The sequence below is a fragment of the Enoplosus armatus genome, chromosome 8, assembly GCF_043641665.1.
Source record: "Enoplosus armatus isolate fEnoArm2 chromosome 8, fEnoArm2.hap1, whole genome shotgun sequence".
Taxonomy (NCBI): Eukaryota; Metazoa; Chordata; class Actinopteri; order Centrarchiformes; family Enoplosidae; genus Enoplosus; species Enoplosus armatus.
In genome coordinates this window covers 16,267,821-16,375,452 of record NC_092187.1, presented here as the reverse complement: position 1 = coordinate 16,375,452, position 107,632 = coordinate 16,267,821, and the positions used below count along the sequence as shown (strand labels likewise).

Sequence of the window (107,632 nt, the reverse complement as noted above, 5' to 3'; positions counted from 1 at the left end):
CACGGTCAAAATGTTAACGGAAATAGTCTGGAGTTTTATATTACATTTTTTACAACTTGAAAAGGAATGAGTTATGCCAATGATTTCAAGGTCCTAAAAGTATAAGCCTACAAGGGCCACATACTATTACTAAATGGTGTTGTATGTCCTTAGAAATAGGATGAAGCTGTAACAGTGCTGGACAAGACAACTAGACAAAATGTATTCTGCTTACTAGTGAGTAGGTTTGCAGGCAAAGAGTTTTCCAGCCTTTCCTTTCCCCTCACTATCCTGGTTAACTTCATATCAGTCAGATCAAGATTAAATAGTTGCCTCACTTTAGCATTGGAATATTACATGCGTGGTGATGCGTGATCATCATTATCATCATCATCATCAAGTATGGTGCTATGTAATTGTGATGTGATTCAAGGCAACTATCAGCACAGTGCATCTAATTTATGTGTACTCATCAACAGTTGATCTTTTCACCTGCATGTCTCCAAATAAAAGGAAGGCGGAGTCATGCTGGTACACACGATTGGCCTCAACCTGTAGACCTGTCTGCGAAGAGGACAGAGGCAGCAAGGGAGGGGTTGCCACCGACATAATTACAACACACAGCAGTGAACTATCTGTAGACTAACAAAACCAGAGAGAAATCTGTTTCCCTTGACTGTGCCCACATACCCTACTTACTGAATGCTAGATATCTGTATGTGGCGTTGAGGGGAAAGCGCATGTTTAATGGCATTTTGGAAGTCTCCGCGGCGCTCCCCGGGTAGAAGAGGAGACATTACGGCGCGAGTTAGCTAACGTTAGCTCGCTAACAAGGTCAGTTTGAATTTTGGGTTATGTCGCTGTTTTAGCTGTACCATAGTTAAAAATGCAACCCTCGTCATCTTTGCTAACTCGGCTCATTTACAGAATTAGCACGGACTCCCGTCCGCCGACAGGACAGGTAACCAGCTATTTTTGTCATCAGCACACTCTCCTGACGTTAGCTTGTTAGTTAGCCCCACTCGGTGGCTATCATTGCTTACTCCATTCGTTCTAACTCGACTTTGGTGTTCGACGTTTGAAAGTGATGGCGCTGGCTCACTTCCTTGCGGAGCTTATTGCCAAGAAGCAAGCTTTTGTTAGAAACAACACCATAGTGCAGACCGACTGAACTAACGTTAGCTGCAATATATTGAGAGAGCTAGGGATTTGTGTGTTGGATGCCCCAGCAACAGCAGCAGCTCGCCTAGAATAAAACAGGTGCATCTCTGCGCTAGCGATGGACAGATGCAGGCTAGCACTTAACACAGCCAGTTACTTGATTTGCTCTTTTGTATTTTTGGGCTGCGGATTACTATTGCCATAAAGAAAGACTTTACTTAGTGTGGGCTGCTAAATGATTTATTAAGGTTGAACGTCGTTGGTGGCGTTATCATTTAAAAAGGCCTAGTCTACCGACTCTAACAGAAACGGGGGCAACTGAAACGGGCCCGGTAGCTAGCTAACGTTTTAGTTAGTTAGCTAACGTTAGCTGTAAGACAGTAACTGGCTACCAAACTGGCTACTAGGACACTAATTCCTGTCGATCCTGAAACATTTTATTATGATAGCGGTTCCGGTGTTTTGTTTAATCGCACGTCTAAAACGACATTTTATCAACCACAGGGTCTTTATCTTTGTTGGGAAAGGCTGGTTTAAACTAACTTACTATTAGTTATCGTGAATTTCCCCAACGTGTTTAACGTTACAGCAGTTCCAGTAAGTTAGCTTTGATTTAACCTTATGTTGTCATATATTTTAACGACTTTGTGGCTAGAAACATCACAATCATTAGCAGTTGGAAGTTAAATCAGTTTACACGAAATAAGAAAATAAACCGTTACATCATATCAACGGCTAATATTCAGATATAAGTGTCACTCATTGGGAAGCTTTACTGATCAGAGATTTAGCGTTGCCATGGTTTTACACTTTACTCTTTTTCATGCTTTAGATACCTCCTGAATTCATAAAAAATACACAAGTGATTTGTTGACTTCCAACACTGGGTTTTGACAGCATACAGTAGTTTTCTAGTTGCTCTTAGGTCAGCATGCCAGGTTAGACTTTCAGTCAGCCAAGGCCGATTTAGTGTTTTCTCTCCACATATTGCTTTACTTTGTTCAACAGTGTAGAGGGAAACATCCAATTGCAAAGCAAGCTTGTCTTGTGGATATGTTTGTTATTCAGCTCATGCACTATCTAGAGGCTGCTGGATGTGGTACGTCAATTCAATTGGCCCTGAGTGCCACTGTGCATCGGAGCCCCAATCATTTTTGATGGTTTTCAAGCTTTAACTACAGTTGAACTACAGACAGCATGGATACCATGGTTGTAAACGGTTTGTAACCCCCCCCCCCCCCCTCAGTAGTGCAGGCATCAGTGTGAAATAGACAGAAATCACCTACACTCAAGCCTGTGTCACTGCACTGTTTACCACACATAAAAGGGCTTGTCATATAAACAGTGAGGTTTTAATAAGTGTTCAGTGGAAAGTGAACAAGTTGTATTATACTCAAGTCTCAAATGAATGTTGTAAATAACACTTTTATGTAGCCTTTGATTTAGCACGTGGGCTTTTGAAACTACATTTCTTGAATATTATAGCAAGAGTGCCATATAGCTGAGCCCCAATGCTGTTGTAAAGAAATGATCATAATGACAACAATGAGACACAGTTATCCCCTCTGTTAGCAATGGGAAATGTGATTAAGGCAGGTTGTGTTTATAAAAAAAAAAAAAAAAAAAAGGCTTTGAATGTGTGCTTTGTTCTTAGACCACTCTATAGGCAGAGCTATAGTGATGAAGTACATGATAGAAGTTTTTCTTTTTTTTTAAGTTCTACAAACCGTTTTTTAAGGTCAATCCTCTCAACAGCAGGCACTATGGCTTCATCTGTACTCTTGTGTGAAGCCATGTTTTGATTGTGGGCTCTTCCTCCAATGACACATTCTCATTACTGTTGACGTTTACTCATCTCAAACACATTCTATTATGCAAATGTTTCATTTTAAAATTGTTTTGTTGAACGGCACGTTAGAACACTGCAAATCGACACATTAAAGCGTTTCATATTTCTTAATGAGATGTTGTTTTAATTGGATTCTGAATTACTCACACTGTGAAATGAGAGCGTGATAGAATCTAGGCCACATTGTGGAGAGCTTACTTTGATGCTCAGATGTTGCTTTTTTTTCACATGTGTGTGGCAACAGCCTGAGGTGAGGTGTAGTGCTCATTCTGAATTAAATTAAGTTTATGGGCAAAACCTATTTTCATGTTAATGTTTGTGTTTTACATATAAACAGAAATGGATGGATGAATTAAGCAATACATTTAGTCTTTACGCTCATATTGTAGGCCATTGAAGATTCAGCCTTTACGTGTTCTTGCATGACCATGTGTCATAAATAGACTTAGTGTTTGTTTTTTTTTCTTTTGTACGATTTCTTCAGATAGGGCTGTACAGGAGGTCATGGGGTATAAATCCCACCGAACTGACTCAGTAGATAAAGATGCAAGATAACATGCATGTCTCAACCTGGTTAATGGGTTAGGCGAGACATGACTTTGTACTCTTCATGTATTTGTGAGTAGGTAGTAAAATGTAAAATTAGCAAAACGGATAACCAGTGTGTCTTTACTTTTTCATGTTTCAGAGTGACTTTTCTTCTTAATTAACAAGAAATATTATTTCAAAGTAAGATCTTCTGTTATGTTTGAAATGTTATTTCTTTGATACATGCATCCAGCATTTCAAACTACATGCAGGTTGGTTCAGCTGTGAATGTGAATTGATTGTTTGTTAGTTTTCTCAGCTGGCAGTCTAGTCATAACAGTGCACGTCTGTGCCAGGAACACCACACTGTATACCTGCAGTAGATAATCAAAGTAATTCACACTGAAAGTAGAATACATATATTACACAATATGGTTTGAGTTGTTTTGTCTTGCATACATTAGCCTATATGTACTTACTAACAGTACATGATCTACTGACACAATTGATTTTCCCTGCAAACAAATAACGAACTTTAGCTGCCTTAGTATGCAAGTTTTTGTCTAGTTATGAATCATACATTTTCAAATGCAAAAGCAGTGGGTTGGCCTGTCTCAATAGCGCTGAGCTGTACACCTTTACAGAGATACCAGCTTCTTACAATTGTATGATCAGATCAGAATAATGTGGGCAGTTATTGTAAAAGGGAGTGAAGGTGAGGGATTGTACTTGAATCCACAGAAACCAAAGTGGCAAAAGTAGTTGTCAGTGGTTAGAATTTGGCAGGTTAACAGAAGGCTGAATATTGATTTGTCAGATAGGTCAGAGATAATTTGATATACAATTTATAGTAATGTATGTTGTTTTTTATTGGCTTTCCCAAAGGCTGAGTTGTGGGTAAAATGAGAATAAATCGACCAACACACAATTATAGAGTGCTAGAAGATTTACATCAGTCCTATAAGATTTAAGCCTTATAGGACAAAATACTCACATGAGGTGTGAGGCCAATGTCTTGTAAGCCTTTTTAAACCTTAATTCCCTTCATTCTTGTCTTTTGCAACATGATATGGGCACTGATGCTTTGGTCTTACAGTTAAAGGTTCTGAAAACCCTAGAAGTGGCCGCGTGTCTAGGGACGTTCTGATCAATTTTACTTACTTTTTTTTTTTTACTTTGAGACCAAACTGAGCCACAGGATAGAGGTCTGTACAGAATCTGCATGATTTCCGCCCATTACCGTCAATTCCCACAGAGATTCTGATCACTCCAACCTGCAACAATGTTTTCTGTTAAAAATCTTTGTGCCCCATTCAGCTGGGAAAATACAGTCACTGAACTGTATAATAAGCCACCTTTTAGAATACAAGCCTTATTAAATGGGTTTAAATGATGATAAAAAAACAGCTTTAGACAGTGGGAACTAAAAATAAATGAAGATGTTATGGATTTTGCCCTTGTTTTTTAGATACTTGATGGTATTTCCCATAGGTACAGATATAACAAGATGTTTGAATGTCAGATGTCAGAGCAGCAATGATAGTGTTATTGTTAGGATTTGGATTGGAATAGTTATTTTAATGTTATTTAGGTTTAAAGAAATGTATATCATTGATTGTATGACGAGAGAGAGGGAGAAAGCGAGTGGGTGAGAGAGAGAAGCAAACTAATCTTGTGAAGCTTGGCTTTATTTGCTACTGCATTTGGAGGTATAAAGTTTACTGGACTACCTGTCATTATGTTCAATAAAATTTCTAGCTTATCCCAAAACAATGAGCTGTTCCTGCCTATATTAGGGTAGATACACAAATAGTTTGTGATGGCAACATTTGTGTTGGTTTCCGGCCGTTTCTTCTTTGAATCATCCAAATATTGTGGGGGTTAGTTCAAACAGCATAAAACATTCTTGGAGGAATGGGTTTTGAATGAAATGACTGATTTCATTATGTAGATTCTAGACCAAAATGTTGGCCAGTGAATGACAAGTATTTTACTAAGACCCCTCTGTAAGAAGGCTCCTCCTTCTGGGTTTGGAGCCGTTTAGACCAGGCAGTATTTTGAAGTGTATAAGTTGACGTCACAGCCTTGTGCCAGTCAGGCATTAGGATTCCAGGCAATTGGATGACCCGCCTCTGCCCGTTTCTGAGTGCTACAGGATTGGGGTTGGCTGGGTCAGCACAACGGAGACTCTTATTCCAACCCCCAGGGCACCTAATTAAAACTTACAACCAAGACAACAACCTTTGACACTGATGGATCTCGTGAGAATCGCTATTACTGAAAATGACATGACAGAGAAGTGAAGATCAGAAGGAGATCAACATGTCGTTTTTATAATAATAATGTTTGTAACTTCGAAGTGTTTAGTCTAAATAGAAAATGGAAATCTAATTTATGCTATTGGCACAATAACCCTATGATTTAATTACATTTCATTTCAGTAGATTTAGATAATTGTGTTTATCCTAACATTTATAAAATTGCGTGTGTTTTGGGATCTGTATTTTAGCCTGTCGTTGTGCTGTGATTTATTAATTCCAAATATTGTCTATATTGTATATATATATCTTATGTCTCATATGAGACATAAGTCTGTAACAAATGAAATGCACCATTAAAAATGTATTTTAAGTCAACTGTCAATTACAGGCATTTATATACATTCATAAGTGAAATCCATGGTTCAGAGACACGAGCCGGTCCCTAAAAAATAGACCCGGTGCATAAAGATAGTGGAGTGGGGAAAATAGCCGGGGGTCATGCGTGGCTCAGGCATGCCACTCCACCAGAAACATGTTCTGTAAATGCACAGTAGGGAGCAGATTTTAAATTCTATTTTCTATAACAATTTAGTTCCTTAATATTGTCAATCATCAATCAGCACAAGCCAAGTAAATATATTGCACTAGATGGTAAACAGGGAGTGATTTCATGTTGCAGTATCAGGTCTCTTAAAGTAATAGAACTATGGTGCTGCACCATAACCTATTGTAGCACCATATACCCTTTTCAAACTATGGTGTTAAACGCATAATATGCAGTTTTAGCATGCAATATACAAACTATGTTGGTAGTATTGGGATGGGGAGATCTCTGAGATCACTGAGTATAAATTGGTAGCCACAGAAACTTAACTGTTTAAGCAGTAATACTACTTGTATGTTTGTGCTGATGTTTTTTCACTTGACACTTTGTCACACTTTGTTTTTTTTTTTTTCCTCACATAGCTGGCTGACATGGCTGTCTAACAGGCTGCCAAAGATATCTTCATGGATCACAGAGGACAACAAAGAGGAACCACTGCATCTGTGAGCATAGCCAATAACTAGGGAATCTGACCCACAAGCATATCATCAGACTGACTTCAGTGCATGTGGCCTCTTAAGTTGTTCACAGACATCTGTTGGGCAGCCCTAAGGCCTATTGCTATGCACTATAAACGGAGAGACATGAGCTGTGGGGATGCTGGGAGGAGCAGGCTTCTTTCGCGCAGGACTATCCCCCTGGTAATAGGGTTTCTGGTGACCATGGCCCAGGGCACTGTGCCAAAGCAGCAAGAGACACTGGTGGAGATGATATCTGTAGAGCTAGAGGCTTCTATGCAGTCCTCTGTGCTCTCTGAGCTCCAGGCTGCAGCATCCTCAGTTGGTGAAGGGCCGCCTACGGCTATCCCAGATTCCTCTGCAAAGAATGGGGGAGTGCACACTGGCATCCCTGACTCCTCTGCAATCGTGGGCCAGGTGTACCAGTTGAAGGTTCCACTGGGACCTGCCAATGCAACCTGTAATGTCCATGTAAGTATACTGAAGACAAAATGGAAAAAAATAAATGTTGAGATAAAACTAGTGTTGATTTTATGTGGGAAAATTCGGAATTTTATATTGAATCCCTCTTAACGTAATATCAGTGTGTTGGTATTTACATATAATTGCATGTAATTATTTAACATTAATTAAATGAGATCAGAATTAGTCAGTCAATGATAACAGGGATTGCGTTGAAAAAAAGAGACTACAAATTAAGTGGGGAGTATGGGAGGACTTTGTTGATGGACCGATGGTTTGATCCCCTTCTGTTTTTATTTGGGAGGTGCCTTATTTGTTTGAATAAATCCAACCCTGGTATTAATTGAGGGCCAGCCTGAGGAAAATGTATTCCTCCCTAATCTTTATGTTTATCTTGAATAAAAAATTAAAGTTTTAAACCTTGTACTATAACAACCTGAATTATATAATAATTACATTGAAAAAATCTGTATTAATAGCTACAGTGGTCTCGTGGACCAAAGTGTTTTCCCTGTCACTGTAGAAATACATAATATATAGTATTTATCCCTTCAGTTTTGATTACTGTGTCACTGCTGATTGAAGCTGACTGTGGTGCAATTTGTTCCAGTCTGACTTGTGAATGAGATGAGATTATTATTGGCCCAAGTGGTGATGCAGAATGATATCCTGTCATACAGTAATAACTCAAAATGAATAGTGATGACTCACATAGTTATTATGAATAGTAGCTCACTCTGCTTCCTGTTCATATTTGGCAAGATTTGATAAACTGAATGGAATATAGATGGGGTTGGGGGTAGGGGAGATGGTGAAAGCATTTCTGCTTTTACTCTAGATATTTGAAAGTATTCTTTATTCTGTGTGCTTTTTCTAGTTTCCTGTCTCATCAGCAATTTGGTCAATTTCAAACAGAGAATTACAATATGTCTGTTAATTAATTTACCGTTTTAGTAATTACCAAACATTTCGTTACGTTACAACCTCCATATTATAAAATGTAAATTCTTAGTTAAATTAAGTATGTAATTTTAAGACATCACTTTGGTCCTGCTAACTTTTAATGGCCATTAGTAATTATTCTTTAAGTGAATTATCATTAAATAATTAAGTTTTTCCTTTTCTGACTTAACTTGCATCTTAAAAGTATCCCAATATTATAAAACAGTAACAGTGTTTCTCTTTTTCCTCCTGTAGCTCACTGAGATGGGAAAGGAGACTTTACCCTCCTGGCTATATTGGGACAAAGAAAGCTGCATTCTGAGGGGCTTGGCCCTAGAGCAGGATAAAGGTGTGTATCATATCTTGGTGTCTGGAGAGGAGATAATTGAGAAGACTGGCAGCCAAGTGTTCCCCAGTACTGTCTTCTCTATTGAAGTATACCCAGAAGAACGGGCAGACACTGAGCCAGCTCTGCTCACTCTACAATCCGATATCAGTGGCATCCAGCCTTTCACCTGTGGCTCTGAGGAGCCTGTCACTGTCCTCACTGTCATCTTGGATGCTGACTTGACAAAGATGGTTGCTGAACAGAGGGTCAACTTACAGGGCATTATGAGAAAATTCTCACATGTGCCCCTGGAGCACATGAGGGTGGTCCCTGTTGTCAACAACCGCTTATTTGACATGTCTGCTTTCATGGCTGGACCAGGGAATGCCAAGAAGGTGGTGGAAAATGGGGCCCTACTGTCATGGAAACTTGGATGTGCCCTTGACCAGGGCAGTATCCCTGACATTAGCAGCGTCCAATCCTCAGCAAAGGATGGGACTATGTCAGCCAGGCTGGGATACCCAGTGGTTGGCTGGCACATAGTCAATAAAAAGCCCCATGGAGTGAAACGGGTCAGACGGCAGTTGTACAATACTCCTACTCCAGTGCCCTCCCTGCTTCCTCCAACTACTCACCCAGAGCCCCCTGTACGAGTTGTTCCTACCCCAACTTCACCCTCTATTGCTCCAGCAACAGACAACTCTGCTCCTCCTGTCCGAGGCCCTTTGCCTCTTCCAGTGAAGCCCACTATGAGAGTCATCAATCAGATAGCCCACACACCTGTCTTTGGACCTCCCCAACCCACAAGAGTACTAGGAACTACAAGCACCATCCCAATTCAGCCTACCATGACCCGGCCTACATTTGTGGAGGCCACTGCTTTGCCAACACCACCAAGCACCACCAAAAGACCCAAACCCTCATCCACAAGGAAACCCAAGAAAACCAAAACCTCCACCCCAGCTCCCCGGGAACCCAAGTCCACCACTGCTAAACCGCCCAGACGTACCACTACTCTCTCTTTGGCTCCAGATGTAAATAAAAACCCAGAGATCCGCAACCCCATTGATCAGGTGAATGCATGGGTCGGCACATACTTCGAGGTTAAGATTCCTCCGGATACATTCTTTGACAGGGAGGATGGTACTACTGATAAGCTGCGTTTGACTTTGAAGAAGACCCCTAAAGAAGCAGTGAGTGAAACATCTTGGATCCAATTCAACAGCACTATCCAGCTTTTGTATGGCCTTCCAGAGGAACAGCATGATGGGAAACATGAGTACTTCATGTTGGCCACAGATAAGGGTGGGATGAGCATCATGGATGCATTTGAGGTTCAAGTCAACCGTTGGTCTACCAATGACAAACCATCAGTTGTGTTTGCCGCTCGTTTCCATGGTGATCCCAAAACTTTAAGCAATGATGTCCATAAGAAGATTCTTTTGACCAAAAAGTTGGCTTACGCCCTCGGTGATCGCAACAGCAGCTCAGTAACTCTGAGAAACATTACTAGTGGCTCCATTGTTGTGGAATGGACCAACAACAGTCTCCAGCAGAGTCCTTGCCCAAAGGACCAGATCACTGTTCTCAGCAACAGGATCTCTGATCCCCAAGGGACACCTAAACTAGCCTTCATCAAAGCCATGGAGCCAGAATTTAAACCCATTAACATCTCCATTCGTGGCACAAATAAATGTCAGAGCTACACGTTCATCCCACCAGGAGACGTACCAATGCCTGTTCTACCTACAGCTACACCATCACCTGGGACAGGTCGTAGGAGCAGTGATGATGTTTACCTACACACTGTCATTCCTGCTGTAGTGGTAGCAGCCCTGCTGCTCATAGCTGGGATCATTGCTATGGTCTGCTACCGCAAGAAGCGTAGAGGGAAGATGACCATAGAGGAGCAGGCCACTTTCATCAAGAAAGGGGTCCCCATAATATTTGCAGATGAGTTGGATGATTCCAAGTCTCCTCCGTCCTCCAGCATCCCTCTTATTCTTCAGGAGGAAAAGCCCCCACTTCCCCCTCCAGAGTACCCTAACATGGCTGGTCCCCACAGTACCCTGCTTGACCAGGATTTACTGGAGGAGTATTCTGTTTATCAAGATGATGATCCTAATGCCCCTCCGTACCAGCCACCACCACCATTTACTGTCCCCATAGAGGGCAAAGGCTCTCGCCCCAAGAACATGACCTCATACAGGTCACCACCTCCCTATGTGCCTCCCTAACGCACACTAGAGCTTTCAGTTTAGAAAGCAAGTGCAATGTAGGGATGCTTGTTAAACACTACTACAGGAGTAATTTTACATGTGTTCAATGAAATGGCTTTGACTTTGTAGAGGAGCAGGCAACCATACCCATATATTTGACCATCAAGGATAAGACACTGTATCGTACAATTCTACTACTGGCACAGGGCAAATCGATGGGGAACAGTTTGTAATTCCAGCACTGTTGTTTTTTTCGTTGTCCTTCAGATCTGCTTTTGACTTCTTGCATATTATTTTTTGTCTGTTTTTGCCAAGAAGAGTCAAGTTTATCTTCAATGATGTACTATTTCTATTGTATAGAAAATAATAAAGAAGCAGGAAAGACTGAAGCCCACAGGGCCTTTTGAGCTGATGTCACCATGACAACAGACTGAGGCTCTCCCTCACAATGTTAATCTTTGAGTTCTATATCACTCTTATCTGTCCTTCAGCTAGGTTTACTAAGATTTTGCACCTGTTATTTCTAGAGGGGAATGAAATACAAAAAGCCAAACTGAAAGCATGAAACACTTTATTTACACAAAGATCTGTTTGTTTCTTAGACTTTAATCTTTCCCTCTCCTATGCTTTGCTCCCTCTTGACAATAACATGCAATCCTTGCACTTATGCAAATTCTTGTTAAACCTTGCACTATGTGTCTTGCGCAGAATTGAACGCAGTAAGTGGTAGTCCAATAAGGAGAAAGAAAAATGTCTTTTTGTATCCTTGAACTCACCACATGACTGAGATTCCTCTGGTACTTGATCACAAAGGACATTACACTGATCACGCCTGTTGTAGATGTAGCCTCATTAAGTTACAAAACAAATAATTACTTTATTTTATTTTTTAAATGTGTGTGCCACTGAACCTGCCTGTGAGATGACTGGGTTTGCTGTTGCCAAGGTGTGATGTCTATGGTCACAAGGCAAACCTTATGGGGTTGCTACAGCATAATGAAGGGGCCAATGGAAGGCTGTGGTTCACAGCAGGGTGAGAATTGGCGACATAGTCAATGAGGTGGATCCACTGTCTTTTATTCAGTTGGTTTTGGTAGTATGAGGGGAGGGTGGGCTTAGAGTACTGTATTATCACTGCTCTGCCTCTAGGTGTTGCACTGTTATGTTTAGTGCACTGCCTGTTGTCAGTTCAGATGAGGCATGGGGACAAGGGGATGTACATAATTGTGTGCCTGTGAAATTAAACAACTCCATAATGTTAGTGTTTTATCAGTAAATCTAGTCGGGAAAGGGAGGGCCAGAGTGGGAAATAATTTTATTTTTTAATTGTATGTCTAGATTTATGATCACAATCATGGAAAAAAAAAGACTTTATAGTTTGTGAGGGTACAAAAGAACGTTTACCTGCCCATCACAAAAAATAATGCATTATCTCAGTATGATGGGGAACAAAGAAACCACAACATGTGAATTATGTACATTTCATATCTGATATCACCATAAGAAAAAATGGTTAAAAATCTAATGTTTTTACTGAGTTTTTGATACAGTCTTAAACTTGTTTTATGAAAATATATTAATAAAATGTAATACTATTTGTAAAGCCTCAAAGATGGTGTATAGTCCCTTTTTTATTTGAGAAATTTGAACTGGATTTATGGATTATGTTTTCAATACATATGTCTGTGTGTCTAGGTTTATTAACGGGCTGATACACACAACCTACCAGATGCATTCAAGTGCAATATACTGTAAATTCAATATGTGTTGATACAATACAGTGCATTATATTTACATGGTCAAAATGAGTAATTGGCTTTGCTACAAGTGGGAGAATTGAGTGCAAACTATAAGATCAAGTTAGTATTTTTGAAAGTGAAATAAGTAAGATTGAAATATCTTACACCACACTTTATTTTGCCATCAAATATATGATTCTACAGTACATGATAGCAAAGACCTGTGGCCTTTTTGTAGCCTTGCTGTATGTCATCATGTTGACAGTTTATTGAAGCAGGCTACAATAGGCTCCAATGGTTGGCTGGTTTTGGCAATTACATGAGCTATACACTCTTTGTTGTAATAAACCAAATACACAGCAGGCAGCCCCGTGAGACAGTGAGGTATTTTAAAAGAAGTGCTCCCTTTCTGTGGCATTTAGGTGGGCAGTTTTTCTTTTTTTGGCTCTGTGCTCCTACGTCTCTTGGAGAAATATCAATAACAGTGACTAATATCTGCTCTCAAATTCTTTTAGTATAGAGCTTGTATAATGATGGCTTATTCAGGAGAGGTCAGAAACAATTTCATTGGTGGGTGACAAGTTGCAGATCCATGCTCCCTTGACAAATGTCCATTTTCAGAGCAAATTGCAATTGCAAGACATTTTGATTTGTTCTTGCGTGGTCCTTGAAAGAAATCCTTGCTGTGCTTCTAATTTTAGCGATACTGTGTATTTGATGAAATATTACATACTAGGAATTTTTAAAGGTACAGAATATTGAATCCCTGACACACAAGTGTGTTAATGTAAAGTTAACCTTTAAGCTCGGTGAACATCACGGATCTCCAGACTCATCTTCTAGACCATGACTTCTTGCAAAGAGAGAAAGATCAGTCTTATTTTTAGCACTGGTGCATACTGTAACTTCATACATACCAGTCATGTGTCTGCAGGTTTATGTAGAATGTGGACTGTAGTGACTGTGAATCTGAAGAAATACATTTTTTATTTCTTGATTGTCAGTGCTATAATTATGTTATCTGCCCTGCTCTCATTTGCTCAGTATCAGTCTTAGTTATTATAATACATAATTGGTGATTATGAGGTGGGTAATGTTGCAAATTGAATGTAATACTCATTTATCAATTAGCCAATATCCATCCAACTGTGGGCGACCGACTCATTTACAAGAGATATGTGGTACTCGACTTAAAGGCTCTATTTCCTACAAACACCAAATATGTGATTAAATACAGATTATACTGTTTATAAATAATACTGACATTTCACCCCTTGTTGCATAAATAACACAGTCAGATCTGTATTGACATGGTTACACAGTGTGGAGTACAATCAATATACAGCACATTACAATGGCACCCGGCAGGAATGAAGTGCAGCATAAATTGCTTGACAGATTCTTCAAGAAGAACCTAATTTACATACAACTTTTGGCTTATTTGGCTGTAATAATTTATCTTATAAAGCGCTGCAACAATTAGTCAATGACTTGATTAGTTGATGGAATAATTGTCAACTGTTTTTGTAATTGTTTATTTGTTTAAGTAATTTTTTCATGGTTCTGGGTTGTCAAATGTAAGAATTTGCTGTTTTTCCTTGTCTTACATGACAGTAAATTTAATATTTTATCTAAATTAACTGATACAGTAATCAGCCAATAAATCCATAATTTAAATGATCATTAATTGCAGCCCTAAAACACAGATGGACGGTGTGTCCAAAATGTGATCCACATCTCCCCGGCACCCTGTGGTCCATATCCAAACTTTTTTATTTTGTCCTGTGATCTTGCAGATTTTGAAAATAAATAGTATAATATAGCAGTCCACTTGGAACTGAAGGAACGATCGTCTCTGGCTGTCACCTCTGGCACACAGAACTGGAGAGCCTCTGAATATGCAATTGTAGCATGATATTGTGGGAGTCACATTTTATGATGATGCTATTTGGGCAACTGACAGCAGCTAATATAGAGCTGCTGTCAGTTGCTCAAATAGATAAATTACCAAGGACAGCTGCGATTACAAATAATGTGTCCCTTTTTCTTGCAGTGACCTACTGTAAGTTTAAAAAAGGGGTATTTTAAAGCATTGTTGCAAAAGACTTAAAACAAAGTGACAACTTTCTGCAAAAGTGCAAAACCTGTAGTTTTCTAAAGCATATTTACTGCATGTAGGGATACGCTTTCTATTAATACTTTCCATAAAGGATCATCGAATTGCTACAACAGCAGTTGAGTAGTTTGAATCTACAAATGGACTTGAGCTAATCGAAAACAGCAGCCACTAGCAGGTAATGAGGCTGGATCAAAATGTGGAGTCTATTTTATGCCCTGCCAACCCCCCCCCCTCGCACTCATTAATAATGTATTGGGAATTAAAGTTAATGTATGTGATGAAAAATGTATAACCTCATGAAAACCTATACGAAGAACTGACCTTTCAGTTGTTGATGTATCTGATGCACTGCTCTTGGAGACCTGCTATTGGATGGTGGATGCTTTACAGCTCTGCGCATGAAACCACTAGTCTCATCCATTTCACCTCTTTTAATTTCTGAAATAAGAGTATACCAGGCAAAATACAGATGAATACAAATGCTTTGCTTTTTAATTGTTTGAAATGGTTTCCCAGGATTATACATATTCACATTCAGGGTTTATAAAACACCTGCTGTATCTTTGTTATTTCATAAACACTGGCAGAACACTAATCAAAACGGGTGTTTTGTAAGCATGTTTATAATTCCTGGGGTCATAACAAATTCTAATTAGGCCTGTAGCCATGCCATGCCAAGCTCTCATTGCAAACAGGAGGGTAATTATTTCCACTGCACAGTATTATTGACACAAACTTTTCTCTTGATTAAAAGCAAGAAAACGAATCAGTCTTTGTATACACCCTAATGCGTGAGGAGGCGGTAAGGTCATCTGCTACTTAACAGTGGAAATAGCAGAAAGGGTATGATGGTGGGCAGCACCACATGATATGGACAACTCAGTAACAGGCCTCATTAGATGCTCAAAGCCCAAGAAATGTTGCCCATTAGGCTGAAAGCACAATGATAAAAAAAAACCATCATGATGATGAAGGATGATTGTCAGGGAAGCAAGGGGGTATATATTTCATATTTTATTATAGGCAAGCCATAAAAAATGTTTTGCATATTATATATACCATATTTGATCATACAGAATGTGGTCTTACAGTACAGTACATCTCTATCTATACAGACAGACTTTACCCTATATGTTAGACAAACTCAGATAATAGAAAATGAATGAAAGGTACTGTCAATATGCCAGTTTCATTTAGCATAATCCTGAAATGTAGCCATGCAGGTCCAATTTTACTTTTTATATGTAAAAATATTAAAAGTTTAAAAGACCACATGTAACCATAAATGTTACATTTTTAAGTAAATACCTGTTGGTACTGTGGTTCTTGTAATAACCATTTTTAAGCCAAAGGGGAGGTGGTGGAAAGATATATCAATAATATCCAAATTTCAAATGTCAGCACACTGACTAGCTTAAATAGCATCTTAACATTAGCCAAACTGTTAACCGTTGGCATATAGGTTAACGCTACGTTACTTGTAGGGGACAAAAATTAACTGAAACTTCATAGTCTTTCTGTGTGTTTCTGGAAATATTTGTAAAAAACAAAAACATTCTCAACTCTCTAAAATAGGAACAGGGACGTGTTTCTGCTTTGTTTTTTTTTTCAATTTAGGGAGCTAACGCTAGCTAACTACAATCCGACTGCCAGCTAATTTGTCGCTTTTTGGCTAGCTACTTTGATGTTAACCAAAAGGGTAGTTTCAATCATGAACTGATTGTTTGAACCATGTTATTTGAAGCCAGTGTGACAGGTGAGCTTCAAATGTGAGTAACAATAACACACTATGAGATATAATTGATTAAGCTGATTAGGCTTGGATTAGCTCGCTGTTGTGTACACAGGAGGTGCGGTAGGTGTGGTAACCTAGTTGCTTGGTGATGTTTTTTAGCATGCTGCGTGTGTACTGTATTAATCACACAACATATTCATACAGGGCTAAAAGCTGATCTCTACAGGGTAATTAAGGTCAGGGTTTGGGTAAGTTTAGGTTTAGTATCAGGGAAACTAACGCAATTAAATGCATTGTCCTCATGCTGTAGGTGACAAAAACAAATGTATGTGTGTGTTTATATTCTGTTCCAGCATTGGAAATGATCATGATGAAGTTAAGTCCTCACCTCATCTCATCATGGCTGCATCTGGTCCTCCCACCAACAATGACTGCAGCACCATCTTGTGAAAGAAGGAAGTAAGTTCATTTGAGTGCTTTGTAAGGCTGACACAATTAGCATGCTTTGCCCTGAGCGCTGAGCAGGAAGTCTATTCAAAAGTACATTTTGTCATCTGTCTGCACTGGTTGTGCAGATCTTATATTTTGGGACAGGGTAGTGAGAAAGCAGGGCTCTGAGGAAGGAGGAAAACAGAGAGACAGACAGAGATCACTGCAGTATCAGTAGATGGCAGTAGCATCACACCATGGCAAAGGCACTGATTAATAACCTTTGCATGAGATCATAATGTTTTTTGTAGATAGATAACAAGTAGCCTTAAGCTGTGGTAAACAAAATACAAAACTGCAATTATCATTTATCACATACTGCATGTATAGGCAACAAGTACTTATTATAAGATATTTTATAAGATTTATTTATTTAAATTCATTACCTTCCAGGAGGGTTACCGTGTCTCCACACGTGAATCAATGAGTGTATCACTGATGTTTGCTATTTATTAAACCGTGCATCAGCAAAGAAGTGATCCTCACTTAATTCCCCTAGACAATAAATTGTGTCAGCTCCCTCTTAAGTCACACACATAATTAGAAAGTGAGATAAGTTATAACAACTGTGAGACTCCATAATGCAGTGACAGATTTAGAAAGTGTAGACTAATTGCATTTTGCTTCTTATCTCATAAATTGGACCCATTCCAGAGCTGGGATGGAAATCCCCGTCTTCAGTCATGGAAGGAGCCCGTTCGTGCGGATGCTGTGGATTTTCAGAGGCATGACAAAGCGAAGAAGTTGGGAGGGGTTTCATAACCAACTAGGGGAGAAAAAACATGACAGATGCTGCCTTGTACTGGCTGCTTGCACTGGAGTTAATGGCGTGAGCAGCATTTTAAGCTGGGGCTTGCTGCAGAGGCCGAGAGGAGCGGCAGACACTTGACATATAAGAGGTTATTAGAAACATTTACATGACTGTGCAGTTGAGTGTAGCGGAGAAACAGCAGCACTGAGGTCAGGTTAAAACCCCCCTGCTCTGTAATGTCATGTTGAACAAACTTCCGCCTGACTTGCGAAGATCACAGCTGAATCAACATGTTGTTTTTTTGCTCTAAATTATACACAACGCAGCAGCAGGATCACTGTCACTTTATGCACCATGCAGCATATTGCTCTCAGTGGTATGTGTTTAGCTGGAAACTCTTTGCCCTCTGTCATTATATGCAGTCCAGACAACACACAACAAAATAAAACATGAGGGTTGCTCAGTATGTGGTGGCTGTACACCATTTCTGCCTTTTACAGGCATTGTGTGATCTGCCAGTCTCATGTTAGCACATGATGTTTGTGCAGAGCTTTGGTCTCTGCATCCTGCGTGCTCCCTGCTGGCCTGATGACCAGATGGGTCAGTGACTGTGTAGTCGGGGCTTGGCGGGCCCCTTCTGTTCTCTGTGAGGGTCCACTCGTGGGACCCGAACCCCAGAGACCCGAATTATAGAAGCTGGATCACAAGGTAGATGGATTGCAAGCTGAGTGGAGGCATTCACATACATCCATGTGCATTCAGCGCACACACAATCCCCACACAGGTACATTCAGGATCATATACTCTGCCTCCTGCGTGGCAGAGTGTGTGTACACACATGCTGACGTGTGTTACATTTTACGCCCTCCTGGAGGAGACAGATCTGTCAGAGGATATAATATTTTACCGATTAACAGAGAAATTATCAAAAGAAAATGGGATTTTATTTAATAAGCTGGCAGCCGACCTGATCTTTTATCATTTCAGACAAGCTGTTGAGGAGGGTTACATTACTGAAGTGAGATTTTTCTTGCCATGTCATGTGGAAATTTAGTCAAGTCATCTTCAACTGTTATTGCAGTCCATTAACTCCATTGTGAAGATACATAATTGATGCAGCCTTTGGGTAGAGTTTAATCAAATGGAGAGTGCTCCACACTCCACCGCCAACTGAAAAATGAGACACACAATGTTCGCCGATGTAGTTTGTGTGGTAAGACTATAATTCACACTTTGAATTGATTTATAATCATTTGACTGCACACTTACTGCACAATGCCCAAAGCAAAAACTAGTAGCTTTTAAGCATCTAAAGGTGGATTCATGTGAAGGATTTATGTGCCTGAATTAGGATCAGTTTTTTTTAACAAGAAAGACTAAATAAAAGCATAACAGCAGACAGCTGTTTCTACTAATCTACCCCCCAAACATGCAAACAAGTGTGTTATGCGATTTACTCTCTATACCTGTTGGGTTTTCAATTTCATTTCATCTTTGTTTGATGTGGATTTCTGTCAGTCTTGCTCAACTATTCATTTACATTTCAGTGTTTTGTTTCTCTTTAGGTATTTACTTTCCTTTGAAATAACAGTGATCTGTGTGGGATGTGGAAATGCATTGTTAATGCCATGCTCCTTGAAATCAAGGGCTTAGCTCTCTAGTTAAATTTCACAGCCAGACAGCACTTATCTCTGTCAACTCCTGTTGAAGCCACAGATGATCTGCCTTGGTTTAAACACTGTTGGCTTTTTTTTATTGGGTAGTGACAGTAGAGAGACAGGAAAGGCAGGGGAGAGAGAGAGAGAGAGAGAGGAAGAGAGAGGATGACGTCCAGCAAAGGGCCCAGGCCAGATTCAAACTCTGGCTGCTGTGGAAAGGACTCAGCGTACCGCCCCAACACTGTGCCGTGAACCTGAGCTGTGATTCAATGTTAAAAATGTTCCACTTTATTTTACCCAAGCATCTAAAAGTGAGTTGCATTTTTCATGCAGCCAAAGCATAACAAATAAGCAACATATTCACAAGATGTATGCCAGAGCTCTATACTTCTTTTCTCCATGAATGCATTTTTCTGACGGGGGAAATTGAGGGAAAGCGGCAGATTAGTGCACCTACTCGGCTGCGAATTCTGAAGAGCATTCGTTTCACTCAGCCGTCTTAATAACACAGCAGTCAATTAAATCTATGAAGTCAGATATGTAATTTTCAAATTCATTAACTGGAGGAAAGATAGAATTAGGATTTTGGATATCGTTGAGATGGGAGGGGAAGAAGGAGAGGGAGACAGCGAGAGAGGCATAACAGTCATTACAGTAGAGGCAACACGTACGAAATCCCCCAGCCAGAGATGAGTGAAGATAAAGGAGGTGACTGAGCTAATTGTGTACTGTCAGAATCCATATCTCTAATGACTGTCAAATGAGCAAATTTAAAATGTATTCTCTCCACCCACCCAACTCCCTCCAGGAGTAGAAGTGGTGAGAGAGCAAGAGAAAGAGAGAGAGAGGAATAAATACCAGGAGACACTAATGTGATGAGAATGATGCCTGGTCTCTTCCGCTGATTAAAAATGCAATAACGCTGTGACAAAGACACACACGCACATTGTGTAAGCCTAAGCAAAGCAAGGAGTAAGTCTGAGGACCCATAGATAGGAAATGACACCCAGCGACCCCAGACTAATTTATTCACTTAGAAAAAGAGGCACTGTATCTTTTTCTTGGATCGCTTGCAGAAAAATAAACACAGGATTTCAGCTGCAGAGTTCATCAGATTTACTCGTGACCTTCCTTTAGATGATAATTAGTGCCTATGAGGAGATGTGGATGTTATGATTCATGTCTAACCAATGGCTATCTTACTGTACCACTAATTATAAAATCTTAGTGTCACTATGTGCTGGTAACAATAACTGGCCTGATTTCTTGAGAACAAAGACGATGCAGAGGAAGAAGAAAGATGCTGGTAAACAAAAAGCATCATAAGTGAGTGTCTTCATCCACCCCACGTTATATCAGGCCTCAGTTGGTCACTGACGGGAAGCAGATAAGGTTTCACTCTGGCTGGAGTTGGATAATTGGACATTTATGGAGAGATAGGAGAGCCCAGGGCCCAGGAGCCATGAGACAGAGCTAATCTAGACTCAGCATCAGTAAATTGTCTGTGAAAAAGCGCATCAGGAGTTCTGACAAGATAAGGAAGGCTTTCTTCAAAGGCAGAGCTGGACCAAAGTGACATGAAAACTCAGATAGAAGAAAAGCCTGAGCCTTTGGTGCTGGGACTTCTACATGTTGTATTAGGCACACACTGAAATGTACATTTCATATAGCGGCGGTGTCACCTTGTCATCCAAATTGGGTCACGCAGACTTGTAATTGTTACACATTGAGGACAGTTTTGGCAACTTTGTAAATTGTCAGAACTCTTGGCAAGCCTGCACTGTATACATGTTTAAGAATCTATCAAGTCTATTGTTCATCTTCAAATGTTCCACGCATAATAACCTTGCGACTGACAGTCCTTAGAGTTTGAAACATTTAAGTCCTCCTGGTGGAGCGTGCCCTGCTCTCAGTCCACCATGATTAGTTTCCTCCCTTTGATGTTTCCCCCACTTTATTCTCCCAGGAAACTGCTGCCTACAGAGCAGGTGCATACTGAGCAGGTGGGCCCTTACGTAGGAGCCTTGAGAGTTGAGACCATACCTCACACTATTTTAGGTAGGTAAAAAAAAAAAACATTCCTGAACATGCCATGTTTCAATCGCGTCTCCAGAATGCTATTGCTCGAGCTGTTTCTTTTCTTTTTGCTGAGCTGCAAATCTAAACTCTGTTCAGCCCCTACTGATTACTTGCACACAGACACTGACACAGGCAATTAATTTGGTGGGGAGAGGCTAGTCTTAATTGGGCATAAGTGGGATTTTTCTTGGCTGTGTGCAACAGAAAATGACAGACTGTGCGTATGAGAAGTAAAGACCATCTGGTCCCACAGGAGCTGAGAGAGATGCCAGACAAATGGAAAGAGAAACAACAGAAAACCTGTGTGGATAAGGATCTCATTCCCTCTTGTTCCCTCTCTCTCTCTCTGTCTCTCACACACACAAAAAAGAGGAATCAGCATCTCTTGGTCATATATCATTTGCCCATGTAACAGCCTGGAGGGAGATGCTTAACGGGTGCAGAAACATAAGTCTCTCATGCGTGGCCTATTCATGTTTTTATATAATAATCAATATTGAAAATAGTAACGTTATGCTTGCAGGCAGGCGCAGGAATAAAAGGCGGTTAGCTCGTAAAGGCTCGGTCATCAGCAGGACAAATTGATCTGACATGTTATATTATTCATGTAGGGGATTGGTGGTGAGACTCGGAAGGAGCAACAGCGAGAGAGAAACAACGGATGAGACAGAAAAGGCAAAGGGTGAGTAAAGGAGTCAGCTAGTGGACATCCTCCCCACTCGCAGGGTCTCATCTCCTCTGCATGACGGCGCTGCTCAGCGAGCTCGCTAATGTGCCCTGTCACGGGGGTGAGACAGTAAACGAGCACATGACATTTCCATCAGTTTACAGAAACCCATAAACAGCACAGTGATTAATTGTACTTATTCATACATCAGTTTAAACACGTCGCCGCGCTTTCTCCTGCTACGAAACACTCATACACACACATGCACAGAAATAACTATAATATGCTGTCTGGTTTAATTGTATAAAATATAACAAAATGATTTTATTACATGTTCATAATTTGACAGACATCACAACATACTTGCATGATTGCTTTGATATTAATGCTTCCCACACCATAGTTAGGCATAATATACCCAGTACGAAACTATATAAAACAAACATGCTTGCAGATACAGGGGGGTCAATTCAACAACAGATTAAAGCCATATTCTGTCATTTAATGAAGTTCAGTTCTGATGAATAAAACAAACTGCAGAAGGATGCTGAAGCTCATTGTCATTTTCAGAATTTATTTCTCTTTTTTTTGTTTTGTTTACATCAAATAGAACAGACATACATTGGCACATGCAAAGTGAACACTTTGTGGTGCTTTTCATTACCATCCAAATCCAATTGAACAAAGACTGGATATCTAATTTTGTACTCCAAACATGAAAATACTCTCAAATATTTACAAAAAAATATACTTACAACGCCCATCACTCTAACATAATAATCATCTGGGACTGATTTGAGTTGATTTTGTTAAAACAAAAATACTGTATGTGGCAGAGCTTGCTGTTCAAGTTAATTAAATCGACTGCAAGAAAAAGAGGCACAGAAGAAAATCACTTATAAACAATACAAAACAGAAATCAGATAATGGGAACCCCAAGAGAATATGGCTTTAATGACATTTCAAAAGAAAACATCTTGAAAGCAGATCCACTGTCCTTTTTTTGCGGTTGTCCTCGTTCACAGTGACCCCTTTTAGCAGGCAAGGTGTTCTCTGTCAGAGAGAAGGGGGCCACACCACAAGTTTAAAACCCACAATTTGGTTCGTGAGGCCGAACCCAGCCACACTGACCTACAGCTCCGCTAGTCTCTGTCAGGACTCATGTATCATGTCTGGATGAAGGTTGGATGCTATCCACAGTCCTGGAGTGCATAGGTACTGCAGGTGGTGCTGGGATGCCTGCGCTCGCTCTCCTGTCTCTTGTCTGTCTTTCTCTGTTCCTCTAGAGCTCCCTTCCCTTTTCAATCACAGATAAAAGGACAAACAGCATTCATTTTCAAGCAGATCAGATCCTGAGGTTGTTGTAACTCACGTATGTTTTCTTGGTTGCTTGACCTGAGAACAGAGTGGGGGAAAAAAAAAAAGATTAAGATTTACTTTGAGCACCGCTAAGACAAAACAAAATAAGAAAACATAAAAACGAAACAAAAATCTTGCAGAAGCAAATAAACCTCATCCGCTTTTGTAAACCATCCCTACTGTGTCGTGCATTCTTATCACCAGCTGTGTGCAATCAGTAGCAATATTTTCTGGCTTAGTGTATCATTTCAACTCCCAAATGCCCTGTGTAAAGCCTTAGTTTCTATTTTCAGATGTTAACTACTGATAAAAAACACAAACACCACACAAGTGAGCACCGAACAAATGCTAGGGCATGCAATGTGATCCCAGTCTGGATTGCCATGGAAACATATCAGAATGTGGCTGAGTGCCTAGGTGCTGTGTGTGTGTGTATGTGTGTGTGTGTGTGTGTGTGTGTTTGTGTCTTTCCTCCTGTATATCTATCAGGAGGCCAATTTCAAACCTTCAGAGTTAAGGCATTCCTTTTGTGATCTGAGGTCATTCTGGCTCGTCTTGACTTCTGTTAAAGGTTGTTTTAGGGTAGGAATCAAGTCTGGAGTTAACGTTTTGGATTTGGTTTATTTGATGTTGTGGTGGTTAAGGATGGGATGAGGAAACGTGAATGTAGTCTGTGGAAGGATGTGTGTATCTGCACGCGTTCTGTTCTGTCTGCACGGTGGAGAAGGTCAATGTACATTTTCCTAATCACAGACATTGCTATAAATTCTCATTCTGCATTAATGTTGCTATGGCGACCAACTCCCATGGGCTGCGCAATTTAAGTCGCACCATTTCTTTACAGCTGCATTTTGTATTCTTGGCCGGCAAGTATGATGAATAAAACATAAGTAAATGTACAACAGATTCTTGCTGTTAACCATAAACAGTCTTCAGGAAGATCTGTATTTTTTGTAGCTTTGTAGACTCTGTGTGTATGTGTGCATGTGTGTGTGGGTTTACTTATCTGGGATTGAGACATCTACCTACGCTATCATCTTAATTTTTAATATTGATAACTGACTATTCATCTCACCCTATAACTTTTCATATCTGTTGTTTTTTTCTTCCCACAGTACTACTCATTGTTCATGGAACAAAATTGGTCTGAAAATCCGCATATGTCTGTTTTGGTTGATCGATATTGGAAAAACCAGTACAGCACAGTGAAGCATTTCAGCATCTGCGATTTGCAGGGTAAATCCTCCTGTCTCATAGAGGTGTAATCATGAAGACATTACGCCATATCAATACCAGCGTAAATCTGCAGAACTGCTAATGCTTTTAATCCCATAAATCACTCCGAGTGATCTCATATAGGGCTGATGGGCCCTGAAAGGGAGGTATTTGGCGCTCTGATGGTTACAGGAATTGACGGACAGTCTCCAGGGATGGTCGAGGCACAGTTCAGGTTTTTGGGGCGGTCATGCACATAAATTCGCCATTAATAAATGTCACTTCTTCTGAGGCTAAAAAAGAAGGGCAAGAGGAGGAGAGAGTGTGCAGGGAGGGGGGAGACGAGGCGAGAAGACATTCGTGTAGGAGAGACAGAAGGTGAGAGACACACGGAGCAGATGACACAGCGCACTTTTGGGAGGGCCTCCCAGAGACCGCATGCCCTGCTTGGGGACTTTTGATGTGCTGCAGCAACAGATGTTAAGGTTTCACCCTCAATGCATGAGTATTTGCTCATTGAGCCACATGTGTGAATGGCAAGGAAACGTTCCCAATCCCCTGACACACACACACACACAGCTCTCTGACTTATATGTGCATAACCCACACACTGATACGCACATTGAACACACGCATGCACAGATGCACCCTCACAGTTGTACACATACGCGCTCATTCGGCTCATGACAGATGAGTGTGACAACTGTTGGGTGTTTGGAGAAATTCCCAGGAAAATCTGTCATCTCACAGGCGTAATTCAAAGAGGGGTTGAGGGGCTGGTGCACCTGTGGGTGCCACGATCGCTCTATGTGATTAGAAGCGTTGCGGGAGAGGATTTGCATGAGCTGTCAATCATCTCTGTCTTCATCCTGACAACTACAGAGGAGCAAAGAGCTTCCATGGCAACGTTGGTCTAAAATCCAGTTTGCAGTTTTCTTTTAAGTGGTGGTGTTTCTCACTCAAAACAAACGCTATATCACCTAGCTATGAAGTATGTAGGCTTCCTCACTCACATACTAATACCCAGCATTATCTTTGCTAACAGGATCATGCTTACTGTTTGAGATGAAGGGTGGTATGAGTAACACACAGCCACAGAGACAGATTATCTCCTTCCATTCCCGGCGACAAAGCCCTGCTTCTTCAAATCTCTCCACAGAGCAAGTCCCCCATCTTCTTTATTGCTCACTGCCGTGCGCTTGGGCTAAAGGTCTAACCATTCATCAAGAAACGAGATAACTAGGTCCATTGTATAGGACATTATACATACTTTTTTACCCAAGTAGCCACCCAATTAAATTGCTGGAATGGGACTTTCTAGTACAACAAATGAAATATGAGAAAGAATTGAAAGACATCTCATTCACCTTTTGTGGGAAAATAAGATTTAAAATTGAAATCTCCATAGCACAGATATATATGTATATCTGAACTGCTGGGTCTTTGTGGTCTGTATAACACCCTGATCTATGTATAAGCATTATTAACTCATTGTAGTCAGAATGGACACTATGCCTACTGTAACTCATAAATACTTGATATGAAATTCGTGTGTGTGTGTGTGTGTGTGTGTGTGTGTGTGTGAGAGAGAGACATGCTGGCTTTAATAGATTTTATCACGGCCATTTTGACAAACTCTGGTGCATAATTTGGCTTGGTCATTGCACAATGTACAGATTCTGATTAATGTAAACTTGGGTCATGGTGCATACGTATGTGGCTCTAGGGCTTTGTGATTCTCTCTCTGGGTTACTCACTCATGGGGTCAGCAGCGGGGTTCTCACACAGCTCAGTCTTAGCCTCTCCGTTAGGCCTCTCGTTCGGCTTCTGGGACAGACGTGATGACATTGTGGCAGCTGTGACCACGGCCTTGAAGCTACGCTTCCTCTTCTGTACGTTCATCTCAGGGTGGAAGATAATGATGTACACCTTGGGCATGTAGAGCATGCCCAGTGCTACTGAGGCACTGAGGTTCATGGAGATGGTCAGGGTGGTTGTCTGAATGTACAGCTGCAAGGAAGCACACACACACAAAAAAAAACGTGATTTTAATACAGACTGGAATAGCAGGAAACACAATACAAATAACAATTCATTTCAAATTGTTTTAAACCCTTATCAAGAAAAATGAGAGACAAGACAGCTATGATGGCTAAACATCTGTGGCCAATTACAGAACAGTCACACTGTTGAGCACAGTGATGAAGCAAAACCTAATAATAACCATCGCCCAATAACAAAATATGGGCATCCAGCAAAATAAGTTCATTGGTCGTTGTCCTTTTTCCAGTCCTGGAGGAACCCCCTGACATCATTAGAGGATGTTTGTTTTATATATCAATATAATACAAAACCTTCTGATAACAACACTATTCAATGATAAAATTATTTTTTTGATAATCTAACATTATTATCAGATAGGTGGTCTGGATATTTGCAATGTGTAGCTGTGGGGAAAGGAGCAGTCATGCGGTAACATAATCCAGCATTTATTAAAGCCTGACCTGCAGCTACTCAGTCAAGTCAAAGACGGCTCAAGCGTATTAATGACAATAGCAGAAGCATCACCATAACTTTATCAAAATGTCCTCACATGGCCTCCTTTCTACCAGTCTGTCCACGCGGACCCTCGACTAGATTGATAGACTACACTGTCGGGTGAGGATCTGTCCGTGACACGTTGCAGTCACCTTTCCTTTCCCTTCATATCAGATGTTTCACCTCGCCACTCAAGCATTCATCAGACCAAGTTATAGCCTCTGAGCTACTTCTTCCTCCACTAACAATTCGTGTAGCCAGGCGCATTTTAATGTAAATTCCTCCCAGAGTACAATAAGAGAGTAAGCCCAGACTGAGAACACTGTATCTGCAGTATACAGCAGATCTACATTTGTTTTCCTGCAGCTCTGCACGCAATGGAGTGCAGCCTGTGAAAGGCTCTCACTCAGCTAAGTGGTAAGACCATTCATAAGATTGCCATTCATGTGAGCCCTTCACAGGTACATTCTCTTAAATGCTTTCTCCACGACATTCCTTTTCAGAGGTTACATAACACCTTTCACATTGTCAAGTTATAATTGCGTGCTTACATAAACCGTATCACGCTACGATTTAGGTTAACACAAATTTTACATAGCGACTTCATTAAAAAGGTAGTGATTTCACTAAGAGGTGGTGGAGTCAGTAATACAGCAGACATGCAAGAGCCTCTTGTTTCATTTAAGGGTCTTGGAGGAGAAAGAATCACCTCAAGAGGGGACATTATTGTTTCAAGAGCAGATCACCAAAAGCCTCCTCACTAATCTACTGCACTTGAAAGCATCAGATGTCACTTACATGCTTCCTTGCAGTCACACAGCCACTGGTGATGTGGACGGGGGAGAGGATACAATTTTAATAATTTTAAACACATTAGCCACCACAGTGTATCTGCAGAGCAGCAAAAATGCTCACTGATTCAGTGAGAGGAAGAAATGTCACCATTTGCATACAGTTTTTCTTGGTAAATAGCACGACTAATGTTAATTCCTTTCATACAAGATAGCCTCATTTACATGCCAGTCATGCCTTTTGTCTTCCAATCTCAACCAATCGTTCACATGTCTGATAGCATCAACATGCCAATGCACTTGGCTGCTTCTTTCTCTCTGCATCCCCTCCTGTTTCTCTGTAGAGCAGCATCAGACGCAGTGATCTGGCTTGCGCACCATGCATTAATAACTGTATGAATATCACAATGCTCTCGGTGCACTCTGTTCTGTGTCACTGTAAGCTGGGGGACGGCGGAAATGTTGCGCCTTCTCTCGTGTCTGAGCTGTGACTTTGCAGGGTTTTATGATTAGTTATTGGGGCGACCGATCAAAGCATTGCGTGGAGCACACATGGCGTCAAATGCAGTCACCAGAGAATCTCCGCCCGGTGCTGTGTTTCCATGTTTGGTAGTTGGTAACCTGTCTGGTATCCATAGCAACACTACAGAGCAACTAAACACGGCTGGAATAAGCTTTTAATGAGATTTTGATACCTTAGACGCTGCAATGCTGACCCTATCAGAACTGATTTATTGACCATGCAGGAGAGTTGATTCAGGAGCAGGCACACAACAAGCATTAGGTGCTTACTCATACTCATCACACACACACAAAAAAACATGTAGATATGTAGGCTTTCACTCCCTCTAATAACTACACATGCGCACAAACACACACACATAAACACGCCAAAGCAAATCCTTTTTCTTACTGTCTCTAATCACAGAGACAGGGTTTTGCATTGTGCCTCTCTATGAGCTTGACCCAAATTCGTAGCCCCTCTCACCCACCGCTCGAATGTTTAGCTTGTCACAGAACATTCATAATTAATTCCTGTTGCTTTAACATAAATAAATACATGAAGTCATTTTCACAACGGCTTGGCAACTCTCTATTTATAGCTGCCGTAATGATTTATTAACGTCCTCATCAGGAATCAAACGGTTCCTTTTGAATTTTACATTTCATTGACAAGCCGAATGCCAACATCTAGCCACAACAAACGACATGTCCTCCATTTAGACAAAAAGCTGTTGAGGGTAATTCTCATAATTATACCCACCAGGGATATACTCACTGCAAAGCCAATTTAGTTGGGTATGGTTGAGTCCTATAAATGCACACAGCGATAAGGACTTCATTCAGTAAGTGACAATTAGGATGCTCTCTGCCCTGTTAGAGAATGCCTTCAATAATGGATCCCGGGGATTTGCAGTCTCCTCTCAACTACCTGGATGTCTCTTGTTGTTTTGGGTGGCCTACTTTCTAGCCCCGCTCATGCCATGAATAACTCTGTCTGGCTTCGTGCTGCAAAGACCTTTTCCATATTGGAGACACCGCGCCCTATATGGATGGTCTTCCCTTCATTTGGACTCCGTACAGGAGATCCCCATTTCTGGGCTTCGGGATTGGTAGATAAAGAGGTTGTGACACATATAATCCGTATGTGTTAGAGCAGGTCATTAATATTCAAAACAATTTGAGGATGTCAACGTTGATGTTTCCTCAACACGATTTGTTGAAATACATTGTTTACACCAGACTTTATGGTGATATGTTCATTATCTAGCATCTCAAAGTGGGAAATCAGCACTGACTGGCCAAAAATTCTAGGGATGGCACATATTTGGTCCAACCTTTAGCACAACGAGTAACGCGTATTATCTTTCTTAACTTCGGAAATGACTCCTATCTCGGCCAATATTTAGGAGCTCCAGAGGTGTCATACTAATACAGGAGATGCCGTTCAGATGTAAACAGTCTGTGAGAGGAGAGATGTTTTGTTTTTTGGATGTTTTGATGACAACAAGCCCATTAAAAGATACCGTTTTGACAAAAAGAGAGTCATTCTTGTGACTAACTTTGTGCTGGTGCAGTGAACACATGCTGTCTGCAGAAATCACAGCTTTGCAACAGTGATGATTCTGTCAGAACCAACAATTAAGGCAGTAATAAATCAAACTTTGATCGCTCTTCATGAGGCAAGATCATTGAGATAAGGTTCAAGACAAGGTTCCTTAGTAAGAGTGCAATAAAACCTATTTTATTACGTACATATAAACGTATTTGAACACAATTAAATTGTCCCCCTCACCTGCTTAATTGTCATGAAGGATATCTCAGCTCGATTACAACAGGTAAATTCCAATATAGGGTCTTATATCTTTAAATTATTTAAATTATAGCAGAGCGTTCATATTGTTATTGTAAGGTAGAAGATTTCATGTCGTCTGTGGAGAGGCGTGCCACAGCCCACAGAGGGTTTCCAACATCATTGCTGTGTGTGCAATACTGAACAATACACGCAAAATGTGGCATGTTTTGTAAGACGATGTGGTTGGATTGTGCTGATGTGATCATTTCACGAAGCTTTGTCAAATTACCTACCTATGTTAATTTGCATACATTTTGTTAAGCCAGACGAGTGGCTACTATGTATTATTTTACTTGTATTTTCATTTTTCTTTTTTACTACTTAATGTCTTAGTCCTGTTTTAAGTGGTATATGTATATATTGTCCTTTTCTCCTTGTTTAATGTTTGCACTATGTAAATGTAAAGGTAAATATCATTACATGATTTAAGCTATTTCTTAATTTTGGCATCATATTTTTGCATATATTACCTTGGCAAATAGTTACCAAAGTTATTTGCCAATACTCTGCACTGCATTTTTGTTTTTACCCACGTCTAATAGTCCAAACTGTCATCATTTCTACTCTGTGGCTCTGAGTGTTGTAAAACAGCGACGTCACACTCTCTGATGAATAAGTACAGGCCCAGGTCATGTTCAACATCAATTTTCAAAATTGAAACTACAACCTTTCCGTCTTCCCATTTCACCTGACCAGTTTTAGCTTTTTGCCTGCAGTGTGCCTCTGGTGCAATCTGCTCAAGGTTTCAGGCATAAAACAACAGGAGAGGCAGGAGAATTTCACATATTATTTTCAAAAGACTCCACATCTCTGCACAAATTGTCAAGTGCAGTTGTTTGCAGAGAGACAGGAGGATTAGAAGTTGCGATTTTCATTTTACTTGCTGAAAGCTGGAATGAGAAAGTTTTTGCCAAGTGTAGTTAGTCATTACTAATGATACTTGGCAGCACGGTCTCTCTTCAAGAAGGCTTGTGGGTACAGGAGACATCTTACAAGAGCCTAAGTGGTTTCCAGACATGTATTGAGGTATGTGAGTTTTCATGACACGAAGCTCTCCTTTAATTGTGACTCAATCTTGTGGGTGTTTTACTAGAACGTTTCTGTGCCTCAGGGAAAATGTTTCATTATATCATTATCTTTCTCTTCCGAACTGAAAGAAACGTTCTGTTTAGTGGTCAAAGACGTTAGCGATGTTAGCGAATAAGAGAGTTCTCGTGTTCAGTGAGAGCATCCCTTAAATGTATTTGCAAGTTCCTTTACTCAAAAAGTAAAAAGTCATGTTTTTGTGACTTTGTTAACGCTATTTTGCGCATTTCTATGTTGTCTGTTTGAACAGCGACTCGCAGGCCTGGAGTTTGTTTCCAAAGTCAGCTGATCTCCGGTCCTGAGGACAGCTGCATTTGGCTGCTGGTGACTCTCGCAGTAATTAACTTGAGATTGTTGAGTAGCTGACTGAGCACATGCAGGTGCACGGGAGGCGAGGGGGATGCTCTGTGATCTTTTGTTGCCGTTTTCGCATGGCTTCCCTCAACATGAGTCTGAATGGGCAAAACAGAGGGAGGGGGAGGGAGTCACAGGTGTGGAAAATAAGGGCACCTAAATGGTGTTGAGTTAAAGAAATTCCACTCAGCGCAGTCACAACTTGTGCTACAATACAGTACAACAAAACAACATGAGGTCAAGCAGCCATCACAGTTTTTGCGATTATCACTGGCAGCTGGCATCATATCTCATCTCAGTGTTTTCATAAATCTTTTGATATTGGACAACCTGGGGTGAGAGAGATTATTAAAATCTGCGTGGGTGTTTACCCACATCTGCACATAAAAACACAACAGGGTGAGGCATTAGAGAGTGAGGATATAGTCAAATGCATCACATTGGCTCACATTTAGCCTCCAACAGTTCATCCACATGCAGACCTACACACGCACACACACAGCATCAATCCCATCTATCACACAATGACACCATTTTTGTATTTTGTACCAATATTTTCAGTGAAGTATTCATGAAGGGATCTTATGGGCCGGTAAACACAGTCTTAGCAGAAACAGATGTTGTGAGGAATGTGTGTTCATTCTGTGCACTTACGTATAAGCAAGCAGAAATAATAGATAAGAGAGGCCTCACTTCACCTTAACTACACTGCAGCTTTTGCAGAGGATGTTATCAAGACATGCAAAGGCACTTCTCACTAGCAGTGGCTGGGGAGTAAGCAGAGATGCACCCACAAATGGCATTACACCAGGATGCTGTGGTGTGATCTGGAGGTGAGTGTAAGGCGGGAGCTGGTGTAAAGAAAGAGTTAACTGCATAAAGGGGAAAGATAAACACATTACTGCCTCACTAGTCGCCACGAGTAACATAATGAACTCCTAATCGCTGCTGAGGGTGTAATTCATCTATGAAATCAGCAGCAAATTGAGATGAGGAAAATCAGTTTCTGATCCACCTCATGCGGCACCTTAGTAGGAAGGATATTGAACGGCGTACGTCTCAAAAGGTTAGGAGTAACACTTTCCTGTCGGCATCGATATTCTGTCAGTGGAAAACTTCCCCTCCACTCTGTCTTGTACACGCGGCCTGCCAAGCAGCGCGCGCAGCTCGTGAGTCCAGCAGATTAATGCATCTGTATTCTTCCCGGCGCTGGTCAGAAAAGCAATGACTAGCACATCAGGTCAAAATGTCATATTCTCAATCAACTCCAGCGGCAGCCAATGTCAAATGCTTTGTTGAGTAGAGCGCAGCTGTCAAGAGATGGAATGTGTTGAATCGAACTTCTATTTAACCCCCCCCCATTTCTCCCTGCCTTCCTCCTCCTCCTCCTCCAGCTCCTCATCCTTCTCTTCCTCCACCTCCTCATCATGCTTGTCTCCCTCTCCAGAACAAGGCATAACAGTATATGTTGAGTCCTAGGCGTGAGAGCTAAGATAATGGCATCTGGAGCTGCCGGCACCCCCATCCGTATCGCTCCTCAGGCATTTTAGGATTCTGGTGCTTATCATCAACCCTTCCTCCGCCTTTATATGCCTATTTCTGTGGTGGTCCTCGTGTGGGTTTCCATGCACATCGGAGCCATGTGAATATGAAATCAAAAGAAAATTAACCCATAACTTATACAGTCACTAAATGTGTGTGTGTGTGTCGGTGTGTGCTCTCTTTATGTACTGTTTGTGTTTTAATTTTGTATTTGTACAAATATGCATGTGCGCATGTGTTTGGACAAGATAAAAACAGGGCCGAAGGAATGAAAGGGAAATTTGTGAGAGGAGGGAGAGAGACAGACAAAGAGAAGGGCTGGTGACAGAGAGAGAGAAAGCAAAAGAGAAAGAAATGACTCACCTTCTCTGCCGACTGGGCCGTGCCAAAGAAAATCGGGATGAAGGCCAGCCAGACTATGCAAGTGGTGTACATAGTGAAGCCAATGGGCTTGGCTTCATTGAAGTCTTCCGGTACGTCCCTTGTCTTGATGGCGTAGATGGTGCAGGTCACCATCAACAGGATGCTGTAGCCCAATGAGCAGATTATCTGTAGGTCTGTGATGTCACACTTCAGCACACCACGGGCCAGCACGGGGTTAATGGTTTTCTGCTCATCGTAGTCGACGATGGTGTTCGGAGGGTCCACGGCGAACCACACCAGCACGCCCAGCAGCTGCACGCAGATCAGACTGGAGGTGATGGCAATCTGGGAGGTGGGACTGATGAAGCGCGGGGCCGTGACCGTCTGCTTGCCCTGCTCGAAGATCCGATAGATACGATTGGTCTTGGTCAGCAGTGCGGCGTAGCTGATGCACATGCCCAGGCCCAGGAAGATCCTCCTGAAGGCACACACGGCCACGTCAGGCTTGGCAATCATGAGGAAGGTGATGATGTAACACAGAAAGATGCCAGTTAGCAGCACATAGCTCAGCTCTCGGCCCGATGCCCTCACGATGGGCGTGTCGTTGTAGCGTACGAAGGTTGCCATGACGAAGATGGTGGCAATGATACCAAGCATGGCCAGGAAGACGGGGATGATTGCCCAAGGGGAGTGCCACTCCAGCTTGACAATGGGGATGGGCTGGCAGGCAGTTCTGTTGGGGTTGGGCCTCATGTTGTAGGCACACAGTCTGCAGGAAGTCTCGTCGTACTGGTACTGGTAGCCATCACACAGCTCACAGTGCCAGCAGCATGGCATGCCCTTTACCCTCTTCTTCCTCTCTCCAGTTTTGCAGGGCAGACTGCACACAGATACAGGCACCTCCTGCTCCCCATCTGGCCACTGAAGCTCCTCCAGCTGGGAGATAGATAACACACGGCACAGGAAGAGGGGGTTAGCAACGGAGCGATAAGCCCGAGGTACCACTGAATATGAGAAACCATGTGGACAGTGAACAGCACCTGAATGACATAACATTCATATACTGTTTCCACACAACTAATAACTAATAACTGACGATTGATGATTATCATGAAGTTACAGTCTTTGCAAAAACAAAGTACAATGCAGTATTTGCAAACAGCTGAAAATATTTAAACGCAGCCGAAAAAACGATTAACCTAATACAGTACAACATCTTTCCTGCCAATTTCTTAAAGGGATTGCCTTTTCTAATACTTGAAAGTAATTGAAATTGCCATGGCAACAGAGCTTACCTTTGTTCAGTGAAATAAAAATAAAGGAATGTGAAATGCAAAAGACATTATGTTTTAATACGGGAGCCAGTGAGGTATGAAATATGTGATAGTAAAGAAGCAGAATGGGATTTGGAATTGCAAAATGCCTCTTTTAGACTTTGCAGAGCTATTTCTATTTATGATCTTGTCATCGAAATGAAAAGTGCGGTACACAGACGCACTGAAGAACTATCTGAAAGTCCAATCCAAAAAGGCCCCGAGGTGTTTCATGATTTAAACTCAAACTATAGTCTCAACATACGAGTCGGCCTTAAAAAAGCCAATGAAGAAATGGAATTTTTTAGGGCTCTTACATATTTTGTTAGGGTGTTACAAAGGCTCTCATAATACTCTGAGCTGATCTTTTGATTTATAATGAAAGTGTACTGATCCAAGCACCAGAAGATTAAAGATACTCCAAACATGGTTGAGGCAGTTTCCCAGTAATTTCAGCCAAAGTAAATCAATTGGAGTCCAGCAAACAAAAAGAAACAAAAAACATAGAATCACATTCTAGTAACATAATTATTAAACTGATTTATTCTTATTCTCTCCTAAAACTGCTCATATGTGACAGATTTAAAAGGTGCTTTGAGACACTGTGTGTGAAACAACCTACACTAAAATCAGAATGGCATAGCATAAAACTATAATGGAAATTAATTCTAGTGATAACTTTTGTGTGCATTGTGCCTTGATATGAAGTGAATTCATGACTTAAATGTACACTGTAGAGTTTCTGACTTCCGCTAGTGCTATGGAGCATTTTTTCTTTTGTTTTTTTTTTTTATGTGTCCCCGTTTCGTTTGTCTCATGTGTGTTCACAAGGACGCAATACACAGTCCTGCCCATGGTTTCACACTATTCCACTGATCTACAGGTGGCAGTAATGCGCCAAGAAACACAGCAATGAGCCAGCAAAGACAGGGAAGAGGAAGACTGCATGCTAGAAAACATGGATCTAAACAATGCAGCATTTTAAACACTTTGCGGCTTTGCAAATGTTTTATGGGGAAGGAAATGCAGTCAACACATTTGTTAGACCTCAAGGATACACACACTGCGTTTTAGTAACACTCAATGTGAACTTAACTCTACAAGAGTAAAGGGCACCTTTAAAGGAATAGTTTGACATTTTTGGGAAACACACTTCGATCTATACAACTTTCACGTCTGTCAGTTAAATATGAATCTACAGCCAGCAGATGGTTAGCTTAGCTTAGACTGGAAGCAGGAGGAAACAGCTAGCCTGGCTCTGTCCAAGGGTAACAAACTCCCCCCTGCCAGCACCTCTAAAACTCCCTAATTAGCGTGTTATATCTCGTTTGTTTAATCTGTGCAAAAAGTGACCACTGGTTGACTGGCAATGTCACGGTGACTGCTAGACTCCAACAAATAGTCTGGCACATAAACCCCCCCCACCCCCCATAAAACCACACCTTCTCATTTTTACACTCAGTTTTTGCAGGATTAAACACACAAACGTTTCGTTTCTGTGGTGTGAAATGGAATTTAAACCAATGTGAGCACACATTAAACACATGGGAATTCTCAAAGACGAACCACTGTCTCACCACTTACGCCTGCTGTACACTCACATAACTCAAGTTAGTCTTTAAGGTAAATATCAGCAGATAAAAAAAAACTCCACAAAGGGACAAATATCATCACATACAACATGAGTATAAGGTCGTGGATACAAATAGCATCGCCTCCTTCAAAAGTGGCAGCTGCGAATAATTGCAGATACAGAGCTGTACCTTTACAGCACAAACACACACTCACACCTACAGTGTGTTTTTGTTGTGTGTACCTGTATGACAAATGTGTTGTTTCTGTGGTGTCTGGCTAGATTATCATCTGCCATTTATCTGGGGGCATGAAGGTGCCATTTGTTATTTGGACAATGAATGGTGCTCTCTGGAAAACCTCCCGATTACACACAGTGTGGAAACAGTAATGAGACCAACAGCTCTGTTGCCATGGAGACCAGAAGCAAGATTTTTGACACCTTGGACTCATACGGCTGCCATAGTTTTAATTTGGGTTTTGCTCTAGTCGTTAATTTTCCAGTTAATTTGAGCTTTTGTGAGCCGAAACAGCGTTACATTGTCGTTCTTTACAGACGATCGCAAAGTGTATCAGGACGCTCGTTCCAGGGTAACCTTTAAATTAGATTGCTCTTTATGTGTTACTGAACAAATAGTTATTGCATTGGAATATAATTGCATTGTAACAGCATTTGGTTTGTAATCACACTAAAACAGAATGAAGCACAAATCTCCAGCAACAGACGCCGTTCCACCTGTGCTATCAAATCCATTCGGTTGAGTTTAATTCTTGTGATCCAGAGAGCCATTATGCAAATGTTAACTCATCTGTATGTAAATGTCATGTTTTTTTTTTTTATAATCTGAGTTACACAGAAATTCCAGCTCAGGTTTGATACAGTATGCGCAATTTCAAACCATGTTTGGCTCGAAATAAAATCAGTTTCTTTATTGTCCACATGAATCACCCAAACCCATTCTTGTTGTGACAGTGAGATCTATTACAGTGGCTAAACCAACACCTTGCACTTAAAAAAGCAGCACAGAAGCTGTCTCCAGCTCTACACCTAACACTGATATTAGAGAGTATTTTTTGTAGGTGAATTAAAGTTATTTAAAGCTCCTCTGAAATGAAAAAGAAAATCCTTATCCATGTTGTTAACCCACCTATCTTTTTGGATATGCCAAAAAACGTCAAATAAATTACATTTTCACATATTTTCCTATTAAAATCCTTGCGTTTTCCTGCACAGTACCCAGAGCTTTCATGTGATTTATCTTGCTCTCTTGGGTGTACCTTAAATTCTGTAAAAATGTGATCATAGATTTAGAGTTTCATCGTGTACAATAAAACTTGCAGGAAAGCTACTGAGCACCAGGAATAACATGGGAGCCGTGTATAACATCTTCAGCAGCTCTCTGCTGCCAAACTCTGAACATATATGGTCTGACACTTGGGTTAAAAACATGTTCTTCCTCTTCCTCCCACTCTCCTTCACCGTCAGTCCTCCGACTTGTGCAGTGGGAGAAGAATGATCTCCAACAATGGAGTAACGGCATTGTCTGTTTTCTTTCTTTTTAATGTTAAACTCTCAAATCAAGCCGTTTTACAGGTGGAAACATATCAAACCCCTTTTTAACTGCATACAAAATGTGACAGACTAGAATTACCGCACTTTATCCCCCTTCACACTCCTCTGTCGGTTTAATTGCATGCTTTTTTCTCTCCTTAAAAGCAGCCGTTGGGACATTTGATAACCTTTTGGAAAATAAATTCAATTATGAATAAGAAACATTTTTCTTATTAAATAAAGTCTAAAAGTAACTTTCTCTAGGATTTACATTAGAAGGCAAAACACCAACTGAAATGTGTGTGTGTGTGTGTGTGTGTGTGTGTGTGTGTGTGTGTGTGTGTGTGTGTGTGTGTGTGTGGTTGTGTGTGTGTGAACATGTTTCTCTGTTCATTCTCAGAGGAAAATATTACACCTGAAAAATTTTGAACACTTATCTTCTGGGTAAAAAGCAACATTTCCTTTTTCTGGCTAAATTGCACAGATTCATTCATCATTCATCTCACATCAATTAGACTGTAAAAACACCTGAGCTCTCTCTGTATTTGAGATGCAAATAATCTGCACCCCCTTGTCACATAAGAGATTTCAATTTTGGAAAACGCAGAAAGTCTTCATGCTTGTAAATCATTAGCATCCCTGAGCCTCGACATCCTGTTTACATACAAGCATTTAAACAACATTTGGCATTGTGTGTCTGCCGTCGGTGTTCCCGGGATCAGTAAATCGTCTTACCCTGAGCTGGAGGGTCTCCACCCACTGCCCGACCACCTTATACTCAGGGGTGGAGGAGTTGGTCATCTGGAACTGGAACAGGTCATAGCGTCCTGGAGCATCGCCGTTCTTGTTAAACACAACAGATGTGCCAGCGCTGCCTGTACAGAGCGAGAGAGAGAAAATGCAGCAAAAGGACAGCAGGATAGAAAAGTGTTAAGATGCTGGTGTGACAGGGCACAGCACCTCCTCTAATAGAGGAGAAAAACATGAACTTTTAACCCCTTGCCTCTTACTGTGCGGTGGCCTACATGGACCACACAAAGGACCACAGAGAGTCTGTTCCCCCCCAGTTAGAACCTCCAAACACAATGACCTATATGTTGAACCTTTATGATAATCACACACAGGGAAGCAAGCTCCCTACTGACCAATATATCACTTCCTCACCTGCTTCTTATGCATCATCACAGAGGTGCTGTGGCCACTGGAAGAATATATTTTCACATTCAAAACATGGTTAACTCTCAGCTGTGCTCTAATATCAGAAATTCACTTTGCTATTTCAAATGCACGCACACCTCTTCAGGTTAAAAGTAATTTTCAGCCGCAGTGGACAACAATAATAGGAGATGTGGGGAGGATACGCAGGTCAGCCAAAGAATCATACGGTCCCCATCTGCTCTCAGTGTGTAGCAGCCTGCCTCAAGCAGAGCCCTGAAGACTTCACTAATTAGCTCAGAGAGGACTGCGGACACCTGAAACATTATGAGGAAAGGAGTGTTTTATGTGTATTTGTGCTCTCAAGCCTGTCAGTTGTGTCCGCACATCGCCCAATAATACCGGCCTCGTGACCGCACAAGTGTGCGCAAGGTATTGTGTTAATGCAGATGTCAGTCAACATCAGATCTCCCGCGCAGCAGCGAATGCTGGATGGCATTAATGGGGAAAAACGGTTGTACTTTATTTTATACATGAGGTCTGCATTGTTGATGAGGTCATTTTTACCATCCCACAATGCTGAGAGAGAATGAAAAACGGCTGCGTTTTACAAGTCTGTTCACCTTGGCACTGCATACTGTAGCTCATAAGCACGAATGGAGATACCATTTTCTGAAATGGGACGGGGGGAGTCTGATGACACTTGGCATGGGAATTAAGTACTTTAATAGCTCTGGCTATAAAAAAGTGTAGAGAAAGGACCAGGAGCATGTGTCCAAAACACTTTTGGGAACATGTTGTCTTTTGTATCTAGAACAGAGCTTGTGGCTTTTGGATAGAAGGCCACTGCACCCTTTCCTTCGTTTTCAGCCAGAAGGGAATTTCATCTCCCTCCAGTTTTCTTTTTCCAAGGACATTTGTCATTGAACATTTTACTAAAGTTTCAGGCCAAAAGACTCTTGTAAAACAAGAAAGGCAGAGGTAGCAAGAGAAAAAGCCCATTTCAGGCGACAGACTAGGGGGCCATTCTAATAAAACATTGTGGACAAGCACCCAAATTCTCCTTTTTGACTTTGTGACACCATTGTGCTTTACAAATGTCAGTTTATAAGACCTTAAGAGGCTATTTTCATGTTGATGCAGAGCCACAAATGCCTCACAATCGGCTGTTATGCAAAGTTATAGCACATATATTCCACATTAACAATACAGAAATGGCACCACTGGAGTCATTTGACCCATCTGTCTTTCTGTTTAAAAGTAGAACGCCAATTCATAGGTGTGTGTCGGCACAGATAATCACGTCAGACGGGTGTTCAGATTGAATTCAAGTGTGCTTGTGAAGCCTGTAGAGAAAATTCTCTCAATATGAAAACCAAACCAAAACTCGGTGGGTGGCAGTCACCGTCCTGTCACTTCTGCTTCCACCAAACAGACAGTAGACTTGTTGACACAGTGTATAAAGATGCTGACAAGGTATTGAATCCAGTGAGCGAAAGCTGCGACAGGGTTACCATTCTCACTCCACGCCCCAGCAAAAAACATACACAAACAAACAAACCCACAAAGTCATTCAGTAAAGTGACATGAGTGATTGGGCACTTGGCACTCTTCAGCTTTAGAGCAAATAATTAAGTGGCGTTTATGTGTGTGCAGATAAAAAAGCATTAGAAATTCCATTGTATTTTCAATTGCCTGATATTTTCAAGGGAACAAAATGGTCTGTGTAGACTCCTTAGTGAGCATGCTGTCTAAGATGAAAGATTTATGCATTTGCATGTGGCTCTGAACTAAGACATGACAAAAGTGCACTGCTGCTGTGCTGTGCCGAGCAGTGTGGGTGGACTGGGGATCCACTGCTGTGTTTCTCTCGCATCATTATTCTCTCCTTTTTTTCTCCCCCTGCTTCTCACTCTTCAGCTCTGTGACTCCGGCGCAGTGGGGAGATCAACAAAGGAGGCTTACACTCCTTCGCTCTCAAACATACATTAGCAGTGGCACATACACAGGATAATGTGCGTGGTTCCAGTCTAAATGCAATAAGGGCAGTGAGATATGCCTGAGCCACAACAGAACAACCTGTGCTTGCCAGTAAAAAAAAAAAAAGAAAGGTTTGAGAATATAATGGCAAGACAGGAAGAGGTAGAGGAGATAGAGAAGGTAGAGATCTTATTTTTGGCTCAGGTGAAATGAACCTCTTTCTCTGTCAGTGCCACACTCAGCTAAATGATTTTCGAAAGCTCCACCAAAGTCAGCGCAGGCCCAGATGGTTACCGAGATTGGATAGCAGATTCTCAATCCCATGCATGAATCTGCACTTAGTTAAGGTTCCCCTTGACGTTTTCTGGGCAATTGCATATATTCAGTTTTTTTAGTTCCACCTTAAAATCCGAGGGCTTCTCATCTGCTGGCACTCAGCACTGCTGCCATAGCGACAGTGTTAGATAAAGGCAGGCAGCTCTTTAGCTTTTAGCTCTCTGGCAGAAGTTTGTTTTCACACGTTTCTGTATACAAGTCATTGTAAAGAGTTATTCCCCCTGTTAAACATGTTAATTGCGTTACTCATCAAAAGACAAAATGTGCATATGAACAAACTTAATGAATAATTTTAGATCATGATGTTGTTATATTTATGATTTGTTAAAGAATAATTCTGGTGATATTCTATGTTTTTGTCTATGTATTAAAATGTGATCCAAAGCCTTATATAGCTTATTGCTCTGTGCCACAGACCTCCTTTGTTGGTCCAAAAACTGTTAAAAACACATCGAAAATCACACTAGTGCACTGGGTGACATTTTCCTTCATTATGATAAACATGTGCACTGTTTATCTTGAATTGATCCCACATACACTGTCCTGCTGCTCACTTGTGTAGCAAATGTGTATTAATCCGCAGCTGAAAATAGTTCCAAACAAATACACTATTTGCTTCTGTTTGAGTAACATTTGCTAAAAACCACAGTGCCCTGCTGTTTCAGAAAATGACTGAGAGGGAATGTTTTTAACAATTGTATTATTGTGAAGCACTTTGTGACCTAGCTCTGTGAAAGGTGCTACTAAATTAACTTTACTTACTGGGGAAGTCATCCTCCTGTGCCAGACAAATAGCTACATCCATGAAAAAAAGGCAAAAAGCATGGATGACAATCCAGCTGTGCAGGTTGTTGTAAGTCTCCTAAAAGAAATAACTCTGCAAATCTGCAAATGTTTTGGATTTTGGGGAAAAATATATTTTTGGACTGAAAATACTCTCCACAGGACGGATATGTCACTTGCAAACAATTGGTTAAGGCAAAACAAAACAAAACAACCCCACCTCCCAAACCGAAATCGGCTAACATGTCTCATCATGGGGCTAGAAATGTCAGAGCTCATTCATTTAACCAGGCAAGGAAGCAAGATTGTTCCCATTTTTCTCCACATATAAAACATCACAGAGGAGTTTTATTTTAATTCTGATAGAATGACAATGAGTTGGGTCCACCTCTAAAAGTAGGCCAGTTTTGTGAGAAGATTACGCTGATTCCTTACTTTAAACAGCTGAATCTTATCTCGAACATTTTGTGAAGGCACAATGTACTGGGGAAGAGCCTCTAATGATCTGCGGCTGACATACATGCCGGCACATTTGTAATGACAAAGGTTTCTCTTGTTTTAAACTCATCTCCCATTTGGCTCCCTTCCTCCACTGCATTTCAGAGCAGTTGTCATTAATAGCTATTTGCCATTAATTGTTAAGTATCTTCCACATCACTTTCTGTGCAGGGCTGAATAATGTAGAGGTTCAAGTACTAGCAGACCCATTATACATCACATTGGCTCAAAATATTTCACAGATGCAGAAAATGAAACTTTAAATTGTAGCCGGCCCACAAGCAGCTGCATAAAACAGAGGAGGAGGTGTGTATTTATTACCTATTTGCATACTTTTAATAGTCTGAACTTGAGATGACTCTGGCTCTTCTGTCCACAATTTTGTTTTTCCCTAAATTACATTTTAAATTGACACTGCAGATTGGTGTGGACACAGCGCCACAGAGACAGCCAATATCCCTCGTTCTTGTTCTTGTTTGATGAGCTCATACCTCAGCACCGACTCCGCAGACTCAAGCCTCTCAGGGTCAGCTACATTTTGAGCTTAATGTGCTGATGTTAGCTTGCTAAGATGTGCATATTTGGGGCAATTTGATGTGTGCCAGCAAGTCTAAAGAAATATTTTGGGAATCTGCTTTTTTGTCCAGAGTTAGATGAGAAGATCGATACCGCTCTCACGCCTGTAGAGTAAATATGTTGCTGGTGCCAGGAGACAGCTAGCTTTGCTTAGCATAAATCTTTTAATATAAATATCTCATTTGTTTAATTCATACAAAAACCGACTCGTAAAAACAACAAGTCGCCATTTTACGGGGGTTATGAGCCTGACTATGTCTCTGCTTGATGGTAACTGCTCCTGGCCAAGAAACATATACACATTTCTCCGCAAAACCACAACTTGTTTTCACACTTAAACGAGCGAGATGCAACGTGTGAATTAGTGAGCTTTTAGAGGGGAAGTGATTCCCCCTGTTTTCAGTCTATGCGCTAAGCTAAGCTAACCAGCTGCTGGCTGTAGCTGTGTATTTAGCATACAGGCAAGAATGTTGAACTATTCCTTTAACTAATGTAGCAGGGTCAGATACGTTTATGAATGTTTAGTCAGTTTAGTCACAAATGTCCTCCAAAACTCTGCCTAAAGTAACCAATTCTACTTTTCTTATCCACGCACTCTGTAAGTATCTGACATTTACGATGTGTCACTCACCGTTGAAGCTGGTGTTACGTATATACTTCAGCAGAGTCTTTCCTTCAGCAGACTCCATTTGTGGACAAATGCCAGGATGATCAGGACACAAGTCCCTCTGCATGTTGTGGAGAGCGTGGGCCATGGCGTACACCGCGTCAATCACAAACTGCACCTTCCCCTCCTGCTCGTACTTGGAGTCCATCCCGATGCGCTCCTGGCCTGAGGGGAGGGAAGGAAAGGAAGAGGAGGACTTACAGCCAAAGAAACCATGAGCCATTAGACATGACATCCCCTCAGCGCTCCCTATCATCTCCTGCCTCATTTCTATTCCTCCATTTACCACTTGCTGCCAGTTAGTTCTGATTTTGTAGGAATTACACCTTAAGGGACAATGTGGCATAGAAAATAAGAAGACATATTTAATTCCCAAGTGGAAAATATCAAGCTGAGCTGTGAGACAAAGTGTTTGTGACAAATACAGCAGACTCAGATTGAATTAGTGAGGTGTGTTTCAAAGTAATAGGCTGCTAAGAACGGACCTCACTTGTCCCATCAGCGAGGTGATGAAGATCACCATGAACTTTAGTAACATACTCTTCTACAGTGGCTTCCTGCTCTTTTATATCCTCCTCCCAGTGCACTGCCCTTTCACTATGGGCTGCCGTAAAGGTTTTGCCTCGTGCGGCTGATACACCACTTGAATACGTAATGCACAACCTCTGCTGGATTTCTGTTTTTGTTACAAACTGAATTAGCAATTTTAGATGAAAGCCGCATTTGAAAGAGTGAAGGAAAATCCTAACAACAAAAATACTACTATTGCTTTTCATAATAATAATCAGCATCATTATCATCCTAATTTCAATATTCAAGCTCCCAGTACAATAGTAAGGGAGACATCACAAGAAAACACAAAAAACATAATCGGGTAAATAACTCTGAATACTAAAAGACAATTTTTTCCTCAGTGGAGGAGCAGATGATGTTAATAGGACACATATAAGAATGTGGGAGACTTGCATAAACTGAAGGAGATCAAAAGCAATCTGGGCTGACATTTCAGCCCATTTCTCAGAACTTAACATATATTTCAGCCCACACATAACCTTTTTGCTTTTCAGAGGTCTGCATAGGGTACTAAATGGACAGTCTTTGAATGCAAAAGCCTCCCATTTGTATATAACATTCATAAATATGAGCTCGGCTTGAGGTATGAAAAAAAAAAATAGAATACAGAGACAGCTGTCCAGCCATTTTCAGTGGAATTCAAGATAAGATGAAAGACATTTACAAACATTTTACAGAGGGTTTGTGGGGCTCTCTAAGTGGACGGGCATCTTCTGTCTTTGACGCATGACAAAAGACGCCAAACAGGAGATTATAAAGGAAACAAAATCCTTCAGCAAACAGTAATTTGTGTCATACTGTCATTACCGTCATCACGTATGCAAGATTAATACAGCATCCCACATCACAGGCATCATCCTTCTAGATAATACATGCAGCGCAATGCCTGTCACATCATTGGCAGGCAGAGTTTAGGTAATACGAGCATGCATCACTGTTGGAAACAACACTATCATTAATGCTACCACAACGATGACAATAAAACAGAATTGGGGCATGGACAGTATTACTTAGCTTTCTGTCATTTTCCCTGTAATTTAAAGTGTAGCCTGGCTCTGTGCAGTTAGTACACACGGCACGACTGTGCTGAGCTGTCAAGGTGACTGGGTTAAGGGGGAATAGAGGGAATATGGGATGTAAGAGTTACAGGACATTAGCCACAGGAGCAGACGGTCTGTAACTGTAGTATGACTAAGACACGTGGTGCATTATTATTCTAATAATAAACTCTGCCTGTCCTGCACCCGCTGGGTAGAAACACCTGGTGTTAGACTTTCTGGCTGTGCCGCAGACAAGAGGGGTTGAATTAAAACCCCAACAGTCTATCTGCAGCTTCTAATGCTAACAAAAGGTCAAGTTCACATCAACCTGACACAGGAGGGTGAAAATATGCATTAGTGTAATACAGAAATATTCCTACTTTGTTCATGTCAAAACATCGTGTACCTGTGCATTTACGGCTGGTATCCTCTCTCTTCGAGGCACTGAGGAGCCTGCAGTCAAAGTTTTCCTCCCAAAACTCAGCGAACCACACGTTCCTGCGATTGTTCTCGAGGGTGAGCGCAGTAAAGTATTCATCAAACCCTGGGAATAGAGGAAAGAGGAGAATGGCTCAGTTCCGGACCAATTATCTACCAATTCAAACCCGGAGGAAATGAAGTGAAACTTGTGCAGCAGTGTGGTGGTGGTGGTGGTGGTGGTGCTGTGGTGTGGTGCTGGCCGCTAGGTGTTGGAAGCACACCAGCAAGCACTACTTCATCAAAATTTGACCACAGTGGTTCCTCTTCCTCTCAAGCCCCATGGAACTTTAATCACTTCTTTCATCTATGAAATTACATTAATTAAAAAACAGGATGCATAGTAAATAACACAGGGATTGTAAGTGGTGCCACTAACCTCAGGCTGCGAGGTCCTGTAGGTGATGAAAAGGTTTTCTTCACTTCATAAAATCTATTACAATAGCGATGGATTGAAGGCATGATGTATTAGCTTAAGTGCTTAGGTGCCTGTATGAAGCATTAGCTTGAGGAGAGATAACTTGCTGCAACAAAGGAAAAAGAACGCCTGTATGCTGAAATTTGTTCCCTTGTTTGTGCAACTTTACCACCCAATGTGGGTCAGGCAACTGAGCTGGGACAAAACTTCACTATGAGATTCATGTTGCAGTATTTTTTTACACTTAGTTATAGAAACACATTTTTTTGTCTTGAGAATAATCTATAATTTCACATTTTAAAGCCTCTTGGTCTGTGTCTCCGCTCTCTGTTATCCGGTCATATCGGCTGAGTCGTGGGTAGAGGTGATAATGGCTAATCAGAGCTGAATGACTCAGCTGATTTTCGTTTCAAAAGACCATAAATGATGCATGGCGGATTAATAATATTCTCGCTGTCTCCTGAGTGTACATTTGTCCTGGCTAGACCTCCCCTAATTAAAAAAAGCTTCATAAAACTCAGACTTTCAATTTTCCTCGATTGTGATGATGAGTGGTTATTAGGATTGTGACACGGGACAGAACTTAAAATAGATGGTACATGCTGAGAGTATGCTATTTCTGTGGTGAATCTGAACATGTCCTAGCAAATGCAGCAGCATCATGTCCTCGTTTGCCTCCTTTTTCTTGTGGGTGGACAGCTTTAAAGAGGAAATCACCTCTAAGCACTTAAAAACTATTGGTAATGGTATTTCTTTTGGGGTTTAATGACAGAAAATGATCCAAAAATGTCAATGCTTAATATTCAAAATTAAATTAAAGCTTTTTCTCAGAAACATCATTTTGTGTCCATTTCAAAAATTATACAGCAGAGATACCAATTTCTCTGCAGACAGCAGGCTGAGACTTATTCAATTTTTTAAGCAAATAGGTAAAACCACACTGATGAATTATCTGTGATGACCGCAAAAGGTGACACAGTTTAGATGAATTGGTTTCAATGTGTAATAAATTCTACAAACTAGCCAATTTGTCCAAACTGACTTTAGTCTGGTCGTGCACAACCTACAGCCAAATACAACAACAAGGTCATACTTGTTCTCTGAGGAATGTCGAAAGTCATTCTGAGAAATCTAGAAAATTGCTAACTGAAGTAGAAATAGATGAGGCAGGGGGGAAATGTGGGTACACCAAAAAAGGTACTTGAAAGTTAGGGTAAGGTTACAGATATTTTTTCATTTAAAGATGAGGGTGCAGATTCTGTACAAAAAGTGTGTACAAGCTTATATTTGTATGAGTCTGAGTGAGTCAAGGACACGTGGAATTACTAAGAAATGTCTGATGTGAACCTTTGTTCTTAAAGCTGCTCTTATCAATGTTTTAATTTTAACACTGGAAGAAATGCTTGAAGTGCCTATCCAACACCAAACAGCAGATAAAGTTAGCAACTAGCTGGTGAGCATAGTGGAACATTTAACGTTAGCAGCTATGGCTAACAATATCTCTTTATGGATATCTTTGTCAGTGGACACAAAAAAACAGCTAAATGCAAAGTTAATATTGAACAAGGCGGTCAGAACCACGACTCTAAATGACGCTGCCACCCCCAGTAGAAAAAATCTATTCTTTCAGGTTTAAAGCAGCTGTAATCAATATGTGTATATTAACAATACATCATATGTCGACTTGACCAAAACCAATATTGGACTTACATTCGCCTGGTAGCCAAAAGCAAATGAATGCTAATGTTGCTCCATAACTGCTGGATGTCTAAATAGGCAATTATTTGCTAACACGTTAACTAAATCAACTTAAAAGGTGACAATATGTCAATGTTGTGTTCACAGCTTGTTTCACTGCCCCCACGTGGCCCAAAAAACAATTATTGCAGAGTTTTTTCATGGAGATTTCGATTTTTTGTTTTTTTTTATTATTTTTTTTTATTCATTCTTTTAGTCTGCTAGTAATTACACACACAATTAGGCAAAAACAAAAAAAACGATAAAAGGTTATTACTCCCAACAATACAATACAGTAACACAACATGTGGTGAGGCCTGCAGTGTGAGTCTCTGAGTGTGCACCAGTGTGTAGCGTACCTGCAATAGAGGAGCGTTTGGGCAGTATTGTGACTGCTCCCACCGCTACATCCTCGAGCTGGTGGATCGGGCTGCTCTTGGCCCCCCAGCTGTCAGATCCAATCCAAAGGAAATGGCCCACCTGATTGGCCCTCTTGGTGGCATTGAGAACTCCCCTGCAAGGACATCCATGTGTGAATTACGAGAGAGCACAAGAGGTGTGTGCAATCTAAGATCTATTACACAAAAGGCCCAGCTAGCTTTAAGGAGTTGCCATGTACAGTTCTTTATCTCATTTATCTCATTAAAAGGTGAGAGGGAAAGGAGGCGAAGATATTGTTAGTTTGAGTTAACTGGTGTATGTTATGTTGAGCAAAGATGTTATTTTTATATTTTATTTAAAGATAACAGAGGGAGTCATTAATCTCCATGTCTCTCACTCATCTCATCTTTTCTTTTACATTTCACTGGTACATCCACTTCTGGATTCTTCATTCTGAATTTACAGGTAATAAATGTTTGATTCTGTGTTTCTTTGCAACATCCCCCATGAGGCATTGTAAATGAAACAATATCTCCGTTGCTCTGTTGTGATCTGTATTCCCACTTCTCCTGCGAGGCGCGCTTGTGTTTGTGTTGTTGGAGGTATGTTTGTGTAGCACGCATGGTAAATCTGTGCCTCTAGCCTGTCTTCAGGAGCCGCTACTCAGAGATTAAAGACCTCAACATGGCAAGTCATCAACGTGCAGGGATGAAGCCAGAATGTGCTGTGCTCCTCACCGTATGTCTTCTTCACTGGCAAAGATGATGACTGCCCGCGAGTGCTGTGTTTCCAGCAGTTGTTGGATGGCTTTGTCGTAATCCTCCAGCTTGGGGTTGTGGGGAATTTTCAAAGACTGGGCGATGCAGATTCCACCTTTTTAATGAGAAAGGAAGTAAGAAATGATAAGGCCTCAGGGATGATCTCACCCATTCACTCACTCTCTCACACACACAAGAGCCTGGGGTCACAATGGCTGCTTTTTTCCCCTATGGAAGTAGAAAACATCTGAACACAATAGCTAGACTTTGACGATGCTGTCATGCTTGCTATAGAGTCTCAACGATTGTCTTACAGTGCACACATTTACATTTTGGCAATGATCTGAAAACCACAGTAGCATGCAATTTAACACTCAAACTGCGCCCTCCGACCGAGCACCAGAATCATTTCACAGACTGAGAGAGTTATAAACATATCTGCTTGAACAAATTCAATGATCCACTTCAACAGGGACATAAAGCTACAGATTTCATATTATGGAGTTGAAAAAAAATCCAACAGCTTGCCATTGACTTTTCATTTAAAGTCATTATCAAACATCTCTTGTTGGACCCCGAACCAATCAGATAGCACAGCCGGCAATAACAAACAAAGAGGATATTAATACTGACAATTAATCATTCTCAGACAGGTCACCAGTAATGAGTCTGTACAGGATGAAGGGTACTGATTGCTTCCATGCGTTGCTAAATAGTTGCTAGATATTTGGCGCAGTACATTATCACACAGTTTGGCTTTCAGCAGTTTAGATATTGTTGTCTTCAGGGTTACATTCAACAGCTCATTATCGGGTAGAGAAGCAAAATTATATCTTTCATAAAAAAAATAATGAAAGTTTAGCTACACTCTGGTGTAGTAATTATAGGTGTGGAGGACAAGCTAACCTTTGAGGCTCTTTGGATAAACAGATAATACGATCACCTGAGCGAAAGTACATCCTAACTGCTGTAGGCCTAGACTTGAGGCAGCAGCCTGTGTCCTGAGTCAACAGCAAAGCTCTACCCAAACCAATTAAAATTTCTCCCACTCAAGCATTTTAATAGCCTACCCAATAACCTTTCAGTTTGAGTTTCCCTGAGTAGACAGAGAAATGGAGGGAATCTTCTAATTGCCAGTCTCCTCAGGCTCATTACTTTGATATAAACAGCTTTTAGTTGGCAAATCACACATCTCCAGTCACGGTTTACTGTGGCATTCCTAAAGGCAGAAGATTGCAAAATGACAACTGCTGAACCTCCTCTTAACCATCCATTTTTCAAGTATCAGCAGACAGAATTAGGAATATTTCTCGATGCGAGAAAACATCCTTTATGTGCCAAAAGACCTCTGGGATGGCTGCTGTTATCCTCCCTAAGTGGACTAAACATAAAAATGGAGATCCAGCAAATGGCCTAGCTGTTGCTTAAGGGTTTGTGGTATCCTGTTAGAGTGAAGCATTCTTGGTGTCATTTGCGCAGAGCAGCCAGCGTTGTAGGTCTCCAAGGGACGACACTAAAGCTCTGTTTCAGCACAGAGAGATTTCAGTTGATTCCAGGCAGAAAGCCTACAGTATGACACACTTCCAGGTTTCTGCTTTAGGAAACTCTAACACTGTATAATATCTGATGCTGGTAGATTAGCGGCACCTTTCAGATCCATGGGGCAGTGTGTCTGCAGGTAGATTTCACACACATTAATTCAAGAGATGAAAAAAGGAAATGTCTTTCTTTTCCCACAGAGAAGTTAAGTCTCATGAAAATGCATTAAGTCCATTATGACAAAAAGCCTGCAGGCTTGTGTGAAGAGTTATAATAGTATAAGAGTCTTGAACAGAGATATATTGTAGGTCACAACAGTCAATAAGAGAGAGACCACAGGAGCCACTGATGAAGATAAGAAGCATTTGGAGCAGATCCCATCTTCATAGAAAGTGAGAGAGAGCACCAGAGCTGAACATGCTGTGGGCTTAAGGGTGCCCTAAAGGCTGCGGACTGGCAGTTGTGCAGCGGTGCCTAAATTATTGAATGCCTGCAGAATACCTCATCTGTCAGTCAGTCAGACGGTCAGTCAGTTAGTCGGGGAGGCAGGCATGATGGAAATGCAAGTATTGTATCTGTGCTTCCAAAGCACTCTGCTGTGGGTCAGACCGCCTTCACCTGTCACTGGGAGGCATCACGTGGACTTGAAAGAGTCCTTGACTCAAACAGTGGGTTTAGAGGAAAGCCGCAAGTCTGTCTTGGCTGGAGATATGTGATTTGAGACAGATGAATGTCAGGCTCTGGGAGAAGAGAGTGTTTTACTCCAATTCTTTGAAGCCTCCTATCCAAGAAGTAGGATTGTATAGCAGTACTGTACTGTCTGGCTGCCACTTACAGCATCAGTATACTTCATCAGAACTGCTTGTTTTCAGCTTTGGAAACCCCCTCCCCCCACACCTTTCCAATGTCTGTAACTTTCCGAAACCGAAACCGACAACCCGACAACCCGACAACCCGACATTCACACCCACTTCATGCTGCGATTGGCCAGCTGTGTGGAAGTGAGAGAGTAAGCAGAGTTTGAACTTATGTTACACTAACTAACACTTAACTATTTCTGGCACTTTTCGTGTGAGCAACCGAGTGCAACACTATGAATGTCTTCCAGGAGAGGCTGTCTGAAAATGTGCATCGTTAACCCCATATTTAAACGATTCTGAACAGCTATAAACACTTTTGCCTTCTGATGTGGGCGGACAACACGTCGTACGAACTAGGTTGTTTTCGAGTGAGTCAGTGAGGAGAGTGAAGAGAAAATGTAACTTTGTCTTAAATATATCAAAATGTTACATTTCTGCTTGCATTAGAGGTGAGATGTGCTGGTATGCGACACTGAAAGTTTGAGCTGCACTTTCTTTCTTTACCTATGATCCCACAACATAATATGCGCCGTGAACCCGTACCCTCTCCTCCACATTTGATTAATATATCAAAGACAGCTTAATGATCATGATGGCTAAATTCATCAGGCTCTTGGAAGTTCTCCGCTTATCTGTCTGAGTGCCATAGGTCATGCACTGCATTAACTGCTTCAATTATTCATCCTCAATGTCCTCGGTTCTCAAAATGCACTCCAGGGCGAGGAATCTAGCTTCGCCATTTTGCTTAGTGAAATACAAATCCCTTTAAATTAGAGGCTCTTGATGGATTCGACCCCCCTGCCCGCCGACTCAACACCCTCCAAACCCAAACCTCCAGGGGATCCATAATGCTGCAATTATATTTATCACCTCCGCTGTCAAAAGGCAGACCTGCTCCCTCCAGTCTCCCCGCCTGAACACATCAAAATGGGCTGACATGCAGCTGACATTCATATTCTACATCTGTGTGCCTTTCCATATCCTGCGTGCCTTTCCACTGCCGGTCTGGGACTTGGCAATGTCGAAGGGTCGTGCACAAGTATCATGGTCTATTTTACGTTTTTTTGCAGATGCATTAGGCTTCCTCCCCAGTCCTCTCCTACTGTTAAATATGAACGCTATACTTCACTGGCAGATTTTGTTTTCCCACACAGCTCAGACTAGATCTAAGAATGCATCGTTGTGTTGGCAACTTGCTGCAATCAATTCCACAGTGATACGTTGTGGGAGGTTTTCCTCAAATGCGAGTCTTTTTATCAAATGGGATAACTGAACTCCATCGCTCTGGCCTGAGTCCAGACAGACACAGAAAAATACAAACAAGATTAATCTCTGCCAGCTTCACCTGGAGCCAGGATGAAGGTGCACAATGGAACAGTGCCTAAACGGGGGAGAGAAAGTGGAGCACAAAAAAAAAAGAAAGAAAAGGATAGGAAAAAACAGAAGAGATCAATACGGGCTGACCATCACTCCAGTCTCAGCTTGGGGTAATGGGTAGCCATATTGCATTAGTCCGCTAGATGGTTCTCCTTGAAGTGGTGAAGCGAGAATCCTACTAATGCATCTGACATTTCACTGCAAACCAAACAGGGCAGCCACAAAAAAAAACGTCTCAAGACCTCACGGATCAACTTGCAGGGATGCTGCAACAACATCCACCCAGCAATGTTGTTGTTGTTCTGCAGTTTAGCAATATCTTCAAAATGTTGTGTGTTTAATACATCTACTCACACCACACTTACAGTATTTTCCAGATATCCTCTCTTTCCATATTCACTAAGATGTTTTCTTCTTATTCAATTCAATCCATTCCAGTCCGTGCTGGTGCAGAACCGGTGCCTTTCAATGAATCCTGTGAATGTACAGTTACGCTATTACATAATTAATGTGTTTATTAAAGATAAGATGCCTTGGGTACTGGAGGCTTTTCTTTAGAGGAAATAATTCCCATTTGTATATGAATACAAAATATTGCAAAGTGACTGCAGCTCAGTACCAACAGGATGAGTCAACAACAACAATGGCTTATAATTTCATACTCCTTGTGTAGCTGTTCAAGAGTCATAATAATATCAGTGTGTTTACTCCTCTTTGCTTAGGAAAAAAAAGAAACATCAGTGGAAAATGCATCTGAGGAAACTGTCTGGAAGAAGCTGTGTTTATCACAGTATATAAGAGGAAGTGAAACTTCTAAAATAAGCCTTAAATCAGGACTTTTCCTTATTCGTTCCTACACGGGCTACTTCCTCTCTCCTTCTCAGTCGATGCAAATTACACAGCCACAAACAGCTTCTTAAAGTTTTAATGAGTGATCACACTGGACATGAATGCACACAGATAAAATATTCATGCATGCTGGACTTCTGATCGGTGCCTGTGGGATATCATTAGCTTTCCTCATTTCAGCGGTTTCCGCACATTAGTGTATTAGAAGAGACAGAGATCACTCCCTGCAGATTTACAGGAAATGGATTGGGATCTATAGAGGTCGAGGTGAGAAGCAGCAAAATACTACTTCCAGCCCAGGTAACATTCCTCCTAAAGGAGAAAGGAGGGGACAGGGACTCTGAACACAGCTACCTCTTGTGCATTAAAAAAAACGTCCTTGCAATCATGGTCAGTCGGTTCAAACCGACTGTATTGTAAAAGTGTATCCTTGTCGTGATCTTGCAGAAATACTGCAGCAGCAACTGGAAAGTAGCTCTAAAGCCCAGCACAGTAAACCACATGATTTGACAAAGATAGCCGACCTATTGTACTAGCAACTGTCTCCTGGTGACAGCAATGACTGCTGATTCACATGTACCACCACATGCCAACAACGGCATCACTGTGGAAAAAGCTGGTGAGTCAAGCATGTGCACAATTTTCAGCCCAGTTACGGGCAAAACCACAACACCTTGTCTGAATGCAAATTTCTGTTGTGAGTACTCTTCAAGATCCTTATTCTACACCTCTTGAAACCCAAATGTAAACTTAACAACTTAACTGCTAAGTCTGAAAAAGGATCATTGCCACTTTAAACAATCACCATTAGAATTACATTACAGGACCCGACAAACAAGACTGATTCTAATAGCTTGCTTTCTAGATCATTCAGTGGTTCGGCTTCCCCTGTTTAATCATATGGTTTCTAAGAGAAAGAAGGAGACATTCACCAAAGAAGGCCGGCTTCTTTTCTAAAAAGACTAAATATTTAAAACCCTGCTGCTTCATACACACAACCAGACCAGAGTGGTTTGAGCTGACGGTACACAAAGCTGACCATCATTACCATCCTCGGAGCCCTGCACTCTCACTAGCAGGGATAAAGAACGAGGCTGAGTGAAACAAAAAAGCCAGAGTGTAAAACAAAACTCATGTGTCCCAAATGACTAGTTGCCGGAGCGTTCTCCTTCTTCTCTATTGGCTAAAGAGAACACGTTAGACATTTTAAATTTCCTTCGGAAAAAAGTTGAAATGGTTACATTAAAAAAAAACAGTGACATGGGTACAAGCCACGCTCATTACTGTAACGTGGCATCCTCTCTACAAGCTGTTTCTCTGTCTACATTTCCAATAGCACTCCACAACTCACTGGGGGACTAAAGCAGAAGTTGCCAAACAGATCAATAATTCATCCACCCAAAACAGATTTTACGATGAATTGCAAATGCAAAACTGATCTTCCCCTGGTGTCTTTAAATCACAGAAACAAACAAAAATTGTGTTTAGTGCCCATCACTGATCACCTTTCTTTACCTGCTTCTTTGGAGAGTTGGGTGAAGGCCTCCACTCCCTTCTCTCCGTAGCTGCCCTCTGAGGCGATGGTAGAGACGTAAGTCCAGCCCAGGGCTCGGATAATGTCCACCATGGCCTGGGCCTGGAATGAGTCTGGAGGAACCACCCGTGAGAAGAAGTCATAGCGCCTGTCGTCACTCAACTCCGGGGCTGTTGACGCATAGCTGATCTGCGGGATCTTGAAGGGAAGAAGTGGGGTCGGGGAGGGGAAGGGAACGTTTACTCATATGTTGGTGCTATTCTGGTTCAGCATCATAGGTGGTTGTTAGGGTGACTGCTCTGACAAATCACATTATTGAATGGCTGTATCCAAAATCACTCCATATTCACTATAAGGTGCACTATGTTTAATGCCTGCTATTTTATTTGAGTGCCGGAATTAAGTTTCAAATGTGCTGGTTACAACATGAATAGATAATAGCAATATCTCATATTTTATATACGTTGTCATATATAATAGTTGACAACTTTCACATGGGTCTCACCCATACTGATATTTGTCCCATTAATGAAGTAATTGAAAGTCTAACTGAAAACACAAGCAGGCGCTGCACATCACTCGCTTCTTCACAGACAGACGTGGCTTGTAAAACAAGTAAGCAATACATTTTTCATATATTTCACATTCTCTTGTCAACTGATCACCTAAGAATATACATACTCACATTATGTAATGCAATATTCTACATAGCCTATATTGGGTCTGTTACCTGGGCAACACGCTGTGCTGTCACTTTCTTCTCTTAACATATCAATGAAAAAATGTCTTTTTGTGAACTAGCAGCGCCGCTTCATAAGCACTGTCTTACACTTACACTCCTGATGAGACCTCGGCCTGTCTTCATCACCCTACGGCATATCCAAATATATAACGAAGGAATTCAGTGTTATGCCTGTGCCACTTTTGTCTCTTCTATCTTATCCTGTATTCGACCTAGGCTAACAGCAAAGCTAAGCTAACATGGTTCATTCACAGACTCTAATATCTAGTCCATGTAGGTCTAACATGTAACATGACTTGCATCTATTTGAAAATTAAGCAGGTTGTAAACAGGGCTCTACAGTGCACGTGTTTCACTTGCATTTGCCCCTAAAAATATATATGTGCGAACCGCAAAAATAGCACAGTGTGCGAGTAGAGATTATTGTAATTGTTTGTTAATAAACTCAGTTACTTGAGTTGCATACTTAGGTCACATGACGATAACTGAGCTATCAGCATGACAACTTAGCAAACTCTATCCGCTGAGGAAGACCGTGAGATGTGGTTGAAAGCTCCAGAAAAGGCTAGTAAGTAGTTAAAGAGTTTATTCAATCTGTCAAGTGCTTTTTGTTGCTCAGAAATATTTAGTCCAACGTCAAGAATGAACTTCCACACTTGCTTCCACAGCAGTGGGGCAGGTTGTATGTGTTGACTAACACCTGGATACTACGTTGCCTCCTTAAAGAAAGCAGCGTATTCACACTTAATTATCACTAACAACAAACACATATTATGAACTGAACAGAGTGTCTCATAAGGATTTACAACAGGCCACATCAATCAAGTTCTTTAGAAAGATGCAAGATCGTCACTTTCTTTGTCTAATGTTCAGGAAACCCCTTAATAGTCTGCAGGTGTTCTTCTGACCCCAAAACACTTCTGTAAATTGCTCAGGTTTTTAGCCAAGATAGCAGCATTGCTCTCGGGATGGAAATGTCAATCTGTGAGTCGGTCGGTCCGTGCATGTCTCCTCTCACACCACAATGAGGTTTGGAATTTGTGGAATTGTCTCAACAACTATTGGACGGACTGCAGTGAAATCTGTCCAATACTAAATACTCAGTTGTACATTGTTTTTACTGCTAATTTGCAATGGTTATCATGGTAAGAAGGTGATCATGATAAACATCATAACTGCTTTGCATCAGCATGTTAGCATTGTCATTTGCATGTTAGCATGTTGGCGTTAGCATTTAGCATCTGTACAGCTGGTACAGTACATTGGCTGTTTGGAACAATTAAACACAAATGGTCAAATTTACACTTTTAGCCTTGTTTCATACAAGCTAAATCTAAATCTATCTATCTGACTGCATTCACATTTTTCACATGAGCTATATTAACTAATAAATCAGTATCAAGGTAAATCACTTGATAAAAGGATCTAGGTTTGTTCACAGTACTGCCTGATAAAGTCCTAAACATCTCATCAGCCACCATGTTTGAGGTTTTGAAACTGCAATCACACCCGGTGGCATGTCTGGGATCAAAATGGCTACCTCCCATTAGACAGGTGGATGCACAAGCAGGGGCAGACATCATTTTCTCATGAACCCAGTGCAGTACCTCATCACACAGTCTAATCTAAGCACTGTATGAAAGCCATCCATTTCTGTTAGAGTGATCAAAAGCAGTCGGACACTGGGGAAACACAGGAATGAGGACACGGCAGACTCGCTGATGGGATTGCTTCAACTCACAGAGTGTGAGTTATAGCTTTGACCCACAACTCAAAGGGAGTCAACCGCACAAAGCTGACAAATTGAGGAGCAGAAGAAGAGGTCAAGCTCAAGACGACTCAATACGTTTCAAGTCGCCCCCAAAAATAAATAAAAAATACCAACTACAAAATCAGGGAACACAAAATCAGTGATGCAATTAAAACAAATTCACAGGTGGGAACGCTGCTGCGATGTCACAAGTTAAATCACTTCAAGGCTCCCTAAATTGAGTGTACTGGGTCAAAGAGGGAGTGCAGCAAAGTAATGGAAAAGCAACAGCAACAGCAACAGTGATTTGCATTTAAAAAGACTCCTCTTTCCCAAAAGTGAAGCATCAATTTGGAGCATTTGATAGGGGATGCATCTTAACAGAGCTGCTGTAGTAACACTACGGATTCAAAAGGTGTTATGGGTTTGTTGAATCTCGTCCTATCTTCGCCCCAGCTGGGACAGAGCGCTGCTTGAACATTTGTCTCTCTGGAGCTTTTTTGCTGCAGGGAACCATTTAAGATGGTGATGTCTTTTTGCTTTGTCCCAGGCTTGTACCCCGCTGATATCATTTCTCCGCTCCTTACTCCCCAGGAATCTACAGCTCCTCGCAGAACAAACATTAACGTTTTCAGCCTGGGCTTTTTTTTAATTACCACTCTGACCTCCAGGTAACAAAAGTGCTAAACCTTGATTGAGAAAATGCAGAGGCGTGAGGATTAAACCTGCTGGAATAACGATACAAGGAGATGCTGACTAACTAATACTGATTAGAAAATAACACCTTTGTATTTTTCTCTCTGGCAGCTAATGGGCTACAAATTAAGTGGAATTTAACCTTCGTTATGAAATAAGTGAATTGAATTCAAATCTTCTGAACTTGATTATGTCTCTCTCAGTAGATTATAAGCGACAAAGTTTAGCTTTTCCACTTCAGTCACAGTTGCACGATTGATTCCCAGAATGGTTTCAACTAAATAAGTTCTTGTTGCAACAAATTGCAGCAGATTTGCATTTCTTTTGTGAGGCTGATAATGTTGAGATAATAAAGTGGGGAGAATAGATATTCTAATCAACATTTTTGAATCATTTTCTGTAATAATTAGCTTGGAAAGACTAAAATCTCAATCCTTCATCCCTTGTATCACAATTGGACTTAATCCTGCTTGCAATTCTCCTTATTTCATTAAGACACTTTAAATCTATGACGTGTGAAATATGGCTTCACACACGGCAACATGGTCTATGCTCCAGTTTGCAATGAGGTGAAAGGGCTACAGTGATGCCTGCCAGCAGTCTGCCTCGACAACGACGACAACAACCATGAACCAATCATGAGCAACTGATTTCAGGCCAAGAAAGAATGATTAACGATGTCCCCTATCAGTATCACAATTACCCAAAGCTGATGTCTGGCACCTGTCATCTACAGTACAGATCAAAGTTAGGATTGCTGTGGGTAATCGCCTGGCTTGCTCTTGAATGTATCTGGGCTGACAGAATCGATGGGAGGAAAACACAGAGGTCTGTTATAGGGGACACTGTTTTATTGATTTACTACCGCAAAGTGCTGCGGCCGCCCTGAATAAAAATCTGTTGCTGAAATCTAAAGAAGGTTAAGAAAAAAAAGACGGGGGCTGGAGATGGTAGGTGGGGAGGGTGGAGGGTGGTAATCTGCTTACTGACATTAAATGAGAATTCCAACCTGGGTGTTTAAGAGGAGAGGTGACTAAGTGAGGTTGTGTAAAGGTTACGCACATTCACAGTTAGTGGGAATGCCAGGTGAAGTTAATTAGAGAGCCTTGGCCTTTCCGTTGCATTTTCACATACAGCAGCCCACAAGCACCACGGGCAGCTCTAAAGAAAGGTGAGAGACTGTAATGTTTGTGCTTTGACTGTCCTGTTCTGCTAATGTGAAGGTGGTGATTCTGACTAGCTGAGGGCAGCGCTTGCAGATGCAGCTAGCTGTGCTGCTCTGCTCTGTCTCTTCTCTCATGTGCTGGATGCAAAAATAAATGCTATTTGAAGAAAAAAAGGCAGCATATGGCACAACACGACTCTCAGTTGGGGTAATGGCAACCATCTATCCTTGCCATCTGAGAAGATGAGAAGAGGAAAATCTGCAGATATGACAAGACAGGCTGTCTCCACAGAAAACAGAGGGGCATGACAGTCCATGGGCTCTTAAACAAGAACTTAGACAAAAAACAAAGGCCATCTTTCAAACACAGAGCCTTTTCCCTACAAAAGGCAGCACTGAGTAGACACCATCAGTGTCAAGAATTAGGCACGGAAAACTAGAGTGTTGTCCAGACTGGGTTTGTTATCCATTAATCCAAGAGCAACGCTCAAAAACGTAGCTGCAAATGAACTGTGAGAGGCAGAGCTGAAATGTTTCCCATGAATGGCTTTAACTGGAGCGAGGGTGGCCAGGCAGTTTCTGTTGCAGGAATCCCTGTGCCTCTATTTGCTGCATGATTAGTTTCTAAGTATATCTTGACATCGGTCAGCTCCACTCGGCTGTTTGCAACAATCTCCACGGTGACGGCGGAAATGACAGCGGGCTCTGACAGCCCCGATTCTAACCCCACGCTGTCCGTGGCCGGACGCCAACGCACAGATTGGCCTTGTGACACACACCAGCACAATGACATGCACACACAAGCTATAAGTCTGATCCTACGAACTAGCCAAGGAGCCATTTTGAAAGCAATTCAAAAACTGCACACCCCACCCATAATGGAATAAATATTTGCTCACAAAAACATCCCTAGTCAGAAGATTTATTAGTAGCTCCACCGCCCGGCGTTGTAAACCAGCAACGGTCAATATCCTATAAACAAAATAATACAGTACGATAAACAGGCCTATAAAGATATTGAGCAGTATCAAGTTTTAGATCTTTCCTGCTAAATCAAGGCTCAGCAGCTCTGCGACAGCCATCGGTTTGTATTCAGACAGCAGTGCCATTTGTGAGCAGGGCAGAGGTAATGACTGTGTCCATACATGCAACCTCAGGCTGGGCTTTGGTAATCTCTCTTCACCAGAGCATGGCACTGCCAACACAGCCGGGGAGGCAGGGAGGAAGGGCGGGGGAAACCGACAGCTTTCCCTCCCTCTCTCTGTCACTTTCTCCCCCTCTCTTCCTGCCCATCTGTGTCTCTCACTCTCACTCTAACTCTCCTTTTGTGAGGGCTGTGTTTCCCCATTGTGCCCTCACACAACCTGTGACTTTCAGCCTCGCGCCATTGTTCTCCGCCCCTCTGCATGTTTCATCCCCGTCGGAGAGAGACGAGGGAGTCTCATCTTCCTGCGTATCCCTCCCTCCCTCCCTGTCATCCGTCTGCATGCAGACACGCCCACACAGATGATCAGCAGACACTTCCTGCCCAGAGAGACGCTCGGGCTGCCAGTTTCCCCCCTAGCCGAGACAATCTGCCCTCAGTCGTTTGCTCGCATGCCATCCAACTTTCCCCTCCTCGCTGTCCTTGGTCTTTCTCTTTTCTCCCCCATTTTCTCCCCTTTTTTCATTTAAACCCTCACTCGTATAAATTACGCTCAGGTACGACTAATTTGTATTAGGAAATAGGTTTTGTTGGAGAAAATGTTAGCAAACAGAGCAACATTCACATTTATTTGGAGTCGTGTTTGAGGCCACCTGCCTAGCGTCATAGTCACTCTTTCTTAGATCTGTTTTGGTCTCCACCAACTCCAGGGGGAAATATCTGGCGCTTTAGCTGCTGTGTTTTAGCTGTATAAACTCAGCAATATGAGGGATGCAGGATGTGTCTTCAGCCTTCCCAAACATCCACCCCCACTTCCTCCCTTGTCTGCTGTATAGGAATGTCACACATCCGGGATTGAAAAGAGCGTTGCTAGTGGCATAACCCAGGCAGAAATGACTGTTTCCTCCATATCGTATTTGGAAAAGAAAATCTGACATTAATAGATGTGTTTTGACAGGATACTTCTTTTTAATTCCCTCTCCTCCAAGCTCCCACTACATCTCTCCACCATTTTCCAGCCAGTTGTTCTACAAGCACTGTTCCTGAATAGTGTTTAACCAGTCTGGATGCTTACTGTGTTTTGCAGCAGCTTTTTGCAGGAACACCAAACACCCCCCTCTCAGAGTTGCCCACATCGCTGAACTAGCCTCGGTGTTACATGACAGAAAGTTAGGCTTTCATAATCCTTTATCTAACACGACCTTCCACCGTCTCCTTCTTTCCGCCCACTTCACTTTTTCCCAGTCGATTTCCTCACCCTCCGTCTCTCCCGCTCGCTCCATGCCAGTCCCATGGGCTGCTCCAGTGCTCTGTGCCGGTCCTGAGCTTTTGCATGGCTGCCCTGCCAGAGTGTATTTTAAGACAACCAGCATGTTTCTCCATGGGTATAGAGGCTAGGTATGACTCACAAATCAGATATTTGACCAGGAGAGCCACACAGTAGAGTAGAGCCGAGGCGTGGGAGGAAAGTGTGGATAGCTCACAAAGGGAACCTGACCGACCTCCATCTTTCCATCTGGTAAACAGACTGCTATTTCAACTCTACTGGTATTTCAAAGAAATAATCGTTTCCCAACACCAAACAGCTCTTAAAGCCTCATCGGAGAGGAGTCTGTACCGAGGACAAGCTCAACATCTATGCAGTGCAGTGTAAAGGTGTAGTGTTGCTGTTACAAACACATGTCATAAATGGAGCCTACTGACTTAAGGATCTTGTCTTTCAAGCTGGCATGACAGTCGAGCTTTTGTGCTGTCACTCGCGAGAGTTATTTTGTACAGATACAGTATCTCTTCAAGTCATTTTGTAAAGCTTCTTTTGACTTGGGCTTCATACAAAGTGAGGCCCTGCAGAGAACAATGCAGTTCAGCAGAACAGCCTTGATCATCGTGGCTTTGCTGTGTGCTCTCTCCGGGTGCGACAGAAACTCGAGTCACGGTAAGGATAAAACGTAGCCTGCAGGTTTATGACTAAGTGTTATCAAATGTATTCCTTTATATCCACAGGGTCTCACATTACAGATGGCTGTATTGATTTTTTCCTGACTGCCTAGTGCACTGGACGCAGCTTTGTTTTCTCTACCATGTTCTTTACAGCCTGCATGAAAACTTTATTTTCTCTCAGAGAAATATTAAATATCAACATACTAATACTGAAATATGCATGCCAATACGCCTTAGGTTAGGGAAATTATTTTTTCATGAGAGATATACAAATACAAATGTCTATGTTTGTGTTTAGGGAATTGTTGGTGCGTGCAACATCTCTACTTTGCCTCATTGCTCTGTCCAATCCTAATCTGGCTCTGGCACGTTATTCACCGAAGAGCGATCATAGGAGCATCTTTCTTTCCCATCCACCTACACCTGGAGCCTGCAGGGTCTGACACGTCCATTGTCAGTCGTGCACCTGCAACACTCTGACCTGCATTCCTATCATTCCCTCTGTACTATCCCCCATCTCTCCTTGTATAGCTCTCTGCTCAGACTCGACAGAGCACCATCACCAGGCCCATTTCTCCGCTAATAGCACAGACAATGCGGGTGAGCCTCCTCGATCTTATCTTTCCTCTCTGTCTGCTCTTCACAAGGAATTCTTTAGCAGGGCCATGTAATTACGTGGTGATCACAGCAGTGGAAAATATCACATATATCCTATTCCTTCTGTTAGTGTGTCTGAGCCCCGAACTTGATGCCATGCACTTGAGATATATGTACCAGTTTAGAACAAAACAGAACATTTTAATAGGCAGTTGTCTGCTTGCTTGGCATTGCCTGCAGTGTAGCCTTGAACCTCTCCCAGAGTTGAGATTATAGTATCTTATCAGCAACACCTGCATTCACAACACGTGCCAAAAACACTGTCAGCCCGTATGGATCTGTGTGTCAGAGAGGTTGCAAATGTGAACAGATGAATACTTTCCTGCAAAAGTTGTATTGAAGTAGCTAAAACTGATGTAACGCCTGCTGTTTTGTTTTCACAGATTTCACTATACATTGTGGTAGCAGCAATGATTTTCACGGGAGGTGTTTGGAACGTATGCAGCCATAATATAATTTACGGCAGAGCTGATATTCTTACGTTACAGGTAATGGGCAGAATTAGCTGCTTAAACTGCCATTCACAGCAAGATATTCACACTCATCGACCAGGGCTTTACAAATCTGGCACAACAACAAAAGGACATTCAAATCTATAAAAAGGCAATAAAAATCCAGAAACACATTCACCAGAAAAGTAGTTAAAATGGAATGGATAAACAAATGGAGAAATAAATGAACAAACAAATACAGAAACAGATTAAACATTCATAATATAGCAGCATAAAACTACAAGTAGGCAAATCCAAGTATAAAAGTATAGTATAAAGTAGAGTATAAAACTGAAAATAAAGTGATTTAAAAGACAACCTTGAATGTGTTTTCTTTTTTTAAGTCTTCAAGGTAGGGCACTTCACAGTCAACTACAGGACTTTATTGCCAAGAGATTTGTGCAGAGGCAGACCTTCCTCCTAGGCTTCACACAAATCTCGCCTCTTTCGCTGAGATTGGCAGACTCTTACTGGCCCTCACATTAACTATCTATAACCTGAAGCATTTGATTGGTAGAACTTGTTGGTGGAAGTACACAGCCATAGCCTGGGAGGCCCAGTTCAGGGCAATAAAGTCCCTCTCTACCCGCAGTCTCCGGGTCCTAATAGCAAAAGCAGTCACCTTTCCTCTTCTGTCAAGACAGGGGACAGTCAGGACAGCCTGAGGATCTGAGGCTGAGTGTGACTCATGAGGAAATAAAAGTTCGGCTACGAGTCAGACCACAGCTATATGTTTTCAGTGTGATCAGGATGTCAACAGAAGATGAACTTTAAATCTCGTAGCCAATGAGCTGGTGCTAAAATCAAGAATGTATGGCCTCTTAATGGTTAAAAGTCTGACTTCTGCATTTTAATGACCTGGATGCTTCAGGCAAGAACATAGAAAGTGAAAAGTTCTCTAAATGTAGAAGGAAAATGTCTCTTCTTTTAGCCACTTCTTTGCCATGCAGCGACACGGCTCTAGGGATGGCAATTCCAGTCGTCGGTGGTCCAACGAGAAATATCTCAACAATTATTGGATGGATTGCCAAGAAATTGTGTGCAGACATTGATGATGCCCAGAGGACAACTCCTACTGATTTGGTGATCCCCTGACATTTCCTCTAGTGCCGCCAACAGATCAAAGTTTTCACTTATCATGTGAAATATCTCAAAATCTACTTGATGGCTTGCCATGAAATGTTGTGCAGCCATTTACGGTCTGCAGAGAATGAATCCTAACGACTTTGGTGATCCCTGACTTTTGCTGCAGCGCCACCATGAGGTTGACATTTGTGAGTTAGAGTGAAATGTCTAAACAACTAATAGATGGATTGCCATTAAATTTGGTAATAACATTCATGCCCCCCTCTGGATGAATTGTAATCACTTTGTAATCCCCTACTCTTTTCTTTTAGCGCCATTATTCGGTAAAAAGTTTACTGTAATTTGTCCGATTTGTTGTTCAATGATGAATAAATAAATTAATGACATTGCCATTAGCCTCAACTGTTCTTTGTGTTTGGTGCTAATTAGCAAATTTTAGCATGCTAACACACTAAACTAAGATGACGAACTTGGTAAACATTATACCTGATGAACATCATATTATCATTGTCATTGTGAGCATGATAACATGCTAAAAGCACCGCTGTATAAAGCTCCACAGAGCTGCTAGCATGACTGCAGACACTTAGTCTTGGTACTTATCTGGTTTGTGAGGCTTTGTTTTAAGCTTAAAATTACTAACTACAGTTGGCTAATTGGATTTAGGCTATTCATTACTTTCTTTTATCCATTGCATACCGATGGTTTTAGCCTGTTTACTACAAATCATGTGTACAGCTAACCATCTAGCAAGCCATGCTGCTGTGTTTTAGACATATGAAGAATGTCTTTTTACGATTACAAACACCCACAATCTTCTACTAATTTATGTGCAGTATGGTAATATATTGGAAGACCCCTGAAACTTTCTTGAGTTGTGTAATCCACCAGGTCTGCACTCATTTTTGTGAACGTCACATTATAGTTATGTGGTAATGCAGTGCAGACTCTCCAAATCCACTTCAACTGCATTACCACACAATGATAATTATTTACACTACTACTACTACTACTACTACTACTCAACATTTTACTGTTATGTGCTCTTGAGCAGTAAGGTATAAAGAAAGGATGTCTAAGGGAAAAACCTTGAAGTAAAGCTCATCAAAGTCTCTGTATGTCTGCTATGTTCCCACCCTGCGGCTCACTCTGATGAAAATTATCCTTTGTCCAGTCATGACCTGACCACCCATGGGCTCTCCGTGCTGCTCTGTGCTGATGATGTAGCGCATCACTGAGGGCAGCAGACATGGTAGTCCTGTCAGCAACACACTGGCTCTGCTGCACAGCCAGAACAATGGACAATTGTCCACTCAGTGAGCACAAGAAGCTTTTTCCAGAACCGAATTGAATAACTCGCCAACGTCTGGAAGAACTGGACACTTTATCTTTATCTTTAGGATACAGCTATTCTCCGTAAACAGACTCTCATTCTCACTGAGATCATGATTCATGAGAGCAAGTGTCTCGACTAATGGACCGAGAAGATTTATGTGGAATGTGTTTTTGTGACACGCACATTTCACATAACTTCCACTCGCAGTGAGACAAAGTGTCAGAAGGCTGCACACTGACATGTATTTCAGAGCCAGAATCAGAGATGCGCAACAGACGCCAGATCAGACAATTACCCTCAGACAAGTTAACCAGCCGAAACAGGAATGGGCCCAGTCGAATACAATGGAACTGTCACACACCGCTACTGAAGGGTTATCTTTATTTTCAACAAGAGCACTAACAGGCGTCGCTCTCAAAACAGCTCATGTTGATCTCAAGTCAGCTAATAACACAATCTGTCAAATGAGCTGAAATAAGACAAATACAATACCTTAAATGTATATTTAGAAGGTCTGAAACACCGACTTATAAATGTGTTGGTTCATTGTTCATCCAAAATAAAAATGTATGAAATGTGCTGATGTATTTTACTGAGTATTTCATATGTGAGTTATATTAAGTAGAGACTTTATGTCAAAAAAATATGACAGAGTTCAGAGAAGGAATTATTGAAGCTAGACCTATGAATATAGCAACAAAGTATTATGTCAACTGTGAATTGGTACAGAAAAACACACTGCGCTGTTCTGAGCCACTTGTGCTATGACCAACAGAGTGAGTGCATGTGAGTGCCTTGTGAGTGCCTTGTGTTTATTTATTTCTTTATTTTATGTTCATTAGAGCACATTCAGAATCATAACCTCTGTGTGGATGGTTTCTCGAAATAAAAAAGGTGTGATGTGTTCCCAACTGTGCATAGGAACTGGATAATTGCTTGAGCACTGAGAGTGTAGGATTATTGCCACCCTAAAACACACACACACACACACACACACACACACATACTTATTACTTAGGTGAGCATCGCATTGACGTACATTAATACCCGGGAGGCTTTAGCCTAACCTCAAACCTTAGCCCAACCTTAACCGAATCCTAAAACCAAATCTAATGGTTAAGCTTTTTGTCCCCAGAGAAGCGAGTCCCTGTAGTGAACAATGCAAGTATACACACACACACACACACACACACACACTTGTTTTTGTCACTTGCCTTGACTTAAGCTTGATTTATAGTTGTAAATTAAGGGGTTTACGGCATGTAGCCACCAAAAGCTACGCTGTAAGCTATGCCGTATCTGACATGCACCTCCTCAAACATTTAACAACACTTAAAGGGGGCTAAGAAGATACCATGAGGGGACCGTAAGAACTGTGATAGGTCAATTTGGGCTGCGTGTGCTTTGCTTGTGTTTTGGATGCTGGTGGAGATTGTTGATAGTGAAGACAATGTTAAATGAAAGTAACTCTCTATCACAGTGAATGAATGAACGCAAACATGAATGAATGAGACAAGGCACAATAGGCGGCATTCAACCTGGATATGAGTCCAGTTATTTGCATAGCCCACCATCGCTCTACGTCACAAAGAGAGTGAAAGAAAATGCAAGCAAGATGCGGCCTGAACACGGACAATACATCCGTTTAGTGTTGCCAACAATGGGCGAAATGTGACGCTGAATTATAAATCAAAGCCTACACCGGAGGCATCTGTGGCAGGGCTCCAGTTAACCCCTTGCGTCAAGCATAAATCTGGCTTTACATCAATTCTCTGGAGACTTGTCCTAACCACAACCGTAACCACTACATGCTTAACCCAACCCTTAACCAGAAACCAAATAATGGCCCTGAAATTTACTGGTTAACCTCCTGAGGTCCATCTTTATGTCGCCAGATCGGAGGCAATTCTCTTGTTGCCCTAACAACATGATTAACACAAATAAACACAAACAGGTGTTAACAGGAAAACCAAACCAAACTGATGGAGATATTTGATCAAGATTGTAAAATACTAATCTTAAAACAAAACTAATTTATATACATTTTAGAATTGTATCAGCTGGCAGGAGTGCAGGGAGAATGATGTTTGACTGGCTGATGCAACATACAGATGGTTTTGTTCCCCAAACGCCTGAATGAATTTACTGGCAAATATCACGTTCGATTGGCCTTCGACCTCCAGGTAGAGAGCGCATGACAGCTCTATGCATAATCCATTGATAAATGACATGCTATTGATCCTCCTAGCCTCAATGTGTGCCACATGCGAGTGCTCCAACACTGATAAGGCAATTAAAAAACACTATATTTTGTCATTGATAGCTTCTGTTGGGCGGTCAATTGAAGTTTAAGCAACCCTATTTGAAAGGAAAGAGCTTTCCTCATTTGCAAAATGTCAATGGTGATTGAGGTCTTCCCCCAAATCAATGCAACTGTCACATGCAGGCGTTTCGGACAGCACTTGAAATCCCACGATTTGCATCTGAAAACAGTTATCCTGTCAGCTGAATTTTTATGTATGCCCTGGCTGCCGCTGCACACCATACTTTTCAAGCTCAAAAGAGCAGAGACACATAAACTTGTTCAAACAGCACTCACACACCACTGCACAGCCAGCCAGAAAAAAAAACACACTCGCCAAACATCATCTCGAGGGAAATACAGACAAAATGAAATTGAAGCTAATGAAACTCCAAAGTTCCACTCTTTCATTTTCACATGTAAAATCAACAGGTATTTTAGCATAACTACCCGAGGCCCATGCTGCACTCTAATAATTTAGTCTCCGTATAAAAGGTCCACACTGTGCTGACTGATATAATGGTTATATATTACTATCTATTGTTAGCAAGCGTTCTGATGCACCCTAAGGCCCAGCTGTAATAACACAACTGAAGGACAAGGAATGAATCCCGATGACAGTTTATTATGTATACTGGGAGAGAGCACACCGGACATCTCTGAGATACAAACAGTACACACACAAACACACACAAGCACATATAAACACAGATATCATTACTTTGCATGGATCAATACCTCCAGCAGTATCTAGCTCTAATTAGGCCAGGTTTTTAAATATCTGCCATCAGGTGAACATCAGGTGTACAAGTAACTAAGTACATTTCCTCTGCTTACTATTACTAGTGCTAGTATTGTATTAAAGTATGCAATTTTGAGCTACTCTCTCATTTTATGCTACTTATTAGTTCAACTTTACTATATTTCAGAGGGAAATATTGTACTTTTTACTTCACTACATTTATTTGACAGTTTTAATGACTAGTTACTTAACTGATAAAGATTTTACAAACAAAACATATCATCAACTTATAAAATATGAATTATTTGTCATAAACTACCCGGCAAAATATAAAGTAGTTCCACCTCAACTAATTAAAATGGTAAAATGCTACTTTAATTAATTACACATGAATGCATCTGTAACAATAATCCAAAAATATAATACATAATAATATGACACTCACAGGACCAGTCTTTCTGCATTATGAGAACTATGTGTATGAATACTTTTGATTGATAGAAACTAGAGCACATAAAAGTAAAACTGTATCTGCATGGCTCGATACCACAAGAGGTAACTGAGAAAATATAAACACTGTGGAATAAGGACCGTGGTGGTTTCTCTTTCCTCTCTCGCAGCTCAAGCTGGTGTGCGGTGGCTCTCTGTCTATTTCTTGCTGCTCTTCAGTGGCATGCCTATCTACATTAGAGCCCTCACACGGGCGTGCAGTCTAAACAGAGCCTTGTGCCACCAGCCTCCAGGGATGGCAAAACAGCCATGTGAGAAGCGTACCTCCTGTCCCTTTTAAGTTGGTAGCACACTGCACAAAGTTTATTGTGTTTTAAGTGTATTGTTGCATTAGTCTTTTTGCATAAACGTGGCTGATATTCTCAACTGTGTGAACGGTGTAATTGAGAAATGTGTGTATCCATGTGAAAAGCTTGAATATGAAGCTGTTGTTTATTAGCCCTGCTAGTGGCGTGGCTTTAGGGATGGCAAGGCCGGTCTGTCAGTCTACCACTTTGGTCCAGACTGAAATAGGTCGACAGCAGTCAGATGGATTTCCATGAAATTCTGAACAGACATTCATGGTCCCCAGAGGATGAACCCTCCTGCCTGATGGATCATCAGGTCAAAAACTAATGACATTCCCATCAGCCTCAGCTATACTTTACTGCTAATCACCAAATATTAGCATGTTATCAGCATGTTAACGTTGCCATTGTGAGCACGCTGACATGAGCATTGTAGCTCAAAGTATCACTGTGCCTAAGAACAGCCTCAAACTAGCATGGCTGTAGACTCCATGGTAAATTGTGGTCACCCACTCATGTTTTTAGTGCCAATTAGCAAATGTTAGCATGCTAACGTGATAAACTAAGACGGTGAATATGGTAAACAATAAATACTGAACATCAGCATGTTAGAATTGTCATTGTGAGCATGTTAGCATGCTGTTGTTAGCATTCAGCCAAAGCACCGCTGTGCCTTACAGTGCAGCCTCACAGAGTCACTTGCACAGCTGAAGACTCTTGTTTCCTTCTGTTTGCTCCCTTTTTCCTTAAAATGCAACATCTTTGATGTGTTGAGAGGGAATTCTCCCTGACAAGTAGATCCACAGGATTAGTCTTAAGTGCAATATAATTTCTAAGGTGTCATGTGATTTCAGAGCTGGATGGGGAAAGTCTTGAGAAAGCGATAAAACAGAGAACAAAGCACAGAAAGCAGGTCTAAGAGGAACCACAACACATGCCGCCTTTTGAAGCAGCAGACACTCTCACAGGCAGGACTAAAAGCCGCCTTTTAACAAATTCACTTAACTCATTAACCAGGAATTGAGGAACTGTGAGAAGAGAAGACTTTGCCTGGAAAAAACAGATCATATTTAAAAGACACATTTCTTATTGATCTGTAGAGACATTTTGTGCTCGCATGAGGTTTGCTACAGTGAAAACAGACCATGTTATTTAGTCATATAGCACAGAAGTCTACTATGGCTGAGTGACTTTGTAATTCAGGCTCTGCCCAGAATGTTGCATGGATCACAGATCACTGCCTTGAAACAAACTACAATGAGCCCTGTGATAATGCCTTTCAGTCCACCCTGGATCGTTTTCTGCTCAAGCAACGGGGACATTTTTCCTTTTGGAGGGATGAGTGAGAGGCCGACCAGCAGCCAGCAGAGACCTCCTCATGCTTCTCCACTCATCCCCGTAAGAGGATCGGACGTAATGGGGTTTCCTCTTCTCTGGCTCCTTCTGCTTGCCAGATAAACTGCAGAAAACTTCCAACAAAGTCTAAGAGTGCTATTCTTGTCGCATTTTACAGTCATACCGACAATAAGTTTTGAAGGAACACTGGTGTGACCTCAATGTGAGCAGAGCTAAGCTTTTAAGCAGGTGCCCTCTTACCCCGCCTCCGATGCAGTGGAAGAAAATGACGGTAATAGCCTGTCAAGCAAAACCCCAAACCCATGTATAAATGAGGGATGGCACCTCATTAAAGATACTGAACCAATATTTACCAGCTATAAAGTGGAATTATAGCACAGAAACAAACAAGAATATGTCTGAAAACAAATGAAGAATGTACTAGTCATGTTTTTATTGAGAAACATTAAGTCATATAGCACGCTATTATGCGGCCTAATAACAAAATGCACCATCCCCCCCAGGCCTTTGGGAATAGCCAAGACATTAATATTAGGCGTGCATGGTTTCTTGTATTTTCCCCGTGGCAGGCTGCTGACCTAATGACCTCATGTCAGTAGCAATGACAACTTGTCTAACACAGGGATATTTTATTCATTTTATTAATATTGCATCAGTTGCTCACACTGCATCGTGTTTGTGTGTGCGAATATATACCTGCTCCAATGAACATTAGCGCAACAGCACTCCTTCATAACACGGCCTCTACGGGAAAAAAAGGCCAAAAAGGATGGAAATTTGAAAAATCAGGCTCTCATGCAACATTTCTCTGTGTGGTTATCTGGTCCGAGTACAGTTCATGCTCTGAAAACGGTTTACGGTCATAGACTCTCATAGCTTGTTTTTCTTTATTTCATCCAATTCCAACATCAAATCAATGCACGTTATTGCCTTAATCCTGGCGCTCAGACTCAGAGCACTTCTGCCATTCTGTCCAACCAGATCATTTCAGTTAAATGCATTCATCTGCATCCCAGGTCCACTGCCATGTTCACGCCAAGATTCACTCCCCATCATTTCAAAGGTGAAATGCATTCGCTTCTCGCCACGAAGTGGTCTTGCCTTGTTCACTTCTCGCATGCGAAACAGCGAAACTCACCGGTGCCCAGCCAATTCAGAAGAGCAGGTGGGATTGACCTCTCCTTGTGTAAGTATTGATTGGTTGTATCCATGTTCGTTTAACTGCATGCTTAGAGAACACAAGCAGCAGAAGAAGGTTCATGCTTTGTGGTCTGGCCATTAGTGCAACAGGGATAGTGAAGGAAAGTATGAAGTCATCAATTTAAAAAAGTGTATATTTCTCAACTTGTGGAATGCTATTCTTGGCCTGTAAGCCATGCTAACACCCGCAGCTCATGTTTGTAACTCTGCCCACATCATTTCCTGTCCCACCTGCTTTTTGCCACAGCGTGTGAAGTCCACTTTGCCAATTCTGGTCTGACCGGGCCATAAGTCAGCATCTGATTAAATGGCTGGAATGTAAACCAGCAGGGCTCTCAGTCTCAAGGACCAGAAGTGAGAAACTCTTGGACTATAGATAACGTATTCAGTATATCCACACAGGAATAATAAAATAATAAAGTTCCTTAATCCTCTCTACTTAAGTTAATTCATTCATTCATTCATACTTAAATTTTACATCCAATACAGTTTTGTAGGTTTTGGTAGTTATTTCTACCTTTTTATGTTTGTATTTCTGTGATGCAAAAGGCAGCACAAATGTGTGTAGCTGATGATTCAACCCTTTAAAGTCTGTCAGGGATTTTGTTATTTGTGGATTGTGAGTTTTTTATTTTGTGCTCTACATGAAAACAGTAAGACAAAAGGTACCTGCAAATTGTCTCCCACTGGGATTCAGGCGCTTTATTTTCAAAGTAATGTTGATGTGATATTCACATAGCTACTGTGCTGTCCTACTGATTGAATAATTGGCCATATTGTCCTCACATGCATTTTATTTGATTCTCAGATGAGGTGTGACGCATCATCACAGCTCATCTATAAATACAGGTGTGCTCACTCGGCTCAACCTCACTCGAACCTGAGGAAGACCAGTTATGGTCAGAATGAACGTCATGTAGAATAAAAGGAAAATCGGTCACAAGGGAGCAGCGTGCGTGTATTTTGTTCGTAGTTTGTGCAGATTATTGTTACCCAGCTACTGCAAATTGTTTCTGAATGTGTGTGTGTGTGTGTGTGTGTGTGTGTGTGTGTGAGTGTGTGTATGTGTGTGTGTCCTGCACGAAAACAAACAACGCAATTGTTCAGTCTGTCTTCCATGTAGGGACTATAGGGGCGAAATCAAACTTACATCAAAACCCTTTCAAAAGCCAAACAAGTAGATCATTTTGAATCATATTCTACTATGAATGAATATAAGATGGGTAGAGATCTGATCATTTAGGTATATTAACATATAGTTATCCATTAGTTTTCAATTTCCATCTACAAGATAAATCCCATTGAGCCTAAATTTAGAAATATCCAACCTGTCTTTCTCCGTTCTCGTATGGTGTATGTTATACAGTTGAAGACCTTTTTTGTTGAACAGTTCAGCCTGGCTTTTTTTTCTCTACTAGAAACAGGAGTTAACTAACTACACATGTGCAGTAACAAAGTCTTAATAAACACAAGTTTCTAAATATGAACATAAAATCAAAATAGATAATTCCCACTAATACTTAACATAATCATCATAATGATTAATTTCACTGTCCTATGCAATAATATGCACATAATAACAAACTCAACTCTATTATTTATAATCAATTCTGGCTCTTACATGAGTAGTTTAGTCATGTGTTAACTAAGATGCTGAACCTTAGTTTGGAGAGAAATGTCAAGTTAGTGGAGAAAGTGGAATTACTGTCTTTGTTATCCATGTCTCAGATACTTGTTATAAAGTTATAATGGACTGAGTGGAGTCTCTGTGTCACTCTCTGGCCGAAAGCCAATTAGCAAGTGATGTAGAGAAAATGCAAGAGCCAAAAGCACTGGTGTGGATCATGAAATATCCATGAGACAGTTGTCTTTTCATTCCTTCAGCAATCGTAATGGAGCTCTTTGTGTGCATCTATTCATATGCTGCATGCTTGACATACCAACCATGTCTCCTATGATGGGGCTGAATGCAGCACTAGAGATGTCACTAATTGACTTGCGCTACTGCATGCATCAATGTACAAATGGCAAGCATGTTTTGAAAAACAGACATAATTAACCTCTGCCATTTTGTGTCACACACACACACACACACACACACAGCCTTCATATTCCTTTGCTGTCCGTCTCTACCACTGTCGGCTGAATAGATCACGCTGCAAGGCTTCAATCTCCTTCAAATCAATCACAGTGATGATTCTGTGAAAAAAGAGAGATAAAAAGCCGACCGGAGCCTGTCAGGGCTGTGAGAGCACGGGACGTCAATGCCTCACTTAGACAGCTAGTCTGAAGGGGCCGCTTCCCCAGACAGGAGGACAAGACGGAGTTCACCTGCATTCAATACAAAGTTTTGCCTCCGTCTTTGGGAAAAGAGATGCGACAGAGAATAGCGAGCTGCACTCCCTGATGTAAATGTCATCTGGATAAAAATCAATTTCATGATTCATTCAAGAGGCCGGGACTTACAAATGGACAAAGTCTTTTCAACTACAGTGTCGTCCTCCCGGAGAATGACAGGGTGGCCATGAGCAGAGAGTGAGGATTGGATGATTTTTCAAAAAAGGTGCACAACATCATAGCTCCTGGTAACAATTCAAAACTTTGGCTGATTGATTTTTTTTTCCTCCCTCCTGTGGCATTGTTGCTTCTCATTTCCAACACAGCATGAAAGGCAGTGAAATAAAAACATCTTAGCAGCAAATCGGCCTCACCATGGTAACAGTATTGATCAACCCTCCTGGGTCCTCAGAAAAATCTATCCCTCATGTCAATTTCCCGGCATTAACAGTTCAGCAGCTACTCATGTCCTGAATAGACAGCCATGATATTTAGCATCTGGCAATAAAATCTACAAGCACTATTTAGCTCCCCTGATGATTCATTTATCACAGGGGTGAGACACAAAATGACCTGATGATATTCGGCGAGAACAAAGCGGGAAGTGGGCCGCGAGGACAGCCCAGGGAGGGGCCATTGCCCGCAGGCTCAAAGTGTAAAGATTTAACTTCAACGTCCATTAGTTTGCTTAGTTATGGAGCATAGCCAATAATCAAATGTAATTGAAATCGACTAAGACAAGAAACTAAACAGTTTTTACGGGGCCCTCTTTCGCTTTGATTTGTGAAAAAAAAGAAGAAGCTGCTTTGCTTCTTTAATTATGTCTGAACAGGTGTTCTCTCAAGCTTTTGACGCTTTTGACTGGAATCAATTGGTACGTGATGGATTGCGGTTGAAAACAATCTCAGAAACTTGGAATTGCTGCCACGCGCTAATCAAATGCTGTAAAACTAATGAGGGTAAATGGGCTGGGAGCTCTCACTTCTGGCATGTATTGATTATACAGCATCACGTGGCCTCGCATTTAATTTATCATCGTTTATTATCGGTACTATCATCATCACTGGTACCGTGTGCTGAAGGGCAAACAGGCTTTCAGAGGAGGACTGGATTTATCCTGTGAGCAGATTTGACTGTGGTGATTAAATCCACCTTTCTGGCAACACAAGAAATGCAGAGTGACGGAGGGTGCTGACAACCGCTGTCAATCAACAGACTCCTCCAGCTTGATTGCAACACCGCACATGGACTACACCTACACTCCCACAGCTTTTACACTTACAGACATGCCGGTGCACCTGGTGTGAGGAGGAAAGAGGAGAGGGAATTTAGAAACCCTCTAAATTTCACAAATGCATACATGTTAACGTTACACAGCTTGCATGAAGAAAAAGGGGGGAAAAGGAGGTCTCACAACCCTCGCATTCTGCAACGCATAACGAGTGTATTGAGGATGCTTCAAAGTATAACTGGAGGGTTTCTACCCACTTAGAATGATAAAAATTTCATTTGTTAACTCAGCCTACAAAGAGTGAATAGGAACCAAAGCCTGGCTGAAAGTTGTGGTGGGGACCATCAGTCTAATTGTCCAGCCAATGGAGCCATAAAACCCCAAAGGATGACTGCAGCTGCAAAAAAAACACAAAAAAACAAGAGAGTTGCATATGTGTGTGTGTGTGTGTGTGTGTGTGTGTGTGTGTGTGTGTGTGTGTGTGTGAAAAGAAAAGGAGGGGGGTGGGGTGGGGGGCTAAAAGCATGTTAAGTACTTTGATGGTCTTGCAGTTGCAGTTAAACAGCTACTTACAGTCAGGCCTATGGTTTGTCTAATTGAACTGAAACAAAACACAAAACGACAAGCCAGTGAGTTACAATCTGCGACCACAAATCATTAGCACCAACACTGCAGCTCTGATGATCCTCCCTGGCTTCAACACTGCTGTCCTCACACAAGAAAAAAATATAACTGTAGAGAAGTCTGCACATTTGCAAAAAAATTAGCATCCACATGGTATTTCAAGTAATTAGATATTTTGCTATGGAAATGTGTTTTAAATTATTAATTTGCTGTATTGGTGCCCTGCTGCGTTTCCCATTCCACTGCAGCACCAGCAGTGGGCCAACACTGCTCTCAACCAACAGGAACAGAGATGTGTTCCCATAAACCCAAGCTAACTCATTTTGAAATTACTTCATTTACTACTTGCAGCCATCGAGCTCAATTAGGGCGCAGAAGAGTTTGAAACAAGCTCATTTCGAAGAGGGGGAGCCCCCCTGCAGATAAAAGCAACCAACTCAACCATAAATCGAGGCTTTCAGGTTCAAAACAATTCATAAAAAAATTTTTTTAAAACGCCTGCAGTCTTTCCCACATAAGAGTCTCATATCATGTGCAATCATATGAAGCAGGCCTGTTATTCTCAGGAGGGGGTTGTTGAGTTTGGGTGTGATTGTGTCAGGCTGTCAGTGCCCACTCATCCAGACTCTGGAGTGAGACTGGAACAGACGGGAGCTGTTCTTTCAGCACCACCGGGGACAGGCAACAGCACACTCAGCTGTCTCATCCACACAGTGTAGTGGAGGGGGAAACCACCCAAACTCACCTCACCTTCCTTTTATTAACATATTAAGATGGATGGAAGTCTGCGTGAACATTTGTCATAACATACATCAAATCAAAAATAGAGAAAAAAAGCACACACTTAATATAATGTCACCTGGAAAATAGCAGTTTCTGTGGTTTTCCCTATGAGATAAGGTCTTTTGTTGTTTACTACTTATGGCATCCCTGTTCTCATCTGCTTCCCGTCACTGGGTGGGTGGCGACGAGGCACACCACTCTTCCCTAAAAGGCGGATTTTACCAGAAGCTTGCACACACACTGTACATCTGTGAAAAACACTTTTTTATAAGACACAAAACTATTGCACACGCTGAAAGACTTGCCTGAAAGAGGCGTAGGATGTTGGCAACCATGATCGATACTGAACTCGCCGAGGCTCCGATGACTCCCACCACTTTTTCAGGCTTGACAAACACCGGTGGCTCCCCATTCGTGCACCTCACGTCGGAGGTGTCCTTCGTGATCAGGGCTTGGACGAAAGTTAACGATTGCTCCAGCGCGTAGGTATCCCTCGAACAAGTGTCCAGCACGCGGGCGCCCAGGGTGATGTTGGGTAGGAGTTGCTCGTCCTGGTTGATTTGGTCCAAAGCGTACATCATGGCCTCAAGCCGCTGGATGCCGTTCTCCTTTTTGAGGTCCCCGCACGGCGTGCCGTCTGCCCCTCTGGCGTGCACCGGGAAGAGTCCACCGAGGGTCAGGTGGCCCTCAGTCCGTATTGAATGGGGCGCATAAGTCTCCTGAGGCAGCGCGAAATCTACCACAGTCCTCATCAGCCAAAACACTCTCCATATGGAGCTCAGCTTCACGCACGCACCGGGACGAGCCATGGTGAACTTTTAGGAAGGATGGAGTCTACAATCCGCCGATAGATAGAACCAGAAAGGCAGAGAAGTTTGTTAAAACGAGCCCATTCTCGTCAGCAGGGAGGAGATTCAACAAGCGGGGCTGAGGAACCGAGACGCAGTAGATGGCTCGGGCAAACTGCGCCCATCGCTTTGCTGCCAGGAGTGAGCGGTGCAGCTTGTTGAATAGCGAAGCCCCGAACGAATACAATTCAGTTCCCCTCGCAAAGGGAGGCTACATCCACAAGTCAGAAAAATATCAGCAAAAGAAGGTGAACACCCGCCGCAGATGAACTGGCCTAATTTTGTCCATTTATGCTAAATCCAAAGCGCGAGTGGAAACACAATGAAGCCGCTGCTGAGAACTGACATATCTTCACAACCTGAAGCGGCAGTTCTACCGAAAAGCATACAGTGGTTTTTGTTTCGAGGTGTATCTCTCAAAATCAATACTTAGACGTTAGGACCGGCAGAAGTAGGTGACATTCTTCTTGCTCAAACCAACTCCACGCGAGCGCAGGGACGGCTCGGTCGTCTGTGGTGTCTGTCTCCCAGGGGTGCATATCATCTCCACATGGGGGGGGGGGGGGCGAAAAAAGAAAAAGAAAAAGAAAGAGAGAGAAAGAAAGAAAACGACAAGCGCGAGCTCAAACGTGCGTTCGCCGAGCAGATCGAGGGCTAAGAAAATCCAGCTAATTAAAGCCCCAGCTCTCTCTCTCCGTCTCCGCAACCGGTCGCATTTATACAAAATGAATGAGTCACAGCGAGGGATTCACTGTGTGCGCCGAGTTTTCAGCCCCCTTTCCTTGCGAGACGTCATTCAGCTGGCTCGAGAGAGGGGGGGGGGGCGAGTGGCATCACTTCATGGAAGGTTTTCAGGAAGTTGGCTGCTCGGTGTCTTCAGACATCAGTTCGATGAGAAGGTAAACAAGACGAACAAATGCACTTACAGACTTTAATAGTAAGACAATTGTCCCTCTGAGTGCCTCTCAGTGCGCTGCATCTCAGCATTCATAATCTCTCCCTCTCTCTACTTCAAGTGGGGTTTTTTTTCCTCCCTCCCCTTTTTCTTTTGATGTTGACGGTGGCGGGCGTGAAGGAGAGATCTGTGGCATTATGAAAACACAGCAGAGCTTCACCCGCCGACTAAAGAGCGCCTTTCCTGAAATAGTTTTGGATTCATTACTGATGCACCTTTAAAACGGAGGAGAGGGAGAGAGAGGGGAGGGAGGGAGAACAGACACGTTTGGAGGGGTCCAGGCTGGTCTCCCAGGCAACCCTTCTTCAGAAGACACTCCTGATTCATCCTGTGTACCACGACCCCCCCCCCCCCCCACCACCACACACACACACACACACACACACATCATGCTGGCACGCAGACTGCTGAGAATTATCCACACCTTTAGGAGCAAGGAGCCCTCACATCTCCCTAACAAAACACTATCATCACCAAACTATTTAATTGCACAGATGGCGCTTTTACAAACAAGCAGATTATGATAATTTGCCTTCGTGGGCATGCATTAGCCAGGGACTCACTCAGCAATTTGTGGCATTAATTTAAAAAAAGAAAAGAAAAAAAAGGTAGTTTCTGTGTCTACTTCAACAAAGAAAAAAATCCTTGTTAGGCTCCACTGTTGTATGTGTTCAGTGGGTGACAGTGTGGGAAAAAACTGAGAACTCTATAGATACATAATTCATGTTTAAGCCTTCATTCTCAAGTAACCTTAGAAACTGACCACCAGCCACCACACACCCACAGGGCTGCTGTTGTTGGAGAATTACAGCGGCACTGTGGGAAACAGTCAAACAGGAGACAGCAAATGGATTATTGGGCAAATCAGTTAAGTTGCTTGATCTTTGAGTAACAAACAGCCTCTGAGAGTTGCTTTATCATGAAAATGATTATGTGGCATAGAATCCCATTTTATGAACATGTTCGTTCCATTCATTTCTGTTCAATTAAAAGATTAGAAAAGCCGATGTGGCTCTAATTGAAACGTGTCCTATTGACTTTACAGGCTTGGATGGACAAATTTCTAATTAATTAAGTTGAATAGAGATTAATTCAAGCCTAATCCTGACATGTAGTGTATTTATCTCCATTAGCCGCACTGATTGCGTGAATATATTTCAATAGGCAAATCGTTCACGTCCAACTCCAAGCATGTTAATGTGGTTTTTGGGAGCGCAAGCTGAACACTGTGGCCAAAATTCATGAGATGTACCAAAAATACATTTAAGGAAACTGTGTGGGAACTGCTGGGAAGAGACTGCTGAGGAGAGAAATGAGGGATGGGAGAGGGGAGGGAGGCAGATGGCCTCCTCCACTGTGAGCACACTGAGACAGGCAGGCAGGCCTGGAAAAATGCAGCAACAGCCTTTACAAATAACACCCTGAGAGACTGGTGTCGCCACGCACGGCACTAATTCCACTGCTCGGACTCTGCGGTGAGAGCCTGACTCCCACTTACACTGTCAACGGAAAGGTTACTTTTGAAAAATGGGGCCCTCACCGTGATTTAATTCACTGACTAACCCCGGGAAGAGGGGCATTTCCCCCGGGGGGGCAGTGTGATTTAGACTGAGATTACACTTCGGTTTGGATCTTCCCTCTTTCTCCTTCCTCACTTTTCCACACACACTCGGATAAATTCCATTGCAATTTCAACATGGGATGAAGCAGGAAGCAACAAGCACGGAGGAGTGAGAATGTATCCTCGAAGAGGTTCATGTGCAAGATATTGCTGACCAAACAAACACATTCAACCATGGTTTCCATATGCCAGCTGTGCACTACATTTCAATAAATCCCACTAGATAAATGATGGGCTTCTATGAGAGAACAGAGCTTTTGTTTCAAGTATTCAATAACACGTCTGCTCGATGCAGTCTTCTTCAAGTCAATTACAGGGCTGGCACAGTGTGCTCCTTTAAAGAAAGACGAATCAAAGAACAATAAAAAGTCAACCTTCAGGACAAGAGGCAATAAGGTTTCCTTTTGGGCTGACACGAGGCACAATGGGGTCTGTCTGTCAAATTAATTAACCTGGAAACCTGTTTAATTCCCAGACTCAAATGAAAGGGCCGTCGTATCCACAGGAAAGAAATAACTCCAGAGCAGGAGGTAATTGCATGTCGGGGTGATTTGTTCGAAAGCACGCAGGCCACCAGCCTGTTCGGAGTCGTGCATACTCTGCGAGGGGTGAGGTGTTAATGTTAGATCAATGTAGGGGCAATGTTAGATTAGCAACATGAAGGTCACTGAGCTGCTGAGCCCCCATGTCTCATTTTGCACCATCTGCTTTGGAATAATAAAATCAGGCTATCTACGCTTTTCTTCATCACTGTGAGCAGAATCAGCGTCTGTGAGGAGAACAAAAGAAAAAAAAAAAATCACAAACAGGTATTGTAATTCCACAGGCACGCTGTATGAGAAGACAAATTCTTACCTCTTCTGCTGTTTACGCCAAAGACAAAGCAGGTGCACTGTAGCTAGGACGATAGACTCTCCATGCTCTCAATTATGATTGTAATCCATCTGTCATACCTGCTCCCTTCTAATTACGTCTCTGTAAAGTTGCTGCTGTGAGCTCAGTACCCATTCACACTCTGAAATGTGCATTATCTGTCTATCTTTCACAAGTGACCACTGGAATACCTAATAGCAGCGGGTAGCTTGGTAACAAGAGGTTTTTTTTTTCTCTCCTTTGAAAACTCATGGGGTTTATGACAATGAGTCTGCGTGGATGCTGATACGGAGAGGTGGCCTTTGAGACAAGCAAAAAGTTCAAGTGAGAAAAAAGGAAAAGCCAGAAGAATATTAACCCACCACTGCTGCTGTTTTTCTTTCTTACAGATGTGACAGATACCTGCTCCTGATTGGGAGCCTGCTTGCTAGCGATAATGATCAGAGGTATTATATGTGGCAGTAACGGGCCCAAAGGTGCTGACCTCCCTCCCACACAGTACTGGAATCTTCCAGAGGCCCTATTAGTGTGTGACTGGGCCTTTGTTTTGATGGCTAACCTCATGGTCCAGTGGACTTACATGATAAGTGGGTGCAGCTGTGTTGGTTAGCCAGGAGGACTTTAGCCACAAATTTGATTAGGATAGCAAATGCCTCTCGCCTTGTGTCTGTTAATTAGCCGACCTTCTGAGCAGCTCTGCACCTCTGTGAATTATTTCATCACCAAGTGTCTTCACGATGCATTGTGATGGAGGAGATTTTATCCAGTATTTGTGAATGACTCATAACAATCCCTCTCCGTGTGTGTTTGTGTGTGGGAGGTGGGTGATGACATGCCTGTGTGAGGATAGAGAGACAGGTACTGCTGGCCAGAGTACCTTTCATAACTATTCATCTCCCAGTAAATCCAATAAATACATGATGTTTCCATTTCAAATAACTGTTTTATTGGAAACATTATACGATAGGATACAATGATAGTTACCAAGAAACGAGTAAGGAACAAATCAGACATTAAATGATGATTTAAAATCTATGAGTAGTTCCTGAATAACTGAATCGAGGACTACATTCAAGATAATGATACATTACTTGAGAGCAGACTTGAAGATACTAGAGCAACAGTAGATGAAAAGGTCGATACCACTCTCATGTATGTACAAATACCAAGCTACAGCCAGCAGCCGGTTAGCTTAGCTTAGCATAAAGACTGGAAAAAGGGGAAAACAGCTAGCCTGCCTGTGTCCAAAGGTAACAAAATCCGCCTTCTAACACATCTAAAGCTCACTAATTAACTGAGTACAAAAACTTAACTGTAAAGACAACAAATAGTTGTTTCTATACTGGGTTACGGCTATTTCTTGTCTGGGTGCGGTAACTTCCTGGAGTCTTGTCGTCACAGTGAGGTTGCCAGGCAACCAGCAGAGACTCCAGTGCGCTTATTGGGAGTTGAATCGATCTTTTTTTTATCTAACTCTCGGCAAGAAAGCAAATGAGCAAATTCTCCAGAATGTGTAACTATTCCTTTAAAAGTGAATGAAGTCTCTAATCTCAGACTGCTGTGGTCTCTGCAGTATCATTGTTGAAAGGGACACAAGATGATGGGTCTAAGAAGTATTAAGCGTTAATGTTTAATATTGATCTACCAATCCAACTTTCAACAAGGAAAGCAAATAAGCGTAATTCACAAAATGTCGAACTACTCCTTCAGTGAAACTGTGAGTAATGATTAGTTCCTTGATAGCTCTCTTAATGAAGAGTTCCTGATTAACTCTGTTGAGTGACACAAAACTAATCATTAATTCCAATTACTTACATGATAGTCACTATTTCCACTACATAATGAGTAGTTACATGTTTCTTTGAGTCACGATTATCTCACCTTTTTACTGGGAATCCACAGTCAGTTCCTTCACGACAAACCAGAGACAGAATTCTGGAAAAAGATAAAAACCTGCACTGTGATAAACATCAGGACATTTTCTCAGTACAATGTGTGCAGCTGAGCTGTTTTGATCTATGATTACCATTTTTATTCGACAATGACTTGTTCTTGTTTTGAATTTATTTCCATCTCCATGGTAAACATTGTGCAGCAATATAGGCATTTTTGTAAAGTACAGACTGTGGTTCCAAACGCTGTATATTGTGGCTCTGCGATCATGATGTGACACAAAGGGGAGCTGAACGGGAAAAGAGGCACAAGTGCCAAATGTTTAAATGGACTAATTTGGGCAGATTAAAACAATCTTCATGTTACGATCAGCACTGAGACACTGCACATACTGCAGATGGACATCATAACCTCATCATCCCGTTCACTTTGGCAGGCGAGTTTGTTATTCATTTCAATCCGTGTTCTGGCAGCTGGTCACATACCACCACAGTGACTGAGCGTCTGACATATTTGCATTGCACAAACCTTCCTTGCTCATTGTATTATTGCAACACAAATCAGCTAATTTTTTTTTCACGTGAACTTCACACTTGGAAAAATGTTGTTGACGCTGAAACTGTGCGAGTGGCTCACGCCTATGCAGCTTGAATTAACTGCAGTGCTGTTTGTGTTGCAAATACAACATATTTTTTTCATTTTACACAGCTCATTACCATATGGAGCTGCTAGTGAGGACTGCGGTGGAGGGCAGGCCTACTTATTTCAGATAAGTGCCCCTGCAGTCTTTTACCAGAGTTTGAAAAGTATTCACAAAAGGCGCACACACACACACACACACACACACACACACACACACACACACACACACACACACACACACACACACACTCACACACACACACACACACACGCACGCACACACTTTGAACAAGAATTTGCTCAGCCTGACTGCTTGCCGCTGCGCAATTCATCATGCACATGAATTAATGTTTCTCACTCATTAGGTGGAAATTAACTCTGTTACAAATTACCGCTATCAGACAAGGTGGAACAATAAATTCCTACCTTTATGTATAAAAACCATCCGCTTGAATCGACACTTATGGTCGCTGCCTCTTACACTGTATGTCACCTCCTTTAGCTGAAGGCCATACTCAATTAAAAGAGGTTCAAGTTAAACCGCTCCCCATTTTGGACCATGTGCAAGCCTGAGGAGCGTGTAGCCTGACAGTAATCCCATGGGTTTATCTGTTCAGCGAGCTCAGTGCTTCCCCAGTATCGCTCCTGTCTCTCAGCCACGGTCTGTCTCCCTTTGGACTCCCCATGGCCCAGTGGTCCCACAGGAGCACTGTGACTGGAACTGTGGGTCACAAAAGCTGCCATTTCCCCAGGGCCGCTCCACTTTCAGCACACTGGGTGCCTTTCTGAGCCACCCCAGCTGATCTCTCACATAAAGAGGGAGAGTCAATGTGAGGAAATGCATATATTCATACCTACTGGGCTACAATAGTCACGCCTTGTTTTTGATGCACTATGGAGACGAGGGGAGTCACGTTCAAGTCATGGTGGCTATCCCAAAGCGACATCTCCTGCTCAAGAATCGCTGCTCAAAGTGGGAGAAAGTAACAGGGAGCACAGTGTGTTTACAGAGTTTGGAGGCAGGAATGATTGTGTATTGTAGCATTTAATGGGTGCCCAACAGTGTCGAGTGAAAGTGAGACCTGTCGACACAGGGCACAGCACAATACAGACAGAGCAGAATGGGACTTCTTATGGCTGCTCGGGGATTGAATAAAGCCCAGTTCATTTGCTACATATCACGTTTTGTTACATGGTTTCCGACAATTCCTCATATTTCATCCGTGGAGCTGGCAATGGGCGTTTTATATCCTTCCTATTTCCTCCACCTTTCAGCTCGCTTTAAGCTCCTCCATGTCATGATGGTGTTTTTTTTCTCCTTTCGGAATTTCTTTTTGCTTTCAAGCTGAAAATCAAATCTATAAATCAAAGGCAATGGGAGAAAGACACGGGGACTGAAGGGCATTTAAATCCTTTCAGAGTTCCCAAAGCTTCAGTGAGCGAAATAAACAGGAAATTAAAATGGAGCTGGAAATGGTAGCAATCCCTCTTTTCAGGGGATTAAAACCAGGTGCATTTCTTAATACGTCTTCCTGCTTTATATTCCGTTCTGCTGGGAATGGATCCTCTTCTCCCTTATTAATTTCCTTGAAAAAAAGGACAGGAATTATAGTTATTCATAACTGATTCTTTTTGCTGAATTGTTTTTGAGATTTCTTTGTATTCTGAGTCGCCAAAAGAAGTTGTCATGCTTAATGTGCAAAAACACCTTCCAGTGCCAAGGTGCTCTTAAATTGTATCCCATATGGGCTCAGTCTTTCTACTGCATGGCATCAGGATGAACACAGCCTGCAACTGTGTCTGCTCCCCCGGCTGCGTGTTTTACTGAAATACTGCTGCTGCACAAAGTTGCTGACTGACCTTCAGATTGAACTTCATTTGCATAAAAGCATATGATTAGACAAGGTGCAGCCACCACTGAGAAAACATTTGTTCACACTTGACAAGCGCCGACCACATCCATGAATGAGTGAGTGACCACATTTTTCCATTGATTTCCTTTACTTACTATATTACTTTCTTTTAAACTGCACAACTGCTAACACCCCAGCCTCTCAAACCGGGTGGGATACAGTATATGTATATATCTATACATATATTAAAGAAAATTCCTCTGCCCCGACTTTTTAACTGATGTTTTTTCTGCATATTCTGTCATAAGAGCAGCACAGAGTATTAAATGATTTTAGAAAACACACAACATTGCACAACACCACATTTAGGCTAATATTATGTCCAGCTTCTTGTTTTGTTATCTCTGCTCTGACATATTAAGCTAGATCCTAATGTTCAGAAGTGAAACAGTGATTGTATCTCATTAGCAGAAGCTTCATAGACCTCTTATCAGACGTCTGTTCCTTCCAGGGGTGAGCACCAAACCTCATAAATGAAAAAGCTGCTCCACAGGTGCGCTATAGATAGGGTTGGTGTATTGTACTTATATGTAAATGTTTTTGACGTTTAAGACCTGGCTCAAAGTCTCAACTCCATACCCCCCTGACCTCAAATAGTCCAATACTACTTTTTCTGCTGAGTAGCTGTCCTCAGGCTCTGTCTCAAACGCAAAAAAAAGTCTATTTCATCATGACTGGCTGGCGTTGTGGACACAGAGGCAGGGTCCTCTGCAGGACCAGTTGTGCGACACTCTGCTGTCAGAAGCCATCGGAGTTTGAACTTCAGACAACTGGCAGGTGCAAGAAGTGCGTCTTTGCTATCCAGAGCACCAGCAAAATGAGTTTGGATGGCCTGAATAATACAATTTCATCTATTTATCATTGTTGTATAATTAGTATTTGATTTGTCATTTGAATAATTTTTTATGCGGGCTATTCGCTGTAGACCTAAACCATCCCTCCTCCCATGTGGGTACAATACCATAGATTTCATTTTGTTCTAGGTTATTATTTGATAGCTTTTATTTTTTAATCTTCTCGTGAATATCATTATTTTGACTACTATTGTTTTGATAATTACTGACTGCTTCAATCCCAACAGAATGGAAGACGGGCTTAATGGTCTCCATTCCTAAAAGAGGAAACCTCATTGAGTGCAACAACTGGAAGCCAATCCCCAGCAACGTTTTCAGTAGAATAATTTTAGACAGGATACAGTCGCCCCTGGACAAGCAGCTGAGGAAGGCTGGATTCAGGAAGGATAAATCTTGCACAGACCATATTGCCACACTAAGAATCATTGTGGAACAGTGTATAGAAAGGAAAGCCACCCTTTATGTTAATTTTGTGGACTTTCTAAAAGGCTTTGACAGCCTGGACAGGGAAACGCTGTGGAAACTCCCAGGTCACTATGGTCTACGGTCTAAAATCATAAATTTAATAATGTGGGGCATTTCATCTACTTAGAGAGCAACATCAGCAGGGATGGAGGAGCAGCCAGGGGCACAGAGATGTTTCACGTTTCAAGACTTGGAGAAAATCGAAGTAAGCTGGCAGGAAGCAAAAGCCCAGGCCCAGGAGAGAGTGAGATGGCGAGCTTTGGTGGATGCCCAATGCCCCTAAATGGGTAAAGAGGTTTAAGAGAGTAAGAGAGACTGACAGCTATAAAAACAAGTATTGTAGTAAGATCTGTTCCCTTGGTTAATGAATGAATGAATGTCAATGGGACAAATCTGCCCAAATAAATTAGCAAAAAAATAAGAAGTTTAGGAATATATGCATACCTTCACAATGACATCTGGAAGGCCACCTGTCATCCTTGAGAGGGTGTCTTTCAAGGCAGGTGTCCTTGACATCAGGACTTCGAGGTTTGGTAATAAAGTCCAATAACAACAGTAATCCCCTTGAAAGGTGTCCAGTGCTGCTGTAAACAGCTTCACCGTGGTGCAGTACTCCTGCAGGAATTGGTACTCCTTGTCTTTGAGACACTTAATTCCCAGTTTGATGCACAGGCTATTCAACTTGTTCATGGGATTTTCGGTGATTCTGGAAACGGCCTTAAAAGGAATTCCAAATTAGGTTAATTGTATGCAATGTGGGGGGAAGAGTAAACTGACCATCAGTCTCAGTGGAGAGGGCTTCTGTGAGATCTGTAAAAGTGACATCCTTGTCACTGTGTTCTTCCAGTCTGATTCAGACTCCGAATTGATGGAGTGATTGCGTTGTCTGTCACAGTGGCTACAACTTTGCCAAGCAGTCCATATGAGGTAAGAATTTCTGCACCAATAGCATCAAATGCCTCTGATTCCTTTACATGCTATGGTGCCTGATCCAGTGAAATGTTACACCAAGAAAGATTTTGTTGTTAGCTGTCCAGATGTCAGCTGTGGTGGAAACAAAGTCTACCTCTCCGAGTGTGGACTTCAAATTAGATTCCATCACTGCATATCTCTCTCTCGAGGTAGCCAGCAAACGTCTTTCTCTGTGGCTCTTCAAGGCTATTTTCTTTATAATGCATCAAAATGATGGTGAGTCAGGAAATAGGTAACATCTCCTCTACGATATACCCGGCGACAGGCCTCTTCAGATCTTGGCCACTTAACGTCTCTCCACTACCGTCCTGCTCTGAAATCCAGTTTCTGTTGTTTAGCAGGAGAGCAGGAGTTCATGCATCACTGGCAGACGTCAGCGAAGGTGTTTTTTCTTTCACATGTTTCACTTGGCTATGCTGCCGTATCAGATGCTTCAATAAATCTATGTGTGTATTTTTCACGGTTGAAGGTATTTTGCTGCTCGTACAAAGTTTACAATGGACAACAATGCCTTACTTGTTTCCCATTTTAGATTAGCGTGTTAGGATGCTAACATTTGCTAACTAGCACTAAACACAAAGTACAGCGGAGGATGATAGGAATGTCAGTACTTATGCAGGTATTTTGTCATAAACCAAAATATTGGACAACTTGAAATTTTGACCTGATGATAGCACTAGATGAAACATCAGGAAGTCACCAAAGTCAAAAGGATACATTGTCTGGGAACCATGAGTGTCTGTGTGAAATTTCATGACAATCCATCCACTAGTTGTTGAGATATTCCAGTCAGGAAGTGGTGGACACATGGACTGATTGAATGATATCGTCTTCCCTGGAGCTGTGCTGCTAGCATGGCAAAAAAGCGACACAACTAAAAATCCAGTTGCACTTCTATCCAAGTATCTGGATCCTATGAGTCCAGAGTCCTGTGAGTTAATATATTTTTACCCTCAGAAAGACATTTAGTTGAATGACACATTCAGATGAAATACACGACTCTTACATCCCACATCTGTGTAGAGAAGGAGAGGTTATTACAGGCCAACATGAGACATGTAATTCTTGACAGCCTCATTGCAGAATTTCAATAATTGGCTAAACCTAATGCCTACACATACATCACACCTTCTTTGATCACCTAAGTAATATTATTGATTAACATCCTATTGACCTTTTCACATGATGGCAAAACTGGTGTTCATATTAAACATTAATTTCAGGCAACATTTCTTAATCAAAAAAGAGCCAAAGGTTAAGCACTGCACAAATACGAGTAGATTTACTGCTCACGGTGCATAGATCAATACTTTTTCTTCATTGTCTTGAGTTGATGTGTGAATGAGAAATCCGAAACTCAAACATAATCACATTAAAATGACTGTTGTATGAAAAATGATACATCTGGTTCTTTTCTTCAAAAGAATCCCATACAATAAATTGCACACCATCAAACTGAAGCTATAAATCACAGCACTCTGAGGCAACGGCAGGAGTGAGAGGCATGCTTTCTTTTTAAGTGGAGGCTTACAATTGAACCTCAGGCACTAGAGTCCATAAATTGCAGCATCAATTATTAACCCAAATCTGTTTTAATGTGCCAAAAGAAACCCCAGTGGGCAAGCTAATGCAACTAGCAGGAAATGAGCAGAACAGATAAAATGACCAGTGTGGCCAGAGTCGGCCCCTTTTTACGTCGGAGCCGGTCTAGAGTGCAGGAAAGCATCAAACATGAGCCCATCCTGTCAGACTTCAGGGGCCATCAGGAGCCGTATTAGCAGCTAAATAATAGAGAATTCCATTCATTTAAGAGTGGAAATATGCCGGTAGATTCAGCCTTGAGGACATAATTGATGAAGGCCTCAGAGACATGGCAGGGCACAAGGGAAAGTCCGGGTTCAGGAAAGCAAGAACATCCACATGCTTTTAGATAACACGTGTGTGTTAATTCACAAGGTGATACAAGTGATTTGAAAGTGCACTGAAAGTAAACAGCAAACCATTAGGAGACGACCTCAGCAATCACAACATAGCTGCAGGGATGTGGGTATATCATGATCACAAACTGAGACCAAAAGCAAATAGAAATTAACTCCCTTCAGGGTCAGTAATTTTATGCACAGCTCATTCTACTGATAATGTTTCTCAGAGTTTTATTAACATGTTCAAGATGCTCACATGGTATGCAGCAGTACACTGAATACAAAACATCTTAAAGGACTCTCTTGGCATGAAGGCTGCTGTGAGGAGAATTCAGGTCTTCCATCAATTTCGCTTCTAAAGTCCAATCACAAACGGAGGGAACGTTGATAAAAACAAACAGGTTAGTGGAGGATGTTTAAGCTTCAAAAAGAACAAATTGTACAAACTGAATACTGGAAGATATTTTTTCACTTCAGGAAAAATGTCTAAATCAAGTTGAGTCACTGATGACATTTTCCCTGCTTCCCTTATTTATTATTTAATTATTCATCATGTTTTATGTGGAGGGGGGAAAACGCTGATACGGGAGCAAGTCCTAATTTTGAAAAGCGGGTTCTTGCCAGCATACAGCAGCAACCCAATTGCCTCCTCTCTGTTTACATGATGCAAAACCTACAACTGTTTTTGATTTTCACAAATAAAAACATTGATGGGGCAAAATATGTACCGCTGCAACACATCTAGCTCAGTCAGTCGGTTGTGGTTGTTCTTACTTATTTAAGCAATCGGCTTTATTTACGCCCCGTGATCACTGGGGAGGCTCTCCAGGACGTGCTCGGATCTCTTCCTTCATCTGACAGAGTAGAGGAGGGGAGTATGCGAGATGAACACTGAAGCTGTCTTATTAGTGCTTAACTCCCCCTGCTTAGGCCTTCAGATTGACAGGGAAAAAATAAAAAGTGTTCATGCAGGCTGCGCCATAAACAGTGGCAGTGATAAATATCTGCTGTCACTTCCAACATGACTCACTTGTCTGAGTCTCAGCTTTTACTGCACACAAAGGAGGCTGGAGCAGAGCAACCATACACTGCCGCTAAATCTTTATCAGATTACAGATAATAGATGCACTCTATAAAATAGGTTATATTACCAGAGAGTGAGTTGAAGCGGAACACAGTTCTGCACCAAATAGTGAGTAATGAGCGTAATTCTATAAAAGCACACACAAGCATTGATACAGGTAAAAGCCATACAAGCCCTCATTACTCCTCGAATGGATGGCCCATTCATGTCGTTTTATGTAGGCTTCAGATGCTTACTCCCGTCCTCGTCTTCAAAGTGGCCACTCCAGAGCACCACCAGTCGCCGCAGACCTGCCAGTCAGACAAGGTATTCTGGTTTGCAGTGAGAGTGTCCGTTCTGCAGAGAATGGACCAGAAACTAAATTTGCAGGAAAAGTATGGGGGCCTGAAATATTACCCATGGACTACCCATTACCCATATTCACGTAGACATTATATTTTTTTTCAAACGTTATTCCATTGCAAGTAAAAGTCCTGCATTGAAATTGAAAAGTAAGTATATTTACTGAAAAGAATGAACAGTATCAAAAATAAAAGTAGTCAAAAGCCTATGTGAGTGGTATTCTATTATATTATTGGAGCTAAAACTATTTTATATACTGTTGTGTAGTTAAATCTATAGCAATACATCATGTAAAGTAATTATTAACTACAGCTGTCAAATAAATGTAGTGGAGCAAAAAGTACAATATTTCCCTCTGAATTGTAGTGGAGTAGATAAATACTAATGTAAATTACAAGTATCACAAATTTGTACTTGAATTACAATTTAAGTATTTGAATGAACGTACTTAATGACATTCTGTCCACATAATTAGTTTATAAACTTAATTTTTAATAAAATGCTTATATAAATGTCTATCCATACCTGAGACTATCACCTGTAGCTGTGGATAACTGATAAATCAGTTTGAATTATACACTTGCTCTGTGCATGTTCATGAGGCTTGCCTCCCACAGTCTAAACAAATGCAAATCAGGGGGATTAATGACTCTAAATTACCCATAGGTGTAAATGTGACTTATTATGTGAATCTGTGATTGCTCTGTGATAAACTAGCAGTCTGTCTAGGTTGTTTTTCCTGCCTTTATATCCAGTGTATGCTGCGAAAGACTCCTCAGGCTCCTGAATAAGAATGAGAAGTTGAAGACAATGAATGAATTTTGTGCATTTAGTTGCCCATTAATGCAGCAGCAGAATAAAAGCCAGCATCACTGTTCTCACAAATGACTGCCAGAGTTAAGATCAGTACAATTAGTACAAAGCCTTTGAGCCTTTATATAACATTACATTAGCTAACATTCAATTAGCAGACAGGTGCATCCAAAAAAGTTAAAAAGGAACAATAGATGTCATCAAAATGATTCTATACCTTTGGACTCCTATATACTTCGGATGAACTAAAACTACAAGTAGTAATATGTAATGGTACTTTCTAATAGATTATGAAGTGCTTTATAGGCCAGTAATAAACCAAGAACAATAATATGAGTAATAAGTAATAACACTCTCTAAGTTACCAACCTGTAAATAATACCTGGCTGGTATACATCCTACTTGTTGTGCCACTTTAGCTCACTCCTTGGACCATTTGACCACTTACTTTCTGGAAAAAGAGCTGCATAATCCAAAATCCATTTATGACCAATTTATTAACATTTACAACTCCAGACTTGATATCTTAGACATTTAGCTGCAGGCATCTGGTGACTTGTAGAGTGAGAAACCCATGACCACGTACAACATTAATGACTTCTTCCATCAAGTCTGCAGAAATAGATCTATATACACGACAAAAGGTGAGTAGAAATTTTAAAAAAGCCTGCTGAGAGTCCAGTCATGTCATTTTCTTGGAAAGCCGGTTGTCTGGAGGATTAGTTGGAGCTTTTCGGCAAAATAAGAAATCAAATTATAATCAATGTGCTTTAATTAAATCTTGTTTACTCTCAGCCGTAAGGAGGATTAATCTATATTTTGTTTCAAAGAAGATGCAGTGTGTTTTTTTCCACAGGATATGTCAGCTAAAGTTTAACTCTGAGTAATTTAGACTGACTACCTCTCATAAATGCCAGACACACTGGGATTGGCAGCCCTTTAGAATTCCTCCATTTTTATTTCCCAATACAGCGACAACATGCAGAGCACATATGCTGCCAAACAGCATTTGCAACGGAAAAAAAAATAAATAAATCTTAAGAATCCTCCAACCTGCACACAAACATTTCCTCCATTTGAATGAATCAAGCGACAGTGGAAACAGCACAATAGTCCTATAATCTTACAGCTTTTAAAAAGCTAATGTGAGCATGCTCTCCTGAATGCAATAAACCACTTTGTTTGTTGAAAACTCGCCAAGTGGCAAAAAAGCAGCTGCTATCTCTGCAGTCTCAAGGGGCTAGTTAATTTTAGAAAGATAATCTCCTGCAATATGCTGAGGGATTAAGACGTTAAAAGTCCCAGCATGGGGAGACGATAAGGCTTTATAGTCATGGACTGCAAGAAGCATCCAGTGCATTTTAAGAATGGAGAAGTATGTTACTTATCATGCTGATCAGCATGCAGATCACAAAAAACAAACACCAGTTGTTCAATGACATGTCTATGTAATTTGCCTCTGTCTGTGAGCCACAAATGATGGTCGTGATGGCGGCAGTTCATCTTTGGCTATTAGCATTGTGTCCTAAGGCTGTATTGCAGCACTTTCTCAAGAGATTACCTGCAGGAGAGGAATGCCACACTGAAGCAGGGGAAGTACTGTCCCTGGCTTAATCAATGTCATTTGCATATGCAGGATAAAACTAATCCTCATCAGGGGGAGGTTCTCCACCTGAGGCCCTTTCTTGTCCTTTCCAAGCAATCCTTCTCTTAGTAAATGATCCTTTGACGATATTCACCTTGCCAGGGAGAACAAAGCGTGCTATCACACTGTGTGCACAGGGAGGGAATTCTACAGGGATGTTTGGATGAGCGCGTGATGTGATGCAGAGTTTAAAGACCCAGGCTAGGCTGAGCTGAATGCTGGGGAAGTGCGCAGAGCAGACCTGCTTTAACGCTGTTTGGGTCTGGAAGTCAACTAAACAGCAAGTTCCAGGTGAATAACAATGTGTTGGATTTGCAGGAATCAGGTTCAAAGTCTGCCGGAGCACAGCGAGCTTGGCCTGGCCACCTGCTTTCTTCTTGGGCTGCTGCCAAGGTTTTTAAACACCCAGCCAGAGGTAACAGCCGGGGTTCCCCTGCTGCTTTTCCGCTGTGCTTGAACGCAACACATAGCATACCGGACAGAAAAATACAACTAATGTACCTGAAGCAACCTGAGGATTGAGAAGCCATTCCTCTGTTGGAAGGATTTGTGTCACATTAGAGGGATGCTGAACAGAAAAAAAAAACTGGCTTTCAAAAGATCCCTTAAGGCCCCCGTTCTGTGGAGACAACCTCTTCCCTCTCACGGGCTCCTTTCTGTATAAGATAAGCAAATTTACACTGGCAGACAAACGTGACATTTTCCTCGTGCACGAGCTACTTAAGTGGAGGCTTCATAGGTGGGCAAGGCTGATAAGACGACAGCCGGGATTGGAGGGACTGGAAAACCAGCATGAAAAGAAGATGAGAGAAATCAGCAAGAGTAGGATTTCCTCGCGCCCTTTCATTTTCTCTTATGCAAAGATCCACCAACAGGGTGAGGTTCGAGCAGGGGTGACCCGCCCGCACTAGACTGGTGCTCCTCTCCATGCTTATTTCTTTATGGTAATGTCTACCTCGGGGTGCTGTTTGGCTGCCTTTCCTGGCTGAGGTTCATAAGAATCTCACCCTGTTTATAGGCTATCAAATGGATTACAGACTCATTATCAACAGTGCCGTGTGGCCATAGAGACCTGTCATTTGCACCGCATTTCTACTGTGTCAGCCACAACGCCAAATTCCACGGCAGAGTGTCGAGGTGTGTGTGGTTTTTTTTGCGTGTGAGAGTGTGTGTGTGTGTGTGTGAAAAACACGGTGTCGAGAGAAAAGTGGCTGCACTAAAGGCATGGCTGATCCTGTTTTACACGGTGTCTCATTTCTAAAGTTGGAGCAAAATGATTGGCCATTGAGTTTACCGACAGACTTAAACTTCATGACCATGGCAGGGAATTACTCTCAAATACACAGCAGCAGTATATTCACCAGTATATAAAAAATGAATAGCTATTACTACTTCAGTTTTCTGCTCTATTTTTCTTTTTACTGCCCTGGCTGCGGCGTGGCATGTTGGTGTGATGTAATGCTATGTGAAGCTCTCTGAAGGTCTGGGCTCAGCGACGCCATACATGAGACAGTTTAACATCACTAGCCATTATGAATTTACCTGCGAAAGGTGATGGGAGAAGAAACTAGTGTTATTCTGCTTGGAAATGACAGCACTGGCCAGAGTCTCTCTAAATCAGATTGATGATCCATTTTCGCTGCCCCGGGGCCACAGTAATGTAAGGGCCTGGGATCTACCGAGGCTGCACTGAGACAGATGGGACCTTGTCTGCTATGACCTTGCTGAGCTAATATTTCTCCCAGGCCTTGTCTGTTGCCTCATCATTAAAGGTGCCATGGCTATTAACATTGGGGGGAATACTTCAAAGACACTGTCTACTTGGACAGGACACAATCCGGGCGGAGAAAAATCACAGCAGTAGAGTAACAAGGTGAAGAGTGATTGTTTGGCAAATGGTGAGAATGTTTTTAAGAGACGCCTGTGCAATCTTTGGAAGTCACGCAGTGCTATGCATATGCAGTATACTGTGCAAGTATCCAAACAAACTGCTTGTTAAAAAAGACAAACTAAGATGATCGAAGAACGATTGGTGGTGATTTTTCCAGCACAAATGCCAACATTTCACTGGTTCCAGTCCCTCTTTAAATGTGAGAATTTAAAGCTTTCTTTTGGTCATAAATGGTAGTAAACTGAATATATTTGGGGTTTTAGACTGTTGGTCTGATAAAACAAGCAATAAGAATATGTCACCTTGGACTCTGGGAAATTATAAAGGGCATTTTTCACTATTTTCTGAGATTTCTGTAGACAAAATGATTAAGTAACAGCCCTAATTGAGAGGCTTACAAATTCTCATGTAAGTGGGATTTGTTTAAGCCTTTCAGTTATAGTTGTGGCAAAAGTGACAATAACATATTTAAAATTATTCCGAAGGCATAATTCTATGTTTGCAGTAAAATGAAACACACCTGTGAAGCTGTGTTGCAGCCTGGTGTGGGGGTGGGGGCTTTTTTAATAGCACCACTGGGGGGCACCAAAGTCAGAAAGTTTGAAACTCTAAACACAGTGGCTTTAAAGTTCTGTGGCCAGTTTCATAAAGATATTTTTGACTGGTCTACGGAGGCCAGTCTTAATTTTTCTCTTAGGTTAGACAGTTTCATACAGATAAAGACTGACTTATTTTGAGCCTAAAAAGTTAGCCACCCTACCCAGGCTAACTCAGAACTAAGAGGCACGTTTCCATGGTAACAATCACCGACACCTGCTGACCAGTGTTTCCATGGTAACAATCACCGACACCTGCTGACCAGTGGCACCAACTGATAACAAAAAAGAAAGAAAGAGAGGAAAACATGGCTCATAATTTGCGGCTTGCTAACAACGTTGTGGTGTGAGTAACGAGAAGGGAACGAGTTTATAGAGAGTGCACTAACCTGTTGGAAATAAACAGCAGAGAGGACATCGGCTGTCATTTCCGTTTGAAAACTATCCTGAGCCTGACTGACGAGTTAGCAGGAATACTGAGCCCTGCCACATTAAAAAGCCACAGCAGCTCAGTTCTGCTACAGGTCTGAACTGTGTTGAGATTTTATGCTGCTGGATGTTTTTTTGTATTGTTACACTCTTTGCTGGATTTTCCCAGTTAAATGCACTTGTAACAGTTGAATTCCTCCAGAAGGCAAACATTTTCTGTTGGAGTAAAAGGAGCTAAGCGGCATGACGGGGTTGGTCGGTCAGCCATGTTTTTTAGCTTCAAAAAAGTCTTAACTTATCCAGAATTCATGGCTAAATAAGATAGTCAAGAACTAAACAGCTATGTGCAACACATCTACAGTCTGAAGACTACTATTGCTATTGGTTTGATCTAAGCCGTCAAAGTCTATCTTTGTGAAATCGGCCCAAGGTGTCAAGTGTTGTGTCATGTGTTTTTCCATTTCAGTTTTGGTAATGGAGTAAAAGTAATTGAATACAAGACGTGATGTTTCACCTTTACACCCATTCACACCATTCACATTTAGCCCTCTTGTGGCTGCATGTTAGCTACATGTTCAACATGGCAGTTTATTTTATCAAGTTTTCTTTATTGGTAAGTCATTCTTTTGCTGCTTTGTGGGATTTTAAGCCTCAGAATAAATCCACTGACATTAGGAATGGATTGCGATGCCGGAGTCAGACCAGGAAATATGGTCTAGGAAGCAATCCAGCGGGTCACTGTTACTCACCGCCAGCCAGTAAGAGAGAGATAAGGAAATAATCACAACAGAGAGGCGAGGGCCAACTTCAGCCAGACTGCACTGACAGATGGGCTCCCACTTTTATTCTTTAGTACCCCTCCTCTCTTATTTTATCCAAAGCAACCAACGCTCTCGCTGTTGATATGCGCTGGCTTATGGAGACTATTTATTCTTTCATAACTTTTCTGCTACTTTAGCGCTACTAATTCAGTATACAATAAAGCAAAAGAACACCCCGCAAGCCCAAATTCCCTTATCTCCAGTTTCTTATCTCTCATTAGCTTTGGCCTGTGATGAGTGTTGGGGCTTTGCAGGGGGGGGAAATAATCTATTGAAATATGGTTTCATTTTGGATAGACTTTATCAGCAAAGCAATTTAAATTTTGATAATGAAGAACACTATAAATCCCCCAAGTGCCCTTGTACCGCGGCGTACACATATCACAACAGCACGCAGCGGGTGGTAATCATTGTGTAATCACTCAAACAACAGCGCACATCCAAGTCCGTGAGCCTGCAGCCACTCCCCGGGCAACCCAGCCCCTGATATTTGCTGGGCTTATGATTTGTTGTGGGATCTAAGCAATAAGTAAAGCCTCCTCGTGGCCTTGTAGCCAGATTGAATTGCAAAAACATGTTGCACCTGGTGCAGCTAGGAGAAGTAGCAACACTGTCTGCATTCACTATCTGATGGCTGCAACCTTATTGAAAATCTGATAATGATATTTGGTGAGCTTAATGGTTGCCCTCTGCAGGCTACAATCAGTCTCACTCAATCCTGTTTTCGTACCCACTGCACCCCCATCCCCCCTTCTCTTTTTCATCTTCTGCTTCACTTTCGCAGCATGCGGCTGACAGAGAGAGGCATGATATACGGCTGCTTCGCTCAGTTTTTAGAACCGGCGGCACCACATCATTTTTCCTTTGCATTTTGTTTTCACATAGAATTAGTGTCTGCTTTAGTGAATAATCAATGAGAATCACTGCAGGTGTTCAACACCAGCCTGTCCGCTTCTTGTGTTTATTCTAGGGCGCCGTTACCTTCAGATTCAGCTGCAGTTCAGCAGGAAAGATGCTAATGTGACAGTGGCTTGAACCTGGACTTCATCGTTCATCAAGTCTTTTTTTTCTCATTACACCCTCTGCTCCTTTATGGTAAATGTAGGGTGCCTGTACATGCTATGTTCAGAGCTTCCCTCCAACATGAAGGTGTAATGACCCAATTTGCCCTAAGGGAACATTAAAGTTTCATCTAATGCGTTCTAATGGAGTCATACAGACTTTACTGGAAGACAGTGCACTACATCTAAAGCCACGTCTATCTGCTGTCAGGAGACATTTTTATTAGGAGTTCTTCCAGAAGCGCGAACAATACATCACTTCCTCTGAAATACCTAGAGGCTTCCAAACCACATTGGCATTTACATTGCAACACATTTACAATAATTAACAGAGCTAACTTTTTTATTGTGATTAATAATGGAGTAGAAGATAGCATTATTGAGCCACACATTAAATTAGACTCATTAAACTGCATGACTTTCGTGAATGCACCAACTCAGACTACTAAGTAGGACTGTGGAAGGTCAATGTGATCGTTATATAATTTAGGTAGAGAACAATTATGAAATGGTCTAATAAGAGTAACCTCCTTCTCTGTGGAGCTAATCTATCTAATTGTCAAAATGTGAAGATCCATTTCAGAGTGTTAAAGCGATCCCAACATGTAACTTAACCTGTTTTTGGTTCCCGAATTCAATGCTACTTCATTTTGAGGTCCACTATTTTACATTGAATTTCAGAGGGAAATATTAAATTTTTTTCTCCACAACCGGTTACAGCTAGTTAATAGTTAATAGTTTTACATTAAGATTTTACATTTTTAAAAAAGGCATACGAGTGCTTATAAGATACAACACATTATTAAAATTAAACCTGCCAAAAAAATGTGTTTTTTTCCTCCTCTCTACCCCAATAATCACCACACAACCTCCCCAGATTTATCTTGTGACCCTTTGGAGGGAGCCTGACCCCTAGGTTGGGAACCACTGGATTAAACCTAACTGTATATAAAGTAATTAAAAAACTAGCTCCACCTCAACTGGCTGGAACAGTGAAATGCTACTAGCACAAACTCCCACAAGATGCTCTTTTTTAGACATTCTTTTAGAAAAGAAGCCATTCATTTCCATGTGTGGAGCACAAAGTGGAATTGAAAAATATATTTTGAAAGTTTTGGCACCTCATCAGCTTTGCTACAGATTCAGTCCAAATACAGTATTTTCCCTCCTGTGCAGGCAAATGCCTTTGAAGTGAGGGGCAAAGTTGGGAATGGTTCCAGAAGACCAACTCTCCATTTTGCTAGCTTCAGCACTCAATAGCTCCATGATTAAAGGCAGTCTATTTTATTGATTGAAAAGGAAGGGGAGAAAACCCAGAACCTTTCTACTCTTCAGTCTCCGTTTCTCCATCTGTAAAAGTGGTGGAAAAGCCTCCCTTGACCATGTCCAGGCAATTTGGGAGGAGCGGGCCTCTCCTGTTGCACTCAGTGACTCCGGCCATGCTCTGTTACCTCATCTCATCAGCTGGGAAAGTATTTGTGCTTGTAGCTCCAGAGAAGGCGGCCACGAGTTAAATTGAGTTACCTGTTCAGAGATGGTTTCATTTTCCACGGATGGCCCCGGAGATCCTTGATGGAACTGCTAACTGCTCATCACCCCTCATGTCCCAGAGTGTCTGTCAGAGCAGAGAGCAGCAACACGGCGACAGCGACGTGGCTCAGGTGGCGAAGACAGCTGGCTGCAGGATCCATCACACTATCTTGACAGTGGAGTGCAGTCAGATAAACCTGCTCCGCATAAGACATTGCTGTTTTCATCTCACGTCTTTGAGAGACGACGTTCTGTTTCTCTACTTGCCATCTCTTTTTTTAATACATGTATAGATCATAAACTACCAGCGACCTCCTGTCGTATCCGCTGATTCTCTCAACTTCACTCATTCTTTACAGAACGGCACAGCAGAGGTAAAACCAAATGTCTGCATTCACGGCCATGCACAAGGACGAGCTCACATGCAGTCAGGCATTTCAGATGATATATGGGCAATAGATTCCCTGAGTAATAAGATAATGATTAATTTTATGGCTGAGATTTATATGAAATCCCTATATTATGTAAATGAATCCCTGAGTAGGACATAATGACTTCTCTATGATACGTCAATCGACCATAAGTGATCTGGAAGGGGAAGAGGCTAGAGGCTTGGCTCATGTCCTGTCAGTCTGTGTTGATAACCACAGGGCAGGAGATGAAAGGTGAGAGAGGAGAGGTCTAAAAAAAAAGTGATGTGGGGAGATAAGAATTGAGTGTATACAGCAAAGAAGAGGAGTAGAGGATGAGAGGAGAGGGGCCACGAAGCAAAGGGAGGGAGCAAGAGGAAGGTTTAGAGGATGAGCAAAGAGGAGAGAGAGAAGAGAAGATATGAGAGCAGAGGAGAGAAACAAGAGATGACAAAAATGGGGGGGGGGAGGGAAGAAGAAGGAGATAAGAAGAGGAGAACAGATAAAAGAGCAGGGGAAGAGCAGACAGCCTGCCACCCCACAGTCACGTCACACAATTTACTATGTTCTGGCCCATAATGTTTTATAGCACAATCACTGATAGCACAGTAGTCAGTAGTGATCTCATTTCACAACCCATATCCTTCAGTAATGTGAACACAAAGGGAGAAGCAGAGCCATTAGCAGAGTCCAGTACTCATCTACTGCTACTCGTGCATAATTGGCTTCCATGGAAGGAAGCAAGAAAGGATAAACAGCAAGCAATCATATTAACTCCTGTGAGTCCTAATTGAAATCCGTTCACAATCAGTGCAGATGGCTGAGGGGACGCGGGGCCGCTCATACCCCGAGCCGTCTTTCCTGCACGCGGCTCTCTGTGTATTGACACGCGTGGAGACGTGGGTTTGCATTATAATCAAGAGTTATGCTTGAGTCCTGTGCTCATGGGTAGTGGAAATGCAGCAGCTAAACATCTGCACAAGTGAGCATCTGAGATTTTACAATTAATTAAGATCAGTTCTGGTTTCTGGATACCATACTCAGTGTAAATCAGGTGGATTTGAAAAGGAAAAATATCCAGGGCTGTCAACGTTATCATGAAGGCAATCAATGGAAAATAAATCAAGGAATGAATCATAAAGAAATAGCAGGACATTTTGGCAAGCACTTTTATTCACCTTCTTGTCGAGAGTTATATATGATCAATACCACTCTCATATCTACTCTCTAAATATGAAGCTACAGCCAACAGCAGGTTAGCTTAGCTTAGCTTAGCATAGCAGAAAGACTGGATAGAGGTAGACAGCTAGCCTGACTCTGTGTAAAGGTTAGGTTAAATCACACCTCTATAGCTCACTAATAAATACGCTGTATCTCCTTTATTGACTCCATCAAAAAAGGGTAAAAGTCTGTTCACAGACTAGAAATCACTTCTTAAGGTTCTTAAGCAGTCCAGCACACAACTCCCCAGTAAAACCAGAATTAAAAATGTGGAATCACCCAATTCATTCGTAAATTATGGCTAAAACCTATTTTGAGGTCACAATGACCTTTGACCTTTGAGTTAAAAGTGTCACCTATTCATTGACTGTGAAATATGGTCACAATCTCCCCTTCTGTTCCTCAGTTATGGTGTTGAATAATGGCCAAAAAAAGTGTTTTTCCAGGACATTATGATGTCACAGTGAAGTTGGCCTTTTGTGTAAAAAATGTCACTTCATCATTGTATCCCATAAAACATCTTTGTAAAGTTTTGTCATAAGCCGGCCACGGCCATCGGCAGCTCGGAGGCATAAAAATACTATGGGCCAATATATTATGAGATTTTTTAAAGAGCGTATTTCCCATTTACTTGTATTCTATGTATTCTTATTCCTTTATGCAGCACTAGTAATAGTGATAAGGGAAAGGACAGAGTGCATTGGATGCTTCACCATTTCAGTTGAGTCTTAAACCACTAGATGGTGTGCTTGTCTCTTCACACTTACGGTACATTACATCCACCAGATGGGTTGAGTTGAGAGAAGCTAGAGCCATATTGTCTACGAGCATGCTGTATGCACGACTCCCATTATGCAACATATAAAACCACCATCTCACCAGGTTTTGGGGGTTTCGAGTAAGACATTCTTAAATAATGCACTGCAATCACTATGAATACAGAGCATATGCAGCAGCTGAGCAGCTCTTCATGACAAGCAAACAATCCTGCACTGTCTGAAACTCCTTTTCAACAGAGAGCTCATCCAGACTGCAAATTCACCCAGGGAGAGAAAAGAAATAAAACTCAATCCACCGAATCTCTATCCAGGCACTGACTCATTCATATTTGAGGGTCTGGCTGTCAGCCATGCTAACAAAAAGCTGTTGAAAAGGCAGAATAAATACTGAACAAGGGTGTGTATGTTCAGGTTCAAGGGTTCATAACTGGCAGACAGAGGCTATGGAAACCCTTCAGCTGCAAGGGTTTACAGAGTTGCTCTTAGCTATGTTATGATATTTCTGCATTAATGTGGCAGTCAGGCTTGCTCTTGTGCCTCGTCCTGCTCGGTCACTTTGTCAGATGTTTATTCAATAATTAACATAGAGCTTGACATGGTTTATTTCCCTGTCTTCAGTTTCAATTTATCTTTCAAATCACGTTGCAGTATGTTATTGAAGGAAAGTATAAAGCAGCTAGTTGGTATTAAGCTATTGTGGATATTGTCAATGTAATTTCTTACACTTCTTTATTATTTTTAAGTATCGAAGGGAGGACGAATAATAACAGAAAAAGTCTTAAATACATTTCTGCATTCCTACATTCCAGTGCTTTAATGTTTCAGAAAAATATTTTTCTTGCATCTGAGAATATAAAGCTTTATATTATCGACTCTTAGTCAGCTTCGCTGCTTCTCAAGGGCAAGATAAGAGCAGACATTTCCCTGTGCTGTTTGTTTCCTTTTTCTTTTTTTCCCCCTTCTCCTCTGCAGCAGATGGTAAAGAGAAAATCACCTTCTGCTGGGGGCAGGATGCATCAGGGTCAGGGTTTAAGCTTTGAAGTCCACTCTGAACCTGGCTGATTTGACAGGACTATTTTGTATACGCTGAGTCTAATCAAATATATGCGGAAGAAGAAGGTGGGATTTGCAAAGCAGCTTGATACAAAGATACTGATTAGATTAGGGATTTTACAGAACAGCAGGCTGGAGCCACACAGTCCAGGCTGACAACAGACACATGCAGAAAGATGCAGAAACAAGATATTCACAGAAAGATTTAAGATCTACACTGAGTGGAGAGATTAAGAAGGTGTTAATATTGACATTCCAGAGGACCTCACTCTGTTGAAACTACACAGATTATTACTGTATGATGAGTAGGGAAGGGTATGTTAAGATTTTAATGGTACTACGACTCTTACCAACACTGCTTATCGTTCTGGTACTTCACAATACTTATCGGTTGTTTTTATTATTAAGAGAAAAAAACCTAAACAAGAGAGTTAACATCGCCTTATTTTCTCATATGTACTGTATATAACAAAAATTAGCTGGCTAATGGTTACTTTTAATCATTAACACGTTTGTTTAGTTTAGTTAACTCTGTGTGGGCTCTAGGCTGCTAGCATATATAACATGGGTCACTAACAGGCGGACCGCGGTCCGAGTCCGGACCCAGACGCCGTCCTATACGGACCCGGACCTATAATCAATAAATTATTAAGGGATTTTAAATTTTGACGGGGTGCTTCTATTTTAACTGGCGCAGCTTTTCTAGTCTTTGCGGCGCTGGTTTAGCGGCTCAAGAAACTCACAGACCAATTGCATACGAGTTACGCCAGCCCACGTGACGCTACTCAGCCAATCAAATCTGTGCATTCCAGGCGATAAATATTGGGACTCTGAATACAGACAGACGAGAGAGGTGAGAGGCGAGTGACAGATGATAAGACGAGTGAACGACACAGGGAGAGAAGGCGGAGAGACGAGTGAGCGGGAGGGAGAGAAGACACATTAGTTATTGTGAAATTGGTTGAGACTCTTAAGTCAAGATGTGAAACAGTTAAAGAAAAAGGGAAACTCAAGCTGCTGCTACACTTTATTTTGTTTTTCTAAAATTAAGCACTTTATTTTAAGATGCACAATCTTTCAAAAGCTATTTTATTTATTTTCTCTATTCTACTTTTAAATGCAGCCCTTCTTCTACTTAATGAGAGAAGAACATTATACATATCTACAGTATTATATATCTGTATAGTTCAATGTTAAGTGACAATAAATATGGTCAAAATGTTTTTGAATTGTACTTTCTTTATTTGATTTGACAGTCAGTTGTTGATGACATGCAGACGTTGATACAACTACTAGGCTACTTCAATTTATATCACACTAAATCACAACGTAAATTAGACATTATGATGTTCCGGACCTTTGCTTTTTTCTCTAACTGGACCTCTTCGAACTTTAGTTGAATACCCCTGATATATAACATACCTGAGATGTATGAGGCAATGACAGATGAACTGCGAGCTAGGCAGTCGAAAACCATGCAAATTTCTCTGCCCACTTTCGCTAGATGTTTCAAATGATTGCTCGTGTTTCTGCCTTTACATGCCAAAGACTTGTTGCACTTCTTCGTCTCTAGTAAGCCAGACTTTTGAGCGTTTAGTTCTCTCCGCCATTGTCACTATGAGCAGGGTCTATGTATGTGTGTGTGTGTGTGTGTGTCTACTGCCCCTCGCACATATGGAAATAGCGAAAATGCATCATAGACAAATGTAATCTTATTGCAAAAAGAGTGTTGCAGGGATGACATATTTTTGTAGGCCAACCCAGAAGTTAGCATCGCCTTGGTTCCCTCGACAAAAAGCCAATGGGATTTTTCCATTGGATTTTGGAATATTGCAGAAAATAAGCTCTGTGCCAAACAAAAGTTTATGACACTTAAACGTTTTGTTCAGCAAGATAATCTTCACTGATGAGCACCACTTTTATGATTTTTGAAGCGTAAGTGGAATCGCCACAAGTAAAACGCTAATTTTAGGCTATAAACTAACTACACCACGGTCGCGTTACTTCGGTGTCATAATATGAATTAAAAGAATATAGATGGATATAGATATATAGACAGATAGATAGAGAGTATAACCACAACGAGGCTGTAAAGGCGGACCAGTGAGGAGATGTTAGCCACTTGTTAGCAAACGCCTTTCCAAAATTCACGAGTGGGCTATCTACTGACGTATTTTATGTCGTATAACAAAACGTTGAAATCTCTTAAGCTTGTGTTAACCACAGACCATATTTCAGGCATCTAACCAAAAACCCATTGACTTCAACACGAGGGAACTGGAAATGTAAAAATGCTACCGGGTTTTAGGACTCATTCCTGCAGCACTCTATTAGAAACAAAGTTGGTGAGATAAAAGGTGCAAGATAACGTTTATGTAGCTTAAATAAATACGAAATCTATTTTCTTAATTTCCACAACACCGAGAGCAGAACCGGTAACGCTTCAATACCACAGTCTTTAATGATTTAGCCCCGGGGTCCGTTTAATACCTGGTTGTGGTACCCATCCCTAATGATGAGAGGCAATCAGCAGAAAAAGGCCAGAATAATTGTCTTACAATTTAAGTGAATAAGTCTGCTCAGAAACTCTTCGTTTACGTGTTCATGGTTTGATTGAATTCATCTCCGAGGACAATGACAAAGGATTGCACTCGAAAATGATGGCTCCTTTAGAGAGTGGAAGTCAATACTGAAAATAATGAGGCACTGAAATGTTCAAGTTATGTCAACAGCAGCAAAACAAGGACTGCCTGAGAAAAAGAACATGTTCCCCTGCACAATTATACTGTAGCTAAAAACAAATGCAGCCACTGACATCATGCTGGCACGATGATACATGCCTTATATTCAAATGCCTCATATGCTCATGTTCTTCTGAGCGAAGCAAACCATGAATCATTACCAGCTTATGCAGATGAACATGCTGGTTTATAGGTGTTCTGTGATCTATTTACAATTAGGGACTTAGGGAAAAACACTACATACATGATTGCAGCAGTCCATTGAACAAAC

The 107,632-nt window shown here is 41.6% G+C and overlaps 2 protein-coding genes across 4 annotated transcripts; one reads left to right on the top strand and one right to left on the bottom strand.

The window, feature by feature from the left end:
- The first annotated feature begins 647 nt into the window (after positions 1–647).
- LOC139289285 (dystroglycan 1-like) lies at positions 648–11,073 on the top strand. Its single transcript, XM_070910856.1, has 3 exons — positions 648–813; positions 6,745–7,311; positions 8,500–11,073. Exons 2-3 carry the CDS (start codon positions 6,889–6,891, stop codon positions 10,807–10,809), a joined length of 2,733 nt encoding a protein of 910 aa, XP_070766957.1. The 5' UTR covers positions 648–813; positions 6,745–6,888; the 3' UTR covers positions 10,810–11,073.
- A 12,145-nt stretch (positions 11,074–23,218) lies between these two features.
- On the bottom strand, positions 23,219–78,796 carry LOC139288396 (metabotropic glutamate receptor 7-like). Of its 3 annotated transcripts, none has more exons than XM_070909676.1 (10): positions 78,293–78,796; positions 55,589–55,805; positions 49,428–49,563; positions 48,669–48,823; positions 46,084–46,221; positions 44,029–44,229; positions 38,805–38,944; positions 33,633–34,568; positions 26,360–26,612; positions 23,219–23,325 (listed from the first exon to the last, which is right to left on the bottom strand). In XM_070909676.1, the coding sequence occupies exons 1-10, from the start codon at positions 78,794–78,796 to the stop codon at positions 23,219–23,221; spliced, it is 2,787 nt and encodes a 928-aa protein (XP_070765777.1). The 3 variants fall into 3 exon arrangements, with proteins under 3 accessions (XP_070765777.1, XP_070765778.1, XP_070765779.1); XM_070909677.1 differs by lacking the exon at positions 23,219–23,325 and adding an exon at positions 23,374–23,423; XM_070909678.1 differs by lacking the exon at positions 23,219–23,325 and adding an exon at positions 23,374–23,417 and having other exon boundaries at positions 78,293–78,760.
- Between the last annotated feature and the right edge of the window lie 28,836 nt (positions 78,797–107,632).

Coding starts and splice junctions, on each gene's coding strand:
- LOC139289285 (XM_070910856.1), top strand. CDS start 6,889: ATGTGGCCTCTTAAGTTGTTCACAGACATCTGTTGGGCAGCCCTAAGG. Junction 7,312..8,499: donor ATGCAACCTGTAATGTCCAT/GTAAGTATACTG, acceptor TTCCTCCTGTAG/CTCACTGAGATGGGAAAGGA.
- LOC139288396 (XM_070909676.1), bottom strand. CDS start 78,796: ATGGCTCGTCCCGGTGCGTGCGTGAAGCTGAGCTCCATATGGAGAGTG. Junction 55,806..78,292: donor ACATCCTACGCCTCTTTCAG/GCAAGTCTTTCA, acceptor CTTCCCTTCAAG/ATCCCGCAGATCAGCTATGC. Junction 26,613..33,632: donor CGGCCCAGTCGGCAGAGAAG/GTGAGTCATTTC, acceptor GCTTCCTTGCAG/CTGTACATTCAGACAACCAC.